The 125,282-nt window shown below is 42.5% G+C and overlaps 5 protein-coding genes across 8 annotated transcripts; 3 read left to right on the top strand and 2 right to left on the bottom strand.

Moving 5' to 3' along the window:
• Positions 1-6,498: 6,498 nt before the first annotated feature.
• On the bottom strand, positions 6,499-15,849 carry LRIT2 (leucine rich repeat, Ig-like and transmembrane domains 2). The gene is made up of 3 exons (XM_014060066.2): positions 15,734-15,849; positions 14,498-15,279; positions 6,499-11,018 (listed from the first exon to the last, which is right to left on the bottom strand). The coding sequence occupies exons 1-3, from the start codon at positions 15,829-15,831 to the stop codon at positions 10,219-10,221; spliced, it is 1,680 nt and encodes a 559-aa protein (XP_013915541.2). The 5' UTR covers positions 15,832-15,849; the 3' UTR covers positions 6,499-10,218.
• Positions 15,850-22,838: 6,989 nt separating this feature from the next.
• On the bottom strand, positions 22,839-36,870 carry LRIT1 (leucine rich repeat, Ig-like and transmembrane domains 1). Of its 2 annotated transcripts, none has more exons than XM_014060067.2 (4): positions 36,646-36,870; positions 34,257-34,726; positions 30,226-30,531; positions 22,839-24,556 (listed from the first exon to the last, which is right to left on the bottom strand). In XM_014060067.2, exons 1-4 carry the CDS (start codon positions 36,768-36,770, stop codon positions 23,556-23,558), a joined length of 1,902 nt encoding a protein of 633 aa, XP_013915542.2. In that variant the 5' UTR covers positions 36,771-36,870; the 3' UTR covers positions 22,839-23,555. The 2 variants fall into 2 exon arrangements, with proteins under 2 accessions (XP_013915542.2, XP_013915543.2); XM_014060068.2 differs by having other exon boundaries at positions 34,257-34,723.
• Positions 36,871-41,713: 4,843 nt separating this feature from the next.
• Positions 41,714-75,817, top strand: RGR (retinal G protein coupled receptor). 3 transcript variants are annotated; one of them, XM_087702196.1, is made up of 7 exons: positions 41,714-41,874; positions 46,800-46,956; positions 48,926-49,047; positions 51,144-51,297; positions 52,657-52,774; positions 53,726-53,839; positions 75,596-75,817. In XM_087702196.1, exons 1-7 carry the CDS (start codon positions 41,793-41,795, stop codon positions 75,680-75,682), a joined length of 834 nt encoding a protein of 277 aa, XP_087558322.1. In that variant the 5' UTR covers positions 41,714-41,792; the 3' UTR covers positions 75,683-75,817. The 3 variants fall into 3 exon arrangements, with proteins under 3 accessions (XP_087558322.1, XP_087558320.1, XP_087558321.1); XM_087702194.1 differs by lacking the exon at positions 75,596-75,817 and adding an exon at positions 54,450-54,800 and having other exon boundaries at positions 41,715-41,874; XM_087702195.1 differs by lacking the exons at positions 41,714-41,874; positions 75,596-75,817 and adding exons at positions 46,257-46,413; positions 54,450-54,800.
• Positions 75,818-80,930: 5,113 nt separating this feature from the next.
• Positions 80,931-84,232, top strand: SLC18A3 (solute carrier family 18 member A3). The gene has a single exon (XM_014076194.2). The coding sequence runs from the start codon at positions 81,681-81,683 to the stop codon at positions 83,295-83,297; it is 1,617 nt and encodes a 538-aa protein (XP_013931669.2). The 5' UTR covers positions 80,931-81,680; the 3' UTR covers positions 83,298-84,232.
• Positions 84,233-88,004: 3,772 nt separating this feature from the next.
• Positions 88,005-124,400, top strand: LOC148042506 (choline O-acetyltransferase-like). The gene is made up of 15 exons (XM_087702413.1): positions 88,005-88,682; positions 94,469-94,570; positions 95,584-95,775; positions 96,395-96,513; positions 102,226-102,279; positions 104,157-104,337; positions 105,974-106,151; positions 107,913-108,082; positions 111,459-111,559; positions 112,311-112,439; positions 113,686-113,808; positions 115,395-115,536; positions 116,966-117,028; positions 120,256-120,393; positions 124,140-124,400. Exons 2-15 carry the CDS (start codon positions 94,508-94,510, stop codon positions 124,398-124,400), a joined length of 1,914 nt encoding a protein of 637 aa, XP_087558539.1. The 5' UTR covers positions 88,005-88,682; positions 94,469-94,507.
• Positions 124,401-125,282: the final 882 nt, after the last annotated feature.

The raw sequence follows: 125,282 nt of genomic DNA, 5'->3' as shown, positions 1-125,282 counted from the left end.
CCCAACTTGATCAATATACACCCAGACTCGATTCAGGAAGTAAGCCAGCTTCTCTGGCATCCCATCAAACATTGCCTGAAACCGTGGGGGTGTGGGAGCCAGGGGGACTGGTAGTTGAACTGGAGTGGCCTGTTGGCCAGCTGATTGGGGTGGTAAGCCCCCTTGTTGAACCATACCCATCAATGGAGGTTGGGCAAAAGCCTTTGAGGCATTGCTGGGGGCGGGGGCTGGACCCAGTGGCAGTCCCAGTCCCTGGCTCTGCCCAGGGGCAGTTATCTGAAATGGCATCATCTGCTGAGGAGGGGCAGGCATCCATTGGTATTGAGCCCATCTGTGACCCGGAAAGAAAGCCCACCCTGGGGGTGCTTGATTCACAGGCTGCAGCCCACCCATTGGTAGCTGGGGAAAGGGGAATGTGCCCTAGGCCCCTTTCTTCTGGCTGAATTGATTTCCCCAATTCTGTGGAGGGCCTGCCTGTACTCCAGGAGAGAGGGGTGCTGATGTGACTGATGTTGGCTTTACTCCAGCAGCAAGGGGTTGGTTTAACTTACTGGTCACTGTGTGGAAGGAGCCAATATCTCCACTCCACTGTGTAGCAGATTCTCTGCTAGGGAAGGAGAATGTGGGCTGGGCCAGATTCCACTTAGGTGGTCCTGAGGGAAGGAGGGGGTTGATCCCACTCATGTTTAACCATCCAAATTGGTCTAGGAGGTCCATCAGAGAATGATTGTGTGAGGGTGGCTGGGATCTCCATTCATCAGATCTTCTGGCCATCTTCCAGTTGTGTGTCAGAGTTTCCCTGGTGCCCCTCTCTTCTTCTAGCAGGCATTCCTTAGAGGTCATAAATCTTCATCTTGCAGGGCTAGTTCCATCTGTGAGGGAGTTCTAGGGGTTGGTTCCTTTTGCTGGGCCCCCAGCTGAAGCTCCCTTTCTTTAGCTTCTGCAGCCTCGACTACCTCTTTAGAAGGTACAGTACATAGATGGTCCTGACATATACAGGTGATCCATCATCTTTGACCTTCTCTGCTGCTTTCTTTTCTTCCTCCACTGAAATTTTGTACTGCCCAGGGTTGGGTCATAACTGGGATTCAGTACCCCTAACAGCTTCCCAGCTTGGGATAGCTGATGAAGTAATTTTAAAGGAGATTCGGATTAATGTCAGCATTCCAAATATCATCCAAAATTAAATCAGAGTCCAAGACAGAGCTTTCCTCAAAATTCCGATTTATTAAGAGAGACATGTTGGCACATCTGTGAAAACCTGAATCTGAAAGCATTCTGGGTTTCCCCACCCAGTTGAAAGATGCATAAAAATATAAAAAAATACATGGTACAATCTTCCTCTGCCATGCTGGCATTTCCACCCATCCACTTCCAGTCAAGTGCAGAAGTGCAAAGAATGACCTTGATTTCTAGAAAGGAATTTTTTATTTTGAAAACAACACATTCTACACCTTACTATTCCCCCTCCCAATTCCCCACTAATGAAACAGCATAGTAAAGAAAAAGAGATAGTGTGGCAGGCCAAAGATCCTAACAGAAACCGGCTGCAGGCCTGACACAGAGATTTCTTGGATTTGGCAATTTCTACCGGCAGTTCATTCCAGCTTCTATCGAAATTGCCCTCCCATTGACTGAACTATTAAAAACGGGGCCTTCCCCAACAAAGCCAAAAGCAAACCAACCCTTAAAGTGGACAATGGACTGTCAAAAAGCTTTTGAGAAATTAAAACGTGTAATGGCATCGCTTCCAGTCATTTAATCACTAACTCAGGAGTTAATGTTAGGGATGCCATGATTGAAATGATGTATCTGTCACTTTAAATGCTGGTTGTTCCTGGTTGTTCCTGTATGTTCTCCGTGCTTTTGGAGTTGAATACTGTATATTGGATGGTGGCTATTCTGTATGTTAGTTACCTATCTACATGATGAATTGTGAGTTGAGCATCTGTAAACCAACGTGTTGTATCATAGACTGTGCATATAATTCAAGACTACTTATCACTTGTTTTGGAGAATGTTTATCCTACTTTATTTTTGTTAACGCAAGTAAAGTTATCCTTGTTTTAACTTCTGCGGATGTGATTGATAGTGCAGGGATGTGCAGTCACTAGAGGCAAGGGAGGCGGAGCCTCCCCAGTCTCCTGAGAGAAAGGAAAGAGTTTTTAAAAAAAAATTAAAATTAATTAAAGCCAGGATAGTTGCTACCAGATTTCAAGTCACAGTGGCTTGGTGTCTGCTCTCAGTGTTAACTAGGAGGAGGCAAGAGAACTCGGGGCCTCTTTTGCTTAAGGAATTTTTCGCCTTTTAAAAGTTAAGGCGGAGTTAAAAAGCAAAAGATTTAATATGCAAAAGAGGCACTGATTCTCCCGCCTCCTGATCTGGGACAAGCGAATCATGTCTTGCATTTGAGCGACTGCGCAAGTGCAAGGGTGATTCTGGAGAGGTTTTTCTTTCACCAGCTGCCATTTCTTCAGCAGCCAGCCCAGCACCGAGCGGGGAGGACGAGGAGGAGGAGGAGGAGAGCGGTGAGCCCTTGTGGCTGGCTGGGGAGGGACTCACCGCTCTTCTCCCAGCCAGTCAGCCACTCACCCCCACCCGACCTGCTCCCTGCCTGGCCAGCCAGCCGGCACAAAGACAAACCGCTCTTCTCCTCCCAGCCAGCCAGCCACCCTACCTGCTCCCAAGAATGTCAGCGGGGATGGAGGAGGCAGGTGGCGAGGCGGCAGAGCGCGGCAGCGGTGAGAAGCAACACCCCCACCGCTGTGTCCGACAGGCATCTCGCATTTATGTCCATCATAAACAAGAGACGCCTGTCGGACACAGCGGCGGGGACGTTGCTTCTCGCCACTGCCGCACTCTTGCCTCACCAACGGTATCCCTCACCGCACGTCACTGTGATAGTGTGACTATTCAGCAGGCACATTCCTTGCTACCTTCTGCTACTCAACTCTAGTCTCCAAAAGGAGATATACTTAGCAGTTAACTTAATCATTTAATCACTAACTCCAGATTCAGGAGAAGATCCTTTGACTGTTATTGATTGAAGGTGTTCTATTTCACGTAGTATCATATCAGCTTCTGCCCAATGACTTGCAGAAAACCAAAATAGCCCATAATCTGGCAAGTAAGGGTTAGCAGTCTTCACAGGAGGCAACATCAGGATGATTTTAATCTGGGCTGTAAAACTAAACAGGTTTGGCTTGATTAGGACTTGGAAATCAAAAAATCCCAGGTCTGTAAGCTGGAATTGGGAAATCAATCAAACCCACCACAAATCAAAGAGCAATCACAAATCATTTTAATATTCCTGTCAAGAAAGCTGCCTGGTGGAATCCTTTCAGGGAATCCGGTTATGTTTGAATACATCTTTACCAACCCAAAATAAGAGTATTTCAAAAGAAATATGATTCTGAGCGTTGAAATAATTTTAAAATATTTAGGAGGAACCAGTTTTTTGTCACTTTTTTCCACCAAATAACTGTTCTTTTATGGAGTAAAGTGTTCTTCTTTATCAAGTAAGCACCCAGTGATTTTGTTAATAAAACTAATCAAATGTATCTCTCCTATCATGTCACTTTCTTTCTTTTCACCCCATTCTCTAACTACGTCCTCAAAGCTTCAACTTCAACCGTAGAAAACCATAGAACTTTTTTTTAATTAGCTGGCTTTTTTTCCAGCTAAATAAGACTTACTGCTATCACGTATGCTCTGGATGTGAAAATGTATGACTTGTTGAAGCAGGCATCTTTAAAAAGGACAATAATTAAGAAGCTATTAAATTAGTTTAGTTTTACCCAATCTAGCAATGTCCAAATAGGTTGCATTTCTAAATTTACAATCCTTTAGCAACTTCAGGTTAGATTGAAAAAATGTCAGTAAGAGCATGATGATGATGATGATGATGATGATGATGATGATGATGATGATGATGATGATGATGATGATGATGATCATTGGTTGGAGTACAGAAGACTCTGAGTTGCTTAGAACATATAATTTAGAACAGGGGGTCTCCAAACTTGGCAATTTTAAGATTTGTGGACTTCAACTCCCAGAATTCCTCATGCTGGCTAGAAAATTCTGGGAGTTGAAGTCCACTGGTTGAAATCCACAAGTTGCCAAGTCTGGAAAGCCTTGCTCTAGATAACAGTTCGGAAGTAGCATATAATGAGGCCTGTAATAAAAGAAGGTTGGACCGAGAAGAACACCATTGAAATCCCTTGTATGAACTTTTGTTGAGTGGCCTTGGAAAAGTGACAATTCACAGGGGAAGAATATAAACTCCTCCCAAAAGTAATCACAATTTCTATGTATTGTTCTTTTCAACATAAGTGGATGAAATGTTTCAGATTTAATTCAAGATGACATTTGATATACCGTATAGCCAGGAACTATGCCTGGAGGTCAGGTATATATAGAGATTTGTATACAAAGAATTGTATACAAAGGCATCTTGGGGAGAGACCCAAAAGACTGCAAAGAAATTGCTTCTGTTGTCTCAAACTCAAACAAGCATTCTATTTTTAAACATACTCTTGCTGGTATTTGGATGGCTTTAATCTCTTTCTCTTTTGAATTTCCATAGTTTGATTGGAAATGAACTTGGAGAATTATTATTCAGAAAAACAATGACTGGACCTTAGAAATAAAAAGCATGATCTGCCATCTTTTCATTGGCAGAGATCTGCCATCTCTCAGGCTGGGGGGTCAAATAGTACGCCCCTCAGACAGGGTTCGCAATTTGGGAGTCCTCCTGGACCCACAGCTGACTTTTGAACACCACTTGTCGGCTGTGACCAGGGGGGCATTTGCCCAGGTTCGCCTGGTGCACCAGTTGCGTCCCTACCTGAACCGGGAGGCCCTCACAACAGTCACTCGTGCCCTTGTGACCTCTAGACTAGACTACTGCAATGTGCTCTACATGGGGCAGCCCTTGAAGAGCATTCGGAGACTTCAGCTTGTCCAGAATGCAGCCGCGCGAGCGATCATGGGTGCACCTCGGTTCACCCACGTAACACCTATCCTCCGCGAGCTGCACTGGCTGCCTATTGGTCTCCAGATATGCTTCAAGGCACTAGTCGTCGCTTATAAAGCCCTTCATGGTATTGGACTTGAGTACTTGAGAGACCACCTGCTGCCAATTACCTCCACTAGACCGATTAGATTCCACAGATTAGGCCTCCTCCGAATTCCATCCGGTGGTCAATGCCGACTGGCGACTACCCGGAGGAGAGCCTTCTCTGTGGCTGCTCCGACCCTCTGGAATGAACTCCCCATGGAGATTCGAACCCTCACCACCCTCCAGGCCTTCCGCACAGCCCTTAAAACCTGGCTGTTCCGACACGCCTGGGGCTAAAGAGCTGTTGTCCCCGTCTCAAATGGTATGACTGTTGTGTGTTTTAAATTATGCATTGTTATGTGTTGTTTTTTAATTTTTTGTCTGTATCCCCCTTCCCTGGTTTGAGTTGTGAGCCGCCCTGAGTCCCCTTCGGGGGGAAAGGGCAGCATATAAATATAATAAACAAACAAACAAACAAACATTTGTGATTCTTTTGTAATTCAATAGAAATGTATTTTTCTCTTAATTTTTTCCTAGGTTTGGCCAAAAAGCTGGTTTTCTGTGTAGAAAGACCAATGCCCCCCCCCCATAGCTTAACATAGATGTAATGCAAAGGATCTGTGAAATTACCTCCATTTTTTTTAATATGGAGCAAAATTATTATGAATTGGCTGGCCAAACTTTGCAGAACTTCTTTGATCCTGGCAGGAGGGGAGAAGTGGTAACTCAGAGGTAATAGACAGCTTCTGTGGTAAGAAATATCTAGAGAAGAGAGGCCCTCCTGTATAGAATAGAATAGAATAGAATAGAATAGAATAGAATAGAATAGAATAGAATAGAATAGAATAGAATAGAATAGAATAGAATAGAATAGAATAGGACAGTGGTGGGTTTCAAAAAAAATTGGAACCTCTTCTGTAGGTGTGGCCTACTTTCTGAGTCCACTGGTAAAACCTCTTCTAACCGGTTCGGTAGATTTTATGAACCAGTTCTACCGAATAGACGCAAACTGGTAGGAACCCACCTCTGGAATAGGAATAGGAATAGGAATAGGAATAGGAATAGGAATAGGAATAGGAATAGGAATAGGAATAGGAATAGGAATAGGAATAGGATAGAATAGAATACCATTCTTTATTGGCCAAGTATGATTGGACACACAGGGAATTTGTCTTTGGTGCATATATTCTCAGTGTACATAAAAAGACAAAATACATTCATCAATGAGCCGAGGTGGCGCAGTGGTTAGGGTGCAGTACTGCAGGCCACTTCAGCTGACTGTTATCTGCAGTTCAGCGGTTCTAATCTCACCGGCTCAAGGTTGACTCAGCCTTCCATCCTTCCAAGGTGGGTGAAATGAGGACCCAGACTGTGGGGGCGATATGCTGACTCTGTAAACCGCTTAGAGAGGGCTGTATATACCGCTTAGAGAAGCGGTATATAAGTCTAACTGCTATTGCTATTGCTATTGCTATCAAGAATCATAAAGTACAACACTTGTTGATAGTCATAGGGTACCAATAAGCAATCAGGAAACAATCAATATCATTATAAATCATAAGGACATAAACAACAAAGTTACAGTCCTGGAGTCATAAGTGGGAGGAGATGGATGATGATGGAACGATGAGAAGACTAATAGTAATAGTAATGCATACTTAGTAAATAGTTTGACAGTGGTGAGGGAATTATTTGTTTAGCAGAGTGATGGCATTCAGGAAAAAACTGTTCTTGTGTCTAGTTGTCTCTGTAGATATTTTCACTGCCCTCTTTTTGACTTGTGCAGTGTACAGGTCCTCAATGGTTGGTAGCAATTGTTTTTTCTGCAGTTCTAATTATCCTCTGAAGTCTGTGTCTGTCTTGTGTTGCAGAACCAAACCAGACAGTATGGGGGTGCAGATGACACTCAATAATTCATCTATAGAACTGTATCAACAGCTCCTTGAGCAGTTTGTGCTTGCTGAGTTGGTGCAGAAAGAACTTTCTTTGTTATGCTTTTTGATGATGTTTTTGATGTTAGTTGTCCATTTTAGATCTTGATTATGTTAGAACCTAGAACTTTGAAGGTCTCTACTGTTGATACTATGTTGTCTAGTATTGTAAGAGGTGGTAGTATAGGAGGGTTTCTCCTAACATCTACCACCATTTCTATGGTTTTGAATGTGTTCAGTTCCAGATTATTTCCAGTCACACACGAGCCTAGTTGTTCAACCTCCCGTCTGTATGCGGTTTCATCATTGTTTGAATGAGACCAATTACTGTTGTATCATCTGCAAACTTCAGTAGTTTAAGAGATGGATCATTTGAGATGCAATCATTGGTATAGAGAGAGAAGAGAAGCAGAGAGAGCACACAGCCCTAGGGGGCTCCTTTGCTGATTGTACAGGTATCTGATGTGATTTTGCCTAGCTTCACCTGCTGCTTCCTTTCTGTTAGGAAGTTTGTGAAGTTTGTGAGTTACAAGTGTGTTCTGTTTAGAGGGTTTGGTGCAGGGGTGGGTTTCAACCGGTTCGCGGTGGTCCCCGCGAACCGATTGGTCGGCGAACCCAGAAGTAAGTAACCTCCAGGAACGGCGCATGGCACCTACAACGCCTGCGCGAGGCTCCGCGAGCAACTGGATGGCACATACAGCGCCTGCGCGAGGCTCCGCGAGCAGCTGGAGCATCGCGCAGGCGCTAAGACGCATGCGCGAACTGCGCACGTGCACGAGGATGCCGCCAGCCCCGTTCCAACCGAACCGGTTGGAACGGGATTAGCAACCCACCCCTGGTTTGGTGTATCTCTTTTGGCATGTAGGGATCTATGTCTAAAGGGTTTAGGGTTAGGCTCAAGTTTCATGTTTTTAAACATCAAAATGTTGCAATGACAAAGAAGATTGCCTGTGCTTGATGCTTCCTATACAAGTGACCTTCATGTCCTCTGCTGTTTAATACATTCATTTACAAAATACATACGCTGTTTGTGAAGTCGCTAGAATGGCTAAAGTAAGGGTACATCCTGTAGCTAAAACATTAACCTGATTTGCAAGGGGGAAATGTAACAGTTCGGGAAATCTATGACATTCCACTGGATCATACTAGCTGAGTTATGGCAGCAAGGGAGGCAGAAATCGCGCCTTCACAAAGCATTCTCATTGGACAAAAATTCACAGAATATCTAGAATGTCTGTCTAGGAACTTGGCACACCAACTCCATGATTTTCAAATATGAGTCAATGCAACTGACCTGTTCTCTATGATATTCCCATCTTGAAGACAGCTTTAATATCTAATTAGTCGACTTCATATGGAGCAGCTGTGAATATGGATCCACACTGCACCATGAAGGCCTTTGATGCTGATGAAGATGTGTTATCAACTCCCAAAATTTCTATTAGGGCAGTAAATCCAAGGTAGATAAGCATAAACGAAGCAAAGAACAAATAGCACAATATACCTTTCAAGAGAACAACTCCTTATACCATCCATTATGGCTTTGATCTTGCATTCTGCTGAATTTGTGAGCAATTTGTGCACAGAGCCATTTTCTTTCTAAGAAAGAGGATTTCAATCTTTCAAAATGTTATTGAACCATTTTTTTTCTCTTGATGTTCCAATGTAGTTATTAGCAATTTCTGGTCATATTCCTGAGCATTTTCAAATGCAATTTATGCAATAAAACAAATTGTTACAATAAAAATAAATAGTATAATTAACCTCCCACCCTCCCTATTAATCTAGTAATCCAGCCTGTGAACATACGTCTCTAAAAGTCCAAAGAGCAGTTTGCAACCATGTGATTGTCCATATGCAATTTATGATTCCTTGCTTCATAAATTGCTTGTTATAATCACATGGCAAAAATATCAGATGTTCTTGTTGGGCAATGAAAACTATTATTCCTTTATCTATTACTAGCCTTGATTGGTTCAGGATTTTTCATTGCTGTTGTTATGATTTCATTCAGATTCTGGTTTTCTGCAGATGTTTCAGGTAGCTTATATAGGAATCACATTTTACTTAGTCCCCGCAACAATCCTGTAACACAAGTCTGGCTAAGAAACAATGTCGTCACAAGTGAGCTTGCTCTCCAAAGAGTTGACTTGAGCCTGTTGTAGATCTTCTCATTCCTAGTTCAATATATCAGTAACTATGCCACATTACAGTCATTCTTTTTATAGTTCTATAGTTTTTGGAATTTATATGTCATTGTATGTCAATATGGTACCATTGTCTTTCTCACTCGCTGATCTAGGTCTCATCTGCTCCTTCCAGGCCTCACCATATTTTGGGACCTGGAAACTAAGCCTCCCTCTTTGACTTCAACTACAAAACTGAGTCATCTCTTGTAAATTCATACAACCTTCAGTCTCTCAATTCTTTCAAAACTTGGCTATTCCAACTGGCCCGACAATGGTTTCACGTTTTATGATTGTTCATGGACTTTGTTTGGTTCTTCCCAAATGTGTACTTGGATATTATTGTTATGGGTGGTCATCTCATCAGACAGATACAGCAGACAGGATTTCTATGGGATGTGGTATTCTTACCCACCTATTGAGTCCTTCCCAGGGATCTGGGACAGGCAAGATGTTCTTGTTTGATGGTGTTAAAGATATCATCAGAGGATATAAGCTGTTCCAAGTGAAGCCACCTTTTGTAATTGATGGATGGTGATTTGGTCAACAGTGTTTAAGTGGTGCTCCTGATGGACTGGGATTGCACGCAAGACACCATCACTGTTGGTGCTATCTTTGATCGCTTTTGCCACAATCATTCTACTTCTATTTGTGGGTCTTTGTATTTTGTGACTTTCTATTCTACTGTCTCCAGGTAGTGTTCACTTCCACTATCCAATTTTTTTGTCTTTGTTATAAACAATTGTTAAATCTGGAATGTTCCTCCTCCCCCTCTTCTCTTCTTCTTCTCCTCCTCCTCCACCTCCTGGATCTCCTCTTCCTCCTTCTCTTCTTCTTCCTTCCCTTCTTCCTTCTCTTTCTCCTCCTCTTTTTCCTTCTCCTCCTCCTCCTCCTCCTCCTCCTCTTCCTCCTCCTGCTTCACCTTCTCCTGATGCTTCCTGATTGAGGAGGCACAGAAGTTAAATTGATCCACCAGTCAATCTAACTATCTATCTACTGATTCGTCTGGCTTCCGCATCTCCTCCTGGATGGATAATAGCTAATAGAGATCAGCACTGTTTTGACCCTCTGCCTTCTGCTTCTTTGGTTTCTCCTCCTTCTCCTTGATTTCCTTCTGTTCTGTCTGGTCATCACTGGAGTCTTGGCGACACAGTCCTTCTTCACTGCCTCCTGGCAAACTATCAAATTTGCTCTTTGTAGGCACATCTTTGATGTTTGTGCTCCATTTCTTGATACAGCAGCTGGTGCATTTCTCTTTGCAGCTGCACCTGGCCTCCGAGGTGCAAAGGTACATCCCAGCAGGGACCACCAACACCATGGCACATATAACAACAATGATATGGATCATCTGCCCTCTCTGTTCCAATTCACTGATATCACTTCCTGTCACAAACACAATACACTGGCTCTTTGGGGGCACCTGCTTCCTCAGACCTATGCACACTTCGTACTTGGTAGCAGGGAGCAAATTATTAATGGAGTACATGTTGATCCCAGGCCCAATGTAAACCATGTCTTTCTTAGCCTCATCGTATTTGCCAAAATAGAGGGTATACCAGGTTTCCTCTGGATTTTTAGATACGGTATACCATTCCAGAGTAATCCCATAGACTGTCTGCTTGGCAATATGCACATCGATGTAGGCCTTGTCATCTATGATGGAGGAAGAATAAGAGGATGTTGCTAGTTGAGGAGCCAGAATGTCCAGCATTGTGATAGCCGAGGCGTTGCCAAGGAAGTTGGCAGCTGTACATGTATAATTCCCCTCGTCCAAAAGATGGGCTGAAGGAATCACCAGTTCTGATTTGAAAGACTCTTCACTCATGTGAGCAGTAGAAACTAGAGAAAGAAAGACAGAAAGAGAGTGGAAACAAGCAATGTAATTTTCTATGTTACTGAGGAGAACAAGCACCATTTTAGGAAAAACCATGACGAGATAACCCTGAGGTGGGGGCCCAAGGAGCAGAAAGAGAAGAGCAATGGAAAATTCCACAGACTGGCTATCTGCAGAGACCCTGATAATAGAAGAGATCAGATTACAATCCAGCAAAGATTTTCTATGAAGAAAAATCAGCCCAGCAATAGAGCCAGTACTTCATTTGTAGTTACAAACACATTTAAAGAAGAACTGTTTGCAAAGGAAAAACTATTTTCAAGGACAAAACAAGACAAAGACAAAAGACTGTTTGCAAGGAAGACAATTAACTGATGGACAGGTTGCTGTGGCAAAAGTCAGCTATTGCAATAGCAGACACAAATTGTTAATAAACAGTGCTGTGGCACAAGTCAAACAATTGTTAACAATTCTAAATTGTTTTACAGAATGAATCCAGCTGCTGGAGATGCAGTAGCCTTCACAAATGGGCAGAAGGCTAAGGTCATTGGAAGAGGCAGTGTGTAAATTCCATATCTGGAAAAGGGGTTTAATGATGTATTATGTGTTCCTGAAATGAAGCATAATCTCTAGTTTAGACAAGCAAGGATTTGAGACCACATTTGCAAATGGGAGGTGTCTCATAAAGAGAAATGGGAATGCATGTGCACAGGGCATGAAAGAGGATAATCTTTAAGTGTTGCAAGGGTAAAAGGTTCAATGTGAACAAACATTTGGAAATGAGGCACCACATGATTCATGCATTTATTTCTTGTACAGGAAGCTTGGCCATCTCAGCTTCAGAGTTTTGCAAAAGATGGAACAAGTTGCAGAAGGATTAAAATTAAAGGACTGTAAGGCATATTTCAACTGTGCCATTTGTAAATCATCAAAGCCCAAAGCATTCCCAGTAAGAAAGATAGCACAAGACAGACAGCAAGATCTCTAGACTTGGTACATGCACAGAGATGGGTTGCTCCCAGTACAGACCGGTATAGGCATGTAGGTAGCAGAAATCGCCCTTATCTTTCCATACCATTGGCCTGGTCATGCCCCCAAACTGGTGTGGTCCTGTCTCTGCTCGCTCTCACTCCACCCGTCCGCACCATGCTTGCCCTGCCTGCCTACCTGCCAGCTACTCACTGAATCGCTGGCTTGCCGATTGTCCCATCTCTGAGAGCCCTACATATACCGTGGTCACCATGCAACCTACTATCTTTACTGACCTGGCTCATGACTTGCTGACTTCCTGATCCTCACTGACCTAAAATTGAACAAGTGAAGTAGAAAGAAGCCATGGACAAGAAAATGAAATACACGGGTGAACATAATGTGTTTTGTCCTATGTCTTTGACTTTGCCACAGGGAAGCAAAGCTGTAGGATGTAAATGGGTGTACAAAAAGAAAGTACTACCCAATAATAAGATATAATACAAAGCAAGGTTAGCAGCACAAGGTTTTTCACAGATGAAAAATGTGCACTATGATGAGGTATTTGCGCCAACTGTAAAGTGTGAAAGCATAAGGCTGGCACTAGCATTGGCAGTGGCACATGTGCCATACAATTTGGCATTTTGATATGACCACTGCATTCCTCAATGCTGAATTAGAGGAAGAAATTTACATGACTCAAGCACCAGGATATGAAAGTAAAAGGCCCAACACGATGTATAAATTGAACAAGGCCATTTATGCCCATTTATGAAGCAGTCAGCCAGGAATTGGAATATATATGTATGTTTAGATAATGCATTGAAGGTTCAGGAGTTGCAAGGCTGATGCATATACACTGGAAAGTTACAAGGTGGGGCTTGCCAACTATTAGCATTTGTGGATAATCGTTGTTTCATTGCAAAGGATGTATCACAGTAAAAAGGATTCTCAGGTATTTGAAGGGAACTGTGAGTGTGGGTCTTCAAATAGAGGTAATCTGAAGAATATTAAAACAATTGATATGTCTGTTCCAGTTATGAAGGAAGGAGTGTCAGTGTATGAATATTCATAGATTGTAATAGATGAGCCAATGAATAGGCATAGCAACTGGGTCAACCAATGAGGGCTGTTTTGTAAACAGAAACTTAAGCTTGGAATCTGGGCTTGGTGTAGCTGAGAACTGAAACTAGTCTGTAAGCTCGGAGTTTGCTGCTCTGAGAAGTAGACTAGTTTAAACTTGTCTGTCTGCTTTGAACTCTGAACTGAAAACTGATCTCTGCTGAACTGTAACTTCTACCACGTTGCAAGAATCAGCTATTGGTATTGTAAATGTACCATATTTTTTGGACCCAAAAAAGAGGGTGAAAATCTGGGTGCGTCTTATACACATAATACAGCATTTTGGCCTCCCGAAACCCCACCCCCTTCACAAAAATGGACGTACAGAGGGTTTTGAAGGCCTTCAAAGTGCTCCTGGGGGCTGGGCAGAGCTAAAACGAGTGAAAATGGGCCATTTTTAAAATCATTTTTGCCCCCACAGCCCCCAGGAGCACTCTACAAGCCTCCTAAAGCTATGCATGCCCCTTTTTGGCAAAAATGGGGCATTTTTTGCTCAATTCTGTCCCCTCCCCTCAGCACCAGGGGCATTTTGCAGGTCTCTCAAATTCTCTGCATGCCCCGTTTCTCACAAAAATAGCCATTAAGGATGTACAATGAAAAAGGCCCTTCTTGGGGGTGGCTCCTTCTGTATGGAACTTAATTCATCCCATGGTACAAATGAGCCCCCATACGGCTCCTTTTCCAAAAGGCCCTAAAAACCTGGTTTGGTCTGCAGGGCCTCTGTCCCTCAGAAATGAACATGGTGCTGATCCAGTTGAGTTGTGTTGAGAGGGTGGGATAGGATTCTTTCTCTTTTTTTAATGTGCTGGATTTTTAAATGCTATAAGCTTTTTGTAATCACCTATATGTGAATTGGACAGCTATATAAATTGGTTTAATAAATAATAAACAAATAAAAATGAAGAGATCCTGATACAAAATATCACCTACTTCTGCCCTAATTTTAATAGCAGACTTAGGGTGACTTTTACTTGTATGAAAATGGTTCAGTATTGAGTAGGTTTTGTGTTTAAGCATTGGCAAATCAAAGGTGCTTTTTAAAGAGGCAATTGGACTTTCTGGTTTTTCTTTGAAGATGTTTTGCTTCTCATCCAAGAAGCTTCTTCAATTCATCTTCAAAGAATAAACAAAAAAGTTCAGTTGCCTCTTGAAAAGCAACAATGACCTGGATGACTGAGAATCTCCATAGACATTGGCAACTCAGTTTGCCAATGAAGTAAAACGAATGGTTTTCTTCCATTAATAAGGTAAATAAACCAGCATAATTGGTAAAGAGATCAATCATCAATTAGAAGAATTTCAAAGAAGAGGAAGAAAAATTACTTGCCAAAATTCACAGTTGTTATAAAATAAGAATATTTTATGTTAAATATTTTAGCTTGGAATCACTCACCATTAAGCCCACGTAAGTGTTTTAATGGATAGTTCCACCAAATTTTTGGCGAAGGATTAGCTTTTACCAAACAAGTCAATGTTGAATTTTCTCCAAGAAACACCGTAATATTTGGTTTGGAACATGTCACAGAAGGTCTCCTGCAGCTGTTCAGCTCCACTTCATGGAAGTATTTTCCTGCCCTAGATTTAGGATTTGCACATACTAAATAGGAATTTATGAGGACCATGGGTGGGCCTATAGAATTGATGAACTGGACAAATCCTCGCAGGCGGCAGTCACAAATCCATGGGTTATCATGCAAAGACAAGACGGTACTAGAAGCGGTCTCTGCTTTCTTCTCTAGCTGCTGAAGTTTTTGGTAGACAGGCCAATTATAGAACACTTCTTTGGAGATGACAGTAAGCTCATTGCAAGATAAGTCTAAGTAGGTCAAGCTGGAAAGGTAACGTAAAGCATGTTCTGGTAGGACATCAATCTTGTTGCATTTCAGATCAAGGATTTCTAAAGCTGGTGTATCTCGGAACGCTGTCCATGGTACTGAACGCAACCGGTTCCCCTGAATTCTCAGCTCCTTCAGCTCCTTCAGGTGCTCAAGACATTTTAGATCCATCACTGTGATGTTATTAAAATTAAGCCAGAGGTATTCCAAGCTGATAACATTAGAGAAGGTGCCGCGAAACAATTCTGTCAGCAAAGAATTTTCGATTCTGATTTTTTTGATATCTTGAGGGATCTCCTCTGGGATTTTTCTCAAAAATGTTGATACGCAAAACAAACTCCTAAAAATTAAATCAGAAAATGGAACAATGTTATGATGGGTAGCTTGCGTTCATTTTTAATTTACTCTGTGTTGTGTCATACAACCTGGTGGATTTTCACTTCCCTCCCTCACTCCAGAACCTTAACAGTAGTATTGGCTATTCTTCATTTCCAAGTTATTCTACAATATCCAAAATCTCTCAATATTACAAGAATAAATCACATAAATATATTTCAAGCATATAATAATATACATCTGGGTGTTGAATCTGGCTGTTGGCAGGCAAACATTTCCACTAAAAGCCAAAGAATGGTATCTGCTTATCAATCATATCTAAGTTTCCCCTCTTCTATATTGACATCTGGATGGGCTGTCAGTCTGGATATTTATTAATATATTCATTTCATGGCAAACCTTGGCTGAATTTCTCCATTGAAGTTATTCAATATTATACTTTTGTCAAATATTCTTACCTTCCAAATGTATCGTTGAAACAGGAGCATCCGGTGACACAATCCGAAGTTGCTGGATTTATCCCACAGAAGTAAAAAATCAAAATAAGGGAAAGCATGTGACATGAGAGGAAGAGTTCCATCTTCTTCCTCAGTAAATCAATATGGTTTGCTTTTGTAACAGAGAGAACAAGCATCCCAAATCCTATTAGGTCTAATCTTTCTTAGCAGTAAGGCAAAACTGCTTCTGAAGGACTTGTGTGCAATGTGTTTCTGTTAAGCTTAGGTAACCAACTGCAATGCTAAAAGGAGAATATATTCTATTCAAAAAGAAACTGAAATAGCCAAGACAAGACATTCCTGGCAGTTAAGACAGAATAAGACAAGCAAGATTGGAAGGAATCTTGGAGGTCTTCTAGTCCAACCACCTGCTCAAGCAGGAGACCTTAGCCCAGTGAAGACGACCTTTTTCATCACTGAGTGCCAAAAAAGGAGGGTGCATGCACACTCATCTGGGCTGCAACCTAGAAGAGAAGCTGCCCAGGGGGCATGCACACACCCAAAAATGAACTTCCAGTATCCAGCGTGTGAATGTGTGCCAGCCACCTAGTCTTCTGGTTACTGGCACACATGCACACATGACAATCAGCTGGCCGGCACACATGCTCACACCAAAAAAATGGAAGACCAGCTCTTCCAGTTTCTGGCACTTCCACATGCATGAAGACCAAATGATTGTCGTGCATGCATGCGTGCCAGAAACCCGGAAGAGGAATAGGTGACACCACTCATGCCAGGCGCCATGGCTCCATGTGCCACTTCAGGCACGCCTGTCATCATGGCCCTAGCTTCTGATAAATCTCTGGGCAGCCACCCTGGTTTCTTTTGAGATCTCTTATTTTTCTTCTTCATTGGTATTGTGCTAGATTGGGCTTTTATAATCTCAATCTTCAAAGTTTCCCAAGCTTCTTGGGTTGTTTCCCACTTGAGGATTTTCATCCATGGAATCTTTTCCAAGCGCTCTACATTTTTTGAAATCACTTCCCTTAAAGTCTAATATCATAGTTTGATTTTTCCCCCTATTTGCGCTTTATATAATGTTGAATACCAATATTGAATCATCATTTTTGCACATATCCCATAAGATTTCTGCAATTTGAATGTCTTCTATCATTTCTATCTCTGTTAGTGAGAATTGAGTACAGTATGGCTGACCCTCTAGTTCTTTTCTCTACCTTTTGGGAGAGAAACTTGTCTGCTAAATTTGTCAGGAACCTGTTTGATCTTGGTGCAGACTTTGTCCCCCCCCCCCTTGATGTTGGGGTAGTTAAAGTTCCCCATTGCTATTGCACTGTGCTTCCTACATACTTTAGTTAACTGATTAGCAAAACATTCATTTATTTCCTCTGTTTGGTTGGATGGCCTGCGGTCTATAGCTACAAAAATGTCTCCTGGGAGAACTGCATGAGCTTGGCTGTGTTGCCACCAGCAATAAAGCCTGACTCAAAAGTTAAAAGTGAAAAAAATAAAAATGATCAAAACTAGAATCTGAATGGAAGCAATAACGTTGATGTAATTTGCACTTACGTGGCTGGCCTACATCTTGACTGTGTTCATAGTTGTTATTTGCAAAGCATTTTATTAAAAAATTGAAATCGAAAACAAATGAACAATAGGACCTCAGGCCAATTTGATTGGTACTCTTCCCTGGAGGAGTGTGAAAGAAATCTGGTTTCCAATTGTCTATTGTTATTTTGTTGTGGTGTTAGTGGTTTTTAACTGCACTTTGTTATTGCTTACTTGTTTGCTGACTGCCCACAATCACTGCCCAAAATCACAATTGTCCAAGATGGGCAGCCGTCTAGAGTGCAATAAATCGTTTTCCCCCTGATATACAATTCATCATGCCAAAATACTCTCTCTCTCTGCAATTTGGTCTAATTGGCAAAGAATCACTGCTGAGACTCCTGTGGGGACTTTTATTGTGTATGAAAAATCTCTTCCAGCTGTAGGTCTGCTATCTCATTAGGCAAATATCTTCTGTATGGATATCATCAGCTCGTATGTCTATTAATGTGGCAGTTCCTTGAGGATATTGATGAGGTCTATGGAGATTCTCAATCATTCAGATCATGGCTGTTCCAAAGATGCTCCCCCCCACCCCCACCCCCACCCCCAAAAAGCAACTGGACTTTCGATTTTTCTTCCTTGGAAATGTTTTGCTTCTCATCCCAGAAGCTTCTCCAGTTACAACTGAATTTAGACTCAAAGAAGCTTCTTGGATGAGAAGCTAGATGTTTTCAGAAGGAAAAACAAAGCAAGTCCAATATCCCAATATCCCATGGGATATTGATGATAGCAATAGTACTTAGACTTATATACTCCTTCACAGTGCTTTTACAGCTCTATCTAAGTAGTTTACAGAATCAGTCTATTGCCCCCCACAATCTGGGTGTAAGGGTGTAAGGCCTCTCCTCCTTATTCAAGAAAGTAAAGTCTCTTGAAACTTGGCATTTCAAAAAGAACCTTTTATAGAATAGAAGTGATAGCAGGGCAGAAGCAAAGCAGGCTCTGGGGGCCTTCAGACCATACAGTTATAAATAAAAAGGAATTAGAAACCCCTCCCAACAGTCTAGTGTGGATTCAGCCAATCCTCAGGGGTGAAGATGTTATTGCACCAGCCGCTCTGAGAAAGTGATAAGGGAACTTTCTCAGGGTCATCCTCTGCCAGCTTCCGAGCGATACAACCCACATGGCCCTCCCTCCCTTTACATTCCCTAAAAGGTAAGAAAAGGCCAGACTGCTTAAACGCCAGGCTAAAGGTTATAAATCAATGATTACAGGATTCAGGATATGTAGGAGAGAGAGAGAGTAATAAAATGTAAAAGTATACAAAGTACAATAAAGATGAATAATGAAACAGGGTCCCCCTCTTCCCTCGAAGAATGACAGATTCACAGATCTGACACTGGGTCCTCATTTTACCGACCTTGGAAGGATGAAGGATGGAAGGCTGAGTCAGCCTTGAGCCAGTAAGAGTCAAACTGCTGGCAGTGGAATGAAGAATCAGCCTGCAATACTGCATTCTAACCACTGGGCCCCCAGAGCTCATGGTAATAATAAATTAATGTTGTGTTATCTGCATAAAAATGTAGCCCACTATGAAAATCCCAATTTAATTGCTAAGAGGTCATCCGTTGTTTTGCTTGATAGAGTAAGTATCAAGTGTGCTATGAGATTTTGAATGTATCAGTGCAGGGCCAGTTGGCACATCTCAAAAGCAAAAATCCCAAATTCTTTAATGATATCTAGAGACAGCAGCTATTATGAGCCTCATGTTTGAAATTCTTTTTTATACTGTGTAAGTCATCAGGGGTTTGAAAGTAAATATTTTCAAAGAAACCATGTGGCTGTGGCATAAATATGAACAGTAACAAAAATGTTATTAAAATAACCCAGGAACCAAACTACACATTGTACCAGTGGTAAATCTGCATCTCTCCGAAAAGAAATTGAAAACAAGTCTGAACTTCTTAACCTGTAAAAAAACATTGATATAAAATAATATCTTATTTCCCCTTCAAGGGGAAAAATCTCCATGGTTTTGCTGCCATCTACTGTCTTTTATTTGATCTTTTCAGCAAAAGCAACGTTGCGAAGAGAAAAGATTAGGCACGTCATTCCAAGCCTCAGTGGAAATCAGAGTTTTTGTCTAAACCTGCTTTAATACCACCCCACAGGACCAGAAAGTTGGCTGGTTGGTTGGTTGGTTGGTTGGTTGGTTGGTTGGTTGGTTGGTTGGTTGGTTGGTTGGTTGGTTGGTTGGTTGGTTGATTGCTTGGTTGATTGCTTGGTTGATTGCTTGGTTGGTTGGTTGGTTGGTGACAGATGCAGCAAAAGAATGTCAGAACTGCCTCCGCCCCTTGCAACTATGCCTCGCTTAGATGCCAGTCTAATGGCAATATACTGTAATGGGAGGGATCTGTGGGATGGGTGGGTACTGAAAGGGAGATGGGTCATGTTATCCTGAGACATCCCAAGGCCATGGACCTGGGAATGGAATGTAACATCTCTCCAACTATCCAACTCCTGCAGGGACAGTTACAGAACATCTTTCAACATGACTGGACAATGGGGAAATAATAGGGGTGGAGGGTGAAAAAGGGAAAGTTGATTATGGAATATTTGTGCCAAAACTCTTAGTTCTGCCTTTGCTTACTGTAGTAAAAGTAAATGAAGTTGAGAGTGTTTCTTTTCCTGAAGGACAAAACAGGGCCATATCTGACAGGATGAGAGGCAGAAATAGAAAAGGAGGATAGAGAAACAGGGAGATGGGCAAAGAGGGAAAGGAAGGGAGGGAGAGGAAGAAAGAGAGGGAGAGGGAAGAGAGGGAGGGGAAGAGACAGAAAGAAAGAGAGAGGGGGGAGCGGGAAAGAGGTGTTGGGAAAGGGAGAGTCCCAGAGTCGTGAACCTTGAGCTCTTTCAGACAAACAAATCTTTGGAGCACATACATTTGTGTTGGAAGCACCAAGGTGCTTCCAGATTGAAAGATTAGCCAGTGGCATCACCTTGCTCAGAGGACATTCGATTGGGGGCTCCTTTCATTTCCCCATTAACGTGCCTACTGAAGTGGTACCAATCTATCTACTCGCTCCCAAACTGCTAGGTGGATAGGAGCTGGAGCGAATGGTGGGAACTCAGTCTAAGAGCCAAGGTGGCGCAGTGGTTAAATGCAGCACTGCAGGCTACTGCTAGATCAGCAGGTCAGTGGTTCAAATCTCACCGGCTCAGGGTTGACTCAGCCTTCCATCCTTCCGAGGTGGGTAAAATGAGGACCCAGATTGTTGGGGGCAATATGCTGACTCTCTGTAAACCGCTTAGAGAGGCCTGAAAGGCCTATGAAGCGGTATATAAGTCTACTGCTATTACTGCTATTGCTATCATGCAGCAGCACTTGGGTCTCAAACAAGGGCTTGTTGATTGTCAACCCAGTTTCCTAATCACCTGAGCCACTATGCTCCTTGTCTTTGGGAAAATCGTGGAGGAAATAAGAGGGGAATCTCCTTTCCCTGTGGATATTCTAATTCACAATGCATGCAACAGCAGGATGGCGTCTTTATTCTTTATCTGGTATTGTCACAGTAGCAATTGTAATTAGAAAATAATCCATTAGGCTTTGGGTTTTTCCACCCTAAACTTGGCTATTTCATTACTGTTTAATTTTGAAAACATCACCTCGTACTTTATAAGGAAAACCAGAAATGACCAGAGTAGGAAGAGACTTCAATCAGTTGGGTCTGTATCTATGCAGCCTGCAGTTTCAGACATGTGTAGATATTGTTACCTATAGAGTGAGCATTATAAACCTACATTGCACCACTTTGAAACACAAAGAATACTGACAATATTCTTAGAGTCCATGCCTTTCTCCCTATGAGTCAGAGTTTTGGTGATGGTTGTTGATTTGGTGGGACCACAAATGTTGGGTTGTTGTGTGGTGAAGGAGAATCAGCTGTAGGTTTAAAATAAGTAGTAGATTGGGGTCTTGGAGATCATTTCTTCAGGATATCAACCACATTACTTACAGTATAACTATCTCACTTTGCCCTCTACCAACCTAACAATGCCTTCTTGCCAGTGGGTGCCTCTACAGCAGTCCTTTGATGAGAGAATCTCTGATGCTTCCCTCAGCTTCCAATGTATCTACAGCCAAAGTCCTGTACATTAGAACTGTCTACTGTAAATTGTCAACCTATTCATAACAAATGCTGACATTTGTAAGAAATTCAGACTATCAGTCACGCCATGAGCAAACCTTAAGGGGTGTCACTGTTTCATAAAATGTCAACTTGAATTCCAATGTCATAGGTGGTTCCTATTACTATATGCATCAGATTCAGTGAAATCCCATGTTCTGTTTAATTTCTTTTAAAAAAAAACTGTGTATTATTCCCTCAGACTCATCAATTAATAAAGGAAAACCACATGCATAAATAGAGCTAACCAAATAGTAGTGCATCAAAATGATAAACAGTGCTTCACACCTCCCAAAAAGGGGAGCACACCTGGGAGCAACTTAATGTCACCCATCCCACTTAACATTTTTTTTTACAAAAACCAAGTTTGATCGATGTTTTCAAGGATCAGCTGACATTCTTTAGCTAAGTCAAAGTGATGCCTGTCAAAACAACCAGAGGAATATCGGTTCTGTTTTGTTTTTCCACTGACAGATGAAATGTTGAACCCAGAGTCCTGAGAGATATGGCTGCTTGATCTCAGAGGGATTGATAAGGCACTCGATCTTCATCAGCTTTTTATTATTTTTATTTTCAGGTCAGAAGCAACCAACCTTTCCGTGAATCCTGGTGTAGACGAAGTAACAAATGGTCCTGAAGGACATCAGGAAGAAGCATGACCAAGATCTGATAAAAAGACTGGTTGGAGAAGATATTTCAGATGCGGTCGATCCACATTCCCACCAAAATCAAGCGAAGGAAGAAAGAGAAACACAGACTTGCAAGATTCTGCTATTGTAGTTATTACAGTATAAGTATTCTTCAACTATACGGTATTGGCTTCTTAGTCTGATTTGTTTAATAAGGATGGCACCTGGCTTATAACAGAGAAAATAAAGTGAGTTCTCTAAATGTTGATCTCCTCTTTGTACATCTTGGCGAGGTAGCATCATCAGTGCACTGCCTAATCTGGTAATGAGGGTCTGTTGGAAAACAATTTTTTTGCTTTATCTCTGGAGATTTTCAAACATCCAGGTCAGAGTTATCCCAAAGGTTCTTTTTCCAAAAGGCACCTGTACTTTCTGAACTGAAGAAGCTTCTTGGACGAGAAGCAAAATGTCTTCAGAGTGGGAGAAAAGAACAAAGTCCAGTTGCCTTTTGGAAAAAACAGCTTTGGGACTGGTTTTAACATCTTTGATTGCAATATTTTTATTGGATGTAGATGTGATTTTATCTCTTGATTGAGGGCAGGCCAGAGTTGGGTGCAAGGCTATATAAATGTTTTCAATAAGCAGTCCCTGGAACAGCTGGAATCCAAAAGTTGGTGTCTGAACTAGAGGTTCTCTGTTATCATGTAACAGACTTCAAAACTGAGTGAGGACTTCAACATATATATGTAAATACATTTCTTTATTGATCTGAATTCATTTCACCAAAAGGAAAAATTGGTATAAGAAGCCAGATAGGTACAGTATGTATGATATTTCAGTATCCAGCTGACTTATTTCCCTCTGATCCTTTAGTTCACAAAATCCTTTTAAGTAACACACAACATTTAGAAACTCATAGGGACAAAACAATGTGAGGTTGTGGAAGCAAACTTGAATTTACATGGGAACCCCAGGCCTAAAAAGGCCATTAGTATCTCTCTCAGACAAAGGTCACTCCCTTCCACACACATATATGCAGCCTTACTCAGCCTTCATGCCCTTAAGGCTTTCATTTAAAATCTACTTCCTTCCTGAAATTTACAGAACATATAAACAAGTATCTCCAGATTCCTCATTTTCTCTTTCCTTCTTCTTCCTTCTTGGTTTCGTACTCTCGTTTATTTATTTTTAAAACCCATTCTTCCATAGAATATTAATGGAGCCATTATTGGATTATTGGAATCTCGGAATCAAAGGTGGGAAGTCCCAGGAAATTTCTCATAACATATTTAGGCTACTGAGATTTTAACTTAAAAAAAAGAATGTCAGTAAAGCTATACATTGTGTTTTTGTATGAAACGTGGGGGGGGAGGGGTTGTGTGTGTGGCATGAGAGACCTCAGGCAAAAGAGGGACTGCCAAATACAAAGACCCTTGTTGAATGGTGAAGAAGCCAGCATCAGCAGAAGAACTCGTTCACCTGTCCATCTGCCTTTGCAACAGCTTCAGAGTCCACACTGGACCTTGATGAGAGTAACCTATTCGACTCATCGGGGATGTGGTGACTTAAATATTCTCCTCCTGTCTCCTTCATTTTGGTTCCTGGAGAGATGACTTCAAAAGTGACGTAAGAATCCTGAATGTCTTTGGGTTTCTGAACAAAGTGTTTTCTGCAGCGTCTCTTCAGGGCCCCACAACAGACCACCAGGGTGAGGGGGACAGCGATGACACAGGCCACACTAATGACCACCACGTTGATCAGTTTTTGGGTTCCACCAGCGCTGGCAACTTCATCTGTTGAGAAAATGATGCACTGTTCCTTCTTGGGTATGAGTCCCTTCACGCAGACACATGCAATGTATTTGGTCTTGGGCATCAAACCGTTGATGGTGGTCCTGGTCTTCTTTGGCTCCACATTGATTCTGCGCATGTCTCTTTCTCCAAAGATGGCATAAAGGATGCTGAACGTGGTGCCATTGTTGGCCTGAGGAGCTTTCCAAGCCAAGGAGACACTGTGATCGGTGTCTCCAATTACCCTGACTGACCTCACCAGACATTTGGATTCTGGGCTAGTAGTGGGCAGACTTGCTAAAATATTTTTGGGGTCGCTTTTCATATTTAGGGCCTGATCTCGCAGCACCAGATTCTTCTCTGTGTTGGCCTGACCTGAAATAATGCGCAAAGTCGGAAATGTTGAAGTTGTCATGATGTGTCCTCCTACCAAATTGTCCTTGTAAGCTGCTGTTTCTATCCCCTTGATGTGTCCTTTCCATACTCCTTTCAAATCTGCCCCAGGATCGTCTATGCTCTTAGAATCAGTGACAATCAAGGAGATAAAAGCTTCAGTGGCTCCAAGAAAGTTTGCAGCCTTGCAGATGTATTCTCCAGAGTCAAGGTAAGAGACAACTGAAAGTTCTAAAATAGACCATCTTATTCCATCACTGGAAATTTCTTGATGTACTGGAGAGAGAAGAGATAAAAGTTGCAAAAATAAGCTGTTGGAAGATGTTGTGTTTGATGGCTTATATTTCTAAGGAATTTATTTTTAATGGTTATTTGTATTTTTATTGTTATTTTTGTTTTAGGGGATTATTTCAATTAGTTATGAGCTAACTGGTTCAAATAATTCTAATGGTGTAGTTTGGGGAAATGCAATAAATTAAGAACAGAAGTGCTTTTTCAAGGTCTACTTATTTAATCTGTGATGTTTATAATGTTATGAAAAGAAATAAGAAGACATAACATAGAAAATAAGATTGTGTAGCATCTTGGATTCAAAATCAAGAGGGTGCTTTGGAGCAAAATAGATATATATGTGTAACATTGACCGGCATTTCTTTAAAGCAAATGCAATTTTTTGTGGAATTAATTTGCAACTACAGTTCTCTTTCCTGGAAAAAAAACACAACTGCTTTAAGGAATTGCAGGCCAGAAGTGTGTTGTTCCCGGTTCGGCCTGGATTGGGCGAACCAGTAGTAACAGCAGTGGACACTCCTGTGCATGCACAAAACCATTGTACGTGTGCGCACGCGCATGCGAGTACATCGAAACAGGTAGTAAAAACATTGGCAACCCACCACTGTTGCAGACCAATCCTTGGAGCATGTCCTCACATGTTACAGCCTCCTCCTCACAATTTTGAAAAGTTGTTTTAACATCCAGAATTTGTCAGGAATATACAAGTAGTGCTCAATTTATGGCCATTCATTTAATGATGGTTCAAAGATACGACAGGCTCAGAAAAAGGTGTTTTGCAGAAGGAGGAACCAAGTTGCGATGTCACAACATGCAGTCTCGATACTCCAAAACCACTGTTGACACTTTTGCCACTGGACAGTCCATTGAGACCTAAACTGTCCCATAGAGATGTTGATCAGAAAGACGATGCCTTGCTGGTCTCAGGGACATCACAAAGTCCCTGATCAACTCAAGGGAAAAGCTTCAAGCCGGAAGAGCTAGAAAAAATGCTAATGTCAACTTAGCTATGTCTACTTTGGCTATGTCTAGCAATGCACCAGTAAACCATGATTTGTGGGCTGTTGATAGTGGAGCATCACAGTGCATTGCTAGAGATAGAAAAAGGTTTGTAAAAATGACCATGGAGCAAGGAACATGTATTTTTGGCAAATGGATGGAAGGTGAAGGCGTCTGGTGAAGGTAATTACTATCAGTTAGGGCTCTGGTTAACATTGGCTATGTGGTAACTTTTAGGGGAGACATCTGTATTACTGAAAAAGGGGATAACAGGGTTACTGCTACTTTAAAAAATGGTTTGTATGTTATACCGGATGGCCAGATGGCTAACACAGCTTATCATAATGTTAAACCCCATGACAAATGCATACATTTACTACATAGATGCATGGGGCACATTAATTTCAAGACGCTGCAACAAACTGTTACGTTGGCAGAAGGAGTAAAAATAAAACCATGCAGTAAATATTTAAACTGCAATGTTTGCAATCGGGAGAAAAGCAAAGTTACTCCAGCAAACAGACTGAATGCTTTTAAAACAAAGGAACCTCTGGAGGTTGTTTTTGCTGATATAATAGGACATTTAAAACCCAGTTTGGGAGGTGCCTGTTATGTTTTGAGTATCATGGATCATTATTCCCGGTACAGTTTCTGTTATTTAATGAAAAACAAAACAGAAACGTTTCAGCATTTCTTTAATTGGCTGAGGTTTGCGGAAAGAAAGCTGAAAGCCAAGGTTATTACTGTAGTTGCTGATAATGGCACAGAGTTTACCAATTATAAATTCCAAACAATGTTAAGAACAGCTGGAATCAAGCACAAACGTTCTGTTCCTTATAGACCACAATATAACTCGTTTGTAGAACGAAGGGGGCAAACATTACAGGCTATGGCTCGAACTATGATAGCTGATTCAGGTTTGCCAGAAACACTATGGGGTGAAGCTATGATGTGTAGTAACCATGTTTTAAATAATATGGTGAATACACAATCAGTGAATTGCCATTCACTAGGTGGCATGGCAGAAAACCAGATTTGAGTTACCTACGTACATTCAGAGCACCAGTATAGGTGCATATACCATCACAAGGGAGACTGAAAAAGCAGAAAAGAGCTCGACAGTTATTTTTCTAAGCTAACCTTAGATCATTTAGGTTTTGGGAGAGGGGCACAGATAAGATTTACTGTAGCGCTAGTGCTAAGTTTATAGAACATGTGGAATAAATTAGAAACAAATGATAATGTACTTATCGACACCCAAGTAGTCCCTAATGATGAGGTAGGAAAACCAGTAATTAAAGAAATTAAGGAAGAAGTCTAGATATTCCAGGACTCACCCATGGACTCTCCTGACGAACAAGAGCAGGTTATACAGGAGAGTCCATGGGTGAGTCCTGGAATATCTAGATGTTCAACTCGTGTAACTAGGCCACCTGACAGGTATCAGGCATCTATAGCATGTCAGGCAAATAAGGTTCCTGCTAATTAACAAGAATTAACTCTATTTCCAACTGAGGAACAGAAAGCTTGGAAAGATGCAATGGAAAAGGGATTAAAATCATTGCAAAGGTTAGAGGTGCATAAAAATGTAAAGTTACCACTAGGTAAACATGCCATTGGTTGTAAATGGATTTTTAAACTTAAGAATAGTGTAGATGGGACTGTAACCCATAAAGCCAGCTTAGTTGCACAAGGGTTTGCTCAGTCAGCCAATGACTATGATGAGGTCTTTGCACCTAGTTTAAAGGCTACAATGTTACATGCAGCATTAGTGTGGGCAGCTAAGAATGAATATATAATAAATCATTTAGATGTAGAGATGGCATATCTTCATGCACTGTTGCAACATACTATATATTTACAGAAGCCTGCGGGATTAAAAACTGATAGTAAAACTGATTGCTGGAAGTTGAAAAAGAGTATGGCTTGAAGCAATCAGGATATGAATGGAATCAATGTATAGTTAAAGAGTTAACTAAGATAGGTTTTAAAGTTGGCATGGCTGATCCATATTTGTTTAAGAAAGAAAGTAATGGTGTGATTTCATTGTTACTATTGTTCACTGATGAGGTAGCATTAATCACTAAAATGGAGCAAGAAGCTATGAGTATTATAACACTGTTAAGGACGAAGTTCAGTATAAAACATCTCAGTGAGATTAGGCAATATCTTGGTTTACATATAGATAAAACTAGGGGAGGATACAAAATCTCACAAACTGAGAAGATCAAGCAGCTACTCAGGATGTTTGGGATGGAACTATGTAAACCAGCTAAAACTCCAATGGGTCAGGAATTTAGCCATGATGATGTAAAAAGCCCTGTGTTTGATAAAGGTATTTATCAATCCCTAATTGGTAGCTTATCATATCTGAGTAATTGGTCAAGGCCCGACATAGCATATAGTGTAAATCAATTAGCCAGGTTTAATGCTGAACCTACTGAAAGGCACTGGCAAGCTGCTAAGAGGATATTAAGATATCTTAAGCAAATGATGCATTATGCATTGTATTTAGAACCTAAAGATGATCTGAGCTTAACTGCATATACTGATGCAAGTTTTGCTACAAATGAGTCTACACAAAAATCAACATCAGGGTTTGTTGTATTCCTGGGAAAAGTACTAATTGGATGGCGGTCTATTAGACAAAAACGTTTAAGTCTATCAACTATGGAGACTGAGTTCTCATGTCTGTCATTATGTACAGATGTAGTTTGTTATAAACAACTTCTACTTGATATGGGAATTGACATACGAGCACCTATTGTTGTTTACGAAGACAATCAAGCAGCAATTCAGATGGCATCCAATCTTGCTGTAAAAACTAGGTCAAAACACACTGATATAAGATATCTGAATGTAAGGCAAAGTGTGAATAGTAAATTAGTTTCACTAGAGTATTGTATGTCTGAAGATAACATCGCGGATCATTTTACTAAGGCCCAAGGTAATATAAAGCATAAACGTTGTTGCGAGGAATATGGATTAAGATTGTAAGATTTATATATTGTCCTACCCAAAGTGGAGAATGTTAGGAATATAATCTAACGGTTGGATTGGCAATATATAAATCATGTAACAATGTTGTACCTGTTTCTTTAAAGCATACTGTAAAATGTGATTGGTTGCTGTTTTCCTCAATCGGTCATAAGAGGGAGCCAGAACGACTGTTAGCTCTCTGTTTGGTTAGATGCTGGGCTGATCTGATCTGATCTGTAAGTGCCATGAGCTATTGTAAGTTTTGCAACTGTTAGCAAACTTTGAGTACCGAACTGATTATATGAAACTGGACTATGTTATTTGGATTATCCCTTAACTGAAAGACATTGATGACTGACTGACTTATCTGTATATGACTTGGACTGTTTGATGGACTCTGATACCTCTATTTCCATAAAAGTAAAAGCCTATTTAAACTGCAGTGTCTCTGTATGCTGGTTTGTGTGTTCTCCAACAACACTCTCACAACGCTTCTCTGAACGTACTCACTCTCCCAACGGGGAGCTTACCTAACACAGCTTAATGATATATACATGTACTAGCAATCTAGTAAAAGAAATTTGGATATAAATTGCAAATTGTGACTTGGGAAAAAGACCTATAAATTTTATTAACAAATTTTTATTTAGATCTTGTTATAAAGGTGTAAGGTTGTTTTTTTTGGGACGAGAGGAGATGGGACATAAATAGTAAATGATTTTTAGCCAATTATAATAACAACAAGGAAATGTCAATGGACATTGTTTAATAATATATACATGCTATAGTATTGGCAAAAGTAACTTGGATATAAATTCTAAACAGTGAGTTGTGGGGGGGGGAGGGAGGAAAAGTTTAGAAACTTTATTAATTGACTTTTACTTAAAAGATGTTATAAATGTGTAATGTTATTGGAGGATTTTTTGAAATAGCTAATGAATGCCAATATGTGGTTGTGTCTTTAAGTATGAAGGATTTGAGGCAAAAGCACGTTCAAATAATTGTAGTCAAATGAGAATTGTGGTACATTGATAGTAAGATATACAAAGATTTTTGACTTAAAGTGTATAATCTAATAAGAACTATAAGTAATGACTGTGGAAGAAATGCACGAAAGTTATCTGTAACCAATCAACACGCTTTCTACAAGATGTAATGAAGGATGACTCTTTTTTTGTGTTTTTGTTCAATTAAAATAAAAAAACCTTAAAGAAAAAAGAAAAAGGTGTTTCACTACCTGCAGCCACGTGATTGCAACTGGGGTACTTGGCAAACACATGGCATTTACAATCAGTTGCAGTGTCTTGAGGTTACATGTATGTATTCTAAACGTTAAGACAATTTTTGACAACTTCTGAATGTTAAGATAACTTTTCAGAATTTGTTTTATAGTCTGGTTTCCCGCAAAGAGAAAAGTCCATTGGGGAAGCTGGATTTGCTTAATGACCGCATGGTTCACCTGATAACTGTGGTGATTCACTTTGTAACCACTGTGAAAATGGTTGTAAAAATCTCGTCCAGTCATTACAACCACACCAATGTGGGACCGAAATTCCAGTCCCAACTGTGATCATGAGTGAAGGACTACCTGCAACTGTTTTGTCTGATGCTCAAGGATTATAATTGCTTCACTCTGTCCTTAGCTCAGGCAGATACGATGGAAGGGGAGGACCAACCTGTTCCATTAAATGGTTTCCCATCTGCTCTCCTCCAGCTCAGCTCTGGAGCGGGCACCCCCGTGGCCCCACACCGCAACAGAACTGTGCTTCCCAGGATACTCTTCACTTTAGCCACCGAGGTGTAGACAACGGGGCTCTGGCACTTCCTCAGCTCCACTTGACTGAAGAAGAGTCTAGTCTGCTTTTCAGGGTTGAAGCATCTCAGCTTTGGCTCGATGAAGGCTACGTTGGGGGACTGGAAGTTGAGGAAATGAGCCATTTCATAGACGCTGCAGTCACACGTCCAGGGGTTGTCCTGTAGGCCTGAGAAGAGAAGCCATTGGGAGGGTCAACCCAGAATGGGACAACTTGCCACAGGACAATTTAACAATTCAATTTAATTATTTGAAATAAATAAAAACATATTTTAATTTTTGTCATTCAATTTGCATTCTTTTTTTAATGGCTCTATTCCAGCAGGCTGTGGCAATCTGTCCTCGACTCGGGCCAACCATTACATCATCTAAAGGGATCCTCCAGGCTTCCTCCAGGAGACCTGTGAAGGCTCAAGTGGGGCGGCTATATGGAGCCTCTTTTTCCCATTCATTGTTTGCAGACATACAATAAAAAGATTTGCTATACAATTATTCAAAAATTGCTGGAACTTTTCACATAGAGGCTCTGGGTAATGATGCTGCCTGCAAAGGCTTTTCTGCGGTGGCCCTGATCCTGTGGAACTCTCTACCACTGGAGGGGAGAACTGCTCTCACCCTTTTGATACCAGAAGGGAAGCAAAACTTGGCTCTGCTGGTTGACTTTGAGCTCTAATGGGGACACTCACCACTCAAGCTGGTGGATGAGATAAGAAGACCTCCTCCCCACGCTGTCTGTCTCTTACTCTTGGTCTTTTGCCTAGTTTTAACATTTTAATTCTAATATAATTATTTTTCTATTTTTTTTATTACTTGTAATCTGTCCAGAGTTGCCTTACAGCAAAAATGATGGCATAAAAAGTAAGTAAGTAAGTAATAAGGGAAGGGAAGGGGGGAGGGGAGGAAGAGAGAGAGAAAGAGAGAGAGAAAGAAATGAGGAAGGAAGGAAGGAGGGAGGGAGGGAGGGAGGGAGGGAAGGAAGGAAGGAAGGAAGGAAGGAAGGAAGGAAGGAAGGAAGGAAGGAAGGAAGGAAGGAAGGAAGGAAGGAAATCTTTGAAGTAGCAATTAATTGAAGCATGGCTATTTGGAAAGGATCTGAACTGAATTTCAATAGGAGCTCTTAGTAAAACATTGTAGCTTCAGACAAAGCTATTACTATGGTTTGTCGTGCAGTTAGACAGATGTTCAGACGGAATCTGGCATTTGCATTCACTTATCGAGTTCTTCCTAAAGATCTGGGATAGGAAGATGTGGATGTTTGATAATGTTACTGGTCAAAGTCAGGTCACCTTTTGCAATTGACTGATAGCAAATTTGTCAATGGCATTGGGGTCCAAGCTGTGCTCACTGGTGCCCTAAGCACTGACGCATCTTGGTGCCCCCCTCCTTTGTACATACTGTGCAAATCTTCATTGGGTTTATTTTTCTTTCTCAACTTTGTGGTGCCCCCTTGGGCCTGGTGCCCTAAGCACACACCTAGTCTGCTTAATGGTTAATACACCACTATGCGCTCCAGTTGTTTTGGGATAGCACCCAACGTTGTTGTTGTTGTTGCAGTCAGCCAGAGGTTTAAACTGGATTTGGCATTTTTATCCTTAGTAGGCAAATTTGCAAATATATTTTTTATTAAAAGAGCATCTCAGGGCCAAAGGTGATGGGAGGAAAAGGACCAGGAAGTGCTGGCTGCACTTGGACAAATGTTCACAGAATGTAACCTGGCAAAAATACAATTTTATGGCCATATAGAGCCAAATAAAAGTTTTATGGCTTTTTTCTTCAGATAATGACTATATATCTCCAAGAATAGTTGAAGGCAGAAGATAACTAATGATCCACCAGTAGCTTTGTAATAATATTCCAGAGATCAGAAAGTATTTCCTCAGTTTTAACAATAGCAACAACCAAAGAGCTTCTTTCTCACTCCATTTCCTATTACTGTATTTTTTTACTATAAGACACCCTGGACCATAAGACACACCTAGCTTTTGGGGAGGAAAACAAGGGGGGGAATCTGCCTCTGCCTCCCAGCATCTATCAGTATTTATCTGGCTAGTGTCCTTGCAGTAAACAGCCTGGTCAATTTCAGCACATTATCACAGTCTGATTTAGCATGAGTAGCTGATTGGCGGTTGGATCGGCCTCCCGGAATACCACTGATCAGCTATTCCAGGCTGCAGGGATCACCGCCGCCAATCACCACTGATCACTGCGACCCCCATAGGCGGCAGCAATCTCCGCCACCTGGAATGGGCGCAAAACGAGACACGTGGAGGCTGAAACAGTGTGCGCGGAGGCCAAAAATGGCCCAAGGGTGGGGGCCAGTGGGTGGGCAGAGCTTTGGCAACATTCGCTCTGTAAGCGAATGTTAGCAACATTTGCACAGATATTTCCACCCACTTTTGGAGGGGGGAGGAAGTATGTCTTATAGTGCGAAAAATAGGGTATGTTATTGAAACCAAATAACTCAAGCAATCAGAAGAGAATAATTGGGAGTTCTGTCTAATGCTGAAACAGTATTCTATATTCTGTATTCTGTATTCTGTATTCTACATTCTACATTCTACATTCTACATTCTACATTCTACATTCTACATTCTACATTCTACATTCTACATTCTATATTCTATTCCATTCCATTCCATTCTATATTCTAGTCTAGTCTAGTCTATGTTCTATTCTATATTCTATTCTTTATTTTCTTCTCTTCTATATTCTATTCTCTTCTATATTCTATTCTTTATTTTCTTCTCTTCTCTTCTATATTATATATTCTATATTCTGTTCTGATCTGTTCTGCTCCGTTCTGTTCCATTCTGTTCCATTCTGTTCCATTCTATTCCATTCCATTCCATTCTATTTTGACTACACGCCCAGGGAAGGATCCCAGAGGGTTTTTCCCTGGAATGTAGCTTCGTCAACTATCAGCAGAAGGAACCGGCTTTCCTTTAATTTTATCTGACTCTCCTAGGTTATGGAAAGTTCTAGGCCCTCTGATTCAGCAGAAGGTCTGCAAGAAACTTTGAAGCAGTTCCTGTACTGAAAGCTGGAGGTGGAGCTGGCAAGGCTATGATCAGTTCTTGGATGAAGAATGCAACTGTTTTGGAATTTATTTTTCAAACAGAAAGTTGTGCCTTTCATTTCTTAATCATTTTATGGACTTTATTAAGTTAAAAGAGACTCTCTCTAGGGTGGCTCTTATAGATGAAACAGGTGGTCTTCTCTGCAGGTAAAGCATTCTTACTCATGCAGGCTCAAATGAAAAATTGTGTTTGAACACCTTTTTTTAAAGAGACCTTATCTACATTTGATTACATCCACATTCAGTCACACTTAGAAGAAGTTCATGGAAAGCAGTGAAGCTCAGCCCAACCAATCCAGGCTTCCATTGAATCTCCCCTAAGTATGGTTGATTCTGAATCCAGCCTATAAACTGGATGGAAACGGGATCCAGTCTAGATTGACGTGACCCACCTAATTTGTTTCTCCTGAAATGAAAAACAAGGGGGTCTCTGTTTGTTTGTTTTTACCATTCAGAAGCCAGCTGGCTTAACAACCAAATCTTGCTTAAATACTCTTAATAAGGTAGCATTTTTGACAGTGTCCAAAACTGGCATGTTAGAATTACAGAGTTCAACAGCTAACAAATTCTCATCCTTTGCTGCCCATCATCAACATCTACTCTGAAGGCAGTTGCTTCAATGTTAATGACGGGGTTGAATTGGATAAAAGGAATAAAATCCCACATCTCCTACGGAAGAGCAATGGCTTTTTAGGTCTCCCCTGGATTCCAAGGATAACAAATTCAGCAACTTCCTCAGGATCAACCCAAGGATCAATGACCATGGGTCATGTAGGCAGAGATTTCTTTTTTCTTTCACTCACCCCCAAAAGCCTTACCTAGGATAATCTTGGAATGGTCATTAAGGAAGTATGGAACAGCTTGAAGATTCGACCAGACAACAATGAGTTCTTGAGGGAGCATCATCAGTTTATTGCTTGAGATGTCGAGATAAGTAATGTTCCGGATATACTGAGCAGCATGAGAGGGTATGGAGGCGATCTGATTATTATGCAAATCCAGCAACCTCAAGTGAGGCATGTTGGAAAGAGTTTCCCATGGAAAAGAAGTAAGGACATTGCCCGCCAGTCTGAGCTCCTGAAGCTGGTACAGGCCCCTAAAGTTATTCCCTCGGAGGCTCGCCAAGGCATTGTAGGGCATCCAGAGGAACTCCAGGTTGTGAAGAGAATGGAAAGATTCCCCAGGAACTCTTCGGATTGCTGTTTTTTCTATCCTAAGTTTGAAAGTGTCTCCTGGAAAATTGACAGGCGTGAGGGTCATCTCCGGGTCATTGCACAAAATAGCCCTGCTGGAAAAAAAAGATTTTTTAAAAAATTATACATTGAACATGTAGGAGATGACCAGGCTGACCCTGAGGGAGGGATCAAATGTGTCATCAGTATCAAGTCCCTTTGCACCCACAAGAGATCTAAGTCCATCTCGTCTTGCATTCCACTGACTCTTATCTACCGTCTATTTGCTTTGACTGTTAGTAGTTCAGATTCTTGTAAAGAACATAAGCTTGCAATAAACATTTATCTGTATATTCATTTCAACTGCCTGGACTATCCTGCACACGACAGAACACTTTTAATCACCAGTTGTCTAGTTTTGTGGGTGTACTTCATTGTTTTTTCCCCGGGCTCCCCTCACTCTAAAAGCTGGAGCTGTGGTGGTGCAGTGGTTAGAATTCAGTACTGCAAGCTAACTCACTGCCCACTGCCAGCAGTTTGATCCTGACCAGCTCAAGGTTGACTCAGCCTTCTTTCCTTCCGAGGTGAGCAAAAATGAGGATGCAGATATTTTTACTGTAAACCACTTAGAGATGGCTGTGAAAGCACTGTGAAGTGCTATATAAGTCAATTGCTATTGCTATCTATACTATAATTTTCCATAAATGAGTTCACAGTCATTTAGTATGCTTCTGACCAATCTTTGGCTGAACTTCTGCTTTGTCAGTCTTGAAATGTCTTCCTTTTCAGCCATGGCTTTCAGAGGTTCATGGGGTGTCAAAAAGGTTGAAAAACCCTATGCTCTTGGCTCTCTGGAAGACTCTGAAGAGCTGACTAACTCAGGTGCTGAACCAGGACATGAGTTGAGCCCAAAACTGGTTGGAGAACTTGGCTGGCTGGGGAATTCTGGAAGTTGAAGTCAACCCATTTCAAAGTGGCCAAGGTTGAGAAACAACTGCCCTAGGCCAACCAATTTCTACAGAAGTACATAACTAAAGCATATTTACATAACCCTCTGGTTTATCCACAAAGATAAGCTATGTCCAAAACATTTTACAGTAGATACTTTTGTGGGGTCAAAGATTCTTCCTGCATGTTAAGCATTGGAGATCTGTCCTTTCTCTCTTCTTTTTTATTTTACTGGGAATGTGTGTGTGTGTGTGTGTGTGTTTGTCTTTGCAGACATACTGTAGATGTTGATAAAATCAGAAGATGCACAGGTGTGTCTAGACTTGTGAAAATTGTTTAAATGAGCTGTTTTTAGTTCATCCTTCCCAAAACCATCTCATTTGTGTTGACCGTGCCTCTTTCAAAAAATAATTTGACATACATGGTACCCAAATATTACATAAAATACACAAATCTTGCTTGGTTTAAGCAATCTTTCTCACCATGAAGTCGTGCTGATGTGTAGATGTGATTGTTGCTTTCAGAGACAGCAGGTTTTATTTTGAAGTGAATCTTTAGTCAAAATCTGCATGTATTTTTTCCAAATAAACATAAACTCATCCTGTGCTTTTAATGTGTTTTTCCCCCACACAATTTTTCAGAGCTTGGAGTGAAATTTTATGTCATTGTTAGTTTCCTCCCCACCCGCACCCCACAACCATCTGAAGAACTAGTAGAATATACTCTCCATGCACACTGTCTTAAATTTATAAAATTCTGATGATTATTCTTTTAATACTTTTTAGTTATGTTCATTGTTACACAGTTCAGTGTCGATCACTTTCCCCATAATATTGTGTAATGTTGATTATATTGTTTCTGTCTTAGTGTAAAAGTCCATCAAATGGCATTTCAGAAATCAGATTATGCTGTACTCTCTTGTTAATCCCACAGCACACAAAGTCCTTGTGGCTGTAGGAAGCCATTGGGAAAATAACGCAAATGCTGAACTAACTCTCCTCTTCCACCAAGAAGAACGGTGTACCAACCTCCCAGAAATCCTTCCTGCCACCCACTAAGTCATCAAGGAAAATTAGAGCAATTTTACCTGGCTCTCATCCTTTCATTGATGCTGTAGAAGGAGCAGCTGCATTGAGAAGGGCAAAAGCAGAGCATCCAAGGGAGACTTCCGATGGTCAGGCAGCATAGGAAGCCCACCGTGACCCACATCATGATCTAGCTGTGAGGAAGGCATCCAACTCCTGGTCAGAAGGGCTGAAGTTCTTCTCTGATCGCATCCATGGAATCCTTCACATTGTCTTCCTTTCCTCATCTGCGCTGATCTCCCAGCATCCTGCTGAAGTCACCAGATAAAATTGGATAGACAGGGGATTAAGAATGAGGCTATTTGCACAGAGATGCTTATGGCTCCCTAGAACTGTCAGCAGGAAGATTTCTTCCCTCCCTTCTCTCTGGATCGGTTCAAAGCAACGTTTAGGAGCTCAGCTTTTGCACACAGAGATTTTCTTCTTCTTCTTTTTAAACTGTTTGAGTGAGGTTTTACCTTCAGAGCCCTCAGCCTTTCTTGAAGTGGCCTTCCTCAATGCCGGGAAGCATGAATTGGAAAAGATTGTTATAATACCATAGATACAAAGAGGATGCTGAGACCATAGAAAGAGCGCACAGAAGAGCAACAAAAATGATAAAGGCTCTGGTTGCTAAATCATATCATGAATGATTGAAGGGAACTAGGTATGCTTAGCCTAGTGAAGAGGAAGCTTAGGGGCAACAGGATAGCTTTCTTCCAGTACTTGAAGGGCTGTCACAGGAAAGAGGGGAGGTTGATTTATTCTGCAAAGCACTTGGAACCAACCCCAAGGGTACTTTTTTTTAAAGGCAACTGGACCTTAGACCAGTTTCTTTTTGAAAAAGCACTTTTGAGACAGCCACGACTGAGAATCTCCATAGACAAGATGCAATGGGTAGAAACTGATCAGAGGGAGATCTGGAAATAAGGAGGAATTTCCTGACAGTGAGAACTGTCCTCCCAGAATTGCAGGTGCTCCATCGCTGGAGATTTTCAAGAAAAGATTGGACAGCATTGGTCAGGGATGGTGTAGGAAACTCCTGCCTTGAGAGAGGCCTCCAAGGTCTTTCCCAACCCTCTTATTCTGTGTTCTATGCTCTTTCCAATATTCTCCAAAAAAGAGCATGTGGCTACAAAGAATCTTTATCACAGGCTGATGCAAAAAGATGTTCATAAAAATGGACAAGTGAGATCTCAGATGTAATTAGCGAGTTTAAAATATCTCTAGTTTTCCAGTATTTTGGTTCTTAATTCTGATGCTCACATAAAAAAATAAGAATTCTGCTTATTTGCCAGGCTCCCTTTTCCAAGATGTTCCATGGGTCTCCTAGGCACAACTCTACCAGGACCATTTCTGGTTAGATTTTCAAGATGAGTTTGATAAACTATATTTTGTGATCTATCCTCTGCAGAATCATCACCAAAATTCTCCGACGATTGGAAGACCTGCATCCCTTCAAATGTTGCTGAGATAATAGTTCCCATTGGTCAGGCCAATCAGACAAGTAAGCAGTTCAGTAAACTCTAAGGTACCCTGACTGTGGTGGAATGTAGTCTGGATTCCCAGAAGGAAGGGGCTGCATTCCAGAAGAGCAAGAGATAGCAAAGTTTAGATAGTTTGGTTGGCAGGAAGAGACTTAAGATGGCTTCTCCTTAGAAGTTCTCACAACATATCCTTATTGATGCAAGTAGTTGCTTTAGTTTGGCAAGATTCTGTCTATAGGTAAGGAACAGTAAAGGAAACTGTTCCTTACCTATTGACAGAATCTTACCAAACTAAAGCAACTACTTGTAAAGGAAACTGCTTTGGAGTAACTCAACATATCTATCTTGGTTTTGTAGCCTGGCAGAGACTCTTTGTATGTGCATGTAGGGATCACCATCAGTGGGCATTGTTTCCATTGTCAAAGGAACACCCTTCATTTTAGACTACATTGAACAAGTATGCTTGTGATCCTCTACCTGTCGGCATAGAAGCACGACCATCTTTGTCAGTGGTGGCAGAAAAATAGCAGAAGTTTGGTAATATCTTTTCTGATGAACACATCGTATTAAGGGGCAAAAGCTTTCTGATGAAGTAATCTGCAGCTTCCTTCACCTTATTTACTGGTTTGTACTTCTTATTCTCTTTTGCATTTGCTAATGAAAGAGTTTGTTACACAAGAGAAACAGAAGGATATTAGCACATCAGGGATTAACTTTTCTGGCAAGGAATACTATGAATGAAAAAGGATTATTAATTATGTTCCTTGCCAAAAACACAAGGAAAAACTCTGATTAAATGGACAGCAATGAGCTGATTTGATATTATTTGTGAGTAACATTAGAAACATTGTACTGATAAACTAAACAAACCCAGCATTTTAATTCAGTTCTCATCTGCTGATGATAGCAATTCCTAGCTTTGTTGTACAAACTCTTGTCTAGATCATGATTCTGGGTTTTGTGCAAAACCAGAGAAGGAGACGATTCAGTCATCAAGCGCAGAGGATCACAGAGAAGAAAATATCTTCTTTTCAAATAGAAATATATTCAATTGAATATTCAATGGAAAACAATGAGAGGATGAGTAGGTTCATACATTATTAAGTGGTGAAAATATGTATAAAACCAGTAGTACTGCTTGCCTCCAGAAGTTGTGGGTGTCATCACTGGAGATTGTTAAGAAGAGATTGGACAAGCATTGGTCTGCAATGGTGTAGGACCATGATGGTAAACCTATGGCATGCGAGCCTGAAGTGGCACAAGGAACCATGTCGCACGCATGCACATATGATAATCAGCTGGCCTTTGTGCAAGCTGGCCTTCTGCTTTCTGGCATGAGCATACACGCTGGCCAGCTGATCGGCGGGTGCACATACATGCCAGTAACCATAGGAATTGCTGGCTGGTGTGCATGTACATGCCAGAAACTGGAAGTTCATTTCCTGGCACCCACATGCTCCCTGCTCAGCTCCTCTTCCTGGTCACAGCTCAGACGAGTACGCATGTGCAAAGTGCTCCCTTTTGGCACTGGGTGCTGAAAAGGTTCGCTATCACTGATGTCGGGTCTCCTGCTTGTGCAAGGGTTGGACTAGAAAACCTCCAAGGTCCCTCCCAACTCTGTTATTCTGCTATAACTTGTGGATTTGTAGATTACATTATAAGAGAAGACATTGTAGATATTGGAGGAGGAGGAAACTCATGTTGGTAGCTCAAAACCAGAGGGAGTCTGAAAGCATCTTTTCCGATGAACACATTTTATTATTAGTCATGAAGTTTTACTTCTGTAAAGATTTGTAAAGACTTTTGCAAGCATCATAGGGATTGGAGAACATTTTCCAAGGTACCAAAATGCTCACCAACCTCCCTATCTCAGACAGTTCCCAGAGACCTTTTCAGAAAATTGGTTTCAGCCGCAACTAGCAATTCTGGAAATGAGTGCAGTGCAGGACTTTTATCTGTGATTACATTTCATTTTTCTATCTGGATCTCCCTGGTAGGAAGGTCTCAAAAATTCAGAGTTGCCTTCCTTTGCAGCCAATGTGCATTTTCACTTCACATTCCATTCTCTTTCAGCAGCTTTGCGCACTAAGAAGCTTAAGTGGATTGATAGAACAGCACATCACATGCTCTGACTTTTGCTAGCGTAAGAATTGCAAAAACAAAATGACTGTGGACTTTATAGTGGTTTTATTGCTTTCTTGCTGCTGCATTTTATTCTTCTCATCTCTGCCAGGTAGACTTCCTTGAAGAGAAAGAAGAATGAAGATAATTACTTGAAGCAACTTAGATCCTGTGACAAAACCTTTAGCTCCATCAGACAACCATGTCTGCCTAGCCCAGATCTTTGGGGAGGACTTGATAGGTGGACGAAAATGCCAAATCCAATCTAAACATCTGGCTTATCATGCAACCAAACCTTATAATAATAAAACCAGTGGGACCACAAAATAAACAAAGTTATACAAAAGGCTGCATTAACAGAGGGTCTATCCCTCAAGATCAAGTGAAGGGTTAGTACCACTTTATAAGGCCTTGGTAATACCACATTTGAAACTCTGCATCCGGTTTAGGTTGCCACAATAATTTTTTAAAAAAAGATGTTGAGACTCTAGTGGAGAGAAAAGCAACCAAGATGATTAAGGGACTGGAGGCTGAAACATACGTATGATGAACGGTTGCTGGAACTGGGCATGGCTAACCAAGTGAAGAGAAGGACCAGGGAAGACGTGAGAGCCGTCTTCCAATATTTGAGGAGCTGCCACAAAGAAGAGGCAGTCAACCTACTCTCCAAAACAGGACAAGAAGCAACGGGTGGAAACTATTCAATGAGAGAAACAATCTAGGAGAAATTTCCTGACAGTTAGAGCAATTAATCAGTGGAATGGCTTGTCTTCAGAAGTTGTAAATACTCCAACACGGGAGGCTTTCAAGGGTAGATTGGACAATCATTTGTCTGAAATGTAATAAAGTCTTCTGCTTCAGTAGATGATTGGATTAGAAGACCTCCAAGGTTCCTTCCAACTCTGTTATTCTGTTAAAGAGAAAACAACATCCCTACCAAAAGTAGGGCAAGTAGGGCAAATATATAAACAAGGATGAAACTCTACACACAAGTACTGAGGATGTTACCTAGTTGGGTAATGAAAGGTCTCCGAGCAAATAACCAAGCTCAGATAGCACCAAAGACTCCAAAGCATATTTTTCCTTTGTTTCACAATAAGAACCCCCCATCTCCTTTTCTCCTTCCTTTCCCTGATTAGTGATTTAATCATGTTTGTTTATTTCTTATTCTTATTTCTAGTGACTCCCTAATTACATAGTATTTGCTTTGGCCACCATTCTTGTATTGTTTAGCTCTCCCCCACCACAAAAAAAAATTAGCTGGGTCCGTTCTTAAAACTTGTCTCTACAAAAGGCTTCTTGGGATTGCACAAAATGTCTCCTTTTGCATTATGCAGTCCCAGGCATGGGAGGGATATGAGGGAGAATTTTTCAGGAATTGTTGGGTTAGGATTAGCGCACAAAGCTTTTCTGTAAGGATTTCCACGTGGTCATGTTCTTTAAGAAGATAAGACTTGTAGATGATTGGATGGAAGAAAGAAAATTCAGGACAAAGAATTGACTAGGGCAGTTAACTGGGAAAAATCCAGACCCTGGAGTCTTTTCCTTTTTTTATTGCAAACATGGTTAATTTGGAATATCCTATTCCTGATGGTTTCACTGAAAGTGAAGTCTTCACCATTGGCACAATTCTGCTGTTTGAAGGTAAGATGGGCTGCTTTAAAGAGTCAGAAGGCTGTTTCTGCCATTCCCTGCCATTTCAGAATTTAAGAATGGAACAAGGAAGAATTTAAGACAGAAATTACATTTATGCTTTGACTATCTCTCTTTCCTATGGATGCTTCAAAGCCTTCAGTTTGGACAACCTTGGTTGCTTCTGGGCTTAATTTTAGTACATGTGTTCAAGGCTCCAAAACATTCTAAGGAAGTATCTAAAGAAGCATCTCTTCCTACTCAATGCTGCTCAAAATGTTTGTGATACACTATGCAATGTCAGTGAAGAGAGGTGTGTTGTTGTAACTCTTGATTGTGGAACCTTCACCCCTCTTCCTTTCATGTGTGCAAATACATTACATAGTCCTGAATATTAGAGTCTGGAGACTAAACTGTACAATGAACGATTGAGGGAACTGGGTATGTGTAGCCTAATGAAGAGAAGGACTAAGGGTGATATGATAAGGGTCTGTCACAGAGAAGAGAAGAGTGGGTCAGCCTATTTTGCAAAGAACCTTAGGGCAGGACAAGAAGTAATGGGTGGAAGATTATCAAAGAGAGATTCAAACTAGAATTAAGAGGAAATTTCCTGACAGTGAAAACAATTAATCACTGGAATGACTTGCCTCTGGAAGTTGTAGATGCTCCATCACTGGAGGCTTTCAAGAAGAGATTGACAGTCATTTGTCTGAAATGCTCGAGCAGGGGGGTTGGACTAGAAGACCCCCAAGGTCCCTTCCAACCCCTTTTATTCTATGTTCTTTCTAGTTCACAAGCATGTAAAAGAATAAGAAACCATGAATCTTATCATTAAAGTTGGAAGGGAATTTGAGAGTCTTATAGTCTCTGGAATGCTGGTCCAGAGACCACAAGATTACCCCATGCATTGATATATGCATCTGCCTATTTTTGTATCTTACTTCATCATGGTTTGTCTTGTGCAAACCATGGTTTGATAGTGCAACCCATCTTGATAATAGGAAAAAGGCAGAATAAAATAGAACATAGAATAATGGGGTTGGAAGGGACCTTAGAGATTTCAAATTTCAAATTTAATGAATTTATATGCCGCCCAATCCCGAAGGACTCCGGGCGGCTTACAGAAATACAACTCTAAAAAGGATAAAAATTAAAAATAGAGAAAAAAGCAGATTAAAAAAAACACATCATGCACTCAATCTAGGCGGGGCTGGACCTCATTCATGAGGTCAACAGCCCCAGGCCTGCCGGAACAGCCAGGTTTTAGTAGCCTTTTGGAAGGCCGACAGAGTGGGAAGGGTCCGGATCTCTGGCGGTAGATCATTCCATAGGGTTGGAGCAACTACAGAGAAGGCCCTCCCCCGAGGAGTCGCCAGCCGACATTGGCTGGTTGACAGCACCCGGAGAAGGCCCATCCTGTGAGATCTTATCGGCCGTTGGGAGGTATGTGGCAGAAGACGGTCTCGCAGATATCCGGGTCCTAGGCCATGTAGGGCTTTAAAGGTGATAACCAGCACCTTGATCTTATGACCCAACCCGTTGCCCATGGCAGGAGATCCTATAGTTCCATTCCAGACAAGTGACTCTCATGCCTGTTTTTTCCTGAGAAGTGTGGCCCATATCTGAAACCAAAGCAATACTACCGCCAATTATACAGTCTAAGAAAGAATTGTAAGGCTCCAGCAGTTTTCCCTAAGTCACTGAGATGCCAAAGAGTGAGACTCGAGACAAGGTTTGCAAAAAGTATCAGCTTTTATTTGTGGCCATAGCAAAGGCTGGGTGACAAAACTATGTCCAAAACATACAAACAAAAGCATGTAAGGAATAGCCACACCCTGGAAGAGTGGCTCAGAGTATTATATACATTTTAGGCAGATAGAAAAAAGTTTATCCAATCAGAGACAAAGATTCGTTACCAACATGATCTTTAAAGCATTCTTTGGTTCAAGCTCCTGTCTCTGTCTACCTTATCTGTGGAGTATTCCTATAGCCTTGTGTAGGGGGTGGCTGCCCCCCTTTGCCAAGTTGTTTTTCAGCAGATTGCTTTAAGGATTTATGAGCCAGGAAAACTCCCTAGTTTGGTTCCTTTATCTATACAGTTTGATATTCCCATGTAACAATTTCTTCTACTAGCTTTCAAAAATGTGCCAAGCTTTGAAGCCAAGAATAGAAGCGACAGAAGCAGTGAGATAACATTTGCAGTCTGGTGCTAAGGTTACAATATGCTAGGCTAGAAAACAACTAATTTCAGACAGTATACAATAATATAAGCAGGAACCAATATTGATTCATATACTCCTTCAGAATGAAGCATGATGGGGGCTTCTCTTTCCCCTCCTGCGCCTGATCCAGGTGCCAGAAGTACTTAAAGAATCAGACATCTTCACCCCATTGAGTTATTTACTTATTTAATAGCAATAGCAGTTAGACTTATATACTGCTTCATAGGGCTTTCAGCCCTCTCTAAGCGGTTTACAGAGTCAGCATATTGCCCCCAACAACAATCCGGGTCCTCATTTTACCCACCTCGGAAGGATGGAAGGCTGAGTCAACCTTGAGCCGGTGAGATTTGAACAGCCGAACTGCTGAACTGCAGTCAGCTGAAGTAGCCTGCAGTGCTGCATTTAACCACTGCGCCACCTCGGTAGGTGGGCAACTAATAATAGAGGTAGGGCAACTAATAATAACTCCAACCATGTTATTTCCATCTTCTGAACAATAATTTTCCTTTCCCTTTGCTAACAAGCGACTTGACCTTTCTACTTCTGTCCAAGCTAATAAAGATGTTCTCCCTGTGAATTCATAGAGGAGATATTAAATGATGCAACAACAAAAAAATCCAATTTCTGGATAGATTTTCCCTGAAGGCAGAGGAAAAGGTACATGAAACAGAAATAATTCGCTTGACGGCAAAGGAATATTACAACATTGTTGACTGTTGTAAAAACATTTAGGTTGGGGAGTTCTAAAAATGAAATATAGAGATATTTCTGTTTAGACATATAAGTCATGAAGGTTATGTTTGATCTACCCTGCTTTGTTTGTGTATATGTGTGCACATAAAATTTATTTGTTTATACATTTATTTACCAAAGCTTTATTCCAATGTATTATCTGAAGATTCCCGATGGTCTATAATGAAAATCTTCTTTGCTCTTTCTGCATCTGCATTCAAAGTAGCAGTCTAAAGTACTTTAGTGAAATATTCAGAATTAGATTTGAAACCTGTAACGAGCTACAGGAAATCATAGAAAGCATGCTAAACCATAGAACATTGCATTATACTATGCAAAAGAGTCCTTTATTTTGCTTAAAGACACTCTTCCCTTTGTCTGGCATTTAAATCTTAGAATCCTGGGGTTGAAAGGGATCTAAAGGTCTTCTAGTCCAACCTCCTCTCTGAAGGGAACTTTAAAGCCACGATCCTTTAAAAAGGGGAGGGCTATCAGAGAAATAGATACCTGGAGAGCAATTCATTCTTGCTGTAGTGAAATGCATTGCTGTTAATGTTAAGCTGTAAAGATTTTCAATTTAAATCTATATATGTAAATTAACATCTGTTTTTTTTTTACATAGATATGACCTTTGTGGTTCTCATTTTGGAAACAGATTTCTTCTCTGTTTATAAGGCTATTCTAATACCTTATAGAAGGTTTTTTTTTCTTTTAACAGCAACTTTGTATAATATATTAGATACAAGTTTGAAATTCAGATGGCAACCCTTTGGCTGACCTTGTTGATCTCAGAGGTTAAGGAAGGTTGGCCCTGAATGGGGAGCCACTGAAATTCCAGGGTCTTGACCAGGTTTGGAAGTTAGAAAAAAATTTTCCCTAGAACAGACTGACAAACTAATCTGTAGTTTTCATTTAAAAAAAAAAACCTGCCAAAAACCTGCCAGGAATCACCCAAAGTTTCGTTCAAGAAATCTTTATTTTGAAGTCTGACTCATGTTCAAAAATAGTTTACCCCCAGCGGGGGGGGGGGAACCCTATTTAATAAACATAGTAACACATAAGTCCTAGATTACCTTTCTTTTCAAACAAAGTGCCCACAGCTGTGATCAAAGAGACAGCCTTTGTGTCCACCTCAAAACTCCCTTTCTGAAATGAAGGGATTGCATAACTCAACTGACAGCCACCACCCAGCCAGTTCCAGAGCAGGGACTCCGTGGCTGTTTCTCTCTCTCTGACATTCCATCTTTCCTGAACGAGAGACACGGGAAAAGGGAAGGCAGAGAGTTGCTGTTGCTTCTTTTCAAAAGAGCTAAATTTAGCAATGGCCAAACACTTCCAGAAGGCAACCGGCTTGGGGTTTTGATGAGCAGAAAGGCAGAAGGAGGCGGGGGAGGAGGGAGAAGAGGGGGCAGATGGAAGGCGGGGGGAGAGGGAGAGAGAGAGAGAGGGAGGGAGAGAGAGAATGAGAGAGAGAACAGCAACAGACAAGGTACAGTCTAGGTTAGTTTAGCTCCAAAGATGTCGGCACCTGATTCTCTTCCAGAAGGATTTACTGAGTTCGAAATGATGAGTTTTGGCACCATGATGCTGACGGAAGGTAAGGTGGGGTGGTTATGTAACACGGACCCAGCTGAATCCAGGTCTTCTTCCTGAAATTACATTGCTAAGCAACAAAAAAAAAGTTTTAGGAGCCTGACAGTTGGATTTCACAGAATTTATAAGAACTTCATCTAAGCAATGCAGCCTAGATTATTTATTCGTGGGGGGAACTTGTTCATTGACAGAAAATGTATATTTTCCATACTGCCTTGCATATTTAGTCTATATAAGCTATACAAGTTACTTTTCTGAATAAACAAAGCTGCAGCATTTTATATCTTTGTTTGGGTTTGTGCTGATCAACCCGCTGTCAGAGTCCGAGACAAAAATTACAAATCACAATAAAATGATTCTTTTATATATATATATATTTATATATTTTAGCTTTGTTTGGATTCTCTCTGAATGTGCTGACCATCATTGCTTTCTGGAAGATCAAAGAGATTCAAACCCCTGGCAACTTTCTGATACTCAACCTGGCCTTGTCTGATTGTGGCATTTGCATCAACGCTTTCATCGCTGCCTTCTCCAGCTTCTTAAGGTAGGCTTCACTTATTTGGAGAGATGGCTATTTTGTCCTTCTGCTTAAAAATAGCACTGAAAAAACTGCAGAGAGCCGCGTGCCCTCTGAGCATAGCCTGCCTCCACACATTAATGCTCACTCAGAGAAGCAGAAAATCATTGTCAGTCCCTAACTTCTCATTGGGGGCACTTTTCATGCAAATGTAAATCTTTGGCCATTCTAATTTGAAGATACATCGCTCCTCTCTGGGGAAGAAGGGAGGGAGAGAGGGAGACCATGCTATTCTATATAGCAATTATATTGCCAGGCAGAATCGACCAGGAGAAATGGGCTTGGTTGGTCTTAAAAAGGCTAAGCAGGTCAGAACCGGTTAGTGCATGGGAGACCACCCGGAAATCTTATAATGGTGAAGTGGAAATCCAAATTATACCAAAAGAAGGCAAAAAATGTTGAACTGAGAAGAAAAAATAGATGCAGGCATATTGACAGAAATGGAGAATGCCTCAAGAGAGTCATGTTCTACCCAACACCAAAATCACATGAACCTTTATAAAACCTCTTTATAAAACCTTAGGAAGACCATACCTGCAATACTGCATCCCATTTTGGTCACCCCATTACAAGAAAGATATTGAGACTTTGGGAAAAGTGCAAAGAAGAGCGACTAAGATGGTTAAAGGCCTGGAGATTAAAACATATGAAGAACAGTTGCAGAAACTGGATATAGCCAGTCCAGAGAAAGGAAGGACTATGTGAGACATGATAGCAATATTCCAGTATTTGAGGGGCTGCCATAAAGGGGGGGTCCACCTATTCTCCAAAGCACCAGAAGGCAGGACAAGAAGCAACGGATGGAAACTAACCAAGGAGAGAAGCAATCTGGAATTAAGGAGAAACTTCCTAACAGTGAGGACAATTAACCAGTGGAACAGCTTGCCTTCAGAAATTGTGGGTCTCCATCACTGGAGGTTTTTAAGAAGAGGTTGGACAGCCACTTGTGTGAAATGGCGTAGGGTCTCCTGCTTGAGCAGGGGGTTGGACTGGGAGACCTCCAAGATCCTTTCCAGCTCTATTCTGATTGATCTCCTTCAATAGCACATTCAGACATTCAAAAGTGGCTCAAGGAAAGCAAACAAAACCGCCAGGAAGAGGCATTTGCAAAGGAGAAGCTGGAGGTAGCCCAGAGAATTCAGGAGCCTTTCTTGTGAGGCGGTTTTAAATGTCTCAGGTGGCATCTGGGCGTGACCCGTCAAAACCGCGGAGGACAAAATCGCGATCGACGAAAGAGCACATGTGACGTCATCACAGCGCGATGAAAAAAATAAAAAATTTAAATAAAAATTAAAGCAAGCCGATTCACATAAAGGTAAGGGTTAGGTTTAGGGTTAGGGTTAGGGTTAGGTTAAGGGTTAGGGTTAGGGTTAGAGCGTTAGCGTTAGGTTTAGCGTTAGGTTAAGGGTTAGCGTTAGGTTTAGCGTTACGTTAACGGTTAGGTTTAGGGTTAGATTTAGGGTTAGGTTAAGGGTTAGGTTTAGGGTTAGGTTTAGGGTTAGGTTTGGGGGGGTTATGGTAAGGTTTTCGCTTTATTTTTACATTTTTCGATCACAGCGCGATGTTTTCGTTGCGCTGTGATGACGTCAAATGCGCGCTTTCATCGAGCGCGATTTTGTACTCCGCGGTTTTGTGGTGGAACCCATCTGGGAACCTTCCAACAAAGCAGCTTTGACTTTGTTTCTTGGTCATGTTTAGAACATACCTCCTCACTCTCAAAACCAGAGGAAACATGACACATTTTCACATTGTCTTGTATAATTCATGACTCCCTTTAGTAGTGCAAGCTGTGAATTTTGGATGCTATCATCTGGAAATCATCCGATATGGCCAGAAAGAATCTTTGGAGTATCCTTTTTGCTAACATTTAAGGGAAAAAATGCTCAGGTCCTCCTCTGACATGTTTTCCCCCCGTGTGTCATTGCTTCCCTTTCAGATATTGGCCCTACGGCTCTGACGGCTGCCAAATTCATGGCTTTCAAGGATTTTTAACAGCCCTAACAAGCATTAATTGTGCAGCTGCAATTGCGTGGGACCGATATCATCAATATTGCTCCAGTAAGTCCTCTGGCTGGTTGTTGTTTTTTATTCTATTAGTTGCATAATTTAGGGATAGCAGAAAATGAGAATTGTAGCCAAAAGGCACCTGTGTATTAAATGATCTAGAAGGATGACCAAACAGTTTTAAAAATAAGACTTCTCAGACTTTAACGAGGCAATATTGAAAAGAAACTTTAGGAATGTATTTCCAAACCTTGGCCCCTTTAAGATATGTGGAATTCTCTCAGAACTCTGCTGGCTAGGGAATTCTGGGGGTTGAAGTCCACACATCTTAAAGTTGCCATGGCTGAGGAACAGTGCTTTAGCATGTAGAAATCAAAATTATTTACTGTATCATTGCTTTGTATTGCCCTTCAGGTTGCAGCCATCATTATACAATTGTATCACAGTGGCCAGTTGTTTCGCCGGATTTGGCATTAGTCGGGCCCCACCCAGGGGCCTAGGACGTCGTAACATATTTTTGTAATATGTGTGCAGATCCAAGCAGTGCGGCTTTTTGCATTTGACCGATGTTGATTTTGTCAATTTTTAACTGTTTTAAATGTAATTTCAGTGCTTTTGGAATAGCACCCAGTGTGCCAATTACCACTGGAATTACCACTGCTGGTTTGTGCCATAGTCGTTGAATTTCGATTTTTAAGTCCTGGTATCTTGCGATTTTTTCATGTTCCTTCTCAGCTACCCTGCTATCACCTGGTATTGCGATGTCTATGATTGTGACCTTATTTTTCTCAACCAGTGTGATGTCTGGTGTATTATGCGCCAGTATTTTATCTGTTTGTATGCGAAAATCCCACAAGATCTTGACCATCTGATTTTCTGTGACTTTTTCAGGCTGATGTTCCCACCAGTTTGTTGCTGTTTTAATATTATAATTTTTGCACAAATTCCAATGGATCATTTGTGCTACTGAATTGTGCCGCAATTTATAATCAGTCTGCGCGATTTTTTTACAGCAGCTGAGTATGTGATCAACAGTTTCATCAGCTTCTTTGCAAAGTCTGCATTTGGCATCATCAGAGGAGTTTTCGATTTTGGCCTTAATGGCATTTGTGCAGATAGCTTGTTCTTGCGCAGCCAGGATTAGTGACTCTGTTTCTTTCTTTAATGTACCTGTTGTTAACCATAACCAAGTTTGTTCACTGTCCACTTTATCTTTTATTTTTTCCAGAAATTGGCCACGCAGTGCTTTGTTCTGCCAACTCTCCATTCTTGATTTTATCGCATCTTTTCTGTATTCTTGTTTCGTCTGTTGGGCCTTCAGTAGTTTTTTGTTCTTTACTTCAATTAATAGATGTTCTTGACTTTCTTTTAAATAATCAGCCAGTGCATGTTTTTCTTCTTCAACTGTTTGCTTCACTTGTAATAATCCTCTGCCACCTGATTTTCGGGGCAGGTAGAGTCTATCAGTATCACCACGTGGATGTAAACTGTAGTGCATTGTCATTAGTTTCCTGGTTTTTCGGTCCAAAAGGTCCAAATCAGCTTGTGTCCAGTTAACTATACCAGCTGTGTATCTTATAACTGGTATTGTCCAGGTATTTATGCCCTTGATTGTATTTCCACCATTCAATTTAGATTTCAAAATTTTCCTAACTCTGTTGGTGTACTCTCGCCTGACAATAGCTTTTACTTCTTGCTTGATGTTATCCAACTGCAGAATGCCTAAGTATTTGTAGGCTTCATTTTTTTCTTCTTCTTCTTCTTCTTCTTCTTCTTCTTCTTCTTCTTCTTCTTCTTCTTCTTCTTCTTCTTCTTCTTCTTCATCATCATCATCATCATCATCATCATCATCATCATCATCATCATCATTATTATTATTATTATTATTATTATTATTATTATTATTATTATTATTATTATACAGAGGCCCAGAAAAGAACATGAGGTTCTTCTCTCCCAGTTTGCAGCTCTGCAAAAAAAGAGCCTTTCCACACACAGAGAAATTCCACCTTAATGTTTCAGTAGCTTCCTCCCCAGAGCCTCTTCCCAAAACAGAGTGTCCACCCTGGAGGGAAATCTGAAGAGATTGCCCTTCCTTGCTACATTGTAATCCCACTACAAATTGGTGAGCTTCTATTTTTCTCTTGCAGGGCAAAAATTACAGTGGAATTCGGTGTTCTCCATGGGGCTGTTTGCTTGGTGTTTCGCTGGCTTTTGGTCCGCAATGCCCCTTTTGGGATGGGGGGCATATGATTATGAGCCTCTGAGGACCTGTTGCACTTTGGACTATACCAAAGGAGACAGGTAAGGGTTTCTGAGGTCCAGGTCTCTTTGGGAAGGAAGGTTAAACCAGCTAAGATGAAAAACAAGTTCTTAGGCTCATTCTGCTCTTTTTTTGATAAAAAGTTTCTTTGCATGACAAGGATAATTGGATGGTGTGCTTTAATGGTGGTGGCAATGCAGGGTTAATAGCTCCTATCCCTTCCATGGAGTACTTTCCATTCCTATAGATTCTTTATGTCCTCACATCACCTGCCATGAGCAGTCTTTGGGACACCTAACTTTTTGTTAGGGCAAAACAGTCACTGGAGGACTGTTTTCTAACTGATGCTGCTCCAACTGAGTTTCCATTCTTTCACTTTACCACTCACAGCAGTAACTGCAATAGAAATGTTGGGGTCTTAGTAGATGATCTCTTGAATAGGGGCCAGCCATCAGCTGCCGCTGCCAAAAAGGCCAATGCAGTTAGACTGCATTAATAGAGGGATAGAATCAAGATCATCTGAACATCACTTTATAAGGCCTTTGGAATTCTGCATTCAGTTTTGGTCACCATGATGTAAAAAAGATGTGGAGACTCTAGAAAGAGTGCAGAGAAGAGCAACAAAGATGATTAGGGGACTGGAGGCTAAAACATATGAAGAACGGTTGCAGGAATTGGGTGTGTCTAGTTTAATGAAAAGAAGGACATGATAGCAGTCTCCCAGTATTCAAGGGGCTGCCACAAAGAAGAGGAAGAGGTCGACCTATTTTTCAAAGCATCAGAAGGCAGGACAAGAAGGAATGGATGGAAACTAATCAAGGAGAGATCCAACCTAGAAATAAGGAGAAATTTTCTGGCAGTGAGAACAGTCAGTGGAACAGCTTGCCTTCCCCCCACCTTCCCCAGCTAGGGATCTGATACCAACATGGTAAGCAATCTGGGTAGCCTAACTTGTAGGACTAAGCATCAGTTTGATAAGAATTCAATAGTTCAGGGAGCTTTTCCTGCACATAAAAGGCAAACACCATGATCAGTGGTTCTAAACCTTTTTTTCACCATGGACCCGCATTTAAATACCTTTTGTGGCCATGGACTCCCAAGACTTAAGATTTAAATCATAACATTTCTCCAAGCCTGTGACGACATCGTACCACACACCCCTCCTCATCAATCACAGACCACAGGTCGAGAACCACTGAATCAGATCATCATCAATCAGGGTTTGGCACCATACAAGGAAGTTTTGTACCAAGTCCTTTGATGCAGCTTTCAGCCCTTGGCCTCAGGTAGAGGTTTTATTCTTTCTTTTTATTCTGTTTTCCGGAGATGTTCTGATTGTTGACTACATCAGGATTCATTCCAAAGAATCATTTGCCCTTCATTGTTTTTCACCCCCCCAGAAACTACATCACGTTTCTTATTCCTCTGGTGCTGTTCAATTTTGTGATCCCACTTTTCATCATATTAATGGCCTATCAATCCATTGATAACAAATTCAGGAAAACAGGACAGCTGAAGGTAAGAAAACATCACGACACAGAAGGGTTTCCAGTAAAGCAAAGCTAGATCTTGTTTGACTTGAGTTTTCTGATTTTCATAGCATTGATACAATGTCTATCCTGTACGGTGTGGTGTTTTCAGTTACACCGAGCTTCAGGAGATGGGATGCAACCGTTTCATCCATATTGAGAAGCGTCAGGTGTAGGTAGCTGGTCCTATTCTATAGGATGCCTATGGAGATTCTCAATCATCCAGGGCATGGTTGTGCCAAAGGCACTTTTCCAAAAGACAACTGGACTTTCGGGGGGGGGGTGTTCCCTTGAAAACATTTTGCTTCTCATCCAGAGAACTGAAGCTCCTTGAATGAAAAGCAAAACATTTTCAAGGGGGGGGGGGAACCAAGAAAATCCAGTGTCTTTTGGAAAAGTCACCTTTGGGCTATCCTGTAGGATCCCAACATTCTAAGAGAAATTAAGCTGGCAGACCATTGAACCGGACACTGAACTTTAAATGAGCATTTATGTTAAATTAACTTTAGGCGCTATTGAGGGCCTGCTACTCAGCAGTGCTGAAATGAGCACAAAAGTGACTTACATTATGAACCATTTGTGGACCCAGAGGTAGAGGAAGCCATAAGTCAGTCTGAAAGTCTGGAGAACTTCAGTCTACCAATCCCTAAGGTGGGAAGTCAGATACAGCCCACCCCCTGCAATGCCCCTCACCATACACATATTACTGACTTTCTCCAGGGGAAAAGCTCCAAGGAGCCCAAAGGGCTCATATAAAAAATTTCAAAAAATGGCACCCATAATGAAGAATTAGGATTTTTCTTAACTTTTCAGAACTGGAAGGGCAACCAGAAACATTTGGAGTGACAATCCATCCAGAACCCCAATTTGCTTTATTTTAAATATCTGACTTTAATAGACAGTTCATAGATTGCTCTAACTTTTGTTCTTCTTTTCCCAGTTTAATACTAGTTTGCCAGTGAAATCTTTGGTCTTTTGTTGGGGTCCATACTCACTTTTAAGTATCTATGCTGCAGTTGAAAATGTGGCACTCGTCTCCCCCAAAATCTTAATGGTAAGTAAGAAATGATATGAGATCCTACCGCACTGAAATTTCTCCTGAAGAGGAAAAACAAACTTCTGCTCCCTCTAAAATGTTGCCCTTTTACAGTTGCCTTCTTTGACTACTTTGTTGATGTGGTTTGTGCTTCCCATGTTTGGTCTGAGATTGCCCAGGCTGTCCCAGGCATTCTTTTTATTTCTATCATTCCCTGCTTCTCCATCACTTTATAGCAACCCTGACAGGGAGAACAACCAACCCATGGAATGGAAGTTGTCTTCAGAAGTTGTGGGAGCTTAGTCACTGAAGGCTTTCAAGGGGAGATTGGACTGCCATTTGTCAGGGATGGTGGAGGGACTCCTGCTTGGGTGGGGGGCTGGACTAGATGACCTACAAGCTTCCAACTCTGTTAATCTATATGAATCTATGTGAACCCTTCAACCCACCTTGGAAATGTCTTTTTCTGAAGAAAAGGAAGGTTAGAAGTCAAAGGGGGAGGGGAAGGAGGTCTACCAGATCTGCAGTTTTAATATGAAATGAGGATGGTGATGACGGTGACGGTGACGGTGACGATGACGATGATGATGATGATGATGATGATGATGATGATGTGGCTTTTTCACAGATTCCTGCTCTTGCTGCCAAAACTTCACCGACCATGAATGCCTTCATTTACGCCTTGGGGAATGAGAATTACCGAGGAGGATTGTGGCAGTTTCTAACAGGAGAAAAAATTGAGAAACCCAAAATTGATGACAAAATTAATTAATTCACGTTCTAGACAGGCCCAACCTTAAAAAAGATCCCATGTGACGATGAAGAGAGGGGAATGTATACATTTCCTAAGGAGAGACAGAATTGGCTCCTGCTCCCTCCTGGGTTTCTTGCTACGCAATGTGTCCCCTGATCCTTCATTTACACCCCATATGTCTTCCACATATGACCACAATTTAGACCATAATATCTGCTGCTAAATTGGACCTTTGTTAAGTGAATCCTGCCCCAATTTACAACCTTTCTTACCACAGCTGTCAAGTGAATCACTGCAGTTGTTAAATTAGCAGCACCGTCATTAAGCGAATCTGGCTTTCCCATTGACTTTGCTTGTCAGAAGGTCCCAAAGGGGGATTAATGTGACCCTGTGCAATGGTCATAAGTGTGACAAATGGTCATAAATCACTTTTTAGTGCCGTTGGAACTTTGAACGGTCTCTAAGTGTACTGTTGTGTAGCTGTAAGCGGACACCAAAATAGGATCCATGCCACCAACGTCCCCTCCCCCCGTTGTCTGCTACATTATTAAAAGAGTTGCTTGTGCAGATGTTTGTCCTGTGTGTCTCCAACCTCCGCAGCTCCCGTTCCCTCCATCTGTTGCTGAGAATGAGCGGCCAGAGGCTGCCTCCTGTCCACAGAGGACAACCCTCCCTTCAGGAACACGGGGGGGGGGGGGGAATTACTGGAAGGCAGGAAGGGGGGCAGCAGAGCAAGCTGGATTCCCCCCCCCCGGGTGCTTTTTCTAGGTTATTTGGAGATTAAAGTCAGAGGGGCTAAGGCATGTGCTCGGCCTGCCTTTGCCATTTCTACCCAAAGGATGCCTGCCTGCAAAACCCAGGCAACTGGTCATTACCATATGACGATGTTGTGACTCTGGAAAGAGTGCAGAGAAGAGCAACAAGGGGTCAGAAGCTAAACAATACAATGAATTATGTCTAGTCTAGTGAAAAGAAGGGTTAGGGATGACATGATAGTAGTGTTCAAAGAGGAGGGCGTCAACCTAGTCTCCAAAGCACCTGAGGGCAGGACAAGAAGCAACGGATGGAAACTAATCAAGGAGAGAAGCAACCTGGAATTAAGGAGAAACTTCCTAACAGGGAGAACCATTAACCAGCGGAACAGAAGTTGCCTTCAGAGGTTGTGGGTGCTCCATCACTGGAGGCTTTTAAGAATATGTTGGACAGCCACGTGCCTGAAATGCTATAGGGCAGTGATGGTGAACCTTTTTCGCCTCGGGTCCCAAAAGCACGCACGTGCACGCTATCACACACATAACTTAATGTCCCTCCTCACCTCCGTGGGCCGCACATTTTTGCGCAAGGCTTCCCCACCACTCCCTGCTCTGGCTGCTTCCCCTTGGCTAACACCCAGTGAGGGGAGAGGTTGCTCTGCCACAAATGGACAGAGACCGGGGTGAGGGAGGGATGCTCAAGTTTGCTCCTGCATCAAAAAAACCTTCCCTTATCATTATCCTGTGTAAGGATTGGGCCCTTTTTACGTTGTGAGTCTGGTTGCTAAATCCCCCCACCCCAACCTATCAAAGAGGATCCTGGGCACTACAATCAATAGACAAACGATGAAGGGAGCTGCTGGCACAGGGGAAAGACAAGAGGGGAAAGACAAGTGGCAAGGAAAGAAGGGGCTTCTTTCCCTCTTGCTGGCGGCTCTGTTTCCCCCCCCTTCCCCCGGCCTATTAAAGAGGATCTTGCCTGGTCGCTGCGATCCAAAGGGAAATGCGGAAGGGAGCTGCCTGCACGGGGGAAAGAAAGCGGCAAGGAAAGAAGAAAAGGGGCTTCCCCCCCTCAAGGTAGCTGCTCTGTTGCCCTTTCTCCACTTCAGCGCCACGCCATGGAGCTTGCCCCACCCACCATCGCCCAGGTCCTCGCTTCTCCCAAGCATTTCTTTGCCTACCGGATTTCCAGCTCCATTGCGTTTCTTGCCATCGTGTGCAGGGAAACAAAGTTTGTGGGAGTAAAAAAAAAAACTTCAATCAATCAATTACAACTTTGGGGTGCGGGGGATCTCGCGAAGTTGGAATTGATTGATTGAAGGTTTGTTTTTTTAAGTCCCACAAACTTTGTTTCCCTGCCCAAAACGGCAAGAAACACGATGGGAAAATGCGACAGAGGGGAAATCCGGTAGGCAAAGAAATGCTTGGGAGAAGCGAGGACCTGGGCGATGGTGGGTGGGACAGGCTCCATGCCATGGCACTGAAGTGGAGAAAGGGCAACAGAGCAGCCACCTTGAGGGAAAGAAGCCCCTTTTCTTCTTTCCTTGCCGCTATCTTTCCCCCTTCCTCATTTCCCTTTGGATTGGAGGGACCAGGCTAGATCCTCTTTAATAGGCCGGGGAAGCGGGGAAACAGAGCCGCCAGCAAGAGGGAAAGAAGCCCCTTCTTTCCATGCCGCTTGTCTTTCCCCGCTTGTCTTTCCCCATGCAGGCAGCTCTCTTCCTCATTTCCGTTTTGTGTTGGGCTGTTTTTAGCCTTTGGAGGCTTCAGGGAATCCTCCGGGGAGTAAAAAAAAACTGCTGAAAACCAGCACGAGCTGACAGGGCAAAGCCTTGCGTGCCCTCAGAAATGGCTCCGCGTGACACCCGTAGCACGCATGCCATAGGTTCGCCATCACGGCTACCGGGTCTCCTGCTTGAGCAGAGGGCTGGACTGGAAGATCTCCGCGGTCCCTTCCAGATCTGTTCTGATTCAAGGTCGGAGGGACTGGTTGATGCTGAGTGTTTAATGCTCCGATGCCCTTGTTTCAGTTATATAAATATATAAATATGCAGAAGGAAAGGAAAGGAAACATAAGCAGTTTCTCCCTCTGTTTTAAGCTGTTGAGAAAAGGACTGGAAGCCCCACAGCCAGCTCCTCTTTCCTTTGGCCATGGGGAGGGCTCTGAGAGGGCCGCCTCTTAAGGGATGATCTGGTCTCTTGTTTCCTGCATCCATTCTGGCTCATTTAATCCTCTTACAGCTCTCAGCTGATGTTTGAGCAGCCGTTTCAGGCTCAAAGTCTCAGCTACTACAAAGCAGATAAATTTCTTTCCATCCTTAACCTTTCGGGTGAGGGTATTTGAGGCCTCTGTTTTTCCTATTCTGAGCATTTTTATTCATACATGCAATAGGAAGTGATGAATCAGGTAGCTAATTTAAGCTTCATTATACATTTTGAGTCAGGGCCAGGGGAGAGAACTGAACTGCAGACTCAATAACTGACCTCAATAATCCTTCAAAGCTGATCCTGCACACAATATACACAATTGCAGGCTAGGTATTCCTTCTGCGCTTAGACATGAAGCCAAACATCTGGAAGCCCCCAGAGTGTCAACTTGTAAAGCGTTGTCATGACAATTATCCGGTTGGCATTTGAGGGAGGATTCCATGCATACCTTCAGCCAGAGTTGGATCTCATGTTTCTACAACCTAGTTCATGAATTTAATGTATGATGCATGACAGAGGGGAGGAGATAGGGGGGTAAAGTTCAAACGCAATTAAGCGAAAGCCAGTTTAGGCTCCACAGGAGATCAAGCCAAGATGTTGATCCTAATAAATGAATGGTTTTTGTTTCAACTTTGTTTCAAGGCTCATAAATTAATTAGGTCATCTCTTGGGAACTTCACACAGAGAAGGAAGCCATAAGAATGGCATCTACTAGGACCAAATAGGTTTGTTGCCCAAAACATGTGCATTCCATTGGCAGAACATAACTGGGTGTTTTTTTTTAATTGTGGAGTGACACATTCAGGCCATACCAAGGGGAAAGGGGGAAAAGGGAGACTGAGAGGAAGAGGAGGGGAGAGGAAGAAGAGAGAAAAAGGGAGAGAGAGAATAATAATAATAATAATAATAATAATAATAATAATAATAATAATAATAATAATGTTTACATGCAATATTGGCCAGGCAACTGAATGAAATTTTACAAAAGGGCCAAATTGATGAATGGTTGACAACTGGAAAAACATACTTGATTCAGAAAGATCCAACTAAAGGAACAACACCTGAAAACTATAGACCAATAACATGCTTGCCAACAACCTTCAAATTACTCACAGGCATTATTGCAGATAACATGATGGATTATTTGGAAACAAACAACATCTTGCCAGTAGAGCAAAAAGGCAACAAAAGAAGGAGCAGGGGCACAAAAGATCAGCTTCTAATTGATAAAATGATATTAGAAAATTGTAAGAACAGAAAAACGAACTTGAATATGGTCTGGATTGATTACAAAAAGGCATTTGACTCACTGCCACATAGTTGGATCATAAAATGCTTAGAAACAACTGGCATTAGCAAAAATATTACATCCTTTACTGAAAAGGCAATGAAACAATGGAGAACTGAGTTGGCAGTAGGGAATGAGAGCTACGGAATGGTTAATATCAAGCGAGGAATTTTCCAGGGTGATTCACTTTCACCTCTTCTCTTCATCATCGCAATGATCCCACTATCAGTAATCTTAAAAAAAATGAAATTAGGCTACCAAACAGCCAAAAAAGCTGAAAAAATTTCGCATTTACTATATATGGATGATTTGAAACTCTATGGAAAGTCAGAAATAGAAATCCAATCATTGACAAATACAGTCCGAGTATTCAGCACCGATATTTCAATGCAGTTTGGCATGGAAAAATGCGCCACTGTATCCATAAAAAGGGGCAAAATCACTGCATCTGAGGGAGTTGAAATGCCCAATGGCCAACTAATTAAATGCAAAGAAAATGAAGCCTACAAATACTTAGGCATTCTGCAGTTGGATAACATCAAGCATGGAGAAGTAAAAACTATTGTCAGACGAGAGTACACCAACAGAGTTAGGAAAATTTTGAAATCTAAATTGAATGGTGGAAATACAATCAAAGCCATAAATACCTGGGCAATACCAGTTATAAGATACACAGCTGGCATAGTTAACTGGACACAAGCTGATTTGGACCTTTTGGACCGAAAAACCAGGAAACTAATGACAATGCACTACAGTTTACATCCACGTGGTGATACTGATAGACTGTACCTGCCCCGAAAATCAGGTGGCAGAGGATTATTACAAGTGAAGCAAACAGTTGAAGAAGAAAATCATGCACTGGCTGATTATTTAAAAGAAAGTCAAGAACATCTATTAATCGAAGTAAAGAACAAAAATCTACTGAAGGCCCAACAGACAAAACAAGAATACAGAAAAGATGTGATAAAATCAAGAATGGAGAGTTGGCAGAACAAAGCACTGCATGGTCAATTTCTGGAAAAAATAAAAGATAAAGTGGACAGTGAACAAACTTGGTTATGGTTAACAACAGGTACATTAAAGAAAGAAACAGAGTCACTAATCCTGGCTGCGCAAGAACAAGCTCTCCGCACAAATGCCATTAAGGCCAAAATCGAAAAATCCTCTGATGATGCCAAATGCAGACTTTGCAAAGAAGCTGACGAAACTGTTGATCACATACTCAGCTGCTGTAAAAAAATCGCGCAGACTGATTATAAATTGCGGCACAATTCAGTAGCACAAATGATCCATTGGAATTTGTGCAAAAATTATAATATTAAAACAGCAACAAACTGGTGGGAACATCAGCCTGAAAAAGTCACAGAAAATCAGATGGTCAAGATCTTGTGGGATTTCCGTATACAAACCGACAAAATACTGGCGCATAATACACCAGACATCACACTGGTTGAGAAAAATAAGGTCACAATCATAGACATTGCAATACCAGGTGATAGCAGGGTCGCCGAGAAGCAACATGAAAAAATCGCAAGATACCAGGACTTAAAAATCGAAATTCAACAACTATGGCACAAACCAGCAGTGGTAATTCCAGTGGTAATTGGCACACTGGGTGCTATTCCAAAAGCACTGGAATTACATTTAAAACAGTTAAAAATTGACAAAATCACTATCAGTCAAATGCAAAAAGCCGCACTGCTTGGATCTGCACGCATATTAAGAAAATACGTTACGACGTCCTAGGCCCCTGGGTGGGGCCCGACTAGTAACCAATGCCAAATCCAGCGAAACAACTGGCCGCTGTGATACAATTGTACAATAATAATAATAACAGTAGACTTATATACCGCTTCCTAGGCCTTTCAGACCTCTCTAAGCGGTTTACAGAGTCAGCATATTGCCCCCAACAACAATCCGGGTCCTCATTTTACCCACCTCGGAAGGATGGAAGGCTGAGTCAACCCTGAGCCGGTGAGATTTGAACCGCTGAACTGCTGATCTAGCAGTCAGCCTGCAGTGCTGCATTTAACCACTGCACCACCTTGGCTCCTAGAGAAAGAAAGAGGGAGGGTGGATCTTATTTTTCATTCTACATAATCTGAAACATTTCTTTTTTTAATAAAAAAGTTTTTATTTGTAGACAAACATAAAACAGACATAAACCCTCACAAAATAAAAATCCTTCTCCAATTACTTAGTGTGTCAATTGGTTACAAAACGTTTGTGCTTTCTCACAATAGTCTTCACTTGCAATTTACATAAAGACTCATATCATCATTCTAATATATATGTATACAATTGTTATGGTTATTAAACATTCATTTGACTATAGCTATTATTACATCCTTTTTCTATAAAATATTCTAAATTTAGGATAAATTTATATTATGGTATTTACCTCATCCTGAAATGATCCAATAGTATTACATCTTTATATTTTATTCTATATAGAGTTATTTATCTTTTATAACAAAACTGTTAATTATCTTCTCCATAGTCCCCACTTACAATTTATATAAAATTTCATATTATCAATCTAGCATATTTATTTATCAGCACAAATACAACATATATTGCCCAAATATGGGAGGAAGTTCACTGCTTCCATTCTCTGTCCATCGGCTCGTCACAAGAGACCATCCAGACAGAAACTGTTGCCTTTGTTACATTTGTGTTGTGCTGATAAATAAATAAAGGGAGACTAGTATAGATCTATTTCAAGCTATTTATATCAGCACAAATACAACACAAATGTAACAAAGGCAACAGTAAAAAATATTGAGTTTCTGTCTGGATGGTCTCTTGTGATGAGCCGATGGACAGAGAATGGAAGCAATGAACTTCCTCCCATATTTGGGCATATCGGGGGGTTGTAACTCTAAATAGATACCTATCACCCTGGCTTAGCTGATAAGGAGTCGAACTCTGTGGCTTAGTGGTTAACACATCTGCCTAAGATGCAATACAGCACAGGTTCGAATCCCAGTAAGGGTATGGCTAGCTGATGAGAGCTAAATAGCTTGAAATAGATCTATACTAGTCTCCCTTTATTTATTTATCAGCACAAATACAACGTGTGTGTGTGTATGTGTGTGTGTGTGTGTGTGTGTGTGTATGCATGTATTTAAAGTCACAACCCCTGGTATGCCCAAACATGGGAGGAAGTCAACTGCTTCCATTCTCTGTCCATCGGCTCGCCACAAGAGACCATCCAGACAGAAACCCATCAGCACAAATACAACATACATATATATATATATATATATATATATATATATATATATATATATATATATATATATATATATATATATATATATATATATATATATATATATATATATATATATGATTTTTTACAACCCCTGGTAAGCCCCAATTATGGGAGGCATCATCTGTCCTTCGGCTCGTCACAAGAGTCCATCACGACAGAAACCCAATATTTTTACTGTTGCCTTTGTTGTATTTGTGTTTTTTTATTTGTGCTGATAAATAAATAAAGGGAGACTAGTATAGATCTATTTCAAGCTATTTAGCTCTCATCAGCTAGCCATACCCTTACTGGGATTTGAACCTGGGCTATATTGCACACTAGGCATACTAGGCAGAGATCTTAGCCATTAGGCCACAGGCTCTTATCCGTTTATCAGCGAAGCCAGGGTGAAAGGTATCTATTAGATTTTTTACAACCCCTGGTAAGCCCCAATTACATTTGTGTTGTATTTGTGCTGATAAATAAATAAAGGGGGACTAGTATAGATCTATTTCAAGCTATTTAGCTCTCATCAGCTAGCCATACCCTTGCTGGGAATCGAACCTGTGCTGTATTGCCTCTTAGGCAGATGTGTTAACCACTGAGCTACAGAGCTCGACTCCTTATCAGCGAAGCCAGGGTGAAAGGTATATATTTATGACTTTAAATTTATATTTGTGACTATATCTATATGTGTGTGTGTGTGTGTGTGTGTGTGTTATATTTGTGCTGATAAATAAATAAAGATAAGATAAATAAATAAAATTATTTATTTATCAGCATAAATATAACATATATATATATATATATATATATATATATATATATATATATATATATATATATATATATATATGCATTATTATCATTATTAATCATTTATTTAGCTATAACTATTATTACTTTATTTTATACATAATACTCTAAATGTAACTAAGTTTAATTTAATTTTTATTCTAACATTTCATTTCTTCATCCTATATCCTTCCAGTAATAGTGCAGTCCTATATCTCTTGCCATGTGTGGAATTCTAATTGTATTCTAATTGTTTTCTTGGTAAGTCTTATGTGGACTTCTCTTGGCATCTTGTTGTTCCTTGTGTATCTTGTAAAGACTCGAAACCCTCCATCTGTTCCTTCCATCCGCTTGCCTTTAGTTATCACCGGTGCTTCTGCCAGAATTTCTCTCATTGTTTCTGCCAAATTTTCTCCCTTTTCTTCTTCCATGTTTTGAGGTTTGAGATAGGGTTCCAGTTCATCAATCTCTCCTTTCTGTATTCCGCACTTATCATTTCCCTCCACACTCAATTTGCTATCAATATCAACAATTTTCTTATCACTTTGTTCATATTTTTCTTCAATTTTCTGAATTCTATCCTCAAATTTCATCATCATTTTATAAATATTCTCAACTCTTCCCTCTATTTTTCTGTTTTTTGTTCTATGTTCTCCATCCTCTTTTCAATGTTTTTGTACTTATTTGTACTTTTTGAATTTCAAACACAATCATTTGCAATGTTAATTCTTTTTCTTCTTCATGTTGCGCCATTCTTCCAGGTTATAAACGCTGCCACTAAAACATCCAAAGCTTTTTTGTTAAGTTTCAAATAAGTTCACTATAATCTTTCAAGTCAAGGTTTTCTCTTCACTCCAGTCCAGTTATTGATAGCTCCAGAAGAGCACCTGCAAAAACAACCCATACTCTTCCCACTATCCCTTTCAATAAGCAAAATCAGGAACCTTGAAGTATTAGATATGAGTCAGATGTTCCAAGGAAATTTAAAAAAAACAATGTTTCCAAGCCTCCAGCCTCTAGATGGCAGTGTTGCTTCTTTTTCCTCTGCCTCTACCCCTCTCTTTAAATTCTGAACTTAAGGGGGAAAAGTGCTTAAAAGCAAACAATTCAGATGAGCATTGTAAAAAGAAAAGAAAGAAAACCATAATCCACACACACTCTCCTGCTTTCCTTCCATTCAGGGGCCATTCCAACCTTCTGCAGCCTCAATGGCTGCTTCTCTTTCACTGCAAAAAAGAGCTTCTCCTGGGAAGAGAGGAGAGAAGAGGAATGTTAGGAACATCTGGAAAAATAATGAAAAACTATTTCTAAGATGCTTCATTGATTAGATTATCCAAGTAGTCGATAAAGGATGTAAACCATCCTGGCTCACCCCTCCTCCTTCGATGACACATAGAGGCAAACTGGACAGAGGATCATCCTGCAAAAGGCCCTGAGCAGGTTCCTGGGTTTGTGAAAGGCAAGAAGCTTCTTGAGAATCTATCTTGAGCTTTGCCCTATTTGTTTCAGAGCCAGTTTTGTCTGGAAAGGGGATTGGGTCATCTTCATGAGTCTAACCGTGGTTGGGGAACTCATAGTGGCCCTTTTCTTAGTTAGCTTGCCCTGGATTTCAGCCAACAGTTGAGTGACTTTGCTACCTTCAAACTCAGAATGGAGAAGGCCACCGTCTGCTTCAAGCATTAGGAAGGGCAGTCTGTACATTTGGGGTGACCCACCTCAGGAAGGAACTCTAAATTTAGAAATAGGGACGAACTCGCATAAACCTATTATGCCTCTATAATACCATGCCGACACATCATGGTTAACATAAACCCAACAAAAGGATAAGTATTTTTAAAAAAAGGAACATAGGAATTCACATGCAAGATGGCCAAGATGCTCATTGTCCAAATGTTGCTGAAAATGTGCATGTCTCTTCTTCTCTAAGCAATCTGTGAAATATTTGTGTTCTCAGTCTTCCATTGATAACAGAAAACATGACCTCCTATAGGTACAATTCAGTGACACTTATTCTTTTTTTGGGGGGGGGGTCATTTTTACTTTGCCCTGCATTGATGAATGCAGCAATGAAATGGTGTCTGTCATATCATGAATTGTGAGCATGAAAAAGATAATTTAGTGTATTAATCACAGGAATAAGTACATCTGATGGTGATGATTTTGTAACTGATGCAAATTTCTTTTTACTTAAATCATTGGTGGGAAACTTTTAGTTGTAGATAGTAGCAGACGTGTTCTGTATGTGTGTGTTTAACTGAATATAAAATTCAAAATACATATTTGAAAATATGTTATAGGTCAATTGATATTAAATATTATCAGGGCAAAGAAACAAATGGCCTAATAATATACACATCCAAGGACGTTTAAATGAGCTATACAGGTATTTTTATTTGTAGTACCTTATTTACAAAAGGTAACATGGATTTATCTGCAATTACATTTATCTACCACTAGGTGGCAATGGTTCACTACAGAACATTCTGGAGCAATTTTTTTTTTTAATGCGCTGTCCAGGAGTTACTGGTGCTGATGTTGCTTCTCGTCTCCTTCTGATCATTATGTCTGGTAACAAATGTGGATTTGACATTTCAATCCTAGTTCACTGATGTGTTATTTACACACATACACAAGTCACACACACTTCAGACATGAAGTATCCCACTCATTAAATTAATCCATCTAAAAACACAATGCATCCCTTACACTGTGAATTGGGGAATGAATGGATGGATCTCATTTCCAGTTTCTGGACTGTAAACTGGGAGAATGAATGAACTGAGCCTATCCTTGGGGAAGTGGGGATAGGAAGTGGAGTTGTGAAGGAGGAGGGAGGGAGCGAAAGAGGGAATGCATAATTCATCCCATATAATCTTTTCTGTTTCATTTCTGAGCAACATACATCAATTTGTGCACTCAAAGTGATTCAATTTTTGCTGCCAATTAGCCTTTGAAAGCCAAATTTATTGCCACAAGGGATCTAAAGGAACTTTAAAAAAATAGAATTCAAAATACTTTCCTGCCACTTCCCCCTTAGCACACCAATTTATATATTAATATAATTTTATTGATCCTGGCTATCTTGTTAATTCTTTTAATTGTCTCTCAGCCTGATTTCCCACCGGACATGCCATGTATCTAAGTACCTTCTGTTTGAATTATAGCAATCTCCAAGATATTAATCATGGTTTCAGAGGTCAGTTAATGCCTGATTGTTCAAGGGAGGTCAACACAGAGAACTACATCAGTGTCTGCTTCTTCAATGCTCAGATCCAGCATTGAGAGTCTCGAGTAGGATGGATTCAGAGAAGAAACTAAGAATAATTCTTCTACTATTTATCCCATTAGCATCGTCCAATCCACAAATCGCTGTCCCTGGATCAACATGATTGATTTCCATCAGATTTTTAGTGGGTCGGCTGTGTGATTGTCACAGCAGTCAGATTCACACATGCATAAGTTTCACCTAATTTTCTTCACTGGTGAATTGCCTCAGCACCTGCTGACTGACCCTCAGTGGCCTTGTCTGAATGACTTTTTGAAAACCCGGCTGTTGGAAACGGTACCAAATTCTCTCTGTTACGATCCCATTAGGTCTGCTCATCACCAGCTGGGATCCATGTAGTTTCAGAGAGCAATCTTACTTCCATGCTTTAATTAAAAGCAACTATTTCAAAATAATTTTAAAGTAGGCTTCGCCCCCGCCTCTCTCTCCAGAGGCAGAGGGTTAGAATCTAACTCTATATTTGCTTTTTAAGACATGTGAAGTTTTGTTTTGTTCTGCAAGAGGCTGGGAGGTGAATCTCTAACCAGAATTCCTGCTGTTGATTTCTGGAGATTTGCATCTGAGCTAACGTCTATAGGCTTGTATTTTATATTTGCCAAATCAGAAATATGGAAATTCAAAAGACTACACTTATTCTCACAGAAGAGTGAGACCCACTGAACACAGAACACGATATCTCTGAGAAAGCAGACATAGATTTTTTCCCCTTATTTTTGACCACAGAGTTCCCATTCCATTCTTGGTTTCCATTTTCTCCTTTCCCTCCAACTGACTTCCTGCATTATTTTTAATATAGTTCTCTTTCTCCACCCCCTCACCTCCCACTTAGGGGGAGAGAAGAGCTTCTTCTTGAGAAAGGAAAAGTACACTCTGACAAGAAAGCCACCGAGTGCAGCCAAACTCTTAAAGAGGATTAAATCTTTCTTAAAACTCCAGAAGCCATTAAAGCAATGAGCATCAAGACCTTCACCTTATGGGCATCCTTCCTCTTCCTGGCAGCCGTTCCCTGCTCTCAGACTGGGAGCCTTAGCAGAAGGCGAGTCACCTGATGAGTAAGCTGCCCATTATCATGTGCCTGTTGTGCTCCTCTCCAAAGCCCAAGTGCATTGCTCAAACACGTACAAGTAGTCCTTGGCTTAGAACACTTCACTTAGTGACCATTCAAAGTTGCAAAGGTGACTTATGCTCGCTTTTCAGTTACAACCTCTTCAGCATCCCCATAACCAGGCGACCAAAATTCAGAGGCTGGACAACTGGTTCATATTTATGACCACTGCTGTGTCCCAAGGTCAAGTGATCAACTTTTGCAACCTTCTGACAAGCAAAGTCAATGGGGAAATCAGATCACTAACTTATGCAGTGATTCACTTAACAACTGTGGCAAGAAAGTCATAAAATGGGGCAGAATTTACTTAACAAATGTCTCACTTAAATAACGGAAATTTTGGCCTCAATTGTGGTCATAGGTTATACTTGGCTATCTCACAGATCTATCTTGTTTCTTAAAGCCCAGGTCCCCTCTGTTAGAGTTTGAGTTTGAGTTTCATTTTATTTATATGCCGCCCTATTCCCTGTGGGACTCAGGGCGGCACACAAACCCAAGGAGGGAAAGGGGAACACAAAAACTACAAATACAAGGCATTAAAACAACCAACAGCCACACGATTCGAGAGGGGAAGGGAACTCATCAACCCCAGGCCTGCCGACACAGCCAGGTTTTAACGGCTTTTCGGAAGGCCTGGAGAGAGGTGAGGGTCCGAATCTCTGCGGGGAGTTCGTTCCAAAGGGCCAGAGCTGCCACAGAGAAGGCCCTCCCCTGGGTAGTAGCCAGATACATTGGCTGGTAGACAAAACCCGGAGGAGGCCTGCCCTGTGTGATCTAATGGGTCTTTGGGAGGTAATTGGCAGCAGGCAGTCTCTCAAGTACCCAGGTCCAATACCATGAAGGGCTTTATAAGTGACGACTAGCACCTTGAAGCGTATCCGGAGACCGATCGGTAACCAGTGCAGTTCGCGGAGGATAGGTGTAACGTGGGTGTACCGAGATGCACCCACGATCGCTCGCGCGGCTGCATTCTGGACGAGCTGAAGTCTCTGAATGCTCTTCAAGGGCTGCCCCATGTAGAGCGCATTGCAGTAGTCCAGTCTTGAGGTCATGAGGGCATGAGTGACTGTTGCGAGTGCCTCCCGATTCAGGTAGGGACGCAATTGGTGCACCAGGCGAACCTGGGCAAATGCCCCCCTGGTCACAGCCGACAAATGATGTTCTAAGGTCAGCTGTGGGTCCAAAAGGACTCCCAAATTGTGAACCCTGTCTGAGGGGTGTAAAATTTCACCCCCCAGCCTGAGTGATGGAATACTAACCTAATTTTTGGGAGGGAAACACAACAGCCACGCGGTCTTGTCTGGATTGAGCGCAAGCTTGTTAACCCCCATCCAGACCCCGACAGCCTCCAGGCACTGGCACATTGCTTCAACCACTTCACTGAGTTGGCACGGGGCGGACAGATACAACTGGGTATCGTCCGCGTACTGATAGAGCCCAATCACAGCTATGAACCTCTTGAAAACTGTGTTATGGCCATGGTGTACAGAGGAATTAAGGATCCTTCTTCCCTATTTAGACTTAACGACAAACCACTCAGAGGTTTCTTTCAACTGGTTCTGGGTTGAGCCTTCAAGCACCACATTAGCTATATCTTACTGTATCTGTCAGGTAGAAGCAGATCCATAGTACAGAGTTGAAACTAGCTACTTTATTGCTCTATGGCTATTCCACAGGAATCTTCCCAGACTTGCAGCTTCCACCTGGAAAGACCACCTAAGGCTGAAAGGCATACAGTGGAGGTTCGGCCTTGCCCCCTTATAGTCCAGATCTTGTGGTTGCCTCTGTCTCCATGCAGACATTACTCCTGCCCTGTTGTTGACCATTTCCAGTAGCTGGAGAAGACAGGCTCCTTCTGAAAACTCCGAGTGATGAGTTGGTCACATGGATGAGAGAAGGACCCTGGGAGGCGGGAGGCATCATGTAAAATGCATCTTGCCTAAACTACTTTGAAGGACTAACAGTTGGTGATGGTCTCTGTTTGAGCCGTGGCATCAAGCCTTCAGTTATGGCTTTATGGTTTTTGTTTTATTCCCATAGATAATTTTTATTTTATCTGCTGGATTTATCATGGACATTGAACATGTATCTTTTGGTGTGAGAGAGAAGTGGACAAGGGAGGCTGTAAGCATTAAGGGTCAAGCCAGGAAGACCTGGCTGGATGGGAGGAACACAATGAAAGAAGCTGAAAGACAAGCTGAACACAAGGAGAAAGAGGCCAAGAATAATCAGACAAGGGTTAGCAACGAAAGGAAACCTAGCTACCAAAGAACACGGTAGCTGGACACCATCACAGCTGACCCCAACCAGGGCACAGAAAAACTCAAAGAAGGCGTGCAAGATAGAAAGACATGGAATGTTGAATGTTTGAATGTTTATTTTATTTATATGCTGCCCTTTTTCCCCGAAGGGGACTCAGGGCGGCTCACAACTCAAAGCAGGGAAGGGGGATACAAACAAAAAATTTAAACAACAGAAAACAATGCATAATTTAAAACACACAACAGCCATACCATTCGAGACGGGGACAACAGCTCTTTAGCCCCAGGCCTGTCGGAGCAGCCAGGTTTTAAGGGCTTTGCGGAAGGCCTGAAGGGTGGTAAGGGTTCGAATCTCCACGGGGAGTTCATTCCAGAGGGTCGGAGCAGCCACAGAGAAGGCTCTCCTCCGGGTAGTCGCCAGTCGACACTGGCCGGCGGATGGAATTCGGAGGAGGCCTAATCTGTGGGATCTGATCAGTCTATTGGAGGTAATTGGCAGCAGGCGGTCTCTCAAGTACTCAGGTCCAATACCATGAAGGGCTTTATAAGTGACGACTAGCACCTTGAAGCGTATCCGGAGACCAATAGGCAGCCAGTGCAGCTCGCGGAGGATAGGTGTTACGTGGGTGAACCGAGGTGCACCCACCCACGATTGCTCGCGCAGCTGCATTCTGGACAAGCTGGAGTCGCCGAATGCTCTTCAAGGGCAGCCCCATGTAGAGCACGTTGCAGTTGCAAATCTGACCCTTAAAATCTCCAAGAGTGGGACATGACTGAATGGCTAACTTTGTCATCAAGCAGACAAGCAAAAGGGCATTAAAGAAGGAGACCCTTCTCAGCCCATAGTTTGCAAGGGACCCCAGCACAGTCCCAGCCCCACATCTGCTCCTGACCCATGGACCATTTGGATAGCCAGGAGTGAACATCCAAAGATCCCACTCCGTGGGGGGGGGGCAACTCAAGACTTCACATTGGAACATCTCCGCAAGCCTCTTGGCCCCAACCAGCTGACTTGGCTGAATGAGGCTGAGTTTTTTTACAAAGCTCTTAGCAAACGTAACCCCTGTTTCTCCTTGCTAATAAGAGGGATAACAAATGTTCCCCTGAGAGGAAGAAAGCAGCCTCTGCGTTTTCCAGACACGACCTGCTCCCCCTCCACCCTTCCCCCCGCAAAGTGAGACAGAGTCCATTTACATGACGGGAAATGGCTTTCAGCCTTGATTAAAAGAGAGAATTTAATCAGATAGAGTGCCTCGTCAACCAGGGGCCAAGATGCCAGTGCTAGTGCCGCATGGCGATAAAGCAGAGCCAGCTTCTCCCTCACTCAGCCGTGCCAGAGCCAAGAAGAGGCCCTTCCCACCCAAGGCTGCTGCCGTGATGTGCATCTCCAGGAGGAAGTTTGAGTTTGAGTTTTATTAAGTTTGAGTTTTATTAGAATTTGTAGGCTGCCCTTTTCCCTGAGGGGACTCAGGGCGGCTCACATAAAACTGGGAAGGGGGGGAATACAAACATCAAGATAGAGACATATAATAAAATGGTAGGCAACATACATTCATCATTCGGGAGGGGTAACTATCCTTATCCCCAGGCCTGACGGGCGAGCCAGTTCTTCAAGGCTATGCGGAAGGCTTGGACGGTGGAGAGGGTACGAATCTCCACAGGGAGCTCGTTCCAAAGGGCCGGGGCTACTGCTGAGAAGGCCCTCCTCCTTGTGGTTGCCAGCCGACACTGGCTGGCCGATGGGATACGGAGGAGGCCTAGTCTATGGGATCTTATTGGTCGCAGGGATGTAATTGGCAGAAGGCGGTCTCTCAAATATCCAGATCCACTGCCATGTAGGGCTTTATGGGTGATTAATAGCACCTTGAAGCGCATCCGGAGATCGACAGGTAGCCAGCGTAGCTCGCGGAGGATAGGTGTTATGCGGGTGAATCGAGGTGCACCCGCGATCACTCGCGCTGCTGCGTTCTGCACTAGCTGAAGTCGCCGGATGCTCTTCAAGGGCAGCCCCATGTAGAGCACATTGCAGTATTCCAGCCTGGAGATCACAAGGGCCCGAGTGACTGTTGTGAGAGCCTCCCGATTCAGGTAGGGTCGCAACTGGCGCACCAGGCGAACCTGGGCGAATGCCCCCCTGGTCACAGCCATTAGGTGGTGGTCAAATGACAGCTGCGGATCCAGGAGGACTCCCAAGTTGCGAACCCTCTCTGAGGGGTGTAAAATTTGACCCCCCAGCCTGAGTGATGGAATACTAGTCAAATCTTTGGGAGGAAAACACAACAGCCACTCGGTCTTTTCTGGGTTGAGCACAAGCTTGTTAACCCTCATCCAGTCCATAACGGCCTCAAGACCCCGGCTCATCACATCTACCGCTTCATTGAGTTGGCACGGGGCGGACAGATACAATTGAGTATCGTCCGCATATTGATGGTATCTAATCCCGTGCCTGCGGATGATCTCTCCCAGCGGTTTCATGTAGATGTTGAATAGTAGGGGGGATAAGACCGAGCCCTGAGGCACCCCATAATTTAGGGGCCTAGGGGACGATCTCTGCCCCCCCACTAACACCGACTGCGACCTGTCCGAGAGGTAGGAGGAGAACCACCGTAGCACGGTGCCTCCCACTCCCACCTCCTGCAGTCGTCGCAGAAGGATACCATGGTCGATGGTATCGAAAGCCGCTGAGAGGTCGAGGAGGACCAGGATGGAGGGATGTCCTTCATCTCTGGCTCTCCAGAGATCATCCATCAATGCGACCAAAGCGGTTTCTGTGCTGTAACCGGGTCTGAAGCCTGACTGGAAGGGGTCTAGGTAGTTTGCTTCCTCCAAGGACCGTTGGAGCTGGAAGGCCACCACCTTCTCAACAACCTTCCCCAAGAAGGGAAGGTTGGAGACAGGGCGATAGCTATTAAGGACAGCTGGATCCAAGGATGGTTTCTTCAGGAGGGGTCTCACCACCGCCGCTTTCAGTGCGGCGGGGAAGTTCCCCTCCTGAAGGGAGGCGGTCGCGACCGCCTGGATCCAGCCTCGTGTCACCTCACTGCAGTTCGTGACCAGCCATGAGGGACACGGATCCAGAACACAGGTGGAGGTACTTACAGCTCTCATGGCCTTGTCCACATCCCCGGGGGTAACGTCCTGAAACTCAACCCAGAGCTGTTCTACTTGGTCCCCCTGTGTCTCGGCTGGAACTGCGGGGGTGGAGTCCAAGTCCGACCGAAACCGAGCAATTTTGTCCGCTAAGAATTGGGCATACTCTTCAGCTCTGCCCTGCAAGGGTTCCCCCGCCTCCCTTTTGTTCAATAGGGAGCGGGTTATCCTAAACAGGGCGGCTGGACGGGACTCAGCGGATGCGACCAGGGTGGCTATGTGAGATCTTTTTGCTGCCCTAAGTGCCCTGGTGTATTCCCTGGTGCAGGTGGTTACCATTGCTCGGTTCGATTCGGACTTATCGGACCTCCAACGGTGCTCTAGGCATCTCCTCCGGCGCTTCATCTCCCGGAGTTCCTCGGTGAACCAAGGGGGTCTCCGGGATCCGCTGCCTCGGAGGAGCCGCAGTGGCGCAATCCGGTCGAGGGCCTCCGACGCTGCCGAGTGCCACGCAGCAGCCAGAGTCTCCACCGGACTGTGGGCGAGAGTGTCAGGAATAACCCCAAGCTCTGTCTGGAACCTTGACGGCTCCATAAGGCGCCTGGGGCGGAACCACCTGGTCGGTTCCTCCTCCCTACAGTGGGGGGGATTTGCCTATCTGCCACTGAGCAAGGGGCTCCTGGCTTCCGCTCGGCCATCAAGCTTTCTGAGGTGCTTCCTCTGCCTGAAGACCAACTGGCTACAGAGGCTCCTTGACTTACCGCAGTTTTTAGCAGCCATTCAGAGTGACAAGGACACTGGAAAAAGTGACTTACGGCCGTTTTTCATGCCGCATCCCAGGGTCACCTGATTTCCATTCAGATACTTGACAACTGGTCCCTATTGACAATGGCGGCTGTGTCCAGAGGTCGGGTAATCCCCTTTTGCGACCTTCCAACAAGAAAAGTCAATGGGAAAACCAGCTTCACTTAATAACCATGTGACTAATTGAAGAACTGCAGTAATTCACTTAGCAAAGGTAGCGAGGAATTTCATAAAATGGGGGGGAAACTCATTTAGAAACAAATTTTGGGCTGAATTGTGGTCGTAAGTCAAGCATTACTTGTACTGTCCATCACTTGTCTGGTCTTCATTAAGAGGAAACTTCCTCTTTGTTTCTTTCTTTCTTTCTTTTTTCCTTGTCCACAACTGAAGTTTACACAGAAAGAGAAGGAATTTATGCAGTTCCCTTTGAAGGTTGTAAAGGTAAAGGTTCCCCTCGCACATATGTGCTAGTTGTTCCTGACTCTAGGGGGTGGTGCTCATCTCTGTTTCAAAAGTAAAGAGCCAGCACTGTCTGAAGATGTCTCCATGGTCATGTGGATAGCATGACTAAATGCTGAAGGCACACGGAATGTTGTTACCGTCCCAGCAAAGGTGGTCCCTATTTTTCTACTTGCATTTTTACATGCTTTCAAACTGCTAGGTTGGCAGAAGCTGGGACAAGTCTGTTACATGGCAGTAAGAATTTGAACCACCAAACTGCTGACCTTTCTGATCGACAAGCTTAGTGTCTTAGCCACTGAGCCACCATGTCGCTTATTTGAAGGTTGGCTTTTCCCCATCTCTCTCTTAACTAAAAGATTGGGTAGACTATAGATACAGATGGATGGATGGATGGATGGATGGATGGATGGATGGATGGATGGATGGAGAGAGAGAGATAGGTAGGTAGGTACATAGATACATACATGCATACATACATACATACATACATACATACATACATACATACATACATAGAAATAGACCAATAGACAGATATAAAAGACCAATTTAAACAGTCAGCAATAAAATACTAGGGGGGGGAGAGAAAATGCAATTTTCAAAAGGCAGAAAACTGATACTAAACAAAAGGTATAGTTTAGGGAGACACAAACACACACAAACACACACACACACACAAGTCATCTCAAAGATGAGCACTAAATTTTCTTTCTTTCATTCATTTAATTTACTAATACACCATTGTAACTGAATGCAAACTTTCCAAAGATAGAACCTAAATTTTAATCTTTCTGATTTCACCCTTTAGAGTCCTTGGGGCTTTCTGAGTTTCCATGCAGAAGTTTCATTAGCTGGATAAGATCTTGGATGCTTCTGAAGGTGTTACCTACTCGGGCAATGGAACGACTGCATAAAAACAACCAAGCTCAGAGAGCAGCAAAGACTCTGCAATTCAACTATAACATCTTGGACACATTTCTGCTGCCCCTTCATTTGTAATCTGATGAGTGATTTTCAAGCAAGGACTGTACCAGCGGACTCTCTTAATTGAGTTGACTTACATGCAAAATGATCGGTTGATTGTTTGATTTGGTAAAGTTAATTTACAGCCATTGATCCACTGAGATGGCCTGGTGCAAAAACAGAATTTGACCATAATTACTTTTTTTAAACCGATTAACAGAGTTGGAAGGGATCTTATGGGTCATCTAGTCCAACTCAACCAGAGGACCCTACACCATTTCTGACAAATGGCAATCCAATCTCTTCCTGAAAACCTCCAGTGATGGAGCTCCCACAATTTCTGAAATCAACTTCTGTTCCATTGCTTGATTGTTCTCACTGTCAGAAAGTTCCTCCTTATTTCTAGGTTGAATCTCTCCTTGGTCAGTTTCCATCCATTGTTCCTTGCCTGGCCTTCAGATGCTTTGGAAAACAGGTTGACTCCCTCCTCTCTGTGGCAGCCCCTCAAATATTGGAGGACTTTCTCTTCACTAGACTAGCCATGCCCACTTCCTGTAACTGTTCTTCATATGTTTTAGTGTCTAGTCCCCTAATCATCCTGGTGTCAGGCCTGCAGTTATATCCCTTTTAGGATCTTTGGCCTGCCACACTCTCTCTTATTTCATTATGCTGTTTCATTAGTGTAGTAGTTGGGAGTGGGGAATAGAAAGGAGTAGAATTATGGAATGTGTTGTTGTCATTCTTTTCTAGAAGCCAAGGTCATCTTTTGTCTCCGCACCTCTGCATATGACCGGAAGCAGCTGGGTGGAGATGCCAGCGTGGAAGAAGAAGATTTGACCATGTGATGGATTTGTGGGTGTGGGGATAAGATCATGAACTTTCAACTGGGTGGAAATCCGATGTAACTTTCAGAATAGGGATTCACAGATGTGCTAAGATGTCTGACTTATTAAATTGGAACTTTAAGGATCATTTTGCCTTGGACTCTGATTTAATTCTGCATGATACTTGGAACGCTGACACCTGGTTGCTCTTCTCTGAACTTTTTCTAGAGTCTCAACATCTTTTTTATACTGTAGTAACCAAAACTGGATGCTGAATTCTAGGTGTGGCCTTACTAAGGCTTGATAGAGTGGTATTAGGACCTCACTTGATCTTGATTGTATCCCTCTATTAATGCAATTTAGGATTGCATTGGCTTTTTTGGCTGCCGCTGCAAAGCACTAGTTCCTATTTAACTGATTGTCCACTAAGACTCCAAGATCCCTCTCACAGTTACTGCTATTAAGCCTAATCTCACCCAATTTGTATATGTACTTTTGGTTTTACTTACCTAAGTGTAGAACTTCACTTTTCTCTACATTGAATTTCATTTTGTTAGTGTTGAAGTCTATCTAGATCCATCTGGATCTTGAGCTTATTTTCTGGGGTGTTAGCTATTCCTGCCAGCTTAGTATCATCTGCAAATTTGGCAAGTTCCCCTTCTATTCCCCCATCTAAGTCGTTTATGAAGATATTGAAGAGTACTGGGCCTAAGACGGAACCTTGTGGTTCAAGCTTATATTTCTCCATGTAGATTTAGACCCATTAAGGACTACTCGTTGAGTACAGTTTGTCAGCCAGTTATGAATCCATCTGGTGGTGAAGCTATCTATACCATTTTTTTCTAGCTTACGAAGAAGTAGGTTATAGTTTACTTTGTCGAATGCCTTGCTGAAGTCTAAGTATATTATGTCCACAGTATTTCTCTGGTCTACTAATTTAGTCACTATGTTGAAAAATGAAAGAAGATTGGTTTGGCATGATCTGTTTTTAACTAACCCATGCTGGCTGCTAGTTATCACTTTATTCGTTTCTAGGTGTGTTGGCAGATCTGTTTTTTTATTATCTTTTCCAGTATCTTCTGGGTATTAATGTTAGGCTGGTTGGTATGTAGTTTCCTGCGTCTGTTTTTTTTCCCCTTTTGGGGAACCACATCAGCTCTTTTCCAGTTCCACAGTGTTCCAGGATTTTTGAAAGATGTGGTACAGTGGTTCTGAGATGATATCTGCCAGCTCTTTTGGAACTCTCTTTTGGAGAGACCGCCTGCTGCCAATTACCTCCAATAGACCGATCAGATCCCACAGATTAGGTCTCCTCCGAATTCCATCCGCCGGCCAATGCCGACTGGCAACTACCCGGAGGAGAGCCTTCTCTGTGGCTGCTCCGACCCTCTGGAACGAACTCCCCATGGAGATTCAAACTCTCACCACCCTCCAGGCCTTCCGCAAAGCCCTTAAAACCTGGCTATTCCGACAGGCCTGAGGCTAAAGAGCTTCTGCCCCCCTCCTCGAATGGTATGGTTGTTGTGTGTTTTAAATTGTGTACTGTTCGTCTTTTTATCCCCTGTCTGTACCCCTTTCCCTGACTGAATTGTGAGCCGCCCTGAGTCCCCTTCGGGGAAAAGGGCGGCATATAAATGTAATAAATCCAATCCAATCCAATCCAACTCTGGGATGTAGTCTGCCAGGTCCCAGTAATTTGTATTCATCAAGATAAGACAGGTATTCTCTTACTATTGTATGTGTGTGTGTGTGTGTGTGTGTGTGTGTGTGTGTGCGCGCGCATGCGCGCGCTTATTTTAACTTTTGTTTCTAGTCTATTTTTTACAGTTATGTTTCTGGTAGGTTGGGCTATAATGTTTTTTTTTTTACGTGAAGACCGATGCAAAGAATGAATTAAGCAGCTCTGCTTTCTCTCTGCTGCCTGTTACTTCCTTGCTATCTTCTCTCTTCAGTGGAACAATTGTTTCCTTGATTTTTTTTCTTGCTATTTATAAGTTGGAAGAAACTTTTTTTAATTATCTTTGACTTTTGTTGCAAGTCTTTGTTCATTCTGAGTACTTAAGACATTTTACTTTAAAACCTCAGACAATATCTGCTGACCAGTTGAATTGGTTATTTTCCCTTTTGGTCTCCTCAGCCTGCCTGTGCAAGCAAGTTAAGATGGCCTGGACACCTTGCTAAGATACCATATATAATGTAGCCAAGCATAACTAATGGTAACAATATTTGTCAAAGTATTCCCTGAATTAACCCATTCACACTTTTTTTCTAATAGATCTATCACATAATCTTACTCTAATTTATTCAGTAGCAAAATACCGAAACCATGAAATAAAATTTTCAAACATTTGTTCAGCCTTAGCTTTTCCCTTTATTGATATAAATCAATAGCATTATTGATATGTAATATTCATATTCTCAGAAGTAACTCAAATCCAGGTCGGATTATTCTCCAGTTGCAAATTGTGTCGTTCATTATGTCCTCAGTCTCACTCCTCAAACTTGCCATCTGTACTATTACATACGCAAAATGAAATCTCCAAGATCGGATTAAAGACCGTGTGAATAAACAGAAAGATTTAGTTGAGGCCCTGGTGATTTAAACTGAATGGAGTCATTGCAAGAGAACCATGTAGTAAATCTCCTCTTAAAACTACTAGTATGTGCCTGGCTTTTCAGAACATCAAGGAGATTCGTATTTGTTAAGGAACTTGAAGTAGGTTCCACCACAAAACCGCGTTCGACTAAAGGGCGCTCGACGAAACCGCGTACCTGACGTCATCACAGCGCGACAACAGCGCGGAGAAAAAAGCACGCTGTAAACGCTAAACCTAAAATTAACCCCCCTAAACCTAATCCTAATCCTAAACCTAACCCTAAACCTAACCCTTAACCTAACCCTAAACCTAACCCTAAACCTAACCCTAAACCTAACCCTTAACCTAACCCTAAATCTAATCCTAACCCTTAACCTAACCCTAAACCTAAACCCTTCTTTCTCCGCGCTTGCTGTTGTCGCCCTGCTGATGACGTCAGCGACACGGTTTAATCGGGCGCGCTTTAGTCGCGCGCGGTTTTGTCGTGCCACGCTTGAAGTAATGTGAACAGGGAACAGTCACGATCCGAATGAAGACAAATCTACATGCCACGCAATAATGCTTCAGGGTCCAACCTGGGTTGGTCACGGAGGCCAGAAATTTGCTCTCCCGAGCTTTTGGACTCGTGCTGAAGTCAATCCTCAGGGAACTTCTCTCTAGTCATCATCCATTTAGAATGACAGAATAATAGAATAACAATGTGGGAAGAGACCTTGGGGAGGTCTTTTAGTCCAACCTCCTACTCAAGCAGGAGACCCTCTGCCATTCCAGACTGGGGGTTGTCCAGGATCTTCTTAAAAGCCTCCAGTGATGGAGCACGCATTTTTCAAGTGCTAGCTTCTTACAGTATTATTATAAGAGAAAACCTCTGCTCCTTTAAGGGGACAGATTATGATTGTCTGTGATAATAAAATCAATATTTATATTTATATTTATATTTAATTAATTAATTAATTAATTAATATTATATTAATATTTATATAGATAATAAAATCATTTTTTTTGAAAAGTGTGGTTGTTTGTAAAGACCATCCCTGCCTCCATGCACACAAATAAACCATTCATTCAATGAGGGCACCAGAAAAGCTCCACTGGATTAGCTGAGTCTCTTTCAAGGAAAGCCATAAACCTACCACTTCCTGCAGCAGCTGGCATTTAAGGCATGCTGCTATCAATTCCACACTGCTGGTGAATTTCTCCAAGGGTCTCTAAGGGTTTCCCCTTAGAAAGCTATTCAAACTATGGTCCTCACCTCCTTTAGTTAGCAAATTCAAACTGAATTTTGAGCCAGGTTATTGCTACTTATCCCAGGTCAGCCAGGACCTCAGGAGAATTGCCTTCCTTCTTCTTCCCCAACCCAGAAACCCCTCTGGGGACTTTTAGTTATTCCGAGTTTCAAGTAGAGTCTTCTCTCTAATCCTGGCATCCTGGAGGTATCTAAGAGCAGTTGGGCCTTGTCTCTCCTTGCCTGGCAGAGGCCCCAAGGGATGGGCAGGGCTTGGAAGAGGAGCAGGAGTGGAGAGACATCCACATAGCAGCAGAATCCAACCGGACAGAAGGAGGAATTTTCCGACAGCTAGAATAATCAATCAATGGAACTATCTTGTCAGAGCTGAAGAAGCTTCTTGGATGAGAAGCAAAACATCTTCAAAAGAAAAAAACCAGAAAGCCCAGTTGCCTCCCGAAAAAGCACTTTTGGGACAACCATGACTGAGAATCTCTACAGACTTCAATCAACAGAACAACCTTTCTCCCAGAGTTGTGGGTGCTACATCGCTGGAGGTTTTCAAGAAGAAACTGGACAACTATTTGACTCTGGACAACTGCCTTGAGAAGGGGGTTGGATGGAAGACCTCCAAGGTCCCTTCCAGCCCTATGATTCTGTGTATGCCGACTCAGCCAGCAGTTGAAGAAGACATTGTGGTTTAAAGAAGAATCTTTATAGCTCAGGGGTCTTGGGCAGTGGTGAAATTCTTTTTTTTTTTTTTTTTACTACTGGTTCTGTGGGTGTGGCTTGGTGGGAATGGCAGGGGAAGGATACTGCAAAATCTCCATTCTCACCCCACACTGTGTGGCATTTGCCGGTTCTCTGAACTACTCAGAATTTTTGCTACTGGTTCTCCAGAACTTGTCAGACCTGCTGGGTTTCAGCCCTGGTCTTGAGTAGTCTTGGAGCTGGGTGGTTTCCTTGCAGACATTTCATGATCCAAATGAGGTAATATCATCAGTGCTAGACTGATGATGTTACCTAGTTTGGGTTATGAAAAGGTCTGCAAAAAAGCCAACCAGCTCCCCCTCCCTCTTGGCTTTACAGGAAGAGCTCCTGTAAAGTGGGCCCTTCACCAGCCTCTTGCCCGTCAGGCTGCCATCCAGCCACCCTCTGGCCTGGGAAGGAGGGAACTGGGCCGAGGGACTTTCTGTCCAGACGTGTCCCGCCAGCAGGCGCAGCCCAGCCGCTCCAGACTGCAGGTGCGGCCTAGCACGCCCGCGGGCCCCCGGGGGCTGCTTGGAGGCAGCCATTGGCTCCGAGTCCTCCATGTGTTAAATTAGCCGAGTGAGACGCAGCCGGGCCAGCGAGCGCTCGGGAGGGGGCTTCGTTCTGCGTCATCGGAGGGGGGGAGGAGGAGGGAAGCCAGCCCGCGTGGGTAGGGACGGAGGGGGCGGAGGGGAAAAGAAGAAGAGCCCGCAACTTTCCACCGGCGCCGAGACCAACGAGAGGCAGCTTTTCGGGGGCCGCTCCCTCTGAGCCAGCCCCAGCGATGCTGCGGACGGGAAGATTCCGGCCAGCCGCGCTCCTCTGAACCCACCCAACAAGGCAAGAGGAGGGGATGTCAACCTCGCCACGCCGGGGCGTTTGATGGGCAGCCCCCCACGCTTGCCCTCGCCCGCCGGCTAGAGGAGCTCTACCGGGGAAAGCGAAGTCAGAGGCAGCCCTCCACGCACGCCGCAGCCGAGCCGGGACGGACGGAGAGAGGGAACCGCGGCGACCCAGAGCTCCGTCTAGAGCCCAGAAGGCGGGCAGGAAGGGTGGGCGACAGCAAAGTGACCCCCGGCCCTACAGGAGCGCCATGGGGATGCGCCCAAAGCGCGGCGGAGTGGAAGAGGCGCAGCTGGCGGAGGTTTAGCAGGACAAGACCGAGCGCCTCCTCCGCAGCCTAAGAAAGGCGGAGAGAGCTGCTGGCAGCTGGGGCTGGGGCTGGGCGGCCGGGCAAGCGGGACCAAGAAGCTCGCTCGGAGAGTGCCGGGGCGGCACTGAAGGTGGAGGAGGACGACGCAGAGCCGGAAAGCAGAGAGAGCGCGAGGAGGAGGAAGAAGAGGAGGAAGGCTGCAGGACCCCCGCGCACGCCCTCCAGCCTCGATCTCCGGGCTCCATGCCCCTCTAGCATCTCTGGCCCGGCAGTCGTAGGAGGAAGGATGCAGGAGGAGGCCGGCGATTCGGTGGGCGCCCGTCGGGCAGTGGAGAAGCTATCCGAAGCGGTGGGGCTGCGAGCCAAGGCTCTGGGCAGCGCCCTCCAGGAGGCTCACCGCCAGCGGCGCCTCCTGCTGGCCATCGTTTGCGTGGCGCTGCTGCTGGACAACATGCTCTACATGGTCATCGTGCCCATCATCCCCGACTACCTGGCCACCATGGATGGCGGCGGCGGCGCGGGGAAGGTACCGACGGCCGGGCAGAGCCTGGAGGTCAACAGCAGTGGGACGGGCGGGGGCTGGGCCGGCAACGCCAGCAGGACCTCCGGGCTGTTCCCGCCGCCCTTGCGGGCCGACAACCAGGACATCAAGATCGGCGTGCTCTTCGCCTCCAAGGCCATCCTGCAGCTGCTGGTCAACCCGCTGACCGGCACCTTCATCGACCGCGTGGGCTACGTCCTGCCGTTGCTGATCGGGCTGCTGGTCATGTTCCTCTCCACACTCATCTTCGCCTTCGCCGAAAACTACGCCACCCTCTTCGTGGCGCGCAGCATGCAGGGACTGGGCTCGGCCTTCGCCGACACCTCGGGGATAGCCCTCATCGCCGACAAATACACCGAGGAGTCGGAGCGCAACCGCGCCCTGGGCGTGGCGCTGGCTTTTATCTCCTTCGGCAGCCTGGTGGCGCCCCCCTTTGGCGGCATCTTGTATCGCTTCGCCCGCAAGCAGGCGCCCTTCCTGGTGCTGGCCTCCATCAGCCTCCTGGACGCCCTGCTACTGCTGGTGGCCATCAAGCCCTTCGCCAACAGGACCCGGGAGAACATGCCGGTGGGCACCCCCATCCACCGGCTGATGATCGACCCCTACATCGCGGTGGTGGCCGGGGCCCTCACCACTTGCAACATCCCCTTGGCCTTCCTGGAGCCCACCATCGCCAGCTGGATGAACCGCACCATGAACACCAACGAGTGGGAGATGGGTCTGGCTTGGCTGCCAGCCTTCTTCCCCCACGTCCTGGGTGTCTTCGTCACCATCAAGCTGGCGGACAAGTATCCCCACCTGCAGTGGTTCTATGGGGCGCTGGGCATGGTCATCATTGGGGCCAGCTCCTGCGTGGTGCCTGCTTGCCGGAACTTTACCCAACTGATGCTCCCATTGTGTGGCATCTGCTTTGGCATTGCCCTGGTGGACACGGCCCTTCTGCCCACCCTTGCCTTCTTGGTAGATGTGCGCTATGTGTCTGTCTACGGCAGTGTCTACGCCATTGCCGACATCTCCTATTCGGTGGCCTATGCCCTGGGGCCCATCGTGGCTGGAGAGATTGTCCACTCGTTTGGCTTCACCCAACTAAGCTTGGGCATGGGCCTTGCCAATGTCCTCTATTCTCCGGTCCTTCTGGCCCTCAAAAACATTTGCCATATGAAGCCCTCCCACTCGGAGAGGAACATCCTTCTTGACGAGGAACCCAAAGGACTATACGATACCATCAAGATGGAAGAACGCAAAGCCAAGGGTAGAAACTTCCGCCCAGTGGGGGATTTTGAAGAGAATAGTGTAGATCCTTATCAAAGAGACTTTAAAGGGGCTTTTGAGGATGATTCCTCAGACTATGACTATACTTAGGGCCTGGCTAGAAGGTCCTGTCCGAATAGGGACAGTGTCTCAGCTATTGTCTCCATATCCCCAATGTGCTATACATTAATCTTTCTCTAAATCTCAATCTATGTCTCCCTCCCTCTCTCTCTCTTGCTCCTTCTCTCCTCTCCTTCTCAAGTTAGGACTTAAACCACTCTATTGAGATTAAAACTGTCTATCCCCAAATAGCATAATTGCATAGATGTATTGGTCCTTTCTTGTTACAAGAAACGAAGTAGACCTCCCATGCTTTCTGCGGTTCTGCCAAAGGTTTGGAGGCAGCAGTGTTGTGTGTGACTTAAGACTGGTTCACACATGCACGTATCACCCTTGATGCATCAGTTTGGTTGGCTTTCATTTTTCTTCGTTTTTATTCCCAGCTCCAATGGCACACTTTATCTATACTTGATTAAAATATAGTGAAGTTGGAAGCCACGAGCTGCACGTGCCCTGTTTCCCCCATGTCTGCTGTGCATGTGTGACATGATCTGAGTGTTCTGTCTGTGACATTAGATTCGGGCGTCTTCTCACTAGAGATATTGCAGTTATGCATGTGTGAACCAGCTTCATCTTTATCAGATGCTTCAAAAATACACATCCAGGATCTCCATAAATATTGTACATTTATAGACAGATCTCCACCTGGAAATTTTCCATCAGATTCACGTTTTAATGCCAGCAGTGGAAATTATGTTATGTTATTTTTTTCAACAAGACAAAATTGTAACCTGTTTTTTATTTATTTATTTATTTATTTATTTATTTATTTATTTATTTATTTATTCATTCATTCATTCATTCATTCATTCATTCATTTATTTCCTGTTGTGCTGCTATCCTGGTCAATGAAAACTTTGTTTTAGTCTGAAACTCTTCCATTCATCTGGGTGTAAATAAATAACATTCCAGGGAATATTTGTCTTGGTTTTATTGTGTGCACATTAAGATGAATTCTAAATACACAAATAAAATACATAAACTAGAGTCAAATCTGAGTATCTACCCCGAAGTCCTTCCTGTACCTACTATATATGCTGAGATTATTTTCATGGAAATCTGCTTAAGATCAACAATTTTAATCTACTTTGATAGCTCAACAACTTAATTCTTAAGTTTTAAAAAAAATCTATAACTTTCAGTTGCAAATAGTAGGCAGGTAGATTCTTAGCACTTTTATGTCCATTTCTGTAAAAAAAAATCAGCATTTTGGGATATCCAGCTAATTAATGAATTATTTTTGAAACAATAGATACAATAATTTAATCCTTCCCAGGAAAAAAAAGCTACAAAAGGGACACACATACACACACACACACACACACCACACACCAATAAAAGATAATTAAATTGTTAATAAACAAATCCCAAGCATGACATTTGCTCTTTTTACAAATATTTTAACTGAGTTGGCTCATCCTGGCTTAGTTTTTATTCTGGTTTGGAATGAGTCTCTCTTAAGATCAGTTCCGTTTGGGGTTTTCTGTTTATTCGTTTGTTTGTTTTAATCATGGTTGGAAGGCAGTAGAATTTTTCAAGAGTTGTTTCTAATAGATCGCTGCCACACCCCGTAAGACAGATACCGTTATGTTCACAAACTATGTGTAGAATGCAGGTCTGCAATTTCTCACATTTATTTTCCCAAAGTTTAGACAGCTACTTATTAGAATAGAAGCTTTAGTTACTTAGCTTTAGTTACTTCTCAGTAACCTCCTGTAGGATCCTTGATATACGGTTTATTTATATTCCCTTTCGGATCCCGCTATGTTTCTCCTGCGCTATTTCTGTAGGATGGTTGCAAACCGTCCTCTGATTTCCAAGCTAACCAGAGATCTCCCCGATCCATTTTCTTCCCCAAAGTCCCATCCTTCCATCCGCCTGGTCAATTTCACTGCGTGGCGTGTCAATTTTATTCTGCTTCCCAACGGCTGCGCAAAATACCTTGCCTGAGTTTTTCACACTTTCATCCCCTTTTCGCACGACAGAGTTTGCGTGGCCACGTTTTGACCCCCCCCCGCCCCCTCTCAAGTAAGTTTGGGAAGCCCTCGATTTCTATCAGCCCGAAGCTGCGGGTTATGGGGGACGGTAATCGAAGGTTTCTTAACTTCCTCGCAGTTGTCTGTCTCTGACCGGAGGAATGAATGAACGGAGCGTTTCCAAAACCGTTTCTGCTTTCTTTTTCCTTCTCCTTCACGGAGGGCAGAGAGGAGGAAACAGGCTCCCATCCGGCTCAGCGAGAGGGCTCCAGACCACCCATCTGCCTTCTCCTGTCTGAAGGACTCGACCTGGCTGCTCGCTTTGATCTCAGAGCTTCGCGGGTTTTCTTTTCCTCCGCACGCAGCTTCGCGGCTGTGTCTCTTCGGGGGTAAAATCCAATCGGTGAAATCCGCGAAATCCTCCAAAGCAGCCACAGATTTCCTTTACAGACCCCGCTGCTTCAAGGCCAGGAAATTGGAAAGCTTCGCATCCGATCGTATCTCGCGCTATCCTGGTTTATCCCACTTGCCTCGCAGTGAGGCGAAGGGGTCTAACCAGGTGTTGGGGCTGCACTTCGCTTTTGTAAAATCGACGTTGCCATTAAATTCGAAGGGTGACCAGTTGCAACAGAACTGGAAAGGAAGGGGTGCTATTTCAAAGATTTCTTCTGAATATTCTGCCCAAAACAAGGAGGGAGGGAGGGAAGGAGGGAGGGAGGAATGAAAGAAGGAAGGAGAGAGGGAGGAAAAAATGGAAGAGAAGGAGGGAGGAGTGTTGGGGAGGGGAGGAAAAGAAAGTGAGAGTGGAGGAAGGGAAGATGGAATGGAAGGAAGGGAAAGAAACAGGAAAGAAAAAATAGCAAGGAAGAGAACTAAGTTTATTCTTCATTGTTTTAATTTCCCACTTCAATCCACATTGCTGTGCTCATCCACCCTTAGTCAGAAGTGTGTCCTGTGCAAATCCACCAGACTGCAACCAAAGAATCGTGCCTGGAGGAGACTGGCCCAAGAGATCCAACAGCCCAGATGTTTTTGGCAAATGCCTTCGCTCAGTGTTGAATTAACCATTAAGCAGACTATGCACGTGCTTAGGGCACCAAGCCCAAGGGGACACCAGAAAGTTGAGAAAGAAAGAAAAAACCAATGAAGTACAGTATGGACAAAGGAGAGACAGCAAGATTTGTCAGTGCTTAGGGCACCAGTGAGCCTTAATCCACCACTTCCTTCGCTATCTTTCCTACCCTGATCTCCTTATAAAATGGCAGCCTTCTTCTTCCTTATGGAAGGGAGAGCAAGCAGCTTCAGGATGTAAGACTCTTGGCATCCAGGAGAGGACAGCAAAGAAATGCTTGCAGATTGATATAGGTTCGCCGCTTAGGAAGGATGGATAGATGGGTTGAAGGGATATGCTGGCAGAGGCAGAAATGACTTGCTGCCACCTTGAAACTGACTTGGGCATTAGTCAAGAGAAGGGTCGAGGTTTATTCATTCAACATCATCCAGGTCCTGAAAAGGCCCACCTGAAAACCATGGATTGCAAATCCAAGAACTATTTCTGTTGGAGAAAAACTGAGGGCAGCTTTGCAGACTAACAAACTTCCTCCCATCGAGAAACACACATGCGTGCGCGCGCGCGCGCGCACACACACACACACACACACACCTGCCTGGTGCAGGCTGCAGAGGTAATTTTTTCTTCCTCCATAAAGTGGGACCCATTTTGATTCCTGTTGCTGAAGCAGCTTGAAGGATCATCCCAGTCAACAAAGATTCCCACATTCATTGTTCTGAATGCCCTATAATAACAGGGACTTGAAAATTCAGATGCTGCATTTACACAACTCCTTCCCTGGGTCATTTATGAACCCAAAAGGTTGGGCCTCATTCACACAACCAGCTTAGCTTTGTGAGTTTGATACTTAGTAAGCAGGTGAATGGTGTTGTGGGAAGGTTTCTTTTCTCTTGTCTGTCCTCCCTGCCCCAGTTGTTCATTAGAGAGTCATTGACTATTTAGAAGATTGAATTTATTTTTTATCAATTTTTACCACGTCCATCACTTAAGTGACTCTGAACAATGACCTTTGCAAATGAAGGTTGTTCCTGTGAAAACACACACACACACACACACACACACACACAGCCCTATCTCCTTTGCATCAAAGCATGGGGGCAACTCCAATGGTCTGACCCACCACCTTTTCATGTGAGAGTTTAATCTACATTATCCCTCCTTATTAATCCAGCAGTCTTAGCCTGGCCAAAAAAATGAACGTGGGGTCTTTATTCTCCCCCTTTTCAGAAAGGAGTATGGACTACAGGTGTGTTTTGGGGGTGCCAGAAGATGGGGTCATCCCCTCCTGGAGCGGGGAGGGGAAAATCCCACCCTACCATTGGCCTGGGAGAGATTGAGCCCCAATCCAAGGGACAATGGGCCAGGCACTAATGAAGGCTGGGTGGAGGGGCCAATCCAGAAGATCCCATTCATGGCGCCCACTTTCTTGACTGACCCAAGCAAAGGCTGGCAGAGCATCAGCAGGCACACGCTCCGATTGGCATAGACCACCAAGGGCTTTGAAATGAAAGTATGGCATAGGAAGGTGGAAGGAAACCGAGACCTTGGACGCCTCCAGCCTCTCCTCCGTTGGTTTCCTCCCCTTCAAGCGACTTCACCTATAACCTCCAAATGGCGCTGGCGAGAGTTGTAGTCCAGCCATACCTTCGGAGGGCGCCAGGTTGGAGATGGGCCGCTCTGCAGTCTCCTTCTCTCGCACCGCCAAAGACGCGGCGCACTTCAAGCGGCCGCCCGGAGCCTCCCTGACCGCGGAGTAAATTGCAGGGTCGGGAGGGGGAGGGCTTGCTTTGAGGAGCCCACGCAACGACTCGCCCGCTTCGCTTCTCCCGGCTCCCTTCCAAGAGCCAAAGGGTTGGAGAGCTCGGGGCGCCCGGGGAGACTCCTGCCCGCCTTCGCCAACTGGGTCGCCCGGTAGAAAGAGCGATGCCCGGGCGGCGCGCTCTTCATTCAGCCGGGACGGCCGAGCCCCCTTTCCCTGCCCGCCTAGCTAAGAAGTTTGCGGAGTTGCGGAACCGCCGACGCTGCGCTCTGCCGCGGTGAAGAGCCGGTCTGCCAAGGAGAGGCGGGCAGACGCCGGCCTCTCCCAGCGACAGGAGCCCCTTCTCCGCCCGGACTCTACTTTTCCCGGCTCTGCCTCGTCGCCCGTAGCGGGCTGGCGGAGAGGAAGGCGCAGGACTGGAGCCCGGCGGCCGAAGAAGGCAGGGGAGCTCCGCCGGAGGCACCACGGACAGCGCCGCCGAAGGCAGCACGCGCCCAGCCGCTTGAACGGCTTCCCCGGCCGAAAGAGTCTTCCCCTCTCCGCCGGCTCCACAGGCGCGCCAGTCCCAGGTAAGAGCCCTACCTGCCAGCTCTCCCGCGGGACGGAGCCGCTTTCCGGCAACACGCGTCCAGGGAAAGAGTCGGCGGCTCCGTTCACACGACCCACAAAGAAGCCGTTTTCAGTGTCTCTTTGGCTTAGAGGGCGCGGCTTTGGGCTCCGAAATGCAATCCTCCAGCCCGCTTGGATCCGATGAGGGGCGAATGTGCTTGGGAGGAGCCAGAACTAGAGTTAATTCGGTTGTGGGAACATAAGTGAGAAACTCCCTGAAAAGGGGATGTTTGGAAAACCTCGCTAAGCTGCCTTTTACTCCCTCTATCAGTGTCCTTGTGGGGGGGGCGAGTAAAGAGAGGGGTGGGTTTCCAGATGGGCAGATGCAGGCACTGGGTTGGCTTCACTTAGATGTTCCTTGCCGGCCTTTGTAGCTCCTCAAGAGCCGAAGAGAAAGAGGAGCCTGGACGACCGGTCAGGAGGCCAAATGGCGCCTAAGGAGGAAGCAGCGCAGCCACACCAAGCGCCGGGAGACGCGCGTGGGGGGAGAGGGGACTCGCTACGTGGCGCCCCTTGAAACTTCAGGAGGCAGCTGACTGCGAGACCGGCAGGCGACCTTCGGCGGAGCCAGCCCGATGGGGAACCGAGACCAGCGGGGCTTTTCCCTTCTTCCGGGCTGTGGGGTTCAGGGAGGCTCCATAGTCGGAATCCGCTTGGCTGACGGTCGGGCAAGTCCAAAGCGCCCAGCTGAAGGCGGGAGCTCTTCGTTCTCTCGCCCGTCTTCTTTCCCGTTTCAAAGGGCCGCGCTTGTGGGGAGGGGGGGTCGGACTAAAGAGCCGGCCGGGCGGAGAACCTGTGGCGGAAAGCAGGAGAAAACCCTGAAATAGTTTTTTTCTAGGAAATCGCTTCGCGCGTTTTCACTGTAAAATAAAGTGGGGAGCTGTTATTGTAGCTTGGAAGTGGCGTGGAGCGTGGAAGCGGCGGGACGGCCGTGCGGTGCTGTCTGATTCTCACCTTTTCACGAAAAGCACCACTCAAGGTAGCGTTTGTCCAGCTTAGCCGGATCGCAGCTGTTTGGGACAACCGGTAGCTAATTCCTGGCCTGTAAGGCCGCCACGTTTAAGTGCTGGCTTTCCCTCCGGTGGGCCTGGGCAGCTGCTGGTTAGGAACGGGCACAATTCAGCGCCCGGCACCCAGATACCCTCGCTCCCCACACAAGCACTTCTTCGCCTACTTGATTTGCAGCTCCGTCGCGTTTCTCGCCGCCCAGGGCATGGGAAAGGAAAGTTTGTGGGACTAAAAAATATAAAGTTCAATCAATCAATTCCAACTACTCGCGGGGTGGGGGGAGATCTCGCAAAGTTGGAATTGATTGATTGAACATTTTTTCTTTTTTTAGCCCCATCAACTTTTCTTTCCCTGCACACAACGGCGAGAAACGCGACGGAGCTGGAATTCAGGTAGGTAAAGAAGCGAGAGAATCTGGGCGCTGGAAGCCACTTTCCCTCTTTCGTCTCCCTGCTCCTTCCCTCCTTCCCTCCGTTGTCCGTTTCTCCATTGCAGCGCAGCGCCCAGGATATCCACTTTGATAGGAGAGAGAGAGAGAGAGAGAGAGAGAGAGAGAGAGAGAGAGAGAGGGAGGGAGGGAGGGAGGGAGGGAGGGAGGGAGGGAGGGAGGGAGGCAGGCAGGCAGGCAGGCAGGCAGGCAGGCAGACAGACAGACAGACAGACAGACAGACAGACAACCAGTTCACCCAGGGTCGGAATGGTTGCAGGAATTGGGTTTGTCTACTCTAGTGGACAGAAGGAGTAAGGGAGACATGATAGTCTTCCAATATTTGAGGGGCTGCCACAAAGAACAGGGGGTCAAGCTATTCTCCAAAGCACCTGAAGGCAGCACAAGAAGCATAGAAGAGAAGCAACCTAGAACTATGGAGAAATGTTCTGACAGGGAGAACAATTAATCAGAGATGATGGATAAGGCTGCAGGCAGCCACCATGCATCTTTTTTTAAAGAAGAAAAATTGTGCCCGTCCATCAATAGACCGTTTCTTGTTTATTTCTGTTTCTTGTTTATTTCTGGAACTGGTGGCCAGTAAACTGCATTCTAGAATGTTCTTTGTTGCAATTAATTGATTTCCCAAAGAAGGATCCATATAAGAATGTGGTGGTTTTGTTGGTTGCTTTCTATCCTTCCCTCCAGTTGCAGTGCCATTCCCATGGCACGCATGCCCATCATGTGTCCAATGTGGGGAGCATTTACCCTGATGCAAGTGAATTTATCTCTGATTTCTTTCTGTAAATCAACACTTGCATCCAAGTGGAAACACACAGGTGGTCCTTGTAAACCAGATGGCTGCCTAGAAAAACCTGAGCAAATCTCTCTTTCCTCTACCTCTCTGTTTCTGCTGAGCTAAACAAGACAGTTTTGTCGATTACAACCCATAGGATTGATTTAGGATTAGAAATTTCTAATCTCCTGGATGAGGGCCTAGATGTTGGGGTGGAGCTTTGTTGTGCATGTAATTTTCTTGATACTGATATGTTGACAAAATGATTTTTATGGGCTTCAGCCCAGTTTTCTTTCAAATGGATTGTATAATCTGATTCTGTTTTATTTCCATTCCCCACTTAGGGTGTGGAGAGAGAGACAGAGACAGAGTGAGAAAGAGGGAAGAAAGAGGGAAGAGAGAAAGAGAGGGGAGATGGAGGGAGGGAGGGAGGAGAGAGAGAGAGAGAGAGAGAGAGAGAGAGAGAGAGAGAGAGAGAGAGAGAGATTGATTTCAATAATATTTGGGGGATCGGAAGTGCTCTTTTCAAAATGTGTTTCTTGACTAATAGAATTCCACAGGAGCAAAAGGCCAGCAAGCCTTGTAATATCCTGGTTGGTTAACAGCCCCTTTCAAAATCTCTGCCTCTCCATGCAAGAACTTCCTTCTGTTCTCCTGTCAAGCACTTGGCTTCCATCAGAGGTGTGTGAAAGGGCAGCCCTGTGACTGTCCCTTTAGCATAATGCGGGGACAGATGGTGATGGCACCAAGGTCCAGGCAGCCAAAAGCCAAGGAATCCAGGTGCAAGCCAGGCAACAGCCAGGGAATAAAGCTGCGATGCCACTGGCATTCTCCCACACACTGGAAACTGTTTGGGGGCTGAAGAGAAGGCCTAGGTTAACCTGTGTTGTGTTTATTCCTCCCAAACTCACTCACTCACTCACTCACTCACTCACTCACTCACTCACTCACTCACTCACTCCTTGGTTCAGAATGAATGCAGATCTTCTACCAGGACTCCCCTTCTTCTGATTAGAAAGACAGAGATGATGCCAATAAAAGAGAATATTGTAGCTCAAGGAGAAGAGAGGGATCTTTGGTGGCTTGGTGGTTTTCTTGCAGATGCTTCATTGCCCAAACTAGGTAACATCATAATTGCTAGAAGGGAGGGGGGTTTGCAGGGAGGGGGAGGAGGAGGAGAGGTGGGGGAAGGGAGGAGAAGGACTGTGGGGTCCTTCTTGGTGCTCTCCAAGTTCAGTGGTTTTCTTGCACTGCTGATGTTACCTAGTTGGATAATGAAATGTCTGCAAGAAAACCTCAGAGAGCACCAAGGACCCTCAGAGACAGAGGTGGGAAAGCGATGGCATTTCTAAGCCTCCCAAAAAATGCTCCAGGGAAGAAAGAACTGGGAAAATCCCCAATCCAAAAATTCAAACAGAAATGGGGGGAGGGGAGAGACTTAATTTTTATGCAAACAGAAAAGCTTAACTTAGGCAGGTCATCCCCCCCCCCCCCGTTTCTCTCCCCCATAATGAGTGGGTGACCCCCTCCCAAAAAAGATTTTGGAGAAGCTCTCTAGGAAATTCTTTCCATTTTGTCTCCCAAGTTAGAAATGAAGGAGAGAGGCAAAGATGCTTTTCTCCATCCTCACATATTGCTGCAAGGATGAAGTGTGTCTCTGACTTTTTTAACCTCGAAACCTATGGAAACCCGGAGACAGGATCCAATGAACAAGGGTTGAACTCTCTGAGCTACCAGCTTCACCAGGCCCTCTCTCCAAACCTTTGGAGTCCTCCTTCCTCTCCTGGTGGGGCTCTAGGGAAAATGGCCACAGAAAAGCGATTTTAGGAGACAATGAATCCTGCGTCATCTTTAGAACTGACAAAGGATTTGGTGGCCTTTCAGTTTGGAGAAGACAAGGACAGCAGGGAAGCCCACAGGACCATTGGGGTGGAGCAAATAAGATTTCTCCTTCTCCTTCTTTAAAACCTTCAAGATGTTTGAAATTGAAAATAAGAAATGTCCCAGCTGGAATGGTACAACTGTTTATAATACCATTTATTTCCTTTCCTTTCTCCATTTTGAACTCCTATCTTTGGTAATGCATCTCTCTCTCTCTCTTTCATCTTTCTCTCTCTTTTTCTCATCTCTCTCACTTTCTCATTCTCTCTCTCTTTTTCATCTTTCTCTCTCTCTCTTTCTCATCTCTCTTTCTCTCTCTTTTTCTTTCTTTCTCTCTTTCATCTTTCTCTCTCTCTTTCTCATCTCTCTCTCTCTTTCTCTTTCTCTCTCTCTTTCATCTTTCTCTGTCTCTTTCTCATCTCTCTCTTTCTCATCTCTCTCTCTTTCTCTCTCTTTCTCATCTCTCTCTTTCTCTCTCTCTTTCTCTCTCTCGTTCATCTTTCTCTCATCTTTCTTTCTCTTTCTCTCTCTCATTCATCTTTCTCTCTCTCTCTCTTTATTCTGCAAATCATAAATTTTCTCCCATTGAAGCCTACACAACCTTGTTGCCTGTACCCCTGAAGATTTTCAGAATGTCCCGTTTTTTTCCCTTACAGTTGAGGGAGGCTTTGGGTGGGTCCTGAGTGAACCAGCCACACTAATCTGACTCAAGACATGATTTAAAGTCGGATCAATCTCCCCTCTCCCTTCCTTTTGTTGCAGATGACTCTTTGCTTTGGAAGGACGGTAAAGGCCACAGGAACCCCTAAATTTCAATCTCCCCTTGCAGGTCCACTGGCTGGATGGGGCATGAGAAGTTCAACACAATCAACGCAGCCAGCATTAATTTGACTCCTAGCATTTGCTTGACCCCTTAAATCAAACTGGACAGAAGTGTCCATAAAGGCCTCTGGAGCATTTTTGCCTTTGGCATAATTAAGTTTTCTACAGCATGGAATCCTTGAGAAATAAGTACATGTTGTATTTGACATTTGGCTGGGAGGCATTCGGCTTAGCAATTAGACTGTCATGGAGAGGTCTTATTCTCTTCTTGGATGGGAGATTCCACCTTCACTTTCCTATGTGGTTGTATTGTCCAGTCCTGTATTTATCCAAATTGATCACACATTTATAAACACAGACTGAATTGTGCTCAAGCTCAATTTTCTCATCATTTTCACAGAGGGTTGATTGTTTGATGTGTTATCCTTTCATCTTGGAGTGCCCAATTCCCCCCCCAAACAAATTGCTGATCAAAAAGAATTTGGTGGGATTTCATTTTCCTCCCTGCAAATAAGTGCCACCACACCAAGAGTAAGTGCATGTTAAAACAAATTGGGAGGAAAAAATAGAGAATATTTTTGTCACCTGCAATATTTTAGGATTCCCCTTCTACTTTCTAGCTTCTGAACCATTGTAGCTAGAAGGCAACAAAAAGGAGACACAAGAGGGATTTGGTTCTAGATTGTAGAGAAATATTCTTCATCTGGAAAAGTCTATTTCTTAGATTTTCCTCTACAAAGACTATAATTTATCTAGATATATAATGCCTGATCCGAGCATTGCAATGTTAAGTTTATCTCTGCTTCCTTCAGGTTTTGTGATCCATTGAAAAGCTCTAGAGGAAACTCAAAATGCCAATCCGAGAGAAGATCACAGCAAAGAAAGAAAATGGCACCCAAAGCCAAGATGAGATGGTGAGGGAATGGAAAGAGGCATCAGAATGGAAGTTGCATTTGGAGGGGTGGGGATGGGGGAATTTCCATTGGGGTGGAGAAGAGCTTAGATCAAGGATGTCCAACCTTGGCAACTTCAAGACTTGTGGACTTCAACTCCCAGAATTCCCCAGCTAGCATTATTGGAATGAAGTCCACATGTTTTAAAGTTGCCATGGTTGGACAACCCTGTTTTAGAGGAACAGATATCAAAGTGTTCCTCTTCATGGATGAAATGAGTGAAGCTGCCTTTAAAAATTGAACAATTCACTTCACTTGGAAAACAAATTAGAATGAATGCTCAGGTAGAAGGATTGTCAATTAAGATTAAGATTATGGATGTACTGAACAATTCTATAGATGTTTACCTAGAAATCAGCTAATATCCCCCTTCCCATTTACACACACACACACACACACACACCAAAAAGCAAAAGAAGGAAAGAAGGTAACCAAGACTTTTAGATCATCAACCATAACGTTTCGAGGTCAAAGACAAAGGACATGAGTTCTTTCTGGACTGAAAGAAATGCTCAGGATGTCCCTTCTTCACAAATCTTCTCAAAGCATAAAAGTTTTGGCTTCAGTCGTCCCCTTCTCCTTTCATCTTCCATCTTTCCCAACTTTAGGGTCTTCTCCAGGGAATCCTCTCTTCTCATTCAGTGGCTGAAGTATTTGAGCTTCAGCTTCAGGATCTGTCCTTCCAAAGGACAGTTAAGGTTGACTTCTTTTAGGATTGACTGATTTGATTTCCTTGAAGTTCAAGGGACACTCAAAAGTCTTATCCAATGCAAGGGTTTATTATCTGTAGCAAATTACATCTTCTATGCAAGATATTTCCCAACATATAATAATATTGTACTAGAAAGAACCTGAAAGAAAATGTGTGGTAGGTTAGAATATCAAGGCAGAAGTTCAATTACAAAAAATAGTTTTGTAAAACAAAATGGCATGGGAATATTCCGTGACTAATGGCTTGGACTCTTTTTCATTAGGTACTGCCCAAGCTCCCAGTTCCCTCCCTCCAGCAAACATTAGATAGGTACCTTCAGTGCATGAAACATCTGGTGACTGAAGAACAATATAAGAAAACCAAGACTCTTGTGGAGAAGTTTGGGGCACCAGGAGGCCAGGGAGAATTCCTTCAGAAGAAGCTTCTTGAAAGACATGAACAAATGGAAAACTGGGTAAGTCTTCTGCCCTTCAACTTCAAATACGTATGTTCATCATAGAACATGTGAAAAGAGCTAGAATCACACTGGGGTCCATGCTTCTTTCCCCTTTATTCCCTCCACCAAGGAATTGATTGAGGTGCTCGGATATCACAGAGACATTATCAGCACAGACAAATGTTTATTAACACACTTCCTTTTTTGAACACAATGGGAGATAAACATTGAAGGGAAAAATGACCTGCAGTCATCAGAGAACATTAATATTAAAATCGAGTCCCAGTTTGGGTAAGGCACCAAGCTAGAAAGCAAGAGAGGGCGAGTTCTAGTCCCATGATGGTGGGACTAGTTAACTAGGAAGTGAGTTCTAGTTAACCATGAAAGCCAGATGGATGACTTTGGCCAATCACTCTCTCTTAGCCCAAACCATCTCACAGGGTGATTATTGTGGGAAAATAGGAAGAGGAAACTGTATTGGAAATGTTCATCATGTTGCGTTATTTATGAAAATAATAAAGGCGGGGCACAAATAAATTTTAAACAATAGAAAGAAAAAGGCACTTATGGTAAAAGACCATGTTCTCTCTCCCTCCCTCCCTCTCTCTTTCTCTTTCTCTCTCTCCCTCTCTCTCAGGTATTGCAATACTGGCTAGATGACATGTATCTTAATAACCGATCAGCTCTTCCCATCAATTCTAGCCCAGGAATTATCTTTGCTTGCCAACAATTCCAAGAAGCAGATGATCAATTGAGGTAAAGTATCTGAAGACTCACCAAAGACCACAAAGATTCTGTTCTGGCCACATCTGTAGCACTTTATGACCAACAGCTGTCCAAATGATGCACAGAAAGGTCATAAATATATTTATTTATTTTTATTCCAGCTCCATGGCCAATTTTGAATTTCTGTTTTGAGTCCTCCTCTTTTCTAAATGAAAGATTGCTGAAATGCATGTGAATTTAACCCACCATCCACAGATTCGCATTCAAAACCCTGATGAAACCTATCCTTTACTCCATACGTAATTATTCTGTCTTAGAAAAAAAATTGAAGAACTGAAGTAGAGCTATCTAAACAAAAATGGGTTTCAGTGGCATCATCCCTAAGTTATTTCTTCATGTTTACAATCATTCTGGGCCTTTGGGTTTCTCTATGCACATCTGAACAGCAGAGTTTGGGAACTGGGGCTTCCCAATCAGGCCCATCCACCAGGAGGATGTGTCAAAAAAAGTCAAGATGGTAGCCACAACTCTCTGATTGTATCTTGACTCTTTTTCCCTGTATCCCAGTGCAACACAGGTTTTAAAAAGGACAAGGCTTCAAACTTCATGCTAAAGTTGTTCAGAAACTGACTTCTTGAAGCAACCATATTCCTAACCCTGGAAGTGTTCGCCTCCTCCTACTTACACAGAGAGTTTGAGATTGAGAGAGAGAATATGTACAGTGTTTACAACACAGGGAATATATACTGTGTTGTATATACTGTATATATGTTGGATAAACAGGCATATATGTTATAAACACAGGCTGTTTACCATATGGTCCTTTCCGCAGTCCCAAGAAGGCTCCACACCCATTTGCACTATTCAGATGACCCTGAGGGCACAGATAAATCTCCAAGTGGGCTCAACGACTCTCAGAAGGAGCGCTAACAACCTGCAAGGAATATAAATCCTTCCATCCTCCACCATTCAGTTAGAACCATCCAAAGGGCCTTCATGCTAAATTGTTCAGCAAACTTCTGTAGAGATTCTCAGTCATCCAGATCATGGTTGTCCCAAAGGTGCTTTTTTCAGGAGGCAACTGGACTTTCTTGTTTTTCTTTGAAGACATTTCACTTCTCATCCAGGAAGCTTCTTCAGCTTTGTCAGGATAGTGGGGAATGGAAGGATTTATATTCCTTGCAGACAGCTGGTCCTTTGCATCCTTTTTAGAGAATTGTTGAGGCCACTTGGAGGTTTATCTGTGTCCTTAGAATCAAATGCAAATGACCAGCTGTCTGCAAGGAGTATAAATCCTTTCATTCCCAACCATCCTGTCAGAGCTGAAGAAGCTTCTTGGATAAGAAGCAAAACAACTTCAAAAGAAAAAAAAAGTCCAGTTGCCTCTAGGGGGGGGGGGGGGGGAAACACCTTTGGAACCACCATGACCTGGATGACTGAGAATCTCCATAGACAGAGAGAATATCAAATCCTCTTGTTCCAATCACTGTTTCAAGAATCGACCTCAATCGAAATGGACCCCTTCATTCATGGGACATTCATGGGTTTAACTTTCAAGTCCCCAGTGGCTCCTTCATCTCTCTGCCTGACATCAGCCTACCAATTAAGCAAACTCTTTTTAATGCCAGCTCAGCTATAGCCCAGCCAGATTCTGGCCTGCCCCATTTAATTTTAAAAGGGTAAAGAATGTTAGGATGGCGCTTTGTGTTGCTTTAAATAAGCCTGCGTTGAAAATGGAAACAGCTTTTTCTTCCTTCACTCTCTTTTGGTTATTTTTCATATTTATTAGATAATTTATATCCCACCCCTCTGATTCATTTTCCATTGTCTGGAGACATTAGTCACAAGCAGCATCATAAAATCACAATGACATGTAAAATAAAAGCAATAAAAATAGATAAACTACAGACAGCCCCAGTAGATAAAAACAATGGAAATGAGTAGTTGTTATATGTATGAGTGTGTAAGTACACACACACACACACACAAACACACACATTGCCCTGCTTGTCAGAACAGATAAACAAATATCAAAAACAGAGATATTATGATATTTTCCACTAATGCTATAAACTGGAGGCTAAGGATCACATTTATCAAGAAAAACATATTCATTGTGTCTGCCCTTACCTATAGATTTGGAAATTAAAATGATCTGGGAAGATAAATTGGACTGGAAATGGCTTCTGCTACTTATGGCTTATTCCCCACCACCACGTAAAACAGTCTCTCGGACCCTCCTGTCTACCAAAGGCCCATTTCTCTTTTGCTTGAGTGATGTCACTGCCAGAGGGGATTGAAGACTCCATCAAATTGCAATGTCCGAGCAACTAAAACATTTGCCTTTTGGATTGTAGCTTGCTCAGAACTGTGGAATTAAAATAGACGTGCTTTGGTGAACCATTGGGGTTTTAAGCTAGCCGTTTTTAAAACCTGAAGTGGGATCCGTATGAAGCACTAATGGAAAAGAAGGATATTTTAATAGGACATAAATGGTTCCTAGAGATTTTCATATATTATGAGTATCATTGTAGGACGATTTGGATGAACGAACAATTTAGATAGTCTTCAGATATGTAGCAGTGAATCTTGGGCTAATTTTACATGCTTTGATATTCTGAAATTACCATCTCTAAATCCAAATTCTTATATTTAATGACTGCCAATCCAATGATTAAAATATATTCCCATGATTTTGGAACAAAATTAAGTATTCATTAATACAGTGATGCCAAGAAAACCATTATCTTAAGGTTAAGGTGGAAACTAAAATAATTATCCAGAAATACATCCCATTGTTAACTTCCAGGTAAATATAATTAGCATTGCAGTCTTAACATTATAGATTAAACAACATGGCACAATATATAGAAGTAACATAAGAAGCTATTTTATAACTGATCTATCCAGATCAATATTAGACTACAGGGTTTCTAGGAGTTATTGACATATTTGGAAGGCAGCAAGTTGAGGAAAAGATCTTTTCTTGTTTCTTGGGGGCTACAGAGAGGATTCTCTCTCAGATCTATTGAATCTCTCCCTCTCCAAACCAATTTTGTTGTATTTAAGAACAATGACAATAAAGATTATACTTATACTTATTCTCTCTCTCTCTCTCCCCCTCCCTCCCTCTCCCTCTCCCCTATGCAACGTATTTTTCTGAGTATAAGACGCACCCTTTTCCCTCAAAAAAGATGCTGAAAATCTAGGTGCCTCTTATACACTGAATACAGCATTATTTTTGCCTACTGAAACCCTGCCCCCTTCACCAAAATTGCTGTGCACAGCCTTTAAGAGCTTTGCCGAGTGCTCCTGGGGGCTGGGGAGGGCAGAAATGAGCAAGAAATGACCCAATTTTTGCTCAGTTTTGCCCCCCTGCCCCCAAGAACATACCATTTGTTTGGGGGGAAAAACGGGCCTGTTTTCACGAAAAACGGACCATTTTTGGGAGCTCTACAGAGTGCAAAACCTTTTTTTAAAATTTGCCTCTTCAATACCTTGGTGTGTCTTATACCCCCAAAAATATGGTAAATTTTTCGGTATATTTTTCTAGCATATCCTGGCCATCCCTTAATTCTGTTCAATTAATAATATTGCCTACGAATTCAAATGTTGAAATAGGTACAAAATGTAATAGACAGCTTCTAATATTGTAAGAAACTTGGCTGATCCCCCCAAAAAGAAGATTGATCTTAGTATTTGGAAGAAGTAGTTGCCACATCTTATCCTATCCATGTAGCCACCTCAAATCAAGACAATATTAAAGGAGACTTTTCATTTAAAAATTTCCAAAGTTCCTTTAAAAAAAATGTTTTTAGATATATTTGTTCTTTTTTATTACAACAAGGCTTCCCTGAATATAGGTCATATTAGATAGCATTTTCTAAAGTACAGAGGCAATTTGAAAATATTGAAATTCTGATTAAATGCCTTGATCGAGATTGTTCTGCTAATGGGATCATATGCTTCATCTCCTTTTACTTTGAGTGCAATCTAAGAATTCCAATGCTGGTGAAGTCTTGAAAGCCTCGTTTCTTATTTAGTCTGTCACGAGGCACAAGGACGACAGCTCTGCATATAACTTCCATTTCTATCTGAGTTGCATCTCAGCCTCCGCTTTTCAATTAGCCCTCCCTGAGTCCCATGTATGCTGGTTAAATCATTAGATCTGCAAATGTTGTTGACATGCAGAATGACATCCCTGACCAGAAGCTCTTCTTCAGAATCTTTAAAAAAAGTATTATCAGTGCTGGTTTTTCTATAAACTAAATAGCTTCATTGTGGCAGCTATTTTTTTTCCCTGCTTTGCATCTGTTATTTGCACACATCCTGACCTGGAAAAGGCCTCAGCCTGCTGGAGTTCTATAGAGAAACCTTAAACTAGGAGGAGGAAACATAAAATGCTGTCCAGACACAATCTTGACCAGATATGAACTGCAATAAGACAATTGTAATTTAAAAATTGTTCAGAGAAAAACAGATAATGCATCCAAAATATCAGTCTGCACAGTACCATAAAGCATTAGTAGTTAAGGCTAGTCTAAATGAAAGCTGGCTTGAAACAAACAATCCATGATCTTCCCAAAGGTGCTTTTTTAGGAGATAATTGGACTTTCTTGCTTTTTCTTTTGAAGACGTTTCGCTTCTCACCCAAGAAACTTCTTCCACTCTGACAGGATGATGGGGAATGGAAGGATTTATATTCCTTGCAGACAGCTAAGTCGTTTGCATCCTTTCAGAGGGTCGTTGAAGGCTCTTGGAGGTTTATCTGTCTCCTCAGGATCACCTGAGTAGCATTCCTGGTTCCTGTGGTCTGCAATGTTTCCTCTGGAAATCCATTCCTACTCCCACACAATTCAAAGGGTCTTCATCCCAAATTGCATAGCTAAATTCTGTAGAGATTCTCAGTCATCCAGGTCATGGTTGTTCCAAAAGGTGGTTTTTCAGGAGACAACTGGGCTTTCTTGGGTTTTTTTTTAAGATGTTTCACTTCTCATCCAAGAAGCTTCTTCAGCACTGACAGGGGAATGTCAGAACTGGGGAATGGAAGGATTTATATTCCATGCAGACAGCTGGTCATTTGCATCCTTTTAGAGGGTCATTGAAGCATTTGGAGGTTTATCTATGTCCTCATGTGTCATGGGACAACCATGACCTAGATGACTGAGAATCTCTACAGCCTTTTAACCCATGATACTGTTTGCCTGTCTTCAGGAAAAAAGTAAGGCAAGATTAAAGATATTCTTTTGTAGGAAGAGTTTGTGAGGGAAAGAGAGGATTGGGAGCATTAAAATAGCTCTGTCCTGCTGCATTTTTGCTAAACCACAGGCATCTCCTGGCTGGCCCACCTCAAGGAGTAATGCAATTTGAAGAGGCTCAAGAAACTTAATTAAGAGACTTCCTTAATATATTGTTAAAACAATGGATTTATTGAAGACCTAGGATTCAATGAAGACCTAGGTTTGAATTCACACGCCATATCAGGAATCTAACCTACTTTGCAGCACAAATTAGCCGAGAATCTCATCCATTCCTTTTCAGAGGAGATTTAAAAATGGAAGTAATAAGATCAATTAATACTGATGGACAATCTATCAAGCTGCTCCTTGATTGCCAGATGGCAAAGGACCACCATGATAATTTGGTGATGATGACGACGATGATGATGATGATGATGACAATGATGTGTATATAATTTTTTGCTATAGAAATCCTATAGGGCTTCTATATTTTGACTTCTAGGTTTGCGGCCAATCTCATTTCTGGAGTTCTGGATTATAAATCTCTGCTGGACAGGTAAGTCATTTGTCTCTTACAAATAGAATTCCTTCTTAAAAGAGGAACAGAAACAAAAGGGGGCTGAGATGCGTTCATGCAGCAACAAAGTCACTCTCTCAAAGTAAACCATGTTTTGGGGAGAATTGTAGATGGAATTTAGATGTACTGCTTTTAGGGGCAAGTCCCATAAATTGTAAACAATTAACAAGATTACATCTGACTTCAGTCCCAGACTCTGGAACTGCTTGGAAAGAAGGCTGAAGATTAGAAGAGCTGAAAAGCACAAAAGGTGTTTCTAGGCACAGTGTATTTTCTGGGCAGGAACAACGTTGCTAAATGACATATCATCCCAGGGCTGAAGGCCATCCTCCCATCCTCCCTTCCTTTTTTTAAGAGGATGAAGGAAATTATAGAAGACACAACTGGAAGTACAATGACATTTCAGTTGAATGGAAATAAAAGATAAATGAAAAGCAAAGAATGTTCATTTGCCCTTGTCTCTACCCATTACTCCTGGAAGGATGTTCCAGTGGTCATGTTCAAAAGCCCAAGTGTGGTCCTCTTCAGCCCTGGAAAAGCTGTGCACCCCAGAATTATAGTTTGGCATCAAAAGGCAACAATTTCCAGTTCCTTGCAAGAAGGATTTATGAAATCCTGATGTTATAACACTGAGCAGCCTAACAAAACTAGACCCGTGTGAGTGGAAATTAAGATATCGTTATGAATAGATATGATCATTTGCCAAAGCACAGAAGCTTTGTAGTCATTCCATTGAGGGCCAGTGTATGTTTATTAGCATTGCTGAACCAGACTGCACTTGTTGTGTCTTGTGTTGAGTGATCCTGTTGTGTTAGATTACACCTTAACTCAACAACACACTCCCTTCCATTCCTGCTTCAGATCTGTTCAATAAATCTTCTTCAATCCAGACTATGATAGGCTATTATCCAATTCAAATCATTCCATTCAGATCATCAATCTAAACAGTCAAAAATTTGATGAGAACTATTTGAAAATTGAATCATCTCCATAAAATAGATTTGATGTGATTGAAAGATTGGATTGGGTTGATTTAATTTGTTGAAACAATCGGGGAAGGTCGGGGGGGTTGGGGGGAGATGCTTTTACGTGCACACAAAATCCTTGAATTTATTCAAATGCATCTTGAGTTATTCAACACTGGGATTCAACAGTTTGATTTGAGAGATTCTATCAAGTATTATTCTAATTGAAACTCGGGGGGGGGGGGGGGGAACCTTTGTTCCAGAGAAGGCAGATAGGATATTTTGCCAAACAATTCATCAATTCTGCTGTTTCCATCTAGTTTAGCATAAGGTCTTTTACAAGTGTCTCCAGAGAACATTGCTTACAAAACATTATAATTATTAATTTTTCTACTGTCCTTAGAATGAGACATTAATATGATACTATAATTCAATTTTAGCATCTCAAACTTCTCCCAAATTGTAGGCAATTAGACATCACATTGTCCTAGCAATTTTGCCTGCCCTTTAGAAAGGACTAAGTCCATCTAACATCTTCCTTGCCTCACCACCCAAAAAAAAAATACAATCATCTCTGGCAGAAGGAGCTCTGTCGTGCATGGCAACACACTCATATTTTTCTGTCTGAGATTTCAAAGTTCAGCAGAGCCTTACAAGACAGGAAGAAGTAGACATTTTTGGTCATTATTGACTATTACTGTGTTTTCTCCAATGCTCATTCATGAATGGTTATATGGTTGGAACATGGACATGTTAAGAATGATGGCTTTGGCATCCATCTACCAATACTTTGTTTTTATCTCTCTTGGTTCTAGTTAATCTGATCAGATTTCTTTTCTTTCTACCCTCACCCACAGACGTTATGTTTTGTCTCTTATTCTGTCCCTCCAGCCATGCGCTCCCTGTGGATTTTGCTCGTGGACAACTGTCCGGTCACCCTCTTTGTATGAAACAATACTACAGACTCTTCTCTTCTTATCGTCTTCCAGGACTTACCAAGGACACCCTCGTGTCCCAGAAAAGCAATATTATGCCTGAACCAGATCATATCATTGTTGCTTGCAACAATCAGGTGGGGGCATCTGAATCCTACGTTGTTGTTGTTTTTTTTTAAAAAAAAACTACCCTCACCCACTTTTCTTGAATTGATCAAGACCGTATGCAAATTCAGGTTATGGGAGTTTTGCCTCATTTGGGGGAATCATTAGATATGTGAACTTCAGGTTCCAGCATTCACCAATCAATGCAGCAAGTGCTGAGAATTTGGGGGATTGAAGTCCACAGAGCTGGAATTTTTTAAAAATGCCTGAAAACAAAATCCATAAGTGTCAGGTCCCATATGTTTCTATTGGGACGCTGGCAGTCTGGTGGGAGGGGAGAGGATTGGAGGGATCTCTGTCTGAAGTTTCTGTTTCCTGCATCGCTGTGCTGTGGGGGGGGGAGGGAGTTGTTTGCACTGTTTTTAAATTTGCTGTTTGTTAAGTGGGAAGATTTAGTTCCTGCCTAGACCTCTTGCTATCACAAGCCTTTCAATAAAAGCTCCTTTTGGAACAACTACAGTTTCAAGAGCCCTGTTTTCTTGGGAAGCTCCGGGAGGCAAGAACTTACAAACAGCTTGAGAAGAAGAAATAAAAAAGATAGTGAAAAGTTCATTCCAAATGAATGCCTCCTTTTTCTCAGTTGACTTTTGACCATCAAAGCAAAACTGAAGATACTCTTGGTGATTGGAGTCACAATCAAGAACCTGAGGACCTCACAGACTGAGACTGAAATTGGCAGATTTTTTGTGTGTTTCCTTTTTTCCCGGAGAAAGCTACAATTTTTTTTCTTTTTTTGTTAGTAATTCTTAATTATATTTACCAACCAACTTCTCTCAAAGATTTTGACACATAGTGCATGAGGAAAATAAGGTAGACATTACTGTGGAGTACATTAAACAGGTGTATCTCCACAACTACAATCCTACAAGGTAAAATGTATTGTGCTAAAGTGACTAACCCATTCACCCAATGAGTCTGTGATCTAGTGAAGATTTTAGTCTGGGTCTTCTAATTCCAACTCCCCTAAACACTGGATTTTACCAGCTATTTTAAATTTCTACTCTAATTGGTTCTGTTATCCACCAAAACAAAGGGAAACAGCACTGGCAATTTTTGACTAGTTATAATCGAAATTAGTGGAGCCGGACAGCACCATAGGACTTTTAAAAAGGGATCAAAAAGTTATTTACTTCTACTCTATATTATGGTGAATCTACATCTCAGAAGCCTCAAAATGGCAGCCGTGATCATGTGATAGGAGCCCCACCCCTTTTTATACGCTCGACATGTACAAACAAAATAAAAAAGGTGACGCTTTGTATGGTTGTAGCCACCATTTTTACTTTTTTGATATCCGCCACCCACACACACACACCACTGTAAAACAACGTCTTGGAATTAAAAGTCTCGCCAGTCTAGCTGGCCGATGTGTGGCACAAACATGCCTCATTCAATTTTGCTTTGGCCCCTTCTGAATGCATTTGTTAATGCTCAGAGGCTGGTGATCGGGAGGGGGCAGACTGTGAGTGGGCCAAGCAGGAAGGAGTTGTGAATGGCCTCCAAGAGGACATCAGCAAGGGAAGAATGGCCTTCGGGCAGCAGCCGTTGTCCCTTGATTCAAAGATGAAACCATCCTCCTCTTTTTCATTCCTGATTCTTTCTCCGCAGTTTTTTGTTTTGGACGTGGTGATTAATTTCCGGCGTCTCAGCGAAGGAGACCTTTTCACTCAGTTACGGAAGATAGTTAAGATGTCGGAAAGCGAGGAAGAGAGACTGCCTCCAATTGGTCTCCTGACCTCAGATGGAAGGCTGGAGTGGGCCACCGCCAGGGCGATCCTCATGGAAGGTCAGTGAGAGCCACCTGGGAGTCCCACCCAACCCCCATCATCCAGTTCTTTGGCAGAGTTGCCCTCAACAGCGGTTGTCCCCTTTCTAGCCTTTTTCCATTTCCCTTTGCCCTGGGGACTTCTTGCACTGCCTATAGTCTAATAATAACAGTAATAACAATGGTTCCACCACAAAACCGCGGAGGACAAAATCGCGCTCGATGAAAGCGCACATTTGACGTCATCACAGCGGGACGAAAACATCGTGCTGTGATCGAAAAATGTAAAAATAAAGCGAAAACCTTACCCTAACCCCCCCCAAACCTAACCCTAAACCTAACCCTAACCCTTAACTTAACCCTAAATCTAACCCTAAATGTAACCCTTAACCTAATGCTAAACCTAACGCTAACCCTTAACCTAACGCTAAACGTAACCCTAACGCTCTAAACCTAACCCTAACCCTTAACCTAACCCTAACCCTAACCCTAAACCTAACCCTTACCTTTATGTGAATCGGCTTGCTTTAATTTTAATTTTATTTCCATTTTTAATTTTTTTCGTCGCGCTGTGATGACGTCAAATGCGCGCTTTCGTCGAGCGCGATTTTGTCCTCCGCGGTTTTGACGGGTCACGATAACAACAACAATAGTAATAACAATAGCAATAACACTAGTAATAATAATCCAATAAGCCTGTCTTACTTATTCCTTTTAACTTGTCAAGAAGTCTGGGAATCCTACAGAGCAACACTCCAATCATTCTTAGCAGGTAGTATATTTTAATTCTCCACCACATCTGAACCCAGATTAAAATCATATCCAGGTTTAATTTTGGGGACAATATCAAAAAAGCCCAATTTCAAAGGAGTCTGCCCACCTATTATGTCTTCTTTAAAAAAAAACATCCATCTAGGCCTTGTTTCCACATTACAAAAACTGAAATGAGGTTGCTGAAAGTTCTCCCCTTCTGTGGGCTCAGAGGGTCCTCCTACCCAAGTAGACCCATCTCATCCCAGACAAGAGAGATCTTTGGTTCCATCTAAAAAGACACTTCTTATTTTCATAAATTTTAATGCTCACATTTCCTATTGTGAGCCTATTGAGGTAAGGAATTTGCTCATGGAATTCTGAGAGGTGGAACAGGCTTCAAGGCTTCCTTAGGCAAAGATTAGATTACCAGTAGAAGAGAATTTCTGTAACTCAGGGTTGAACTGTGGAATCCTTGGTGGTCTCTGAGCTTGGTGACTTTCTTGCAGACATTGACCTAGTTGGGCAACATCATCAGTGCTTGGGTGTGCAAATCCCATTCCCTTTTCACATGGATGATGTCACCTAGTCAGGTAATGAAATGTGTGCAAGGAAATATCTAAGCTCAGAGAACATCAAGGACCCCACAAAGATTAGATTGTAAGACTATCTAATATCCAGTTTTAATTATTTTATTTCAGATGTCGATCTCATAAAATGCATATGACTACACCTCCAGGCGTAAGTCCATCAAGTTACCAAAGAGATCTGGTGCTTTCCAGGTTCAGCAGATAAATTTGTAGAGGGGAGTCAATCAAAGTGCTTTGAGAGCTAATTTCCTCCCAGCCTTGAGGGGTAAAAACCCAAATGTTGTTCACCCTAAATTTCCACTGGCTTCATCCTGAAGTAACAAAATACTCACATTCTTAGACTTCTCAGAGAATGTGTGTACAAAGCATAACAATTGCATTTCGGAGTGGAAAATCAAGGAACAGTCTGCCATTATTCTGAGAAAATAGTTTTCTACTCTAGATTCTACAAACCGAGACTCCCTTGATATGATTGAACGAAGCCTGTGCTTGGTCTGCCTTGATAGTCCAGCTGGAGAAGAGCTGAATGACACCAACAGGGCTTTGCAGCTTCTCCATGGTGGTGGCTACTCTAGAAATGGTGCCAATCGCTGGTATGATAAGTCTACGCAGGTAAGTCCCCACAACCAGCAGAGGGGAACAGCACACACACAACGATTCCTGGCTGAATGGGGGGAGCCAATGAAGATCTTCTACAGATAGTCCTTGACTTACAACAGTGTGTTTAGTTACCATTCGAAATCACACTGAAAAAAATGACTCACAACCTTTTCCCCATGTTCTTTACATTCAGATGCTTGGCAACTGGTTGATATTTATGATAGCTGTAGTGTCCTGAGGTCACGGGATCCCCTTCTGACAAGCAGGGTCAATGGGGAAGTCAAAATCACTGAACAATCCTGTTACTAACTTAACAACTGCAGTGATTCACTGAACAACAGTGGCAAGAAAGGTCATAAGAAGGGGCAAAATTCACTTAACAAATTTCTCACTTAACAACATTAAATCTGGGCCCAATTGTGGTCAGACATTGATGACTACCTGTGATCTGACTACAATGTGGGACTCTCAAAGAAAAGAGCTTTAAGAAGCCGAAAATGGATCTGGGCCCAAATCTGGCTTCTGCAGGAGGTCTGTCTTCAACAAAGCCCACCTCACTACTTCTATGACCCAACCAGACCGACTGTCTTTAAAGGCCTCTCCTTCCTTCCTTCCTTCCTTCCTTCCTTCCTTCCTTCCTTCCTTCCTTCCTTCCTTCCTTCCTTCCTTCCTTCCTTCCTTCCTTCCTTCCTTCCTTCCTTCCTTCCCAGAACAGTCTAGAAGTGATTGCTGGTTCATTGGAAGCAGATGGTTCTACAAGAGAAAATGAAGGAAACGTTGGAATTTATCCCGGGTTCTTTCTTCAACTTATCACTTGCTTCAAGTTGTCCGGCAATACATACTGTATTTTTCAGAGTATAAGACGCACCTTTTTCCTAAAAGAGGATGAAAATTTGGGTGTGTCTTATACAGTGAATGTAGCCCCACCCACCGTCCCCCACCCTTTGGCCTCTGCCTCCCAGCAATTTACCTCCTTTCAGCAAATGGGGAAAACAGGGAAAATGGGCCTTGTGGAGGTTACAATAAGCTATAGCAATCCTACAGCCTGAAACAGCTGATGATCAGAGGGACACTTAAACTGAAAGTGAAACTTGCTGTTTGCTCCACAAGGCAAATTGCTGGGAGGCAGAGGCAGATTTCTTTTTCTTGTGCTAATCGGGCTGTTTGCTGCAAGAAGGCGAGTCAATAACTATAAATGCCTATAGAATGTTCAAATTATTAGACTTATTTTTTAAAGACTGCTTTATTATTGTTCTAGACTTAACAAAATGAAGAAATTTTTTAAAATAAATGCTTGATCTGAAAAGACCCAGTGCTATTGTATCTTCTTTTAAACAGCAGAGAATAATGTATACTTCCAGAAAGCCACATCAATTTTAACAGCATCTGTACAACTATAGTCTGAAATGTAACATCACAGTGTATATCTTCTGTACTATTTGCTGTTTGTTGCAAGGAGGCAAATTGCTGGGAGGCCGAAGCAGATTCCCCCCCCCTTTTTTTCCTCCCCAAAAGCTAGGTGTGTTTTATACTTCGGAGCTTCTTATACTCTGAAAAATATGGTAATTGTGAAGTCTATTTTCCCATTCTCTCACATCTTCACTTTCACATGGAATAGCAGAATAACAGAATCAGAAGGTATCTTGAAGGCATGGACGTGCAGTCAGGGGAGGCAGGGGAGGCAGAGCCTCACCACTCTCATCATGAAAAAAAATGTAAAAGGAAAAAGGCTGAGGTAGTTGCTGCCAGAGTCACAGTGGATAACTTTGCTTAATGCTTAACTGTGTAAAAAAAGCCTCTTAAAAAGTGCCCTCTACAGGGGGCGGCAGGAGAACGAGGTGCCTCATTTAGTCTGACTTTATGATCATTCGAGCAGAGCTAAGCAAGGGTTAAAAGCCGAAAAATTCCTTATGTAGATGTGGCACGTCGTCCTCCTGCCTCCGGTAGAGGGCATTTTTAGAAGCTTTTTAGAGGCTCTGGGAGCAACTAGCTCAGTCTGACCTCAGAGCCCATGCCTTTTTCTTTTTACATTTTTTTTTCTTTTCATGATGGCAGGCAAGAGCAGAGTTGAAATCCTCTCTGAAACAGCTGGAAAAGGTGCGTGTGTGGGGAGGGGGGAGGAATTCAAAAAGTTTGATTGCATGCAGAGCCACGTTGCCTTTTCAAACACACACACACACACACATCTGGATAAAAATATATAAGCCCAGCTTCACTGATTACAAGTTTGAAAAGGCAATGTGGCTCCACCTGCAATCAAAGGCTCGGATCGGAAGGCAACAGGGGAATTGCGGGGGAGGGTATGGCAAAGGAGCTGCTTTCAACCCATTGGAAAATATATCCAATCCAACTTCTGTGTTTGTGTTTGTTTGAGAGTGAGTGTGTGAGAAAAGGATCCAACTTCTCTGTGTGCGTGTGTCTGTTTGAGAGAGGAGGGAGGGAGGGAGAGAGGGAGGAAGGAGGGGGAGGGAGAAGAAAAAGAATGAAGGAAAACGTATTTCGCAAAGGAGAAAAAATGCTGTCGCTTTACATCAGAACTGAGCATGCCTGGCTGTGGAATTCTGGGAGTTGAAGTCCACAAGTCTAAAAAAATTTGAAACCTCTGTGTCAATGTCTCACCTGCCATAAACCTCACCGCACGTCACTGCTTGGAGGTCTTCTAGTCCAACCCCCTGCTCAAGCAGGAGATCTATACCATTCTGTACAAGTGTCTGTCCAACCTTTTCTTAAAAACTTCCAGTTATAAACTTTCAGTGCCAACTTCTGGAGGGAAGTTCCACTGGTTAATTGTCCTCACTATTAGGAAGTTTCTCCTTATTTCTAGGTTGTTTCTCTCCTCGATTAGTTTTCATCCATTGCTTCTTGTCATGTCTTCAGGGGCTTTGGAGAATATAGGTGGACCACCTCTTCTTTGGCTCTTCAAATGATATAGGGTCTTCTGCTTAAGCAGGGGATTAGACTACAGATCTTCCACCTCTATTATTCTGTGTGGAAGTGAAAATAAGAGAGAACACTTGGAAAGGAGTAGAATGACTTCCTATTGAATATCTTCATGAGCATCATTCACTCTGTTTTTGTTGTTTTTAAAAAACCTATGACATGTTTATGCTTTTACACTTCCTTTCAATTTTCTCCTATGTGCTTTTTGATATTTCACATCATCCAACTATGTCAAGTTTAAGACCTTTGGATATTGTTACACTGAGAAATTTAAAATTGTTTCTGTGATATTTGGCCAATGCATAAAACAAACCCAGCCTCCAGTTCTAATACTGGCTGGTCTATTTCTCTAACTGATATCTTAAAGGCAAAATGTACTGCATTCTTTTGAACTCAAGAGTTACTAAATCCATATTTCACTTCTGCCTAATTTAATGTCCCTGCTTAGTTTGTCGTAGGACGAGATGGAGTCTGTGGAACAGTGTGTGAACACTCTCCGTTTGATGGGATCATTCTTGTGCAGTGCATCGAACACTTGCTGAAGCACATGTAAGTTACCTTCAGCTGCTCTAAGAAACCATCAGCCTTTTCACTTCAACGTGTGCATTGCATGTTTTCCAGTGACATTCAGATTTCAGAAATAACTTGAAGCCAACTCCACTTAACAGAATGTCTTCCTATTATTCATTACTTCCTTTTGTAAGGCCATGCAGAAATCTAGACATGATGGACACCTTCATATTTGGCCAAATCTTGGAAGGAAACACTTATTGATGGCATTTTCTCCTCTTGGAGAAAAGCAGTGGGATGGAATGAGTAATGTGTAAATTCTGTTGCACTTTCTAGAAAAGGAGACAATCCCAAATTTAAGGCCATTGACTCAAAGGAAAAAATAGGGGATGGTGGGGAGGAAGTTTAGTTCAGGTTGGACTTAGCTCCTAGAGACTTCGTGGATGTAACCATGTTGGTTTCTTTTGTCAGTGAACCAGATAAAAGGCCACCAAGGAATCTAAGGTTTGTAAGGTAGATTGAGAAGAACACAAAAAGAAGCTATTGCCACAAAAGACAATGGCTTCCATATTTTTGAGGGTGAGATTCATCCTACACAGACACCAAGAACCAAGCTCAACCTCTTATTTCAGACAGGAAAAAAAATATTTCCTGTAATTTGTCAAAGTAGTTCTGACTCAGAAGCCATAATATATGGGGAGACTTTCCCTGAGTTGATTTAGAAAGGCAGGTCACAAAATTAATGAATCAACCAACCAACCACTGGACTCCTCTACTTCTCTATGAACAGGAAAGAAGGAGCAAAGAAACTGGTCAGAGCAGATTCCGTGAGTGAGCTTCCTGCTCCAAGGAGGCTGCGGTGGAAATGTTCTCCAGAAATTCAGAGTCACTTGGCTTCTTCTGCGGAAAAATTGGAAAGGTACAAGGAGTTTCCTGGTGGTTCAACGTCATGCAGAGATATGAGGGCTGCAGGTTTTCAAGGATTAATCTGAGGAGCACAATAAATAGACAGGGGGTTCATTGACTGATTGGGGGGGGAGATACTGGTGGAGTAAAGAGCAAAAAGCACAGTTGTTGGTGGTGAAAGAAAGTGCAGAAAAACATGTTATATATGATTAAGGATATCCTGCCTTCCTGCCTTTATCTCATCCATTCGCCTGTTTCCTTCTTTTCCTTCTTTCCTTCCTTCCTTTTCTTTTCATCTGTAGTCATAATTCTATATTTTGTAACTCTGTATTAGCAAATGTAAGATAGGCAGTATAGGAAAAACTATTTTTGTGGTGACGTCTCATCAGAAAATTCGCTTCCTCAAGAGGCATCGTGGTTTCATCGAAAGCGTCTCCTTTTAAAACATCTGTTCTCTCTGGCACGTCCCTAAAAGGAAAAGCTCTTTTCTGCTGTTGGATATTTCCCTTACATTTTCTTTTCCATTCGCTTATTTTACAATTCCTATTTTGCTTTTGCATTAGAAGCAACTTGAGAAAAATCCCAGCCTTGAAAAATGGCAAAGAAATATATTAAATGCCAGGGCTGTGCACAACCTTTGAAGTAAGTCAAATGCCCCTCAGAAAGCTCTGTTAAATATATAAATATCTGGGAAAACATCCATGCAAAGGAGCAGGGTGGAGCCCCTGCAGGATTCGGCCCCATCCTCCACCACAGTAGTGTCCTGTGTATTATTGTCAGTGTGTTCCTGTTGCATTAATCATAACTCCAAACAAGAGGGGAAATAAACTAGATGTTAGTCTTTGCATTTTATGTAAACTTTTACCCTTTGTGGGCGCACAAGGTGTTCTCTAATTAGTCTGAGGAATACATCTAGAGCTCCAGCGACCTCTGCCATGGGAGTAAAAGGAACTAATTTGAATCCTAGAGCAGCCCATTTGAATTCAAGCCATAGCTCTTTGCATATGCTTGTGCTTCTGGTTGTAAACCTGTTTCTCCTGAACTGCTTATTCCAGGGTTCAGAGGAGATGTAGAGCTGCTTCAATTACACTGAACAATTCATCAGATGTCTGGGAACTGAGTTTAATGCCTGAACTTCAAGCTTTTTATGGACACAATGCTGCCAATGCTTTGGATGGCTTGTCGGGAGAAACATGTTTATTTTTTTAAAAGATGGTGTGGACTTCTCACACTTATTCCTCTTCTTTCTTCTTTTCTAGACTGGTGAAGAATCTGGATTTTGTTGCTTATAAGTTTGAAAACTATGGGAAAGAATTTATCAAAAAACAGAAGATGAGTCCAGATGCCTACATCCAAGTAGCACTCCAGTTGGCCTTTTTCCGGTACGTGAAGGAAATATGTTGACCGCACAGATTTCAGTCTGGGCCAAATTGCCTGCTGTGTCCTTCTCTCCATTAGACTGTAAATGACCTGTGGCTTTCTCTATAGTTTCCCTTAATACAGATTGTTTTGGCAAAGCTACACGTTACACAGGAGTGAGCAGCTGGAATGGGTATGGAACTGAGAGCCTTTAACTAAACAGCATTCTAAATCCCAGGGAGAGCATGGACCATAGAGTTGGTGTCCACATGTAGCTCAGAAGATGGGATTGTGTTTGTTGATAAAGAACACAATGAAAGCATATTTTAGATGCCAATGAATGATAAAGAAGCATATAATTCAGTGGAGTTCCAGGAGAGCCTGCTGTCCACTTTGTGGTCAAAAGTCCAGGCTGTTCAAAGATTCTCTGCCTGGAATAAGAAAGTTCAGAGCAGGCCACCAATCTTCTGCACCTTCAGGTAGAATTAAGGAGAAAATCCTGAGATGTTGGTTTCTTCTCTGACCTATTTTCTGAAAATTCAAGGTTTTTCTACCGTGTCTTCCCACATACAGAAACAAGTAAATAAATTCTTCCCAGTCCAAATTGTCTTCTGGATATCGTGGAGATAAGTTGAATGATTATTTTTCCCTCTCACACTCAAGGTAGTCAGAAGGGACCAAAGAAGGGGATACAACATTTCCAGGGTCCAACCAAAGTATAACCTGATCCTAGGAATCTTTTGGGGAAGACTCACTTTATAAAGCTCTGTAATCCTGTGACAATGCTATGGGATGACGTTTGATGATGCTGTAGCCACACAAATTCCACCACTTACACACTGACTTCAGAACTCTTGACACAAATTCAGAATCTGGAAAAGGGTGGCTTTTGACTTCAGCTCACTTCCTACCTACAATCTTCATAGCCCTCTCTGTAATTTTCCTGGTAACACAGATATATTTCAAGTGCTTTTTTCTTTTCATTTTCCAGTCTAGGGCTGTCATCCTAAAATTTTCTTTTTAGTGAACTGTCAACCAAATACTAACTAGGACTCATCCTGCTTAGCTTTTCCAATTCTACCAAAGGTTAACTAAGTACTGCCATCTAATTGGAGGACTTTCTAAAGAAAGAATTCACAATTGCAAAAGAGGACACACAGCCAGCCATTCCACACACAATCTAGATAGAACCAGGTAGCCTGTCTAGATGTAACAAGACATTTCCTTAGGTATTGGGCTTCTTAATTTTTGTATCTCTGATGAGAATTTGTTTTTGATTAATTGTAAGTTTGCTTGCCACCCAGAGTCACTTGTGGAGATGAATGGACATCCAAATCCAAATCAATTACACTTTATATTCTGTAGGATACGTCTTTAGACTCCTCTAAGGATTCCACCACTTTTTAATCTAGAACAGAGTTGGGAGGCCCAAAATTCCATTGGCCATTAGATTCTTCCCATAGTTAAAATAGAAGTCCTAAACCCAGTAGAAATTGCAATAGTAAAATATACACCTGGATTAGGATGCTACTGTTTTCAGAATAAGCTGTTTAGAGCTTCTATAATAAGGGGATGATCCAATCAGGATTCTATTGTTGTTCCACTGTAGGTTGAACATGAAGCTGGTTCCCACCTACGAAAGTGCTTCTCTTCGTCGCTATGAATGCGGGAGGGTAGACAACATCCGCTCCGCCACTCCAGAAGCGTTAACGTTTGCAAAAGGAATGGTAGATAAGAAATCGGGTCTCCAGGTCTCTGACTCTTTGGCTTATGTTTCAGGTTTATATATGCATTCCATTTCTATTCCTGTCTTTCTTCTCATCAAGAACCCAAGACAGCTAAGAAGACAAATCTTCTACTGTTGGAGAGGATCATTCTCTTACTCTATAAATGGTTTGAGATAGAGAGGTTGAGGGATGCTTTACTTCTTTGCTTGTCCAGAGAGGACAGGTGTATAGAGAGGAAGTGCAAGAAAGAGAAGAAATACTGGATTGTATAATGAATTTATTGGTAGCAAGTATGGTAATCCTTGATAGATGCTCAGTGATGATGAGTTAAAAGTAATCCTATGCTAAGCTATACCCATTTAGTAAGCTCAAATGAAGCTGTAACAACTCACCTTAAGGGTAACTATAATGCACTTGCAGAATCAGTAAAATTGGGCATTGTTTAGTCTTGGTTAAAAAGCTTCTCCGTGTGGTGAGCTATTCTTTTGCTGATTACACCAAGCTAATTCTTCAGCCACTGAAGCATTTAATGATTGGTTTGTTACTATTAAAACTGCATACATTGTGCTGGCTTCAGTTAGATTGAATCTGAATCTTGATGGCTTCTGGAGAAGCTTTCAGATATATTGAGTAGAGATGTTAAGAGTTGTAATCCATCAGATTTGGGGAGCACCATGTTGGGGAAGGCAGCCATAAAGTAGGTTGGACAGAACAGCCTATCTCTGGACTGTTACAACTTTTTGTATGTTCTTTCTCCATGCCTATAACACAAGTAGAAATCAATATCTACAGTATTACGGAGACTGACATATTCAGCATCCAGTATTTTAACGTTTTATTAGATTACAGAATAAAATATAAAAGCAAATAGTAGGACCCAGCGGAGGGAATTGGGAAAAAAGAAGTGAGGAAGAGGGGGAGGAGAGAAAAAAAAGATATTGACTTCCGACTCTCTCTGTTGCAGTAGAGCATTAAAGCATTAACAAGCATTAACAAGGATCTCAACTTTTTACTTTTCCATAATAATATAAACTAGCCATTTCCATAATGGCAAATCAATCTAATAGGTAAAAACCAAAATCAAAGTTTTATTTTTTTCCATCTCAAGGACCAAGTCCAGAAGTGATTTCCAAGTAGAAACCAAAGTACTTATATTCCTTTCTTTGAACCAAATTGTCAATTTAGCCAACTCTGCCAATTCCATCAGTTTCTGTACAACTACTCGGCATGCCAGCCTTTTTCTCTATTTTTCACTTGAAGACTGAAACTTAACCTTGCATTTTCAAACTGATTTCAAACTGAACAAATGTTCAAACTTGCATTCTAGTTTAGAATCAATTCTACTCCTAATGCAGAACTGTACTAAAGGAATTAATCACTGAATTAAAATTAATGGGATTGCCCACGTGGATATATAAATTTGGAAAATCTCTGTGTTCTGTTTTATCTACAGAATTCTGAAAAAATGCAGCTATTTAAGAGTGCAATAACCGCTCAGACCAATTACACTGTTTTGGTAAGTATCTACTATATGAAAAAAAAGTCCATTGCTGGGGGGAAAACCTATCTTAGTGATGGTGATGACTATGAAATAGAAGTACTTCACTTTCAAGAAATCTGAGGCTGAAATAGAATATTTTTGTTTATTTTCAACTTGATGTCTGATATAAATCTGTTGGACTTTAAAGATACCTATAGAATGAGTTACATAGATAAAATTTCTTCCAAATGCATTCATGTGCTTTTTAATGTGCAATCCCTTGCTTGCTACTCAACTATGCAGCCACTAGAGGGTAGCAAAGGTACACTTGCTGCCATCTAATGGCCATTGAGACTTTTGCATCCCAGTTCAGGTAGCCTTATTTAAAATCCTAATATGGTCTTCAAGCTAAAAAAAAAATCAAATTTCCACTCCCCCCCCCCCCCGCAAATCTCTGTATGTTGAAGTCATTTTGAGACCAAGAAACCATCTATAATTCCAATAAGAAAAGCAAATGTTGAATCCTGTAAGGCTTGAATTTCTGGAAGAATTTTTATCATTAGTTAGGGCAAAAGAATAGAATTTTAAAAGCCTGCCAAAGATTCCCCAAATCAGTTTATACCTAGCATAAGCTTGAGTCCCTAAGCTCCTCTTCCTCATCCCCGGAACTAAGTAATTTTCTCTGTAACAGCCCATTCCAATGGCTGTCAAATATCTTCTTGAAACCTCCAGTGATGGAACACCCACAACTTCTTGAGGCCAGTAGTTCCACTGATTAATTGAGGCCAGTAGTTCCACTGATTAATTGAGGCTAGTAGTTCCACTGATTAATTGCTCTCCCTGTCAAGAAATTTCTCTTTAGTTCTCAGATGCTTCTGTTTCTGTCTGTTTCTTCTTGTCCTGCCTTCAGGTGCTTTGAAGAGTAACTTGACACTCTCTTCTTTGTGGCAGCCCCTCAGTTATAAGAAGACTGCTATCATGTTCCCCCTACTCCTTAAACATACCCTATTCTTGCAACTGTTCTTCATATGTTTTAGCCTCCAGTCCCCTAATTATCTTTGCTCCTATCTTTCTGCAGACTTTCTAGACTCTAAACATATTTTTATATCGTGGTGATCAAAACTGGATGCAATAGTCCACATGTGGTGCTACCAAGGCATTATAAAGTGGTAATCTTGATTCTATTCCTCTATTAGGGATGTATTCAGTGGTGGGATTCACTTACCTTCGCTACCGGTTTGCAAATGTGATCGCATGCGGAGAAGGTCGCACATTACATTTGGGTGGGCGGGAGGAGCATCCAGCAGCTGCCGCTACTGGTTTGCCCAAACCAGTAAGAACCAGCTGAATACCACCTCTGGATGTGTTGCTCTGTAATGGCGTGGCTCCATTTTCCATGTGTCTTAAGATCTGGCCATGATTCCATCACAGTTAGCAGTAACTCCTGGCATGTATATTCTCCACCTCATCTGTTTCCCAAGTGAATGCTGCATTAATTGGATCTAGAGCCAAATCCAGCATGGCTCTTTCCAAGTTCTTGAGATCTTTCCTTCACAATCTTTATTCCAGAAGCAATTCTTCCAGGTGTAGCCTAGATAGCCTAGATTGTTTCATTATTCTTTGCTCAGCAAAGGATTGTGATAAATTAAACTTTGTACCCTTAGCAAAAATAATTTAAGTTTTTCTCTCCCCCCCCCCATACTTCTGAAGAATGTGTTGGCACCTCCTTTATTGTGTTAGGACACAGCGGCTTCTTTCTCTTCAGATAGGACATTAATCTACTTTGGAAGGATGTTAGCGCTTATAGCCTTATAAATCACACTAGATAGGAAAATATTTTCATTGATCCTCCAATCCATTTCTTGTGATGGGAGGAAACCATGGTGACCTCAGTTTGATCACCTTGCCTTGCACTCATTCTGATGTCAGACAGGCCAACTGGTTTTTTGCTTTCCTAAAGATCAATGGACAGTTCTTGATTCTTTTCTTGGAGTAATTGTTGAACCAAAGCTTTGAAGAATGAATGAAATTGTTAGATTGTAGCAGTGAAAATGTGGCTGTTGGTTTTTTGTTTTTTTTAATTTTTGGAAGGAAAATTTTAGTCTTTTAAATAAAGAACCCCACATTATACCCATAAACATGTTAAGCTCCATGTCTTTCATTGTCATCCTCCCTTTTGCAGTTGGGAAAAATTGTCCTAAGTCAATGTACAATTTACTTGGCATTGCAAAGTTTCTAGACACACTATTGTAAACATTAATGAAAGTAGTTTAATATTACCACCCTATAAATTTATTGAACACATTTTGCTTTTATGATAAAAATGATAAAAATCCTAGAAGGGAGATACAAGATTAATCATAAAAATTTACATAAAGCATTAAAATATAGGATTAAAAATATAGGATAAAATAAGAACAATAGCAAATCCGGGAAACAGTACTGGTGAACAAATAAGATTCTTGACTGGCTCAATCCAATCCAGGGCTAAACAGACTGGAGAAATTCTGAGGTGTGTCTGTCAGCTCCATTTGGTAGACCAGACCAGGAAATCAAATCTATAGGATAATTAGCATTTTGTTTTGTTGAGACTGATTCTGATAACAAAATTTTGCAACTCTGATTATGCCCGAACCATTTCTGAATGTTATTTCACTTTTTAAAAAAGCTCCATCCTCTTTTTTAAAAAGCTCCATCCTCAACAAATCCTGCTTATCTCTTTCAAGGTCATCCTTTCTCCTCTTTACCTTATCTCAGTGAGTTCAGTAGAGCTCCTTCAAACAGCAAGGCTAGGATTATGTCCTTCTTGACTTTCCACTTCTTTAGAAGTAGGAATATCAAGCTGAACATTGCCACAGAGTCCACAGAGTAAAAATGAAGAGCCACAAAGATGATTAGGGGGCTGGAGGCTAGAACATATGAAGAACAGTTGCACAAGTTGGGTGTGTCTAGTTTTATGAAAAGGAGGACTGGGCTGACATCATAGCAGCCTTTCAATCAACCAGTGGAACGACTAGCCTCCAGACGTCGTGGGGATCCATCACTGGAAGTTTTTAAGAAGGAATTAGGCAACCGTTTGTCTGAAATGGTATAGGACTTCCTGCCTGAGCAGGTGGTTGGACTAGTAGACCTCTCTTCCAACTCTGCTAGTCTGTTTTCTCAAAATGGAAATAGTTTTGTATTAAATCCCAAAGTAGAAATTGATAGGCTGATGTCTTGCTGCAATGATTGATTCTGCCTCCTTTCTCCTGTTTGGGGCACAGGCTATTACAGGCATGGCTATCGACAACCATTTATTGGGACTGCGAGAGACGGCCAGAGAAAACTTCGAAGAACTGCCAGACTTCTTTACTGATGAAACTTACTTGGCAAGCAATCGATTTGTTCTCTCCACCAGCCAGGTGAGTGAAATTTTCCTGGGATTAATCAGAGGAAGGAATCTCCATTATTCTCACTGTGACAGTCCTTATGAATCAGTGACAACTTGAGATGAACCCGGTAAAGACTTTCTGAGACTCAACAACTCTTTAAAATGTTATGACTTTCCACTTCTTGTGCTTTTGACAAGAGAAATGAATAGCCAACGGCTGTCTGTTTGGGCAATGAATATGGATAAGGAACAAATTAACAAAGGGTAAACACTACTTTAAGTACTGTATTTTCTGGAGTATATGACACACCAAGATTTTGAAGAGGCAAAATTTTAAAAAAAGTTTTTGCACTCTGCAGATCTCCCCAAAATGACCAGTTTTTCGCAAAAATGGGCCAGTTTATTTGTCAAAAAAGGGCATGAATAGTCTTTAGGAGGCTTATAGAGTGCTTCTGGGGACTAGGGGGGCAAAAACAAGCAAAACATGGTCCAGTTTTCGCAAAATGGGCCCATTTTTGCTCACAAAAAGGGCATAAATATCCTTTAGGAGGCTTATAGAATGTTGCTGGAGGCTGTGGGGCCCAAAATGAGCAAAAGTGGCCCATTTTCACTCATCACTCCCCAGCTCCCAGGATCACCTTGGAAGCCTCCTAAAGGCTATGCATGGCCATTTTGGTGAATGGGGCAGGGTTTCGGGAAGCCAAAAATGCTGTATTCAGTGTATAAGATGCACCCAGGTTTTCAGCCTCTTTTTGAGAGAAAAAGATCCGTCTTATACTCCAAAAAATATGGTAAATCAATGTTCTCTTCCCCAAAAGGTGGATCAAAGCTGATTGAGAGACGTTCAAGCAAAATATAACCAGAAATATAAACTATTATTCTGTCAAAGGGTCATGCTTAATCTTTAAGTGATATGCCAAGCAAGCAGAACAGTGGGAAGAACTGAGAAAAGAACCAAACTGGACAGAATTTATAAATATATTTAATTAAAAGTAAATTAAAATTAATTGATTCAATATCCTTAATATGAAGGTCAGTTTGGTCTAGTGGTTAAGACACCAGGCTAGAAACTATGAGTCCATGAGTTTGGATCCTGCCTTAGCCATGAAAGCCAGCTGGGTGACTTTGGGCCAATCCCCAGAAGGTGGTGAGTTTTAGTTTCGCATAGTTGGCATGAAAGCCAACTCACCTCTCAGGTTCATTGGTGTTGTGGAGAAAATAAGAGGAGAAGGAAGGTATATCAAATGTGTTTGCCACTTTGAATTATTTGTAAACATAGTTGAGGTGGGAGACAAGTAATTTAATAAAAAGAATAAAATAAAGAAATGATGCCAGGTATTTAAGAAGTCTCTTTCTCTCAATTTATTTATTTTTAATCTTAATTTTATGGCAGGCAAGTGCTCCAACCTCAATGTTCTATCAAATGAGGCTCCAGGTTATGCATTCTTATTGAATCCTTCATTAGAAGGATTGCTAGTTTCTTTCAGCCTTCGCTCACATGCCTGGTTTCAAATGTTATGAAGTGTTCCTTGCAAGTGTTTGCAAAGACCTGCCAAGCATGAAGATCCAAACTGCTCTCTCTCCCTTTGCTCCTCAAGTCAAGATCATTTCATTTGTGGATTTCTTGAGCTGCTCACCCTGCAAGTGTAACATTTCTGTGCACACACAGTCTTAACCCACCAAACTATGTTAACAACCACTGTATTCACAGTGTTCTGCGTGAGATATAGAAGGTCAGATTTTTTTTTTGCCTGTCAAAAAATGGTCAGAGGGAAGCTTCTAATGCACAGTGCAGACCAGGAATCTAATAAATCATTTGATCTCATCATGCTGTCTGGGGATATTTTCAGATGCGACTGTGCGTAAGCCAGCCATCCTTACATAAATTCTCCACAAAACCATCCATGGGTCTAAAAAAAATGGGGGAGGGGGGAAGGAATCTAAATAGCTTGATGGCCTTTGACTGGGATACAGCAAATTTATCTGCTTCTTCTGTAACTCTGTTAGTGGGACTAATGGCCTGTCCTGTGCCATTAAAAGCTAAATGCCACTTTTGAAAGCCTGCACACAACAAAGGCAGGAGCGTAAGGATGTCTTAACCTCCAGCATTTTGCTTTTAAAGAAAGGTTTGCATTCCGCAACAATATTGAAACTCAAAGCAAACTGGGGGAAAAAAAGAAAAGAAAGACGGACGTAGGGCTCGGGGGTCCATAAGAAATAGCTCCTTGCAAAATTTACTGCCTCCGAGGCTTTTTCAAGATAATAAATCTCTGAGATTTGAATAAGCTCAACTCTTAAATGTACACTCAGTAACTGTCCCCTGTAAGGGGACCGTAAGGGGAAGATGACTATGTTTCACATTAGTAGGTTACCAATGAAAGAGAATTGACAATAAAGGAATAATGTTATTTCAAGACTAATGGCTTCCCCTGAACTCGCAGAGGGTGTGCTCAAAAATCTGATTACCTTTGGATTAGATTGGCCAACTGTAGACTGCAGAAGATATATAATAAAATGATCCAATTAAAAGAACAAGCATAGCCAGCTTGGTTGTCCATCCACCCAATCATCATCATTCAAAATGCATTAGGATGAAGAAAACTGGACTCGTAGCTTTTGTTTTCCAAACCAAAAGCATCTCCTAAGAAGGTCCTGAAATAATTCCAAAATTTGGCAGTCAAATCGTGGAGTGGAACCAGTGAAGAGGTCACATAGAACATAGAATAATAGAGTTGGAAGAGACCTCAGAGGTCTTCTAGTTCAACCCCCTGCTTGAGCAGGTGAGCTGATACCATTTCAGATAAATGGTTGTCCAGTCTTTTTTGAAAGCCTCCAGTGATGGAGCATCCACAACTTCTGAAGACAAGCCATTCCACTAGGTTGATTGCTCTCACCGTTAGGGAATTTCTCCTTAGTTCCAGGTTGCTTCTCTCCTTGGTTAGATTCCATCCATTGTTTCCTGTCTTGCCTTTTTGCACTTTGGAAAATAGTTTGACCCTCCCTCCCCTCATCTTTTTAGGAGCCCCTTAAATATTTGTACAGTTCTATGATGTCTCCCCTAGTCCTTCTTTTCATTAAACTAAACATACCCAGTTCCTGCAACTGTTCTTCTTACATTTTAGCCTCCAACCTGCGAATCAGTTGGGATGATGCTTTGATTTGGACCATGTGATGAACATGTGGGTGTGAGGCATAGATTATGAACTTTCAATTGGATGGGGAAAACCAGGAAGCTTTCAGATTCGGGTTTTCCCAGATGTGCCAATATGACATCTCTAATAAAATTGAAGTTTGAGGAACTTTGGAGTCTTATTTTGTTGGGGATGTTACTTGGATCCCTGACATCTGCACTACTTTGAGTTGTTGAATGCTCTGGCTGGTGTCACCTTTGATGGTGTCCAGCCACTGTGTTCTTTGGCAGCCTGCTTTCCTTTTACAACTAAATCTTCCAAACATAACTGCTTTCTGCAGTGAATCCCTCAAAATAAGTGAGATGCAGTTTTGTGATTTTGAATGGGTCAAATAATTATACATTTTACAATCCAAGCACTATGTCTGGTCTCTGTCTTGGAGCTTAATTGATATTTTAAAATGTGTTCAATGAATTGAAGATGCTGATCCTGAATGGGTTTAGCCATTTTCTCCTCCTTTCACTGTCAAAATGACAATCCCAAAACCAGCTCATTGTTGATGTATCCCTAGAGCTCCATAGTGGTGGGCGGGAGGCCTTAAGTTGGCCATCTTATCTTAACCCTGTTTTGTTGTACTTAAAATTAGGTTCCTACCACAATGGAGATGTTCTGCTGTTATGGGCCGGTGATTCCTCAAGGCTATGGGGCTTGCTACAATCCACAGTCCCAATATATCTTATTCTGCATTTCAAGCTTCAAAAACTGTCGAGAGACCTCTTCCAGCCAATTTGTCAAAGCCATAAGTGAAAGTCTAATGGACTTGAAAGAGCTCTGTAGCGAATCCACCTTGACCTCGAAAAGCCAGCAGGCTAAACTGGACGGATGTCCTCCAGTAGCCAAACCCTAATTCCATGCATGTTGTAGTCTTTTCCTTCCTCCCCTCTGCAAAATGTTCTTAATGTAGAGTGATGTTTCTGTAAAAATGCCAGCTATTTATTGGAGGCAGGAGAACTTTATTTTTCTTTAAGCGAGTATTCCTATCCCTATTTATCACAACGGGAGCTTAAATTATTGAGAAAGCTGACATTTCAGTGCTGCACAGAGCAAATGTGTGAATAATGTTTGACCCAAAGAATGAAATTACATGCAATTCATCTCAATGTGAAATAAGCAGTTAATGCTAGTATTTTAGAAATAGCTGCTGTGAATGTGCAATATATACCATGCATGAGAGTTCCAACTCTCCATAATTTATTCATTTATAAAATTTATATATCGCTTCAGTCTAAACAGGATACAAAGAGCCACAGTGACGAAGCCGATGCAAACATTAAAAAATATATAGAAGGACCTAAGAAATGATATTGTGCTAACAATATTAACAATATTAACAATTTCAAGAGCAAGGCTCCTAGAAAGACGTGTATCCCTCATTTTAAGGATGGATATGTGACTCCCAGTTTTGATAGAGCTTGCTGGCCTGGAAAGACCCTGTCCTCTTTTTGTCCTCTTGAGCAATTGACCCATGTGGTCTTGGGAGAAACCAAAGGGCACCATGGATGATGCTGAAGGTCAGTCAGATATTTCCAAGAACCTACTATAGGAATTATCTTTCACAAGAGCACAGTTAGATCTTCTGGAGAAGATTGGGTTAGAAACCAATGAAGATGGGAAGGTATTTTCCTTCTCTTCAATTATTAAGGGCCATTTTGAATCCAGATTTATTTATTTAATTAATTAATAACTGTCTACCTAAAAGGTAAGCCAGGCTAAGAAGCTGATGCCATAT

Source organism: Thamnophis sirtalis, unplaced genomic scaffold (genome assembly GCF_051295495.1).
Source record: "Thamnophis sirtalis isolate CommonGarterSnake01/CBP01778 unplaced genomic scaffold, rThaSir2_p1.2 scaffold_15, whole genome shotgun sequence".
NCBI classification, from domain to species: Eukaryota; Metazoa; Chordata; class Lepidosauria; order Squamata; family Natricidae; genus Thamnophis; species Thamnophis sirtalis.
Note: the sequence above shows the minus strand (reverse complement) of the source record. Positions and strands in the feature narration are given on the sequence as shown.

What these genes read in the sequence shown, in the direction of transcription:
- RGR (XM_087702194.1), top strand. Translation starts at nt 41,793, where the DNA reads ATGGTTAATTTGGAATATCCTATTCCTGATGGTTTCACTGAAAGTGAA. An exon ending in CACAATTCTGCTGTTTGAAG is followed by an intron (nt 41,875 to 46,799) that starts GTAAGATGGGCT and finishes TATATATTTTAG; the next exon opens with CTTTGTTTGGATTCTCTCTG. An exon ending in GGAAAACAGGACAGCTGAAG is followed by an intron (nt 52,775 to 53,725) that starts GTAAGAAAACAT and finishes TTCTTTTCCCAG; the next exon opens with TTTAATACTAGTTTGCCAGT.
- LRIT1 (XM_014060067.2), bottom strand. Translation starts at nt 36,770, where the DNA reads ATGATGTGGGTCACGGTGGGCTTCCTATGCTGCCTGACCATCGGAAGT. An exon ending in CCATTCCAAGATTATCCTAG is followed by an intron (nt 30,532 to 34,256) that starts GTAAGGCTTTTG and finishes TTCTCTTCTCAG; the next exon opens with GCCTACAGGACAACCCCTGG. An exon ending in GAAACCATTTAATGGAACAG is followed by an intron (nt 24,557 to 30,225) that starts GTTGGTCCTCCC and finishes TTCTCTCTCCAG; the next exon opens with TACATCAAGAAATTTCCAGT.
- LOC148042506 (XM_087702413.1), top strand. Translation starts at nt 94,508, where the DNA reads ATGCCAATCCGAGAGAAGATCACAGCAAAGAAAGAAAATGGCACCCAA. An exon ending in ATGAACAAATGGAAAACTGG is followed by an intron (nt 95,776 to 96,394) that starts GTAAGTCTTCTG and finishes CCTCTCTCTCAG; the next exon opens with GTATTGCAATACTGGCTAGA. An exon ending in TTGTTCTCTCCACCAGCCAG is followed by an intron (nt 120,394 to 124,139) that starts GTGAGTGAAATT and finishes ACTTAAAATTAG; the next exon opens with GTTCCTACCACAATGGAGAT.
- SLC18A3 (XM_014076194.2), top strand. Translation starts at nt 81,681, where the DNA reads ATGCAGGAGGAGGCCGGCGATTCGGTGGGCGCCCGTCGGGCAGTGGAG.
- LRIT2 (XM_014060066.2), bottom strand. Translation starts at nt 15,831, where the DNA reads ATGCTTTCCCTTATTTTGATTTTTTACTTCTGTGGGATAAATCCAGCA. An exon ending in TTCAACGATACATTTGGAAG is followed by an intron (nt 15,280 to 15,733) that starts GTAAGAATATTT and finishes TTTAATTTTTAG; the next exon opens with GAGTTTGTTTTGCGTATCAA. An exon ending in ACACTTACGTGGGCTTAATG is followed by an intron (nt 11,019 to 14,497) that starts GTGAGTGATTCC and finishes TTCTTTCTCTAG; the next exon opens with TTTCTACTGCTCACATGAGT.